Source organism: Pelobates fuscus, chromosome 5 (assembly GCF_036172605.1).
Source record: "Pelobates fuscus isolate aPelFus1 chromosome 5, aPelFus1.pri, whole genome shotgun sequence".
Classification (NCBI taxonomy): Eukaryota; Metazoa; Chordata; class Amphibia; order Anura; family Pelobatidae; genus Pelobates; species Pelobates fuscus.
The window spans coordinates 185,349,796-185,493,974 of NC_086321.1; the positions used below are offsets into that span (position 1 = coordinate 185,349,796).

Here is a 144,179-nt window from a genome sequence, read left to right on the forward strand (position 1 = left end):
GACCTGCCACAAAAAGAGGTAGGTGAGGTTTAATTAAGATGGCCCCTAATCTAAAATAGCCCCTGTATATACTCTCATAGCCCAAAATCCTCCTCTACTTTCTTTTTAGCCCATCCCAAACCTTACCCACGCTCCTTGCCTGTCTCCTAGCCCTGTCAAGGCCCATTCCCCTTAGCTATTTTGCTCCATGGGCTACAAGAGGCAGTAAATAACTCTAAACAGTGTTTTATATATATTTAAAAAAAATAATAATTTAGGCAATAGAGTGTCTCTATATATTTAGTATGTGTTCAAGAATATATATCATCCCCTCCTACTGGTTCACTATTAATTTAAATGATGCCCAGGATCTCTAATAAATATTGTTTAAATGTGTGTGTATATATATTTCCTGGCTATTATTCATGGCAGCATATACATCATGGGTTAGCTCCGCCCCTTACAGCCGATAGGACAGGAAAAACACTACAACCTTTAAAGGAGGACCCCTTCCTAGTAACTCCTTTTTCCTGTCCTACAGCCCTTAGAAAGATAAGTACTTATCTACAAGCCCTAGAAAGATAAGTACTTATCTACGAAGATAAGTACTATTTATTTATTTCAGTTTTTAGGTTTGTTTATTTTAGCATATTATACCTTAACCCCTTAAGGACACACGACATGTGTGACATGTCATGATTCACTTTTATTCAAGAAGTTTGGTCCTTAAGGGGTTAAAGTAATGCTTGTATAGAGTTCTGGACCTGTCACTTTAAAGTTTACTTTAAAGATTGACTTACCTTCGATCTCTGGGACTTCCTCTCCTTCAGAAGATTCCTATACTTACCTGGGGATCACCCCCCATTAATGCATTCTGTCTCCACAGACCCTGTGTGATTACCTGGGTCCCTGGTAGTTGCCCCATGCCTTCTCCTCTCAAACCGAGTGTTTTAAACCCAGTATTCAGGTTAAACAGGCTTGCGTCATTATGCGCAATAGTGCAAATTTGAGGCCGAAACCGATGACGCGTACTGAGGGAATAGCACTTTTTGGTGGCCATTTTAAGTGTGGGCAAAAATGGAAAATGGCCCTAACTGACTGCAAGATATTAAATGAGGTATTTAAGGCCCTGAAGTGCTTGAGGTAAGTGCCTTGGTGCCTATTCTTGCCTCAGTGTGTTCCTGAAAGTAGTTTGGTGTATTTGGAAAGTTTTTCCTTAAAGTGCCAGTACTCTTTGAAGTAAGTTTATTTTGTAATCATTTTTTTTTATCTTCTTAAGCACTCCTTAGGGGGTCCTAGAATTTATCTATTCATTTTTTTTTTTTAGCCCATAATAGCTTCACCATCTAGGCTACACTTATCTACTGCTCCTTCTGGATATGTATGAAGGTACTTTTGTGTTTAACTTCTCATGTTTACGTGATATCTGAGACTATTCTACAATTAATTTCCAGTAATGAGGAATGTATCATATCATCTCCTCCAAGGAAAAGAAGGGAGAAAGCTACCACATGTTCTGGCTGTGATGGAAAGGCGGTTGAGGGGAAACAGTTTTGTATGCATTGTCTCCAGAAGATTGGCGCTTCTTCCTCCACTATATCAGCCCAATCTCCAGACATATTGGCTTGGATAAGAAAGGAGGTCGCTCAAGGCATCTCTGCAGCTATCTAAGTAAGACAGTGGGTTGAGAAGAGACTCAGACAAAGGCTGGACTCCTCTAACTCATCCGATTCAGATATATTTGAACCCTCTGGAGAATTTGAGATCTTGGACCAGGTAGATTCCTGTGAGAGTGAAGGTGAAATGCTTTCTGAATCCCTGGACTCCAAATCAGTTTAGAAACTGATTCTAATGGTAAGGAATACACTAGAAATTCCTGATGATGCACACACGGTGGAGTGATCAGATAAGCATTTTGATGATCTGGAGAAGCAAAAGCTGTCTTTCCCATTCCATAGAGCCATTAAGGAGATAGTGACGCCCAAATAGAAAAGACCAGAGAAACGTCTTCCCTTCCAGGGTAAACTGGCAAAGCTCTATCCATTAGTAGAAGAGACCTTTTGTCAGGGCTCCGCGGGCGGCGGTGAGGGGAGGCTGCAATCCTCTCGCAACACTCACCCTCGGTCCGTCGCCGCCCGCGGTCCCCTCTCCCCTTACCGATAAGCGAGCGGCGTCCTCTCCTCTTGACACGCCGCTCACGTCCTCCTCTCCTCCTCCCAGTGGCAGCATGTCTGACGCTGCACGCTGGGAGCCGGCACTATTATCTAAGCGCCGGGGTCACTCACGTGACCCGGCGTTAAAGCTACACTGCAACAAACACAGTGGGGGGTATAGATATCCCCCACGTGTGTTTGTTAATACTGATTGGTGGTTAGCCAATCAGGATTCAGGCTAGGATTTAAATACTTACCTTTCCTGTCTTTCTGTGCCCTGTTGTGGTCTTTGCTTCATAGTATTGATTGTTTATGTGTGCTTTCTGGTTACGTACTCTCTGGCTTGTTATACTGACTTTGTGACTTTCTCCTACCCTTTGACCTCGGCTTGTTTCTCGTTATTCTGTTTTCTGGTTCCCCTTACTCGGCTTGTCTCCTGACTATTCTGTGTGTGCTTAGCCCGGCCACTCTAAGGACCGGTACTGCACACTTTCTGTGTGTGTGTCTGTGTGTGCGTTAGCGTGTTGGGTTCCCCGCAATCGTGACATTACAACAGGGCCATAATGGAACCTGCTGACATACCACAGCTCCTAGTTAATCAGGAGGCTAGAATGGATGGCTTGGACCACCGTATGGATCAGTTTGCTCAGGCTTTGCAGACCATACTGGCTCGTACTGCACACCTGCAGCCTGCCGTCCAGGAGGCGGTTGCTGCTGTGCCCGAACCCATTGCCACTCCAGTACCCGTTCCTGCTCATGTAGTCCATATGACACCGCCACAGCGCTATAGTGGTGACCCAGCTTTGTGTCGTGGTTTCCTCAATCAAATTGACATCTATTTGGTGATGAATCCACGTTCCTATCCCACCGACAGGTCCAAAATTGTCCAAAATTGCCGATTTGAGACCGTGTATAGATTACAGAGCACTAAACAATATAACGATTAAAAATGCCTATCCGATCCCTCTCATTACGGAGTTGTTTGATCGTGTCAAAGGTTCTAAATATTTTACAAAACTAGACCTCAGGGGGGCTTATAACCTTGTTCGTATCAAAGAGAACGATGAATGGAAAACGGCGTTCAATACACGCAGTGGACATTACGAGTATCTAGTCATGCCTTTTGGATTGTGTAATGCTCCTGCCGTATTTCAGGATCTCATAAATGATGTCCTTAGAGACCTACTGCATGTCTGTGCCGTAGTCTACCTTGATGACATACTGGTATATTCTCCAGATTTGGAGACACATCATACTCATGTTAGGATGGTGCTTAAAAGGTTGTTGCAGAACGGTCTTTATTGTAAATTAGAGAAATGCTTATTCGACCAAACTTCTGTACAATTCCTGGGTTATGTTATTTCTGAACAAGGATTCAGCATGGATCCTTCAAAATTGGAAGCTATACTGTCCTGGCCCCTTCCCCAAGGACTTAAGGCAATACAGCGATTTATAGGGTTTGCCAATTATTATAGAAAGTTTGTTAAAAACTTCTCATCCATTATTTCCCCTATCACTAAACTGACAAAAAAGGGTTTACACCCCAGGGTGTGGAATCCTAATGCTATTGTGGCCTTCGAAACTCTAAAAAAGGCATTTGCCACTGCCCCTGTGTTACACCATCCTGATCCTTCCCTTCCCTTTGTACTGGAAGTAGACACCTCTGAATCAGGTATAGGAGCAGTGTTGTCACAAAGACAATCATATGACGAACCCCTCCTTCCCTGTGGTTACTTTTCAAAACGTTTGTCAGAGTCTGAAAAGAATTACGACGTTGGGAACAGGGAATTATTAGCTATAGTGATGGCATTTAAAGAATGGAGGTACTTGTTAGAGGGAGCTAGACACAAGATTCTGGTTATAACCGATCATAAAAATCTATCCTATATCGCAGATGCTAAGAGGTTATCCTCTCGTCAGGCTAGATGGTCTTTATTTCTCTCACGTTTTCAGTACATAATCACATACAGGCCTGGTTATCGAAATGTCAAGGCTGATGCCATCTCCCGCCAGTACGAACCTGTAGATTCTATTACCTCCACTCCTGAGCCCATTGTACCCACAACTAATATAATAGCTACTACCCGTTATCTCGTCTCTTTTTCTTGATGGTATCAAGTCATACCAATCCCAAGCACCCTCTGAGACTCCTACTGGTAAGCTGTACGTGAAAGTAAAAGACAGAAAGAAGTTGTTAACTTTATTTCACACAGCCAAAACGGCTGGTCATCCAGGGGTTACCAAGACTTACAAGGGTCTTTTCCAACAGTTCTGGTGGCCCTCACTCAAAAAAGACGTGGTAGATTACGTGCAGGCTTGCCGTGTCTGTACACAGTGTAAGTCCCCTAATGTTAAACCCCTGGGACTCCTTATGCCCCTATCTGTACCCAAGAAACCGTGGACACACTTATCCATAGACTTTATTGTGGATCTTTCTTCATCTGATGGGCAGACAGTAATTTTGACTGTAACGGATAGGTTCTCCAAAATGGCGCACTTAATTCCGCTTAAGAAGCTACCTTCTGCGGTTCAGTTGGCTCAGGTGTTTGCCAAAGAAGTGTTCCGCTTGCATGGTATACCACAAGATATCGTATCTGACAGGGGCCCTCAGTTTGTCTCTCGGTTTTGGAGAGGCTTTTGTGCTGAGATGGGGGTCTCCTTATCATTTACTTCCTCCTATCATCCGCAATCTAATGGAGCTGCCGAACGAGCAAATCAGTCTGTGGAGTTGTATTTACGCTGTTTCACGAATGCACACCAGGACAACTGGTCCCATCTCCTTCCCTGGGCTGAGTTTGCCAGAAACACTGTGTCTCATTCTTCTACTGGCGTAAGTCCTTTTATGGTGGCTTATGGGTTCCAACCCGCTGTCCTTCCCGGTGTGTTCTCCGACAAGGGAATGCCCGCTTTGGACGAGCACCTCGCCTCCTTACGGAAGATGTGGGATCAGGTCCATGCTGCTCTTTGTCGTGCTGCTGCTACTCAAAAGAGATTTGCTGATCGTCGCAGATGTGCGTCTCCTTCTTATGCTCTGGGTGATAGGGTTTGGTTGTCCTCTAGGAATCTCCGCCTTAGGGTTCCCTCGATGAAGTTCGCGCCCAAGTTCCTTGGTCCCTATAAGGTGTTGCGTAGGGTGAATCCTGTCTCCTACTCCCTGGCCTTACCCCCTTCCATGCGCATACCTAACACCTTTCACACCTCCCTTTTGAAGCCCTTGCTCTGTAATCGGTTCTCTGGGTCTCTCAAGCGTTCCGATACCCTTCGCGCAGTCTCTAGTGACGTATATGAGGTGGCTGCTCTCCTTGATTCTCGTTTCTCTCGAGGTCGGTTGCAGTATCTGGTTGATTGGAAGGGTTACGGCCCGGAGGAACGGTCGTGGGTTTCTGTCTCTGACTTGAACGCCCCTTCCTTGATCCGCTCCTTTCATGCGCGGTTTCCTTTGAAGCTTTCGGCTTCCCGCCCTCTGGGCGGTCTTCGAGGGGGGGGTTATGTCAGGGCTCCGCGGGCGGCGGTGAGGGGAGGCTGCAATCCTCTCGCAACACTCACCCTCGGTCCTCTCCTCTTGACACGCCGCTCGCGTCCTCCTCTCCTCCTCCCAGCGGCAGCATGTCTGACGCTGCACGCTGGGAGCCGGCACTATTATCTAAGCGCCGGGGTCACTCACGTGACCCGGCGTTAAAGCTACAGTGCAACAAACACAGTGGGGGGTATAGATATCCCCCATGTGTGTTTGTTAATACTGATTGGTGGTTAGCCAATCAGGATTCAGGCTAGGATTTAAATACTTACCTTTCCTGTCTTTCTGTGCCCTGTTGTGGTCTTTGCTTCATAGTATTGATTGTTTACGTGTGCTTTCTGGTTACGTACTCTCTGGCTTGTTATACTGACTTTGTGACTGTCAGGATCGGGACAGGGATCCAACACGCAGAGTACAAAGAGTGGAAAGGTACGTATACCGGGCCTTAGAATGGCCGGACTAACGTACCGAGAGTAATAGAGAATAGTCAGAGACAAGCCGAGGTCGAGGGAACGAGAAGACAGATAAGCGAGAGACAAGCCGGGTAAAGGGATAACAGAGAAGCGGAGTAGTATAACAAGCCGAGTCAAAACCAAATAGAGCAAACTAGAATACCAGAGCACTGAGTGACTAGACAAGCTAGAACCACGACAGGGCAATGAGCTGAAGTGAGAAGTAAGCTTAAATACCCTGGCTCTGGATGGTAATCACGCCTCTGACAAGTACCGATTGGATATCGGACACTTGAGTGACAGGTCGCTCGCGATAGCGTCATGACGTCACGTATTGAGCGTCCCGCTAGAAAAGGACGTGGATTCCTCGCGGCCGGTGTTTAAGTGACTGGATGAACCGCGAGGAACGAAGGAAACAGCTCGCCTGGACGGGCAAACCACCAAGTCTCTACCTCCCTTAGAGGTAGAGGCCTCAGGTACCCTGACAGTACCCCCCCTCTCAGATACGCCCACCGGGCGGAAGGAACCGGGGCGAGATGGGAAGCGGAGGTGAAATGCTCTGCGAAGGCGAGAAGCATGAACGTCCTCCTGAGGTACCCAACTCCTCTCCTCAGGACCATATCCCCTCCAGTTGACCAGATATTGCAATTTTCCCCTTGAAATTCTGGAATCAATGATGGAGCTGACCTCGTACTCCTCCCGACCCTGCACCTGAACAGGACGAGGCGAGGAGACCTTAGAGGAGAATTTGTTGCAAATAAGGGGTTTCAACAAGGAGACATGAAAAGAGTCAGGAATGCGTAAGGCAGGTGGCAGAGCAAGGCGATACGCAACCGGGTTGATACGAGTGAGAACCCTGTAAGGACCTATGTAGCGAGGAGCAAATTTCATAGACGGAACTTTTAGGCGAATATTCTTAGTACTCAACCATACCCTATCCCCAGGAACAAAAACAGGAGCCGCTCTTCTATGCTTGTCAGCGTGTTTCTTGAACAACGAAGAACTATGTAACAGAATTTGCCGAGTCTGATCCCATAATTTCTTCAGGTTGGCGACATGATCATCAACCGACGGTATCCCCTGAGAAGAGGAAACCGAAGGAAAAATCGAAGGATGAAAGCCATAGTTCATGAAGAAAGGGCTAGAGCGAGTTGAATCACAAACAAGGTTATTGTGTGCGAACTCCGCCCAAGGAATCAGACCGACCCAATCGTCCTGGTGTTCGGAAACAAAGCATCGCAGATACTGTTCGATCTTTTGGTTGGTACGTTCAGCAGCTCCGTTAGACTGAGGGTGATAGGCAGAGGAGAAGTTCAATTTGATACCCATTTGAGAACAAAAGGATCTCCAGAAACGTGAGACAAATTGAGAACCTCTATCAGAAACAATCTCCGAAGGAATCCCATGTAGGCGAAAAACTTCTCTCGCAAAAATCTCCGCCAATTCAGGAGAAGTCGGAAGTTTAGGTAATGGCACGAAATGGGCCATCTTAGTAAATCTATCCACCACCGTGAGAATAACAGTCTGTCTCTTGGAAGCAGGTAAATCAACGATAAAGTCTATGGACAAACAGGACCAAGGTTTCTCAGGAATGTCCAAGGGGTGTAACAGGCCACATGGAGAAGCATGAGGTAGTTTAGTCTTGGCACAAGTCTCACAAGCTGCGACGAACTCCTCAATATCTTTTCGAAGTGAAGGCCACCAGAAATCCTTGGATATCAGAGAGTATGTCTTGCGAATACCAGGATGCCCAGCTATTTTACTTTCGTGAAAACATTGTAAGAGTTCCAGTTGAAGTTCAGGAGGAACAAAGTTTCTTCCCTCAGGAGTGTCTCCGGGAGCTAGATGTTGTGACTTCAAGATCTGGTCAAGTAGCGGAGAATGAATTTTAAGACTGGTATTAGCAATAATATTGCATTTGGGTACAATGGAGGACACAAGTGGTTCAACTGAAGCAGAAGGCTCAAATTGGCGAGATAGCGCATCGGCTTTAGAATTCTTTGAGCCAGGTCTGTAAGTCAGAACGTAATTGAAATGGGTAAGAAACAACGACCAACGAGCCTGCCTGGAGGACAAACGCTTGGCCTCTCCGATATAAGACAAATTTTTGTGGTCTGTTAGAATGGTAACCGGATGTAAAGTACCTTCCAATAAATGTCTCCACTCTTTCAAAGCCTTGATAACCGCCAGTAATTCTCTGTCACCAATGTCATATCTGCTCTCAGTACCGGACAATTTTTTAGAGAAAAATCCACATGGATGCAATGGTTTGTCAACACCCAACCTTTGAGATAGGACAGCACCTAAACCAGTCTCTGATGCGTCTACCTCAAGTAGAAAAGGCAGGGAAGTGTCGGGGTGAACTAAAATTGGAGCGGAAGCGAAAAGCTCCTTGAGAGTTTTGAACGCAAGAAGAGCTTCAGTAGTCCAATTCTTAGTATCAGCCCCCTGTTTGGTCATATTAGTGATAGGTGCGATAATTGAAGAATAGCCCTTAATAAAGCGCCTATAATAATTAGAAAAACCAATAAATCTCTGTACGGCTTTAAGTCCTTTGGGTAAAGGCCACTCTAGAATGGACTGGAGTTTATCCGGATCCATCTTGAATCCCTCCCCAGAGATCACATAGCCAAGAAAGGTTACCTGGGTTTGATCAAAGCTACATTTCTCCAACTTGCAGTACAAGCCATGCTGAAGAAGCTTGTGCAAAACCCTCCTGACTTGCTTGTGATGAGTCTCAATCTCACTAGAATGTATAAGTATATCATCTAGGTACACAATGACGCACTCTTGTTGAAATTCCCTAAGAACCTCATTTATCAGATCTTGGAATACAGCTGGTGCATTGCATAACCCAAAAGGCATAACCGTATATTCATAGTGGCCATAGCGAGTATTGAATGCCGTCATCCACTCATGTCCCTGCTGGATTCTCACCAAGTTATATGCCCCTCTGAGGTCTAACTTGGTGAAAATTGTAGAGCCCTTCAAACGATCGAAGAGTTCGGTGATCAAGGGAATCGGGTAGGCATTTTTAATGGTTATCTTATTTAGGCCTCGATAATCAATACAAGGTCTCAAAGAACCATCCTTTTTTTTAACAAAAAAAAATCCAGCCCCGGCAGGGGAGGAGGACCTCCTAATGAATCCCTTGTCTAAATTCTCGTGAATATACTCCTCTAGAACTGAGTTCTCTTTCGTAGATAATGGGTATACATGACCTCTGGGGGGCATGGTACCAGGGAGTAGGTTAATTTTGCAATCAAAGGACCTGTGTGGAGGTAAGGTATCGGCTTTCTTTTTGTCAAATACTGCCTTTAAATCTAGATACTGAGGCGGAATTTGTGTCTCTGTAGGATTGTCAGAGTTAGCCGATGTGTTGGTTAATCCGAGAGGCGAGACCTTCCGCAAGCATTTCTCTTGACAATTCTGTCCCCACGAAACTATCTCCCCTGATTCCCAATTAATAATAGGGTTATGTCTCCTCAACCAGGAGTACCCCAGGACTATGGGAATAGACGGAGAAGAAATGAGCAGTAAGGATATGTCCTCTCTATGTAGGATGCCAACAGTTAAGTTAATCGGTATGGTCTCATGGAAAATAACAGGCTCAAGTAACGGTCTACCATCGATGGCCTCAACAGCCAGTGGTGTCTCTTTTAACTGGGATGGAATAGCATGCTTGGCAGCAAAACCCTGATCTATAAAGCTCTCAGCAGCTCCAGAATCGATTAGTGCCATAGTCTTAACTACTCCCTTTTCCCACTTTAAAGAAACGGGTAACAGAAGCCTGAGCTCTTTGTAGTTGTGAATAGAGGACAAAGTAGAAACACCCAAGGCCTGTCCTCTAGAGAAACTTAGGTGCGAGCGTTTCCCGAACGATTGGGACAATTTAGGCGTAAATGACCTCTGACTCCACAATACATACATAAACCCTCCCTTCTCCTGTACTGTCTCTCCCTCTCTGTGAGATGAGTACTGCCTATCTGCATAGGTTCAGGAATACGTAAGTCCTCGAACTCAGAATTTTGAAAGGTAGGCGCTAGTTTAAAGGAGGGTCTCCGGGTCCTATCTCGAGTGTTCTGCCTCTCTCTTAAGCGTTCATCAATACGAGATATAAAAGAAATTAAATCCTCCAAATTCTCAGGGAGTTCTCTAGTAGCGACCTCGTCAAGAATTACATCTGATAACCCATTCAGAAACACATCTATATAAGCCTGTTCGTTCCACTTAATTTCTGCCGCCAAGGACCTGAACTCTAGTGCATAATCCACAAGTGTTCGATTGTCCTGTCTAAGGCGCAACAGTAATCTAGCTGCATTGACCTTTCTACCAGGAGGGTCAAAAGTTCTTCTAAACGCAACTACAAAGGCATTATAATTATAGACTAGTGGATTATCATTCTCCCATAAAGGATTGGCCCATCTCAGAGCTTTCTCAATGAGTAAAGTAATAACAAATCCAACCTTCGCTCTATCTGTAGGATAAGAGCGGGGTTGTAATTCAAAATGGATGCTAATCTGGTTCAGAAAGCCACGACACTTCTCCGGTGACCCGCCATAACGTACTGGTGGGGTAATACGGGAAGAAGCACCTACAGTGGCTACCTCTAGACCTGAGACTGCAGGAGAAATAGAAGGAGTACGTGTCTCCTCAGGTGGATTACTAGCACGAGACAAAAGTGCCTGTAGTGCCAAAGCCATCTGATCCATCCTATGCTCCATGGCGTCAAACCTGGGATCCGAAGAACCAAGCTGACTGTTTGTACCTGCAGGATCCATTGGCCCTGTCGTAATGTCAGGATCGGGACAGGGATCCAACACGCAGAGTACAAAGAGTGGAAAGGTACGTATACCGGGCCTTAGAATGGCCGGACTAACGTACCGAGAGTAATAGAGAATAGTCAGAGACAAGCCGAGGTCGAGGGAACGAGAAGACAGATAAGCGAGAGACAAGCCGGGTAAAGGGATAACAGAGAAGCGGAGTAGTATAACAAGCCGAGTCAAAACCAAATAGAGCAAACTAGAATACCAGAGCACTGAGTGACTAGACAAGCTAGAACCACGACAGGGCAATGAGCTGAAGTGAGAAGTAAGCTTAAATACCCTGGCTCTGGATGGTAATCACGCCTCTGACAAGTACCGATTGGATATCGGACACTTGAGTGACAGGTCGCTCGCGATAGCGTCATGACGTCACGTATTGAGCGTCCCGCTAGAAAAGGACGTGGATTCCTCGCGGCCGGTGTTTAAGTGACTGGATGAACCGCGAGGAACGAAGGAAACAGCTCGCCTGGACGGGCAAACCACCAAGTCTCTACCTCCCTTAGAGGTAGAGGCCTCAGGTACCCTGACAGTGACATTCTCCTACCCTTTGACCTCGGCTTGTTTCTCGTTATTCTGTTTTCTGGTTCCCCTTACTCGGCTTGTCTCCTGACTATTCTGTGTGTGCTTAGCCCGGCCACTCTAAGGACCGGTACTGCACACTTTCTGTGTGTGTGTCTGTGTGTGCGTTAGCGTGTTGCGTTCCCCGGAATCGTGACACCTTTAGGATGTGGATAACCCCACCGAAGGTAGATGCTCCTATTTCAAGAGTTGGCAAGAAAGTTGATGTTACCTCTAGACAGTTCCGCTTCATTGAGGGAACCTATGGACAGCAAGTTGGATATTAATTTACCCAAGATCTATACTGCTGCAGGAGCTGGCTGTCACCCTGCTGTGGCCCTTACAGAAGTGTCCAGATCCACGAAGAGTTGGCTGAGAGATCTGCAGATGTAGAAAGAGATGTCAAAAGACAAGATCTCCGTGAAACAATTTGGGACCTACGTATGGCAACAGAGTACCTGACTGAAGCATCATTAGATTACGAGGATATTCTCACAAACCATGGCCTTATCTGTGGCTGCCGGGAGAACCTTATGGTTACTTTACTGGGGAGTTAGTTGGAGATCGCACTTACTTCCGGTTTTCGTTTTGATTTGAGCACGCTCGATTTTATTGATCTAGATGCCGAAAATACTATCAGCTGAGAGGATTTGCCCTAGGACCAATGAAGAATGAGAAGATTGGGAACACCCACAGTATTGATTGATTGAACATTGGGACTAGCCCTATTTAAAGGGATTGTATTAAGGGGGGAGTAGGATGTATGATTTTACTGCTTGTAAGATTGTATGTGGTTATATTTTATTGCGGTCCCTGATGAAGTTCATGTTTTGAACGAAACGCGTAGGACCTAATACCGCATTTCTAATATTGATCTTAATGGTGTTTATTTCACCTTTTATATAAGAAAAAGATTTGGAGTTTGATCCTACTTGGAGTCCCGTGTACCTTTCAGCTATTCCGTATTGGAAGGGAGATTACTAGCCCCCCATACCATCATGGGAGGCACCTTATGAGCGCTTTTATCTACATCATCTCGTGATTGCGTTTATTATTAGCGCAATAAACATTGTATTTACTGTATCACACTATTGTGTTTTTTTTCTGTATGTTCTCTTTATAGAATTTTCAGCCTGCATCCCGTTTTGGTTGTGGTTCTTTTATATATGTAAAGATTGTTTCTTGTGGATGACGATCCCGGGAGGCTGCACACTAATCAAAGTTAAGTAATTTTACACTACTTTGTGGTGTTTATATCTGTTGTTAACCCCAAAAGGATGCTGGATTCGAGTACTATAGACAACATGGCAGCTGTCAGCTACTTAAATCATCAGGGTGGAACACACAGTCTCAGACTCATGAAGCTGAAACCTATAATGAGGTGGACTATCGTACACTCCCAGGGCATATCAGCAATTCACCTACCGGGAGTCTGGAATACAGTGGCGGATTTCCTGAGCTGAGTATCAATGTCAGGGTTCAAATGGCAGCTGTGCCCAGAGGTTTTTCGAAGCCTAATCTTGAGATGGGGATAACCCCAGATAGACCTGATGGCCACCTCCCAGAACACACAGGTGGAAGTGTACTTCTCCAGATAATTTGATCTGAAAGCCCTAGGTCAGGATGCTCTGACTCAGAAATGGGACTTCAAGCTGACTTATGTCTTCCCTCCGATACCTCTAATCTATACTGTGTTGAGGAAGATACAGTCGACCTTGGTTCCCTATAGCAACACGGATGAGTCAGAAGGATCCATGGGAACTCCCAGTCAGGCAAGACCTCCTGATGCAAGTTCCTTTGAGACATCCAGAACCTCTTTGCTCTACATTTGAGGGCCTGGAGATTGAGTGGGAATCTCTTTTGAAGGAGGGTATAACTGATTCAGTTATTAAAACCATTGTGCAGTCCCGCAAGGTGTCAACTTCAACCACCTATTACAGAATTTGGCAGGCCTTTGTCAGTTGGGCCCGTGATCAGGGGATTGTAATCATTCCTCCATCCTTGATCACGGTGCTAAGCTTCCTACAAGCATTTTTGGATAAGGGGTTTGGCCATAACACCCTGAAAGTCCATATTTCAGCTCTCTCTGTCCTAACAGGCACCAGGTGGGCTTTACAGCCTTTAGTAATTACATTCATGAAGGCTGTTATGATATCAGACGTCCACTCAAGGATTTTATGCCGGCCTGGGATTTGTCTTTGGTGTTACGTGCCTTAACTGCGGCACCATTTGAACCAATGGAGAGTATTTCTGAGATACTATTGTCCCAAAAAGTTATTTTGTTAACAGCTATCTCCTCAGCGAGGAGGATATGTGAGCTTCAGACCTTGTCTTGTGAACCTCCCTTCACCTTCTTTCATCAGGACAAGGTGATTCTTCGCCTTGTGCCAGAATTCCTTCCCAAGGTGGTCTTGAAGTTCAATTTGAATGAGGAAGTGGTCTTACCCTCCTTTTATCCTTGCCCTAACCCTCCTCAGTAAGAGATGTGGCATAACTTGGATGTTATTAGAGCGCTCTCCCTCTACATTGAGAGGACAAGCTTTTTGCAAATCTTCCAGACTGTTTGTTTTACATTGGGGCTGTAGAAAGGGTGAAGCTGCCTCTACTTCTACTCTGAGACAGTGGATAATAACAACTATCTCCAAGGCTTATCGTTGCCAGGATACGCCTATACCTATGGGTATCAAGGTTCATTCCACCTGAGCAGTATCTGCCTCTTGGACTTCTGTGGCAAAGGTTTCTCCAGACAGTATTTACAAAGCTGGAACATGGTCTTCTGTGAACACCTTCATCAAGCATTATCAGTTGGACGTTAGATCCACTAATGATACCCACTTTGGACATCAAGTCCTCAATTCAGTTCATGGTGCTGGTCAAAGTTAATGTATTTGTTTATTTGAATACATTTATTTGAAGCTATTTTGGCTATTTTGTCCCTCCCTTTTGTTAGCTTGGGTATTCCCATGATGTATATGCTGATGTATATGCTGCCATGTATTACACGTTCTTGCTTTGACCTCCTTTGACTGCCTAATTAATGCTGCCAATGGCTCAATTCTTAATATATATATATATAGCAAGGGAGTAAAAGGGCATCCCTGTCTAGGTTTATTGTTTACAGTGAACCAATCCGATTGAAACATAAAACCAGAAACCCTTGCTGAAGGGACAGTGTCAACTGCCATAGCACTGTCTCTAAATGATGCCCCGATGCCAAAAGCCTCCAAAACCACCTGCATATACCTCCAATCTACCCTGTCAAAAGCCTTTTTTCGGCATCGAGGGCCATCAGAGCCATGCTAGTTTTTTGTAGATTAACTCTGTGGATCAGATTTATTATTTCTCTTATGTTATCTGACGTGTTATGTTATCTGACGTGCTCCTGCTCCCAAAAAACCCACATTCTTATGTATGACTGCCAGAATAACCTGTTTAAGCCTTTCGACAGAATTTTTGAATAGATCTTGATATCTTGATTTATCAGAGAGATAGGTCTGTAGTTGATTACTTGAGTGGGACATTTTCCTGGCTTAATAATCTGTATTATGGAAGCCAGCAGCATCTCAGTTGGAATTATTTTGTTTTGCCTAATATAGTTAAAGTTTCTCAATAAGAAAGGGGAAACTATTGTGCTCAGTTTTTGGTATAAGACTGAACACCCATCTGGGCCTGGCACTTTGCCCACTTTAGATCCTTTGATAGTTTCTTTAATTTCTAATATGGTAAATGGCTTATTAAGAAGATCTAAATTGGCCTCTGAAATTCTTGAGAGATTTAGCTTTCTTAAGAATCGTTGCATCACCTCCATGAGAACATTGTTATGATCCATGTTGCATAATGCCGTATAATATTCCCCAAATGCCCTACCAATTTGTGTTGGGGTCAAACATTTCTTATTGCCTACTAACATTTTCTTTACTATCTGAGATTTATTTTGACTCTTGAGTTTGTTTGTTAAAGCCTTCCCGTTCTATTATTAGAATTATAGCATTTCTGCCTCAATGCTAAAATGGTCCTATTAATCCTGCCATATGTTCTCTTAGTTATCTTGTCTCTAATATCATTTATCTCAGATAGTAAAGAATGGTCCAATTTCTCCTTATGCTGTCTTTCCAATTTGGCCAATGCAAGAAGTAGTGAGTTTAAACTCTCCCCTCTTTTCTTTTTCAAATAAGACGTGGCCTTCATAAGCACTCTGCGAATCACACATTTGAATGTACACTATAATGTGATATCAGTAACATCTCCCTTATTGTTTGAAAAAAAAAAATCTTTGGCTTGCATAATCAGATCTTGCATAATGACCTCAGATTTTAACATATCATCACTCAATCTCCACCTGTCTCTTGTAACGAAAATATACCCCAACTCGCAGGATTCAACTCAACAAATGACAACACAGAGGAGAGATACGTCTACCGGACCTTAGAATGGCTGGACTCGACGTAAATGAGAGGAGACAGAGTCAGGAACGATCCGAGGTCAAGGGCACAAAGAGACAGCGTAAACTAGGACTGGTACACAGAAAACAGTAAGCCGGCAAACAGAACAGATAAGGATAAAGAGAAAACGTAGTCAGAAACAAAGCCAAGGTCAATACGAAGGAACACAACTGAACACAACAGGCGCTAAAGGGAACTGCAACAGAAACCACGATAGGGCAAGGACTAAGGGAAAAAAGTGAGTATAAGTACCTTAGTAATTAATGTGATTGGCTCCTGTCATATCCACGCCCCCAAAAGGTAAGTGTATGGGGAGTGTGGCATGACAGGGGCCAATGGGAGCCCTTTGCCAATTTAGGCTCCCACTGTTTCTTTAAGAGTGCGCCCTAGACCCGCGGCCACTCTTAGATTCAGGCGGGACACGTGACCGCTTGACAGTGAGAAGATGCTGCCGTCCGTAGGAAATGGACTCATTGAATGCGCGTGCGGCTCTTGCTGCGCATGTGCATTCAGCGGATGATGTCGGAAGAGGGAGGAGAGTCCCCTGCGCAGAGGGAGCCTGGCGCTGGAGAAAGGTGAGTGAAGGGGGCCATAAGGGTGGTGGGGGGGAACTATTTACACCATAGTGCCAGGAAAACTAGTTTGTTTTCCTGGCACTATAGTGGTCCTTTAATTTGTAAAGTGGCATAAGTTATGTTATATGGAGCATATTTTTTCTTATTATTTTTATTGACATACATATTCTTTATTTCTCCCTCCCTGCTTCTCACTTTAGGCAAGGGAGGGTAGTGCATGAAATTCCCCAATGGTTCAATGACAACCTTAGATATTTCCCCTGCGTTGCTTTGAGCAGCTTGTGTAGGGGTACTGTTAGTCTGCACCCGAAAAAGGTACAGGCTAGGGTCGTCTTCTCCTCAATCTGCAATAAGGTGCTGTGGATCAGCAAGGAAGAATTCTTACAGAACTGGTGAACATTTGGAAAGATTGGTTAAAGTTGATGATTGATAGTTAAAAATGTATACTTTTAAAATCAACAAATGTTTTATTCAATGTCCAGACATTATTTTTTGAACATGCAAATTGTTGAAGTCCATTCATTTCAGCAATCATCTTGAGTTCTCAGGGAGGTGAACTTGTCAGCATCCTGAAAAGGAAAAATAAATATAAATAACTGTCTGTAATGTACTTGGCGTGTGTTTATGTTGTTTAAAGTAACTTTAATTAAAAGTATCGAATTTGGTAACAACAACCACCTATTTCAGATACAAAAGTTTCAAGGTAAGATAATGGGAAAATGGGCTCAAAACAGTTATATCTGAAAAGAAAATAAGTGGGCTCTAATTCTGTTTTCTGAATTTTTTATTTTTATTTTGTTTGTTATTAATTTTGCTTATTTATTAGAAGTCAAACCAAACATATAAACAAACATAAACATTTCACCCTGCTCTATCTTATTTTTCTCCTTAAAGGAGCACTCCAGGCACCCAGACCATTTCTGCCCAGTGGTCTGGGTGCAAACTGCCACTACCCTTAACCCTGCAAGTGTAATTATTGCAGTTTTCATAAATTGCAATATTTACCTTGAAGGGTTAAGTCCTCCTCTAGTGGCTGTCATAGAACATGAAAAGTGTGCTATAATGTTGCTGGACGTCCTCACTCTATGTGAGGACCTCCAGCATCGCTGAAATCCCCATAGGAAAGCATTGAAAGCATTATTCAATGCTTTCCTATGGGGAGGTCTAAGGCGCGTGCGCTGCATTTCTAAGGAAAAAAATCACTTTTAACCCCAGAATGGTAGTTAGATCTCTCAATGTATTAATAGGATGTTAAGTTACTTTACATATTAAACATTATATTCATGAATATTGCAAGTATTCATCGAGTTGCTGTTCAAACATTTGTAAAGAGACTTATAAAACCACCTTTTCAGGCAGAGAATTCCACATCCCTATTGTTCGTATTGTGAAAAAACCTTACCTATGCCTCAGACTAAATCTCCTTTCTTTCAGTCTAAATGGGTGAATTTGTGTCCTATGCATAGTCCTGTTAATGAATAGATTTTTTTTGTGTTGAAAGCATTATATATTTCTATAATACTATTATATCCCTGGATGGGGCATGTAAGAAAGGGGGCAAGCTTCCATCACATGCATGCCCCCATAATGATTATGCCAATTTAGTGCCCCTCCAGAATAGCCCATGCAGGGGCAGAGCTTGGCCACCATCTTGAATGGCCACCATTTAGAGGATCTCCTGGGACACTGGGACAATATAGTTTCAAAAATACAATTTGCAAACTCAATGCAATAATTTGCAGTACATAATTACTTTCAAGAAGATCTACTCACCATGCAGAAGCAAAAAAATCAAGACAAATCCGTTCCTGCGACTAAAAAAACTGACAAGTCTGCTGTGGGGGTGAGTAAGAGCCTGCAGGCTCACTCCCCCTCCCATATTGTCATATCCAAGATGGCCCCTACAGGATTTAAAACAATGACTTACAATCCAACTATGCCTCTAGAGATGGCAGAAGATTTGCCACCATCGGCTGGCATGATAATACAGCTCATCCGAAATTTAAGAGTGGACTTAATAAATGATTTTAAAAAGGACTTTGATGTTATGTATGGAGCCATAGAAAATATTGGGCAACGTACAGAAGAGGGAGAGCATAGACTGCACGCCCAAGAAAAAATCCCACCAGGACTTGATTAATACTGTGAAGGAGCTTCAACTACAAGTTAACCAACAGGCGGAAAAAATAGCGGATGCTGAGGATTGAAGTAGGCACAATAACCTGAGGATCAGGGGGATTCCTGACACCGTTGATGCCCCAGAATTATTGAACTTTTTCCAGACAATGGTTAAGACAACTTTACCAAGAGCTACCAACCTGGACTTATTGATGGACATAATCCACAGGCTGCCTAAGCCTACCAAAGCACCTGTAGCCACGCCCAAAGATGTAATGGTAAGATTTCACTTTTTTCACATAAAAGAGGAATTTTGGGGCGCGATACGAGCATCTGGTCTTTCTGGGGAATATAAAAACATAAAGGTATTTCAAGGTTTCTCGGCCTACACAATGAGGCGTCGCAGGGAGTTCCAGCCTTTTACATCTGAATTAAGGCAGAGAGGGATACGTTATAGATGGGGATTTCCTGTGAAGGTACTCTTCCGTATGGATGGCCGGAACTATACGGTTACATTGCAAGAGGAGGGTATGGAATTTCTTAACTCTATCAATAGACGTCCAGCACAATCACATGTGCTTTCACCCTCAACTCCAGCGCGTGCACACAAGAGGAGCAAGGCGGATGACACCCGAGACTCACGCTGTTTTTGTTTCATTCTTTTACAGCTCCAGCTGCAGTATTGTCGGTTTTGGATTATCAATCACAAGCCGCTATATTCCTTACTTTCAGACGGTTTTGTCCTTATCTTATACTAACATAGATTTTTGCTTTAAATTTTTCTTTTTGTTCTTTCCTACCTGGATCTAAAAGAACCTTATCTTTTGAGACATATCACTGATCCCTACTCAAGTCCTAAGATAAGCAGGGATAGCTGAGAAATTTTAGTTTTGTTCCCACATTAATGTGATATACCTCTAAAGCAGACAACATTTGCTACTTTTATGTTTTCTCCCAAAACTATATTAGATAAGTGATAAGAATGTCCTTTTCCATTCCAAGTCAATTGAGGTTTTCTCTGTTCAATTAAGATTTCAGGATTTAAGATTTTCAGATTGCAGGGACCTTCCCTTTTTTTTCCTGCTATTTGTTAATTTTTCTCCTTTAAAATCTTCTACTTTTTGCTTACATTGGTTCCCCTTGTCCCAGGTAGTTTTCTCTCCCCCAACCTGGGCCTAACACCCTGAGATGGAGAATTTTTTTTTATTCTCCTTCATGGCCCCATCACTTACCAAAGATTTTTAATTCCCCTAATAGGGGTATTTTTTCCAAGTTTTTTACCCCCTGTTTTCTACTTTTAATTTTATGTCCATCCATTTCTTGGGAAAGGTATACAATTCAGCATGACACAGTCTCGAGGCATAACTTGTACAATGTTTGTGTCAATTGCTTTCACTCATTTCTCAATGTAACGCCAAAACAATTCTTGTCTGCAATGTTGGATCTCCTACTACTTCTCTTGAGGCGCGGAAATTCGGTCTCACGCATTGACAGCAGATTTCTCTCCATTAACCACGATTTTTATATAGGTCATGGTTATTAAGTTTGTCATTCAATGTGAGGGGCTTGAACACCACACACAAGAGAAGACTTCTTTTTAAGGAAGCAAAATCCAACAAATCAGACGTTATTTGTGTACAGGAGACTCATTTTAAAGAAGGCAAAGATTATGGGCTTATGTCGAAGTTATTCCCATCTCAATTGAATTGTACTTATAAATCCAAATCTAGAGGTGCTTCTATTTTTTTTTTTAACAGAAATGTGGCTTGCTCAACAGAAAAGACTGATGCATGAGAGCGAAAAGGATTTCACATATTATTCGGTTTCTAAAAACATGTACTCCAGGCTGGACAGGTTCTTGATCCAGGGTGCTCTAATCCCGCACATCTTGAAATCCGACATCTTAGACATAAACTGGTTCGACCATGCTCCAATCATTATGCATTTGGATGAAATGATATCTTCTGCCCCTAACAGACGAGGGAAATTAGGCGAATATTTGTTAAACAACGTAGAAAATAGGTCGTCTGCAGAGAGGGTTAATAATGATTATTTTCTGGACAATGTTCCATCTGAGGTTTCTGGCGATGTGGCCTGGAATGCGCACAAGGCTCTGTTAAGAGGCCATTTTATTTCTACAGTGTCTCACCTAAAGAGAATTAATAACGATAATCTGAGAAATATGGAAAAAGAACTATACAATCTGAATCAGGCAAATAAATCTGGCCCATCCTCTTCGTTATCAGAAATTATAGGAGAGATTAAATTTAAGATACAAAAAGTTAATCTGGACCGCACAACTCTTATGGTGAGACGACTTAGGAAAACATTTTATTTAAAAGGTAACAGGGCCTCAACTCTTCTGGCGTCTAAACTCCGGCATGTGAATGCCCAATCAAAAATAGCATATTTGTTAGATGACCAGGGCCAAAAAGTATTTCACCTGACTAAAATTAGTGATCAATTTGCAGAGTATTATAGCAAACTTTATAATTTGGAATCGGATTCGAACCTCACCCAACCATCTGAGGCAACAATTAATAGTTTTTTAGATAAGGTGTCGTTGCCTCGACTGTCTTCTGATAATCTAAAAAACTTAGAGCTTGACATAACAGGTGAAGAGATAGCCGAGGCAATAAAACTTATGCCATTTGGAAAGGCCCCTGGCCCAGATGGATTTACTATACTTTATTACAAGACCTTTCCAGACATTTTAATTCCCCATATGACTAAATTGTTTAATTCCTATAAGTCCGGGGGGAAGATGTCAGGAGAGTCCTTGTGCACACAAATCGTCACCTTGGCGAAACCAGGAAAAGCTCCAAACAGATGCCCTAACTTTAGACCCATATCTTTAATCAATAATGATTCAAAAATGTATTCTAAAGTATTGGCTAACAGACTAGCTAAATTGATCCCTTTGCTAATTAATAACGATCAAGTGGGTTTTGTTCAAGGTAGGCAAGCTCCAGACGGAACGAGGAGGTTAATAAATTTAATCCAACACATCAATTTGACAAAAACTCCTTCTATGCTCCTATCATTGGATGCAGAGAAGGCGTTTGATAGGGTACACAGGGGGTACTTGTGGAGTACACTGAGTAGGTATAATATACCTGTCTTTTATTGATGCAATAGAGGCACTTTATGTTGCCCCTACGGCCCATTTTTCGGCCTCGGGTTTTCAATCAAGAACCTTTTCCCTTACTAATGGGACACGACAAGGTTCTCTTTGTTTTGGAAATGGAACCCTTGGCCGAACTAATCAGAAGGACCCCAGAAATTGAAGGCATTAGTATTAAAGGATCCACCCATAAAATTTGTCTATTCGCCGATGATGTTATACTAGCGCTTAAAAATCCCCCAAAAAATCTGACATTTCTTAAAGAAATCTTACTCCAATTTGGGGAGGTATCCTACTATAAATTGAATGAATCCAAAACCCATGCCTTTCCACTTCATATAAATAAATCCAATATAGTCACCCTAAAGTCAATCTATCCATTTGATTGGAGAAGTGAATATTTAGAGTATATAGGCATTAACCTATGTAAAAACTTGTCTAATATGCATGGCCGGACTTACAAAGAGAGATGGAGAGATGGTGCGGGATGGAACTCTCATGGCTATGGAGAATTGCTTCTATTAAAATGTCCATTCTTCCTAAAATGTTATATTACTTTAAGACTATACCTCTATCCATCCCATTATCCTTTTTTTAATAAAATGCATTTAGTTATGTTAAAGTTCATCTGGAATAACAAATCCAGCAGAATCAAGCTCACATCCCTGCAGCACCATAAATCCCATGGAGGTATTGGAGTGTCAAATATCTGGAAATACTATTTTGCCATGAATGCTGCAGTGGTCGTTAGCTTCAATAGTCGAGTAAATAGGCCACGATGGATGGAAATAGAGGAAGCTGAAATTCTCCCATTCCAACTTAAAGAATTACCCTGGTTGAGTCCTGAAAGAAGGCCTGGAGTCACTAAATTATTTCTATCGACAAAAACTACCCTTAAAGCCTGGGATATAGTGTTTAAAAACAATCGCCACTCAGTGAAACTGTATAGGGCTATGCCGATCGAACTACTGAAACACTATATGCCCTCTTTGGACTCAGATCTATTGAAGAAATGCCACTTGAACAATATAGATAGTTTTTTCAATGGCAATACTATTTTATCATATGAAAAATTACAATTTAAACATAGATTGATGAATGACTGCAAGGAAGAATGCATGTTGGTTATTGAGAAACTGAAAGAACTATATAATATCTCGGACACCGATAAAACTTACAAAGAGTTAGAATTATCACCATTGGAAAAATAGTTTTTGCACGACCCAAATAGGAAGGGCACAATATCAATGTGTTATTTACTACATAATACTAAACCCACTGTTAAACTTAAGCACATGCTATCTTGGGAGGCAGAGCTGGGCACCCAATATGAGTTAGAGGATTGGTTTAGTTTTTTTTAAATCATTAAAGGCAATATCTTTTTGCTCTGACTATTTTGAAAATAATTTTAAAATTTTGTATCGATGGTACTTAGCTCCGTCCAGACTACACAACATGAACAACATGTATTCTAACCGTGTTGGAGAGATTGTGGCGGTTTGGGAAATATGGCCCACATATGGTGGTATTGCCCAAAAATAACCAAATACTGGAAAATGATTTATGACCTAAGCATTAAGGTAGATAGAAACATTGGTACTTTCACATCTGAGCTTGCTTTATTCAAGAAATTCCCTGAGTCCATCAGCAGAATTAACAAAATAATAATAGGCCACATTTTGATAGCTGCCACCTCTTGTTTGCCTAGGTACTGGAAATCTAAAGATATGCCATCACTTAGAGAAGTACTGAACCTACTCCTAGAAAATAAAGCGCACGAACAATCACATAGAAGTAACTCGCACCTCTTTGCACAATTGAAGTATGATTGAGATATATGGGAAGACGAAATTAAAAAAGCCTATAATCTGTAACAATTTGTCCTATTGTTGCAATGTATCACTCAAATTGTATGCCTTATATATTACTATATTATTCGTCACATTGGATGGATCTCCCCTTCCCTCTTCCAAGTTTCCCTCCCCTTCCCAACCCTTATTACAATGTTTTTATAATTTGTTGTAATGTTACAAAAAAAATAATAATAATAATTTTTTCAATAAAAACTATTTGAAAAGAATAGCCCATGCATAGAGCCCTGCTAAAAAGCTTTTGCATGGGGAAAATGCATGTTTGTTATGCACAATGCAATTAATCTAGTGAAATACTTGCTGTGCATAAATACTGTGTGTGGGAGGCGACAGAGGCTGTAGTGTGTGTTAGGAGGTATTGACTGTATTGTGTGTGGGATGAAAGCAGGGGATGTAGTCCATGTGACTGCAGAATTAGTGGTTGCAGTGTATGTGTGCAGATAGGAATTGTGGTTTATGTGTGGGGGAAATATGATCTGTATTACGTGTGTGTGTGTTGTTGTGTATGTTGATATTGTATATGTGATGGCGAAATAGTGGGTGCAATGTGTGTAGGGTATCCTAGGGGGTGGAAGGATAGGGAATGCAGTATGTGTGTGAGAAAAAAAAAGGCTGTAGTGCATGTTTGTGGCTGGAAGGTTCTGTAGTGTTTTGAGGATAGGGGCTATATGTGCATGTAAGATGCATGATAGAGGCTTAAGTATGTATGCATCCTCTTGGACAGTTCATTAATAATTTCATTGATTTTCCTACTGCAGCACATGAATTGTATATACTGCAGGGAAGCACATTTCGTGTGTCATCCTAGACTACTGTAAACCATGAAGACTTGGACTTGCCAACCCTAGCTGTAATACAAATAAATATGGAAAGGGCATCAGTGTACTCACTTCAGAAGAAGGTTTGGACTCGGTGTCATCTTTAGATGAGCCTGTAAAATCACAAGTAAAAAGCATAATCAGCAGAGATCACTTTGGCATATTAAAGGCATATAATGCCACATATAGAGTATCATAATCAAACATTCATAAGAGAATAGGGTACATAGTTACAATCATGTGTGAAACTAAAAATAAGTAATGCATTATTATTATTATTAGTAATAGTAGTAGTAGTAGTAGCAGTACTTATATAGTGCCAACTTTTTCAGCAGTGTTTTTCATTACATAAATATAAAAAATGCTGACAAAAAATGTATAAAATAATAAAAATAATTAAATATGTTTAGTGGGTCTGACCCCTACCACGCCAGGATGAAATGCTCCAATCAAAAGTTTCTCATTCTGGTCTATGGGAACATCTTATTCAATAATTTCCTGTCCAGCAGTGATTTATAGGAAACGTAATTTATCCCCAAAGAGCAAAACATCACCTGGTATTGTTAAAATTGTTTTCTAAACTGATAGCAGACACACAATGTGTATTCACAGTCCAGTCACATTTTAGTAAATCAGGCTGTATGTTATCATTGGCTGAGCCTTGGAAAATCCATGCGCACTTTGGGAGAAGATAAAGAGTCATAACTAGTGATGTACCGAACTGTCCGCCGGCGAACAGTTCCTGGCGAAATTAGCGTGTTCGCGTTCGCCACGGCGGGCGGACACATGCGCAGTTCGATCCGCCCCCTATTCGTCATCATTGGGCAAACTTTGACCCTGTGCCTCTCGGTCAGCAGACACATTCCAGCCAATCAGCAGCACTCCCTCCCTTCCACACCCTCCAACCTCCCTCCCAGCATCCATTTTCGATTCATTCGGAAGATGCATGCTTAGTGAGAGGAGGGAAAGTTTAGCTGCTGCTGATTAGATAGGGAAATTGATAGCTAGGCTAGGGTATTCAGTGTCCACTACAATCCTGAAGGACTCATCTGATCTCTGCTGTAAGGACAGCACCCCAAAAAGCCCTTTTTAGGGCTAGAACATCAGGCTGCTTTTTTTTTTTTTTCCTGTGTAATGTAATTGCAGGTGCCTGCCTGCCAGCTTCTGTGTGAGGTTCACATTGGATACTGTGCCTACTTGCCCAGTGCCACCACTCATATCTGTTTTAACAATAGGTTAAGCTTTACATTTAAAATAATTTTTTTTTTCACTGTAATAGAAGAGCAGTTGCCTGCCTGCCAGCTTCTGTGTCAGGGTGGATGCCTTGCCCATTTGCACAGTCAGTGCCACCACTCATATCTGTTTTAACAATTGGTTAAGCTTTAGATTTTAAATAAATAATTTTTTTCACTGTAATAGAAGAGCAGTTGCCTGCCTGCCAGCTTCTGTGTGAGGTTCACATTGTATACTGTGCCCACTTGCCCAGTGCCACCACTCATATCTGTTTTAACAATAGGTTAAGCTTTACATTTAAAATAATTTTTTTTTTCACTGTAATAGAAGAGCAGTTGCCTGCCTGCCAGCTTCTGTGTGAGGTTCACATTGGATACTGTGCCCACTTGCCCAGTGCCACCACTCATATCTGTTTTAACAATTGGTTAAGCTTTAGATTTAAAATAAATAATTTGTTTTCACTGTAATAGAAGAGCAGTTGCCTGCCTGCCAGCTTCTGTGTCAGGTTGGATGCCTTGCCCATTTGCACAGTCAGTGCCACCACTCATATCTGTTTTAACAATAGCTTAAGCTTTAGATTTTAAAGAAATCATTTTTTTTCACTGTAATAGAAGATCAGTTAGTTGTCTGCAAGCGTCTGGGTGTCAGGCCTACTTCAGCGTGTGCTCTGCAGACCTGTGCCAGCGTGCTTTGACAGTTGCCAATCATATCTGGTGTCTCTTTAGCGTGCTTTTACAAAGAAAAAAGGTTTCCAGTGTAAGCTAATAGCAGACAGTCAGTGTCCTTCAAGCGGCTCTGTCAGGCCTTCCTTCAGCGTGTGCCCTGCACAACCCTGCCAGCGTACTTTGACAGTTGCCACTCATATCTGGTGTCTCTATAGCGTGCTTTTACAACCAAAATTTTGTTTCCACTGTAATAGAAGAGCAGTTGCCTGCCTGCCAGCTTCTGTGTGAGGTTCACATTGGATACTGTGCCTACTTGCCCAGTGCCACCACTCATATCTGTTTTAACAATTGGTTAAGCTTTACATTTAAAATAAATATTTTTTTTTCACTGTAATAGAAGAGCAGTTGCCTGCCTGCCAGCTTCTGTGTGAGGTTCACATTGGATACTGTGCCCACTTGCCCAGTGCCACCACTCATATCTGTTTTAACAATTGGTTAAGCTTTAGATTTAAAATAAATCATTTTTTTTTCACTGTAATAGAAGAGCAGTTGCCTGCCTGCCAGCTTCTGTGTCAGGTTGGATGCCTTGCCCATTTGCACAGTCAGTGCCACCACTCATATCTGTTTTAACAATTGGTTAAGCTTTAGATTTTAAATAAATAATTTTTTTCACTGTAATAGAAGAGCAGTTGCCTGCCTGCCAGCTTCTGTGTGAGGTTCACATTGGATACTGTGCCCACTTGCCCAGTGCCACCACTCATATCTGTTTTAACAATTGGTTAAGCTTTGGATTTAAAATAAATAATTTGTTTTCACTGTAATAGAAGAGCAGTTGCCTGCCTCCCAGCTTCTGTGTCAGGCTGGATGCCTTGCCCATTTGCACAGTCAGTGCCACCACTCATATCTGTTTTAACAATAGCTTAAGCTTTAGATTTTAAAGAAATAATTTTTTTTCACTGTAATAGAAGATCAGTTAGTTGTCTGCAAGCGTCTGGGTGTCAGGCCTACTTCAGCGTGTGCTCTGCAGACCTGTGCCAGCGTGCTTTGACAGTTGCCAATCATATCTGGTGTCTCTTTAGCGTGCTTTTACAAAGAAAAAAGGTTTCCAGTGTAAGCTAATAGCAGACAGTCAGTGTCCTTCAAGCGGCTCTGTCAGGCCTTCCTTCAGCGTGTGCCCTGCACAACCCTGCCAGCGTACTTTGACAGTTGCCACTCATATCTGGTGTCTCTATAGCGTGCTTTTACAACCAAAATTTTGTTTCCACTGTAATAGAAGAGCAGTTGCCTGCCTGCCAGCTTCTGTGTGAGGTTCACATTGGATACTGTGCCTACTTGCACAGTGCCACCACTCATATCTGTTTTAACAATTGGTTAAGCTTTACATTTAAAATAAATATTTTTTTTCACTGTAATAGAAGAGCAGTTAGTTGTCTGCAAGCGTCTGGGTGTCAGGCCTACTTCAGCGTGTGCTCTGCAGACCTGTGCCAGCGTGCTTTGACAGTTGACAATCATATCTGGTGTCTCTTTAGCGTGCTTTTACAAAGAAAAAAGGTTTCCAGTGTAAGCTAATAGCAGACAGTCAGTGTCCTTCAAGCGGCTCTGTCAGGCCTTCCTTCAGCGTGTGCCCTGCACAACCCTGCCAGCGTACTTTGACAGTTGCCACTCATATCTGGTGTCTCTATAGCGTGCTTTTACAACCAAAATTTTGTTTCCACTGTAATAGAAGAGCAGTTGCCTGCCTGCCAGCTTCTGTGTGAGGTTCACATTGGATACTGTGCCTACTTGCCCAGTGCCACCACTCATATCTGTTTTAACAATTGGTTAAGCTTTACATTTAAAATAATTTTTTTTTTCACTGTAATAGAAGAGCAGTTGCCTGCCTGCCAGCTTCTGTGTGAGGTTCACATTGGATACTGTGCCCACTTGCCCAGTGCCACCACTCATATCTGTTTTAACAATTGGTTAAGCTTTAGATTTAAAATAAATAATTTGTTTTCACTGTAATAGAAGAGCAGTTGCCTGCCTGCCAGCTTCTGTGTCAGGTTGGATGCCTTGCCCATTTGCACAGTCAGTGCCACCACTCATATCTGTTTTAACAATAGGTTAAGCTTTAGATTTTAAAGAAATCATTTTTTTCACTGTAATAGAAGATCAGTTAGTTGTCTGCAAGCGTCTGGGTGTCAGGCCTACTTCAGCGTGTGCTCTTTAGACCTGTTCCAGCGTGCTTTGACAGTTGCCAATCATATTTGGTGTCTCTATAGCGTGCTTTTAAAACCAAAATTTGTTTTTCACTGTTATAGATTGAATAGCAGTTACTTGTCTTCAAGCGGGTGTCTCAGGCCTACAGTGTGTGCTCTGCAGAACTGTTCCAGTGCACATTGCCAATCATATCTGGTGTCTCTATAGCGTGCTTTTAAAACCAAAATTTGTTTTTCACTGTTATAGATTGAATAGTAGTTACTTGTCTTCAAGCGGGTGTCTCAGGCCTACAGTGTGTGCTCTGCAGAACTGTTCCAGTGCACATTGCCAATCATATCTGGTGTCTCTATAGCGTGCTTTTAAAACCAAAATTTGTTTTTCACTGTTATAGATTGAATAGCAGTTACTTGTCTTCAAGCGGCTCTGTCAGTCCTTCCTTCAGCGTGTGCTCTGCAGAACTGTTCCAGTGCACATTGCCAATCATATCTGGTGTCTCTATAGCGTGCTTTTAAAACCAAAATGTATTTTTCACTGTTATAGATTGAATAGCAGTTACTTGTCTTCAAGCGGGTGTCTCAGGCCTACAGTGTGTGCTCTGCAGAACTGTTCCAGTGCACATTGCCAATCATATCTGGTCTCACAGTAGCTTGCACGCATAGTACCACTAATCCCCAAAAAAATGACAGGCAGAGGCAGGCCACCCCGCAGGGGCCGTCGTGGTCGTGGTGCTGTGATTCCCTTTTGCCCTAGAATAATGCCCAGTTTTCAGAAGCCACGTACCCTGAACTTGAAAAGTTCTGAGGACATAGTTGACTGGCTAACACAGGACACCCAATCTTGTACAGCCTCCGCTCGGAACCTTGACGCACCATCCTCCTCCAGCTTAGCTTCAGGCACCTCTCAAGATAGCACTCACCCACCTGCCGCCACCACCAAAACTAGCACCACAGCCGCTTTACTTGGTATGTCAGAGGAGTTATTCACACACCCGTTTGAAGAAATGAGTGATGCGCAACCATTATTGCTAGAGGATGTAGATAACAGGGATATGTCTCAGGCAGGCAGCATTAAACACATGGAGGTACGGTGTGATGATGATGATGTTGTACCCGCTGCTGCTTCCTTTTCTGAGTTGTCAGATACAAGCGAAGCGGTTGATGATGACGATGCGTCCATGGATGTCACGTGGGTGCCCGCTCGGCAAGAAGAAGAACAGGGCGAAAGTTCAGATGGGGAGACAGAGAGGAGGAGGAGACGAGTTGGAAGCAGGGGGGGGTCATTGCAAGGAGCTAGTGGCACAGTCAGACAGCATGCATCGGCACCCGGGGTCAGCCCGACAGCACGCCAATCAACGCATGCTGTGTCCACCACCAGAATGCCGTCATTGCAGAGCTCAGCAGTGTGGCATTTTTTTTGTGTGTCTGCCTCTGACAACAGCGATGCCATTTGCAACCTGTGCCAAAGGAAACTGAGTCGTGGGAGGTCCAACACCCACCTAGGTACAACTGATTTGCGTAGGCACATGATCTCACATCACAAACGCCTATGGGATCAACACATGAGTACAAGCAGCACGCCTACTCTAAGCCGCCATCCTCCTCCTGGTCCAGCATCTTCAGCCACGTCAACCACTGCTGTCCTTCTTGCCCCCTCTCAACCATCCGCCACTCCGTCTCCCGCCTTGAGCAGTTCCCACTCATCTGCCCACAGTCCTGTGTTTCTGTCAAGGACATGTTTGAGCGTAAGAAGCCAATGTCACCAAGTCACCCCCTTGCCCAGCGTCTGACAGCTGGCTTGTCCGAACTATTAGCCCGCCAGCTTTTACCATACAATCTGGTTGAGTCTGAGGCGTTCAAAAAATTTGTAGCTATTGGGACACCGCAGTGGAAGGTACCCGGCCGGAATTTCTTTTCACAAAAGGCAATCCCCAACTTGCACTCGATTGTGCAAAAGGAAGTCATGGCATGTCTGGCACACAGTGTTGGGGCAAGGGTCCATCTGACCACTGATACCTGGTCTGCAAAGCATGGTCAGGGCAGGTATATCACCTACACTGCGCATTGGGTAAACCTGCTGACGGCTGACAAGCAAGGAATGCGTGGCATTGCAGAGGAGTTGGTGACACCGCCACGAATTGCAGGCAGTCCTGCTGCCACCTCCTCTACTCCTCCTACTCCATCCTCTTCCATAACCTCCTCGGCTGAGTCCTCTTGTGCCGCTGCGTCTTGCTCCACATCAACGGCACCCCCCCAGCTCCCCAGGTACTATTCCACATCCCGGATACGGCAGTGTCACGCCGTCTTGGGTTTGACTTGCTTGAAAGCAGAGAGTCACACCGGACAAGCACTCCTGTCCGCCCTGAACGCACAGGTGGAAAAGTGGCTGACTCCGCAGCAACTGGATATCGGCAAAGTGGTGTGTGACAACGGAAAAAATTTGATAGCGGCATTGAAGTTGGGCAAGTTGACACATGTGCCGTGCATGGCACATGTGTGTAATCTGATCGTACAACGCTTTGTGCATAAGTACACAGGCTTACAGGACGTCCTGAAGCAGGCCAGGAAGGTGTGTGGCCATTTCAGGCGTTCCTACACGGCCATGGCTCACTTTGCCGATATCCAGCGGCGAAACAACATGCCAGTGAGGCGCTTGATTTGCGACAGCCCTACACGTTGGAATTCAACACTCCTAATGTTCGACCGCCTGCTCCAACAAGAAAAAGCTGTTAATGAATATTTGTATGACCGGGGTGCTAGGACAGCCTCTGGGGAGCTGGGAATTTTTTTGCCACGTTACTGGACGCTCATGCGCAATGCCTGTAGGCTCATGCGTCCTTTTTTTTTTTTTTTTTCAACGTATATTAAAATTTTTAGTATACAAATGTAAAAACATATCCCATGCTTTACCCATTTTACAGTACAACTGTAAACATGCAACATAAAAGAAATCACTGAAATTCAACAACACAAAGCTTACATGGGCTTTGAGGTGTTTGCCAAAATGCATGTATTTGTAGCCCAGATATAACAGTGGCTATAATTAACCTATGTAAACTTGTCACATCTGGCACACTTATACATTACTAAACACATGATTTACTCACTTAGTAAATTAATGGAGAGAGAAGTTTATATATGGTGGGATATAGCAGCTTTAGACTTCTATGTTAACAACAGTATTATTCCAAGAGGTCTTAGACTCTTTAAGAAAACAACCTACAAAAGGAATGATCCATCCACCCTTAAAAGATGGGATCAATTATTGGATAAGGGTTCCTTATTATTAATGGTCTTCTTAATTAACGAGAAAAAGAAAGACCTGGATAACATAGACACTGAAATTGCTAAATCAAAAGCAGAGATTCGCCCTCTAGTGGAGAGTGGAGAATATTTTGAACTTCTTGAAAAAATGGAGAAAAGGATTAAAAATCTCGAAGAAGATATTAGGGAGAAAAAGAGAAAGAAAATTTTAAGAGATCAAGAAGATTATAGGAACCAACAACAGAGGTCCTGGAGGAAAGATACTAGATCATCTTACCAGTTTCCCTCAAGATATAATGGACGTCAAGCTCCGTATATGAATAAACAATATAGAGATACTAGGAGAAAATACTCACCACAAAAGGAAACTTATCGTCAAAACAGACCATATCAACAGAAAATGGGGTACATGGATCCCCATAGGAATCTGGAATTCAGACAAAAGCCTAGAGAAAGGATATATCCCACCAAAGGTAGAGATCAAAGTAGATCTCCAGCCCCACAATACACATCATCTTCACACAGATTGTTGCCTGGAAGATATAGGCAAGACATGAGACAGGTGAGCACTAGGCAGACTCCATCCCCTCGGAGATCTGAGGCAATACGGAATCCAGAACCGCTGAGAAGAACACCTCCATCAAACACACTTAATCAAGAAAATGCTTTTTTAGAGAAAAGGGGGAGGATTCCCCCAAGAAGATTTTCGATGGAAGATTTCAAGTCCCCAAATGTAAGAAAAAGACCACTAAAAGAAATAGAAGAAGAAACAGAAAGTCCAGAGGTAACAGTCCAACAGAAAAGGAGGAAGTAAGTATTTTCAATCTGTCCAGTAAGGTGCTTAAAGTGGAAGAAATCTCCCTCCTACAGAAAGGACTTAAATTTGCACTGACTTCCAAGAATTCTGATTTTAATGTTTTTATTGACCTCCACAAATGTATTAGGAGGATTTCTATTAAATTTTTTTTTAAAGAAAATGACACCATTCGGGAGAATGAAGTACCCACTTATGAGCAGACCAATTTACATCCCACATCCACCTTTTACCCACAACACGTGAAAAGTGATTCTATAAAAGTGTTTGAGAAAATGGTGGAAAAAGATCTTAGAAGAAAAATCAAAAACAATACTAATAAAGACAACCTTACGAAAAAGGAGAGATTGGCACTAAAGACACTAATGAAGACAGATGACATAACCATTAAATCAGCAGACAAAGGAGGGGGAGTGGTGATTTTGAAAACTACCGATTATGAAGAGGAGAATCAGAGATTGCTGAATGATGCATCTACATATGAATTATTAAAAGAAGATCCCACCCTCACATTCACAGAGAATCTGAAGACATTATTGGAATACGGTAAGGAAAGGGGGATTCTCAATGAAAGAGAATTCAGGTATCTAAATGTAAAATTTCCTAAGATACCGGTCTTTTATCATCTATCCAAGATCCACAAGAGCGTACAAAACCCCCCCGGACGTCCCATTATATCTGGTATAGGATCTCTAACAGCAAACCTATCAGAATATGTGGATCAATACTTGCAGAAAATGGTTTTATGTCTTAAATCATATCTCAGGGATTCCACGCAAATTCTTAATGTTTTATCAGATTTTATTTGGGAAGAAGACATGTTTTTAGTAACTGCTGATGTCACCTCGCTATATACTGTTATAGAGCACCTTCAGGGATGTGAGGCAGCACAATACTCACTGGCTGTATACTCAGAACTGCAAAATGACCAGATAGATTTTTTAATACAATGTATTGCTTTTATCTTGACACATAACTATTTCTGGTCAGATGGACAATTTTATCTACAGTTGGAAGGTACTGCCATGGGGACACGTCTTGCGCCGAGCTACGCCAATCTATTTATGGGCAAATGGGAGGATGAATTTATTTGGGACCACTGCCCGTTCGGCACAAAACTGTCCCTGTGGCGAAGATACATCGATGATTGTTTTTTTATCTGGAAGGGAGACCTGGAATCATTAGAAAGTTTTATGTCTTATCTTAATCACAATCCGTATAATCTTTTATTCACATTTTCGTATTCAAAAGAAAAAGTTGAGTTCTTGGATTTAAGTATCTACATTGAGGAAGGAAAACTACATACAAAAACTTTTAAAAAGAATGTAGACTGCAACAGTTTTATACCGTACCACAGTCATCATAAACCAACATGGCTCAAAAACATTCCTCAGAGCCAGTTTAGAAGAATTAAAAGAAATTGTTCGCAGCCGGAAGTATGCAATGTACAAATGAAAGAAATGAAACAAAGGTTTCTAACTAAAGGTTATCCGACTCCACTTTTGGACAAAGCCCTCACAAAGATGCAAAATATCACAAGAGAGGAGACCTTACAGAAAAAGGTAAACATTCAAAGAAAACAAGATCAAGCACCAGCATTTATTACACAGTTCAACAATCAAGCATCTACGGTACAAGAAATTTTGAGAAGGCACTGGGATATCCTGAAAAGTGATCCCAGTTTGTCCGATATTATATCAGACAATCCCCAGATCATCTATACAAAAGCACCCAACTTGAAATTAATGCTGGCACCAACATTAAAATCCACGACACACAAGCGTAAAGAAATTCAAAATAAAGGTTTTTCAAGATGTGATAAATGCCAAGGGTGTAAAAATAACCCCCAACAAGAGAAAATGAGAACGACTTTCACTTCAGCAATTGATGGAAAGGATTTTAAAGTGATGTCAAACATGGATTGTGACACCACTGGAGTAATTTATCTAATTACATGTCCATGTCTTAAGCAATATGTCGGGAGGACAAAAAGGAAACTTAAAACACGAATTTCAGAACATATCCGGAATGTGAAAAAAGGTTTATTCACACATAATCTATCCAGACACTTCAAAGAAGCTCATGGGGGAAATCCAGCAGGTTTAAGTTTTATGGCTATCGAGAAGGTAGAGACCAATTGGAGGGGAGGTGATCTGGAAAAAAGTTTAGACCAAAAAGAAGCTAAATGGATCTTTACTCTGAACTCCCTAGTACCCAACGGTCTTAATATTGACTTCGAGCTTAATGCTTTTTTATAAAAAAAATTATAAAAAAAAAAAAAAAAATATATATATTTTTTTTTTTTAGGTATATTTGCTATTTTAATATATCCTGTTTTTAGCTCTAACTCTAGTCTTGGTAGATATGTTCCAATTTTAGAGGGTTTTAATAACACTTTATTCTCCCTTTAGCATGTATGGCTCTCTTCCCATGGAGAGTGTCCCATAATAATCCATTAAGTGTCTATTATCTATTCTATTTCATCTTATTTTTCTATTTCTATCTCTATATTTATTTTTATTTATTTTTATTCTTATTCTTATTTCTATTTTTATTTTGAATGACCTTATATGTGCCGAGTCTATTCTTTGAGTTAAGGGTGCCGGTTGGTCATTCAGTTATTACATTGTTGCTAATGTGATGGTCTCAGTCCAATGAGTTTAATAGCTCTAATCAGCACCTCCTAAGTGTGTGTATTTCTTAACCAGACAATTTTCTCCCGATATTTGTCCTTTTAATATGGTCTTTGTAATATGGTCTTTCTAATATGGTCTTTTTAATATGGTCTTTTTAATATGGTCTGTCTAAATTAATATTATCATAATATGTATGTTATATTCCATTTATTAAGTTTGATGTTCCCCGAAAGGTATGCTTAATTATTATTATTATTATATGAATGTTATTTTCATTCTGTTTAATTAGAGAAGTGAAGATAAGTATTAAGTTTCCATTTAGGTCATTTTGATGTTATTCTCCTGAGCCACAGGGATGTGTTACATTGCCCTATTATATTTATATGTGATTTACACTTAGTGATAAAATGACATATATCGCATCCCTGCACTGTTTATGGCTTATTATAAGCTGATCATGTATTTTTGATTTCTATTCTTATTTATTTATGCCTAATATTTTTTATTTTTATTTTATTTTATGTCATATCTAAATTTAAATTTCTTTATTTCTTTATTTCATCTATGTATGTTTTTTTCCGCATTTGATTGAAATGTCTGATTTGCAAATTGCTATTTCTTTATTTCATCTATGTATGTTTTTTTCCGCATTTGATTGAAATGTCTGATTTGCAAATTGCCAATTACTGACTTGTAGGTTTGTAGATATATATACTGGTATTAAGCAAGGTACTGATATGCCTCTGATGAAATTGGGCAATACCCTTTGAAACGCGTAAGGCTACAATCCACATTGGAAAGTTTTGAGAATTAAGGCCTGTTTGGAGAAAGCATCTGTTGGCTATCTACTGTTTCTGCCTGACATCACCGAGATGGCTCACCTATCGATGTGAGGTCGGAGGTGGACTAACCAAGACTGCGGACGCCGTCCTCACCGGTTGCTGCAACACCCACTTGGTAGAAGACGAATATCATCCACAGCCATCCAGTATCATCGGTCAGGTTATTTAGCCAATTTTGCTTTCTTCTTTTTTGGAGCAGTTCTATAATATTTTATTCACCTATATTTAGATGATTTACCTTTTTTAATCAAATAAAATAACACTCTATTTTTCACCTACAAGTTTTTATCTTTTATTGGCATTACACGGATTATACACGGATCCTGTCACGACTTTAACACAATATATTTTTTATCTTTGATTGCTACAGCCACAATTATCACTCTCAGGCTGTCAGCCCAGATTTTTTTCGGTGAGAGACTAAGCATTTTGGCTGTTAGTCAGCAATACTAATTAGCCCTTATTTTATTTCCATTTCCATTTTTATGTTTTGGTTTATTTACTGACATTTTGGATCTATTTTTTTGAATTATCACTAATTTTCTACTTTTGCACTCGATCTTTCTTGTATTGAAAGTATATAAATTCATAAATACCCCAGTTGATCTTGCTATTTCATCCAGCAGATCAAAGGTGGTTTATGATACACACTCTAAAAGACTGGTATATATTATTCATCCAATTTGGGACTTTTATATTTATACTTGGACTATTTGCTGCTATGAAACATAATGCTGTGATTTTATACTGAGTATAACTTTGTCTGCCTGAGTACACACATTTGCATTTTAAGAATTTCCTCATTTTTAGAAATTAGAATTTTATTGTGTAACTATAAGGCATTCTCTTCTTTTTATTGTAAAAGCTCCTGGATAAATTGTATCTTTTCTACGTTAATCCTTGGGATTTGGTGAAACCCCACTCACTCCAGTTTTCGAGCTTCCACGTATTACTCTGTCTTGTTCCCTCTTATTTTCTGATAGCCATTACTTTTGTCTTTCAGTTTTGTTTATTTATTGTTACAGAATAGTAGTGAACTAAAAAACAAATTAAAAAATTCTGGTATTTGAAGAATATATTCAAATCATTCGTTTTCTGCCTACATTTTGTCATTCAGTTTTCAATTCAGTACAAATAGATGTTCAGTGAATAAACAGCTTAATATGGGGTTGTTGCTTGCTAAAAACAGACAGTTATGCTTTCTTCAGAAAACAATTATTGAACATTTGAAACTCCCATAGAAAGTATGGCTTTCAACTTACTGAGACAAATTAAAATTTCAGCTTTGATGTTCAGCACATTACATGTATTTTTTTCAATATTTCGCTAAAACATAACAGTTAAAAAAAAACAAAAACGTAAATATAACAAAACTACAACATTTATGCAAAAGGTTGAGGTCCTGCAGTAAAATGTTGATCAGATAAGAAGTTAGGTGGTATTATTTGTGAAAGCGGGTAAGAGAAGAGATTGGCTGGGTCAATGGACAATGGATTCACTGCATGAGTAGGGGGCAACATACCATGCCAGCCAGGGTAGGCTGCTTCTGGATACAATGGAAAAGATGGATATGGGAGACCTGCTGGAACAGTATTTGGCACATGGAGAGGTGGCATAATATTAGCACCCTGACTCTCTCCTATAATTACAGAGAATTATCCTGGGAACTGAAGGCCATTGCTCAAATTTTGGAGCATATTCATGATCTCAGGCATGCCAACTTCCTCTCCTGTATCCTCAGAATTCTGATTCCACTGCTCAAAATTTGGGAAACCTGGAGGAGGGAGCCCTTGCTCGGCCATTTGTCTCTCCTCTCGTTCAACATCTGCTAATATGTCAGAGAAAATATCATCTGGGATATCCAAACCTTCTTTATGTTTCTTGGAAGATTTTTTGGGATAAGCTGTCCAGGAAGGATGGCTTGGAAGAAGCAAGATCAGAAGCAGAATAGGATGGTTGTCTTCCAAACCTGGACCTCCCAAAGGACACAATCTTTGAGGGATGGGTTGGCCGGCAGGTAGAGGCACTAGGAACGCCTCCATGCCATGACTTCTGATGATTGCATATCTCAGCTTCCGATTAAGATAAGAATACAGCCGAGCATTTGAAACTGCATCACTTGACGTTCTTTGATTCAGTCGGATCACACACATGTCCTTGGTGCACTCTGGCCAGATACGATCCACATTTTCCCAAACAGACTCTTGCAAAATGCATCCTTCGGATGTTAACACTTTTGGTAAATCCTGGCAAAGATGACTGCTATAACCAGACTCTGGCGTGGCTGTAACTTTAAACTGCTTTATAGAGAACATGTGAAGGAATCCCTTCCACACACTTGAGTCTGCTGGATCTGTGAGTCTAGTATCTGGATCATACAATTTCTTGTTCTTCTTTTCAATGCATGAAGAATGTTGATTGCCATTAGTTATATGGTGTTTCCATATATTCTCTGGTTTCTTGGTAATTACCCATTGGCTTAAGTCAGCATCACCTGGGGGGTTTATCAGCCCTTTGCATATAAGGCAGTCCTGATCTAAAAGGTGGCTCTTGTGTTGGGATGTTGTGTCCCTTTTCTCTGAGATGCAATCCTGCTGAGAATCCTGAGGCTGCCACACAGAATCAGACCGATCCTCTAGGGTCAAGTTCTGATCGGGCACGGTATCAATTTCAATTAACCCCTTGTGTGTCAGCTTTGTCATCTGAATCTGGTATGGCTGTCTTTCCTCTTTCTCGATTAGTTCCAGTGCATGTTTTCTCTTTTGAATTCTCCAGTTGGCCAGCTCCTGTGCAGCCATTTACGTTGCACTCATTAGAACCAAACACTGTGGGGTGATTTATGGCCCCCACCCACCGCGCAGGGGTGGGGGCCAAGGGGGGGAGGACAGTAGGTCCCCCCATTGTGATTTATGGCCCCCACCCACCGCGCAGGGGTTGGGGAGGACAGTAGCTCCCCCCAGTGTGTATCATGGGCTTTGAGGACAGGTGTCAATCCATACCTGCCAAGTGACCCTATGTAGGGGTAACAGTCCCTATTCTGCTCTGTGTCAGTGTGTATCATGGTCTCTGTGGACGGGGAACAGTCTCTATTCTGCTCTGTGTCAGTGTGTATCATGGTCTCTGTGGACGGGGAACAGTCTCTATTCTGCTCTGTGTCAGTGTGTATCATGGACTCTGTGGACAGGGAACAGTCCCTATTCTGCTCTGTGTCAGTGTGTATCAGGGGTTTTGAGGACAGGTGTCAATCCATATCTGCCAAGTAACCCTATGTAGGAGGAACAGTCCCTATTCTGCTCTGTGTCAGTGTGTATTAGGGGCTTTGAGGACAGGTGTCAATCCATACCTGCCAAGTGACCCTATGTAGGGGGACAGTCTCTATTCTGCTCTGTGTCAGTGTGTATCATGGTCTCTGTGGACGGTGAACAGTCTCTATTCTGCTCTGTGTCAGTGTGTATCATGGTCTCTGTGGACAGGGAACAGTCTCTATTCTGCTCTGTGTCAGTGTGTATCAGGGGTTTTGAGGACAGGTGTCAATCCATATCTGCCAAGTGACCCTATGTAGGGGGAACAGTCCCTATTCTGCTCTGTGTCAGTGTGTATCAGGGGTTTTGAGGACAGGTGTCAATCCATATCTGCCAAGTGACCCTATGTAGGGGGAACAGTCCCTATTCTGCTCTGTGTCAGTGTGTATCAGGGGTTTTGAGGACAGGTGTCAATCCATATCTGCCAAGTGACCCTATGTAGGGGGAACAGTCCCTATTCTGCTCTGTGTCAGTGTGTATCAGGGGTTTTGAGGACAGGTGTCAATCCATATCTGCCAAGTGACCCTATGTAGGGGGAACAGTCTCTATTCTGCTCTGTGTCAGTGTGTATCAGGGCTGGGCTTTGAGGACAGGTGTCAATGTTAGGTGATTTCTGCCCTTTATGGATTAAAAGCAGACTCTGCATCAACTGTGCAATTTTCCATTGGAGTTTTGCCATGGATCCCCCTCTGGCATGCCACAGTCCAGGTGTTAGGCCCCTTGAAACAACTTTTCCATCACTATTGTGGCCAGAAAGAGTCCCTGTTGTTTTTAAAATTCGCCTGCCCATTGAAGTCAATGGCGGTTCGCGCGGTTCGCCGGTTCGCGAACATTTGCGGAAGTTCGCGTTCGCCGTTCGCGAACCGAAAATTTCGGGTTCGCGACAACACTAGTCATAACTATTGTGCATTCACCTTTTTGCACATTATGGACAAACTAATAGAAATAACCGGGAACTAAGTGTTCCAGGCAGCTTAAGTGTGGTCTCTTTTGGTGTCTTTTTAGCGGCGTTCATTTTTGCAAATTATTGCCGCTATACCCAATTCTCAGAAAAAGAGACATAGGATCGCATAGTTAGGTAATCTGATGCAATATATATATATATATATATATATATATATATATCATAAAATATAATAGATAACATCTAAAAAATGTGAGAAATTATAGGGACACTATAGTCAACAGAACAACTACAACTTATTTGTTCGGGTGAGTATAATAAGTCCCTTCAGGCTTTTTGTAGTAAACACAGTTCTTTCAGAGATCATGCAGTGTTTTCATTACAGCATAGCGACACTGCCATTGCCCACTCCTCAGATGGCTACTAGAGGTGCTTCTGTGAGCAGTGTTGAACTTTCCTCATAGAGATTCATTGATTCAATGCACCTCTATGAGGGGATGCTGATTGGCCAGAGCTGTTTTTGGCTTGTGCTGGCTCTGCCCCTGATCTGCCTTCTTGGCAGTCTCAGCCACAATCAGAAAGCATTGTGATTGGCTCAGATCATCACTACTGATTAAGCAGCTAAGCAGGAAGATCGGGGCAGAGCCAGCAGCCGCGGCAGCAGCAGACTGGAATAAATGTAAGTTATTACTATGTTTAGAGGGATGGGGGGGGGGGGGGACAGGAGGCTAGACTGTGTTTTTACACTATAGGGTCAGGAATATGTTTGTGTTCCTGACTCTATAATGTTTCTTTAAGACATTTTGCTATTTTCTTAGTTCTACATGGCATTTGAACTAAGAATGTCATAATACAGTTAGCTTTAACTGCAATAAAATATACATATTTGTGTTCAGTGATGTCTCATGAGTACAACAGTACCCCCATGTACAGGTTAAATTAGGTTTTGGAAACTTGCAGGAGCATATATAGGGCTTTTCCCTCTCCAGTTTATATACATTGAAATTTGCCAGATTGCCAGATTGGTTTGCTGAGACTATGTTGCCTTTAAGACCGCATGGTAGCCCAGGAATAAAATTAACCCCATCATGGCATACCATTTGGAAAAGTAGACAACCCAGGGTATTCTAAATGGGGAATGTCCAGTCTTTTTTAGTATCTACTTAGTCACAAACCCTGGCCAAAGTTAGCATTTATATTTATTTTTTACACACAAACTGCATTGTTGCTGATGATATCATTAAAGGGACACTCCAGGCACCCAGACCACTTCTGCCCACTGGGTGCCAACTCCCACTACCCTTACCCTTTTTATAAACAGCAATAATTACCTTGCAGGAATAACTCCTCCTCTAGTGGTTGTCTACTAGACAGCCACTAGAGGGCACTTCCGGGATCATAGCACAGATTTTCTGTGCTATAGCGTCTCTGGACGTCCTCACGCTAAGTGAGGACCTCCAGCGTCGCTAAAATCCCCATAGGAAAGCATTGAAAGCATTTTCAATGCTTTCCTATGGGGAGGTCTTATGTGCATGCGCGGCATTGCCGCACATGCGCATTGGGTCTCCCCCGCCGGCGGGCGTGATCAGTCTTCCTGGCCGGCTGACGTGGTGACATCGTTGCTGCCTCTGGTAAGTCACTGAAGGGGTTTTGACCCCTTCAGCAACCGGGGATGGGAGGTGGGAAGGAGAGGGGACCTGAAGTGCCAGGAAAACGGATTGTTTTCCTGGCACTGGAGAGTCCCTTTAACCCCTTCAGGACGGAGTCAATAGTACACGTTCTGATCAAAACAAAACGTAAACAAAAACTGGAATTTGCGCTATATGTCTGTTCACCCGTAGTTCCCCTCTTTCATATTAAATGCACCCACACTTATTATATATCATTTTGTTCAGGAGAAACAGGGCTTTCATTTCATATAAAATATTTGTATTTGAAACAATTTATTATGAATAAAATAAAAAAAAACTGTGAGAATTTTTTTTTTTTTTTTTAAATTTGTAGCTCCGCCTCACATTTTAGCTGTAAATGTCATAATACTGTTAGGTTTTACGGCAACAAAATGCACATATTTGTAATCAGCGATGTCTCACGAGTACAACAGTACCCCCCATTAACAGGTTTTATGGTGTTTTGGAAAGTTACAGGGTCAAATATAGAACGTTCCATTTTCAAATTGAAATTTGCCAGATTAGTAATGTTACCTTTGAGACGGTGTGGTAGCCCAGGAATGAGAATTACCCCCATAATGGCATACCATTTGAAAAAGTAGACAACCCAAGGTATTGAACGTGGGGTATGTTTAGTTTTTTTTAGTAGCCACTTAGTCACAAACACTGGCCAAAGTTAGCGTTCATATTTGTTTTTGTGTGAAAAAAGCAAAAAACTAATATTTGGCCAGTGTTTGTGACTAAGTGGCTACTAAAAATGACTGGACATACCCCATTTGCAATACCTTGGGTTGTCTACTTTTGCAAATGGTATGCCATCATGGGGGTAATTCTTATTCCTGGGCTACCATACGGTCTCAAAGGCAACATAACTAATCTGGCAAATTTCAATGTCAAAAAAATGAAATGCAAGCCTTATATGTGACTCTCTAACTTTCCAAAACACCATAAAACCTGTACATGTGGGGTACTGTTATTCTCGGGAGATTTCACTAAACACAAATATTAGTGTTTTAAAACAGTAAAACATATTACAACAATAATATAGTCCATAAAAGTGCCGTTTGTTTATAAAAAATGCAAAAAACTTCACTTTTACTTAAAATATCATCGTTGTAATACAATTTACCAGTTTTAAACACTAATATTTGAGTTCAGCGAAGTCTCCCGAGTAAAACAGTACCCCCTATGTACAGGTTTTATGGTGTCTTGGAGAGTTACAGGGTCTAATATAGTGCATGCGAATTAAATTCTCTGCACTTTCTCCCTGTGTTGTCAGGCATGTCAATCAAATTTTAATTAATCAAATGACATAATTATGTTAAAAAATTACTTAAATATACACGTAGAATTTTAATATATATGCATTTATAGGTATATAAATTCTACGTGTATACTAATGTAATCTTTTATGTAATTATATGTATTTATCTCTCTATATATATTTGCGGTTATTTGTATTTTATATATAGATAGATATATATAGAATGTCATTCTAAGTGTATTCTGTTTCCAATATATATATATTAATAACAAAATACAGTTAGAATGAAATTACATATGAATATATAATTTATTTTATATTTTGTTTCAATATTTTATTTATTTATTTAATTATTTTATTTATTTATTATTGTAATTATGCGTATATATATATAATATATATATGTAGATCTATTATATATATAATATATATACATATTATATATATGTAACGTCATTCTAAGTGTATTTTAATATTAATATATATACTAATATTAATATTAAAATACATTACGTATGACGTTACATATATATAATATGTATATATATTATATATATAATATATATACATATTATATATATATAAAAAGGCATTTAATTTATTTTATAACATTTTTATATTTATTTTTTTACACTACCTACCAGCAGGGGGACTGTCTAATATTTTAAACAGTCCCCCTGCTGGCAGATCCATAGCCAGCTATAGGGGGCCATGTGATCGCTCTTTGAGAGCGATCACATGGCCCCCGGGGGCCTCATTTGCCGGAGGGGGGCTGCCTGGGCTCTCAGACAGCCCCCCAGAAGAGGATCGCGGCGGAGGTGAGTACACCTCTGCTCCTGGGGCTGCAAGCCGTTACGGCGTTCTATGCCGCCGCAACGGCTTTAAAGCCCTTTAAAGCCGCGACGGCATAGAACGCCGTAACGGCGTTAAGGGGTTAACGTAATACGGTTTACTGTTTTTAAACACTTATTTGTATTCAGAGAAGTTTTCCAAGTACAACAGTACTCCTCATGTAAAGGTTTTCTGTTTTGGAAAGTTACAGGGTTAAATAGAGGGGCTGCACTTTAATTTTGAGTTGACAGACAGGTTCTCAAATTACAATTAATAAAAGCAAATATATATATATATATATATATATATATATATATATATATATATATATAATTTCATTCTAAGAGTATATCTATCTATCTATCTATCTATCTATCTATCTATGCAGTATCTTAGCTGTTCCTAGAACTGCATTCTTCTGGACAGAGATCTCAGATGTCTCATTCCTGTACACCAGGGGTAGTCAACCTTTTAATACCTACCGCCCACTTTTGTATCTTTATTGATGGCAAAATTTCCTTTACTGCCCACCAGTAACTAATTTTATAACGCAGGTACGATTTTTATTTATTTTTTTAGAAAGGAGGTTTTAAAAAAGAAAAAAAAAAAAAATATGTACTTATTTATCAAATGTTTTCCTTTTTTTACATTGTCTATTCTACTTTTTTAATATGTGTCAGTGAGGTGCTGTGTGTGTGTGTGTGTGTGTGAAGGGTGCTGTGTTTGTAATAAGTGGGTGGACTGATTAACAGCTAAACTGTATGCCAATGAATTGTTATGGTGTTCTAACGCAGGAATTCAAGCCCCATTCTACCCTTTAGCACAGTAATGGAGTTCTCTGTAAAGCACATGGCCTTTCACCAGGCAAAACCAGTTGGGTTGTTGATAAACTCCTCCTCCATTCCCTTCCAGTGTAATCCCACTTACCCCAGGATGCAGTCTTCTTCTGTTAGATCCATAGGAATTAGCTGGGGGAGGTGTGTCCAGCAGAAGGAAGGACTAACCTGTTAAACACCTTTTTGAATTTCCCTCTCCTTAGCTTTCTCTCTATTCCCTCTCCCCACTATACATACCCTCTTACTCTCAGCTGATGATCAATGGAATGTTAACTGTATTACGTGTCCATGCCTGTTTCACTATGTTAATGTAGTTTACTTTTCATTTAATCAATGATTAATTTTGGTAGAAACGTATACTAGCCTATTTCAAATATATATGTATTGTTTATTTGTTTGATTGGCCTCTATTAATAAATATTATTGAATTGCCAAAAGTGTGTACTCTGACTTTACACTCAGTTTTTAAGTTATTGTTTTTAGTTATTAATGGTGAAGTGTGTGTGTGTGAGGGTGCAGTGTGTGTTAGGGTGCCCAAGTGTCCCGGATCGCCCGGGACAGTCCGACATTTTGAAAGTCTGTCCTAGGTCCCAGCCACCCTCATTCCAAGACAATGTAGTGTCCCCGAGCAGCTGGCATCGCATTGTACTTTTGGCAGGGCCATCTTTCTGCATAGGCACGCTGGGCACTTGCCAGGGGGCCTCACAAGTATTGGGGCCCCACAGCATTGCCCATGTGCCGAGGCCGACAGAGGAGATCCTTTGATCTTCCCTGCTGACCGATGGAGAGCCGGCCCTGCTCAGTTGCTTTCGGCCCTCTCGGCCCCGTGAGGAGATCCCGGCCCTAGAGGCCGTTCGTCCATGACAGAGGGAGGAGGGAGCTGGGAGGAAATTCCTCAGAGGGAGGAGGGAGCTGGGAGGAAGTTCAATGCTTGACATGGCAACACTCCGACACAGCACTCACCTGGCGCGAGAAGTACAGACAGATTAACCCCTTAACACCGCAGCCAAATGTACAAGTTGTGAACGAAACAAAACGTAAACAAAACCTGGCATTTGCGCTATATGTCTGTCCAACCATAATTCACCTCTTTCATATTAAATGCACCCCCCCTTATTATATATCATTTTATTCAGGGGAAACAGGGCTTTCATTTAATATCAAATATTTAGCTATGAAACATAATTTAATATGAAAAAAATGGGACAAAATAAGATTTTTTTTTATTTTTTTCGTTCTACATGACATTTTAACTGTCAATGTCATAATACTGTTTGCTTTTACTGCAATAAAATACACATATTTGTATTCAGCAAAGTCTCACGTGTAAAACAGTACCCCCTATGTACAGGTTTTATGGTGTTTTGGGAAGTTACAGGGTCAAATATAGCGTGTTACATTTGAAATTGAAATTCGCCAGATTGGTTACGTTGCCTTTGAGACTGTATAGTAGCCCAGGAAATAAATTTACACCCATAATGGCATACCATTTGCAATAGTAGACGACCCAAGGTATTGCAAATAAGCGATGTCCAGTCTTTTTTAGTAGCCATTTGGTCACAAACACTGGCCAAAGTTAGCGTTCGTATTTGTTTGTGTGTGAAAAATGCAAAAAACGACAATTTTGGCCAGTGTTTGTGACTAAGTGGCTACTAAAAAAGACTGGACATACCCCATTTGCAATACCTTTGGTTGTCTACTATTGCAAATGGTATGCCATCATAGGGGTAATTTTCATTCTTGGGCTACCATAGGGTCATAAAGGCAACGTAAGCAATCTGGCGAATTTTAATGTGAAAAAAATTAAACACAAGCCTTATATTTGACGCTGTAATTTTTGAAAACACCATAAAACCTGTACATGAGGGGTACTGTTGTACTCAGGAGACTTCGCTGAACACAAATATTTGTGTTTCAAAACAGTAAAAAGTATTGCAGCAATAATATCGTCCCTGTAAGTGCTGTTTGTGCGTGAAAAATGCAAAAAACGTCACTTTTACTGGCGATATCATGGTTGTAATAAATTTTACTGTTTTGAAACACTAATATTTGTGTTCAGCGAAGTCTCCCAAGTAAAACAGTACCCCCCATGTACAGGTTTTATGGTGTCTTGGAAAGTTATAGGGTTAAATATAGTGCTAGCAAATTAAATTCCCTATACTTTCGGCATGGGTGGTCAGGCAGGTCCCGCTAATTGTAATTAATTAGGATACCTAATTATGTAAAATTATTACATAAATATATGTGTAGAATTAATATATGTATATATATACATATGTGTATATATACGTATATATATATATATTTTTTTTTATATTTTTATTTATATATAGGTATATATATAGTGATATATACGTATATATTTATGTATATAGATATATATATTATTTCGTTCTACGTGTATTTTGATATAAATATATATATATATTAATATCACAATACAGTTAGAACGAAATAAAACACATCTATATATTTTTTAATATTTTATTTTTAATTACCGTATATACTCGAGTATAAGACGAGTTTTTCAGCACATTTTTTGTGCTGAAAAACCCCCACTCGTCTTATACTCGAGTCAGTTGTCTGTATTATGGCAATTTACATTGCCATAATACAGACATGGACCGGGGGCTGTCAGGAAGCTGTTACTTACCTTCACAGCAGCTCCTGTCAGCTCCCTTCTCTCTTCTCCGGTGCGTGCAGCTCCCAGGTCAGCTCCCTCTGCAACTCTCGCGAGAGCCGCGGGGTCAGAGCGTTGCCACGGGTTACCGTGGCAACGCTCCGCGCGGCCGCGAGAGTTGCAGAGGGAGCTGACCTGGGAGCTGCACGCACCGGAGAAGAGAGAAGGGAGCTGACAGGAGCTGCTGTGAAGGTAAGTTACAGCTTCCTGACAGCCCCCTCCTACAGTCCATCCACTGGACCACCAGGGAGTGAGAGCCCCCCTCCCTGGCCAGCTAACAAGCAGGGAGGGGGGACGAAAAAATTAAAATATTAATAATAAAACAAATAATAATAAGAAAAAAAATATTAAAATAATAACATAAAAAAATAATACAATTAATAATAAAAGAAAAAAAATAGTTACCTAAAAAAAAAATAACATTAAAAAAATATTAAAATAATAATTAATTAATAAAATGCCCACCCCCCACCAATGCTCTGCACTCACACACACACACTGCACACACACACTGCACTCACACATACACACACTGCATTCATTCTAAACACACTGCATTCATACATACACACTGCACTCATACATACACACTGCACTCATATACACACACTGCACTGCATTCATTATACACACACTGCATACACACTGCACTCATACACACACACTGCACTCATACACACACTGCATACACACTGCACTCATACACACACTGCACTGCATTCATTATATACACACTGCATTCATACACACACACTGCACTCACACACACTGCACTTATACACACACACTGCACTCATACACACACACACTGCACTCATACACACACACACTGCACTCATACATACACACACACACTGCACTCATACACACACACTGCACTCCATTCATTATATACACACTGCACTCATACACACACTGCATACACACACACTGCATTCATTATATACACACACACTGTAAATAAATATTCAGTTAATATAATTTTTTTAGGATCTAATTTTATTTAGAAATGTACCAGTAGCTGCTGCATTTCCCACCCTAGTCTTATACTCGAGTCAATAAGTTTTCCCAGTTTTTTGGGGTAAAATTAGGGGCCTCGGCTTATATTCGGGTCGGCTTATACTCGAGTATATACAGTATTTATTTTATTTTATTTTTTTACGTATTTACATATTTTTTTTTATATTATTTATAAATATATATATATAACAATAATTATATATATATATATTTAATCAGTATCAGTCTACGTGTAATTTGATATTAATATATATATATATATATATATATATAATTATATATATATTAATATTAAAATACACCTAGACGGTGTATGTGTGTGTATGTATATGTGTATATATATACTTAGATCATATATATATAATATATATATATATGATCTAAGTATAAATTTTTTTTTTTACACTTTTAACATTATTTTTATTTTATTTTCAGCCAGCAGGGGGACCAACTGTCATTACAGTTGGTCCCCCTGCTGGCAATGCCTGAGCCAGCTATCCCGGCCATGTGATTGTGAGGTCCTCGCAAGGACCTCACTCTCACATGACCGGGAGGCACCGGAGGAGGAAGATGTGCCGCGGGGGGGCTCCCTGGGAGTCCCCCCAACCGCGATCGCCGGCGTGGGACCGCCGGCGACCGGGTAAGTTACTAAAAACCGGAGGGCGTACTATTACGTCCGGCGGCGTTTAGAGCCGCTTTTAAAAGGACGTAATAGTACGCCCTCCGGACTTAAGGGGTTAAAGAGCATTACTCACCACCGGACCACCAGGGCTGGCAGTGTGTCCCTTTCCCGGGATAAAGGTAAGAAGAAGGGGGGCAGGGGAAACAAAGCTTTTACTATTTTTTTTTTAAAATGATAAATATAAATTTGCTCTCTTAACCTTATGCACCCCTCACACAAACATATCACTGCCCCCCCCCACACACAGCACCCCTCAAAAACACACAGCACCCCCACCCCTACACACATTCTGCACCCCTCACACACACAGCACCCCTCACGCACACACTCTGCACCCCTCACACACAAAGGAACCCCTCAGACATTACACCCCTCACACACACTCTGCACCCTTCACATACACACTAAGCACCCCCACACACTAGGCAGTCCTCACACACACACAAAGCACCCCCCCACACACAGCACCCCTCACACACTCTGCACCCCCCCACCCACACACAGCATCTCTAACACACTCTGCATCCTCACACTTTGCACCCCTCACACACCACCCCTCACACTCACACACATGTCCCTACACACACATTGTAACAGCACCCCCAGGCATAAAAGGGGTTAAAAGCCGTTTAGGGGATATTCCCTTCCAGATATACAGGCAGCTACTGTAGACACCAATCCACCGAACCGGAGAAGCATACGAATGCCGTAAACAGCTGAACCAGAACCATACGAATGCTGTAAACAGCCGAATAGGAAAAAACCATACGAATAGGTTTACACTCCTAGCAGTCAAACTGGAACAGCATACCATAAATCCCCCAAGAACGAGAGAAGGCTCCATTTTGAGGGTCAAGCAGGAACAGATTTACTGGGGCTACCTGCCTAGCTTTTCTGCAGGTCTCCCACCTGGTGGACACTCCCCTCGGGGACCAGATGGAAGACTGGAAAACATATTGGACATTGACCAATCACAAGCTTACAATCCCACAATGCATAACAATCCCTCCTCTCTGTCCTGGAGATAATTGGGAAGTAATCCAATTATCTCCAAGGACAGAGGCAAAACTCCATTAGTCACATGGCAGACAAAGGACATAAAATTACATACTGTTACATTTATCACATAAAACACACACATTCTACCTATCCCCAGATAGCTTAGATCTGAGCGCACATTATTACCGGATAGCGCTCAGATCACATACATACAGTTCAATCGCCATGGAGCCAAAGTCTTTCATACAGTCTTTCAGTGTACGGCTGGGCTCCATGGCATAGCTATCTGGGGTAGCATGGCTTTAACAGTCTGCAGAAAGGCATGCACCAGCCTTTCTGCAGGGAAAAAGCACAGTGTTAAATATGGGGCCATAGTCCAGTGGCAGGAGGCTGGTGACCAGGCTCCTCCAGTGTCCAGTGGAGAGGTTGGTTCCACCACACACATACACTGCACCCCTAACTGAAGTATGTTTGTGTGTATTTAGCAGTTTGTGTGTGTATTCAACAGTGTGTGTGTATTCAGCAGTCTGTGTGTATCCAGCAGTCTGTGTCTATTTAGCAGTCTGTGTGTATTCAGCAGGCTGTGTTTATCTATCCAGCAGTCTGTGTATTCAGCACTGTGTGTGTGTGTGTGTGTGTATTCAGCAGTTGGTGTGTATTCAGCAGTCGGTGTGTGTGTGCTTAGTATACATGCAGACTGCTGAATACACACACACAGACTGCTGAATACACACACAGACTGCTGAATACACACACACACACCGACTGCTGAATACACACACAATGACTGCTGAATACACACACACACACCGACTGCTGAATACACACAGACACACAGGCTGCTGAATACACACACACAGACTGCTGAGTATACTTTTTCTATTTGAAGAATGAACTGGCAGATATGTTTTTGCCAGTCTCAAGTATAAATTTGATTAAATGTACTCGTGAAAGTAAGTATTCCTGAATGGAAGTTAAGAAATGCGATCCCCCTAGTGTGTGTGTGAGTGTTGCTGTGTGTGAAGGGTGCTGTGTGTGTGATGGGTGCAGTGTGTGTGAGTGAGTAGAGGGTGATGTTTGTGTGCGAAAGGTTCTGTGTGTGTGTGAGTGGTGCTGTGTGTGTTAAGTCTTGCTGTGTGTGTGTGGGAGAGGGGACAGTGTGCGTGTGTGAGGGGGACAGTGTGTGCATGAAGGGTGCTGTGTGTGTGAGGGGTGCAATGTGTGTGTTAGAGGTGATGTGTGTTGGCAAGGGATGCTCTGTGTGTGTGAGGGCTGTGTGTTTGAGGGGTGGAATGTGTATGGGGGCAGTGTATGTGGGGGGCAGTGTCTGTTTGTGAGGGAGCAGATGGTGTGTGTGTTTGTGTGAGGGGGCAGTGTGTGTGAGGGGTGTACTGTGTGTGAGATGTGTAGTGTGTGAGGGTTGCATAGGGTCTATGCTGTGTGTAGGTGGGTGAGATTTGAAAATCTATCCTAATGTCTCACCCTCCCTTCTTCTTACCTTTTACCAGGGATGAGGTAAGAGGGGTGCTGCAAGCCCTGGTGGTCCAGTGGTGGCATGTTCACATTAGCCTGCAACTTCTCCAGTTACAGGCTGACTCTCCTGCACGTGCAGCACTATATCGGAGCACTGCCATGGTAACACGTTGCAGCGCTCCAACCAGCCTTCTTGCAGGAGAACATAGAGCCTCCCAGGCCCTTCCCTTCCTCTGCTGGAACTAAGTATCAGTCCGCCGGTGAGGGAGATCTCTGATCTCCTCACCAGACCAAGAGGGCTTACCGCAAGGCTCGCTCTGCATGGGCTGGCAAGGGAGATAAAGGATCTCCCCTGCTGGCCTTGCCCCACGGTCAACAAGTTCCACGAGCCGTTTTCTGCAGAACCCACCACTGTCCACCTGAAATCCCAAACTACCACTAGTTTGCAGTAGGGACCATGTTGACTACCCCAGCTGTACACAATATATATATTAATATCAAAATACATGTAGAATGAAATTACACATATATTATTATTTTTATTTATTTATTATTTTTATGTATAGTATTTGTTACGGTTGCCTCCAGGCTGGCTGGAAGTTGGACCGTACAAAAGGATGCTCCTAGCGCTCACCAAAGGACCATCAGCACCATGGACACCATAGCTACTGCGTAGCCACCACAAGTACTGCAGACTCCACGAACAGCCGCTGCTGGGCTGGTATCTCGCCGTCTGCTCTGCGCCCAGGACCTACGACCAGGCTCCAGGTTCCAGTAGGTGAACCTCTTCCTTCTGTAGAGCGAAGCAGGACCAGGAACAAGAGCTCTTACAAGAGCTCAGTAGCTAAGGGAGTATGAAGAGCATAGCAATCCCTGTGGTGATTATAGCTGTCCCCTACAAACATGAGTCAAGGCTGCAAGTTAGAGGGTCAGCAGAGGTCTGAGGTGCTGGCACACCCAGCCTGGTTTTTATTACAGTTTTGCAAATACAGGACCGCCCACAGGGAGGTACAAAACAACCAATCATACACGTACATCATTGAAAACACTCCCAGTAATTACACACAAAATCCTCCCCTCTGTCTGTGATATAATTATGGTTTAACATAATTATCACAGACAGTAAAAATACAGTTTTTACACATACACTGTAACTTTAAAACCATACATTCAATCTCCATCAACATACTTCAAACATAAACACTCCTAAAAATCATACAAATCCCTCCAGTGGATAAAAAGTTAAGTGGAAGTCCTTTATGACCGACCGCAAGCACAATTTCCTGCCCAAAACAGTTCCATAGATTTGGGCTGTGTGGTCGGTCAATTTCATGCAGAAAAACGACTAAGTCCCATTCGAACGAGCGTTCGAATCTTCGAACGGGACTTGGTCTCTGCAGCTGAAAGATCAGTATGGGAGAAGGTAAGGGTCAGTGGTGTTCGATTTCAGTTCCATGAATTTGGCTACACACACCGCTGACCTCGTTCGAATGAACAAAGATGGCCCCCGCCACGTGTTCGTCTGTCGAATGGCGGCCACCCAGCGTTCGGCAATTAACCTGCAGTAACCTCACAGCCTGGGAGGTAAATTGTCTACACACTTCCACTTCTGGGTGGTCCGCCTGTGTGGTACTTGGTTCAGTAAGCCCCATTTACTGAACCAAGTGGGAGAAAGCCAGGAACAAGTTATTTTACAGGTCTGGGGACATAGTCTTATAGGGGCATTGTTCACCAAAGTCACAATATGTCCCCCAGATGGTTCTTAAAGGGCCATACACACCAATTAAAAGTCCATAAGTTTTCAGGGGCACAATCTTCCAGGGGGCATAGTCATGAGGAAGGAGGCTGGCAAATAGGCTTCTCCACAACCCAGGGAAGCAGGGCAATTTGTCATTTAAAGGGCCAGTTACAAAAGGCATTTTGTAACAGTATTTTACTTTATTTTCTAGTTTGGGGGACAACCGAGGACTAATTCAAACTTCTGATCTGGCCATGTGATCACCATAACATTGCCCAGAAGGGCTAAAATTTCTGCAGAAGGCCTTACTGATTTTTGGCAGGAGCTGCAAACTGTTAAGGTGTACTTTGACGCTGTGACAGCTCTTTAGTCTACAAAGTACAGGACGGCATAGTACGCTGTCACCACATAAAGGAGTTAAAAGTTTTCCCAACTTCCTCAGGTTATGGTTCAGAAGAGAGCAAAACTCTCAGAAGCTAAACGTTATATATACACACATTTTTCATTTATCAATCAACAGCAGGATGAAATATGTGCCAAGAAAACTATGGTAGTCCTAAAAAAACACACCCTATTATATATATATATATATATATATAGATCTTACCTTTTCTGCCAGTCAAAACCCAGCAGAGAAGAACAATCATTATTATCAGTACAACAATCCCAGCAACAATCCCAACCACGATAATCCAGAGCACTGAACCAGCTAAGGAGTAAACACAAAAATTAAACAATTAGGCAATTAGGGAGATGCTGGAATAGTAATATCACTAACTATATCTTCTAGGTCTCTGCCAAATGCCATTTATTTCTTGTTCATTACGTCTCTTCCCTCAAAACTACAGCTTCCTTTATACATAGTCAAACTATTCAAATTGGACCATTTATCTTCATGCCTTCAACATCTATCAGTTTCTTTTATGATACATTTCTTTATACTGTGGTTGTCTTGCACAGGAATATTGCAAGCTAATCAATTCTTATATATTTAAGTGCCTAACTGCTACTCTCAAACTTGGTAATGAAAAGCAAATAAACAAACAGAAGACTCCTGTACATGCTACATACTTGTCACAGTTATTTCAGCATGTGAACTTTTCGGTGAGAGTATCAAACGCCCTTTGATGTTTGCGGTGTACTGACAAAAGTACTTGGACTCAGAAGTGTTATTACGTCTCCAAACCATAATGGTTAAAGTCTTTCTCGTCTCTGTTTTGTTTGCGAACACACTCATTTCCTGCTTTTCATTCAGAAAGTGAAAATCATACAAGGTGCTTTCCTCAGGAGTACGTATGGTACAGATCAGGGTCACATTTCCCCCATCCCAAACCCGACCATTCGGAGGGTCTAAAGACAGCAAAGGTGGAAGTAACGGAGCTGAAACAGAAAGTGTAACATTATTATGTTTTTTATGGGGGATAATTATATAACACATACAACATAACAACTTACAAGCTTTTATTCAAGTGAATTATCATTTTAAGTACTATTTGCCTGCTGGGACACTCCTCTGCCCAAATATAAAAAATTGAATTACTATTTAGGAGATATACCTCAAATAACACATTCATGAATTTATTTATGCTTTTTTGTTCAATGGAGGGTATATCTGAAAACAGCTTGCAAATGCTGGAGTTCTCTTGTCTGAAGCATTTTCAATTTCTCCCCAGGTCAGACATTCTGTTGCTGTCCACAGACTTTGCAATGCAGCTCAATGAGAAGTCTTTGAAAAGGAGGTGCTCTGGACAATTGCCTGTCTCTCAAGTTTAGCTCCATAGAGCTAAATAAATCGGGAAGTAACAGGACCTGTTGGCTGCTTCAAAGCCAGGGGATGTTACCAGATTCATTTATTAAAGTGACAATTTCTGTTGATATCTGCATGTCTTGTAAAATGAAAAAAAGAGGACACACTCTTCACACATAAAGCAGTTCAGCAAGCTAATATGCTTTAGAAGTTTGGAGTGTTCCTTTAAATAGCCCTTGGCAATGTGAGGGTAGATTATATGGTGGCTAGCCAGCCGCCACATTAAAAAACATGAATAAATAAAAAAACTATGAAGGTCAGTCCTCCCCTATTTAAGTTATAAATATTGCGCCCACTTACTGCCAATTGTTGGGGACAAGCTGAGGACACCAGGCCCTCAGTTCTTTAATATTACAGTTAAGGCCTCCACCTCTGCCCAGCCTATTTTTAGTGGTGTAGCAAACATGCCCCCTGCTGCATGGCAAGTGGGGACAAGGGATATTTTAAACTATATGGGGTGTTATTGACTTCATAGGATTTATTTATTTTTTTAAAACTTTTTTTAATGATTTAGTTAACTAGCAAGCGCTGACCAGATACCACATAATTGACCTTCAAACAGTGATTTTAATCATGTCATTAAAAAAAAAAAAATCTGGGTCTGGATTTGAAGCAACTGGGTAGTTTTTGGTCTGGCTGAAATCTGAACATTGTTAGATGGTGTAAATAATGTCCAGATTTTGCAATCGGAATAGCCATGTATGAATCTGGATGGGTTTTAGTGATAATCTCAACAATCCAATTCATTAAGGTCAATCAAGACAAGTCTAAAGGAAAACCAGTGAAACTCAAATCTTACAATGGAAATATTCTCAGCCATGGTCTGGAGTTGTCTAACACAACACCAACGTATGTAGTTATAAAGGCACACCCACAAACCTTCCTCACCTATTACATGGAGCTCTCGTGTTCTACTCTGTGTAGATGGTATTTCTCTTAGGCTGTTGGCACTCCAATACATGCAAGTATATGTGCCTTGGTCTTCCTTAGTGACGTTATGGAGAGAAAGCTTCCCAGAGGGAGAATTTGGAGAATCATTTATTTCCTTTCCTTCCTTGTACATTCGATACAATGTAACAATAATTGGAGGTGGAGCCATGCATTCCAAGACAACAGTCTCTCCCAAAATAAATGTTGAGTAAGATGGAAAACAATTCAGGGTTGGAGCAGCAGAGAGAGCTGAAAAGAATGGAAAAGAGATTATTAAACAATACTTCACTGCTCAGGAGGCAATGTGGGCACGTAGCGCACACATATTAGTAGGAATGAAATGTTACTATCAGCGACAACTATTGACTGAAATTGTAGATTATGCTAGCTTTAGTGTACCTATAATCGTTATAAAACTATAAGCTATAATTTTATTAATGACAGGAGGCAAATATTTTGCTTAAAGGACCACTCTAGGCACCCAGACCACTTCAGCTTAATGAAGTGGTCTGGGTGCCAGGTCCCTCTAGGATTAACCCTTTTTTTTTTATAAACATAGCAGTTTCAGAGAAACTGCTATGTTTATAATAGGGTTAATCCAGCCTCCAAATCCTCTAGTGGCTGTCTCACTGACAGCCGCTAGAGGCGCTTGCGTGATTCTCACTGTGAAAATCACAGTGAGAGCACGCAAGCGTCCATAGGAAAGCATTATAAATGCTTTCCTATGAGACCGGCTGAATGCGCGCGCAACTCTTGCCGCGCATGTGCATTCAGCCGAAAGGGAGGATCGGAGGCAGAGAGGAGGAGGAGAGCTTAAAAAACAGTGTTAACAGTAATCCAATGAAACAACCATGAGAAGAAATAATGCTATAGAAAAAAACATACTTATTATGTCCTTAAGACTTACCTGAAAGGAAAATAAAAACTAGGTTGGGGGAAAAAAAATGAGTGGGAAAATATTTGCCTCCTGTCATTAATAAAATTGAGATTATAGGTACACTAAAGCTGGCATAATTTACAATTGTATCACATGATAAGAGGCTTCATATTTTGCTGTTTAAAGGCTAAGACAATAAGGCGAGTGAATCATGAGTGGTGGGAAGGTCATAGAAATGATGAAAAGTGTGTTCCGAAACCAATCTGCCTTATTGCCAATAGCTGACATCTCTCCAATGTCTGGAGAACCAATCTCACCTATCCTGGTAGATATTCCACTTGGAGGGTAATGTTACGTTGGAAACAGTCCTTCGTGACTTCCAAAAGGGTGCATGACCTGGCCATGCCCAGACGGTTGATGTATTGCACTGCTGAAATGTTGTCCATCCTCAACAGTATACAACAGTCCGAGAGATGTTTGGCCAGGCTGCAGATTGCAAAAGACCCAGTGATCAACTCTAGAAAATGTATATGAAATATGTTCTCTGATGATGTCCAAGGGCCTCCTGTGGAAGTTGATGGGCCGGAGGTACCCCATCCCCAGAGATTTGCTTCTGACTCCACCATTAAGTCTGGAGTAGTAACGAAGATTGCTTTGGCGTCGTTCCACGCAGACATGTGGAGGAACCACCATGGCAGTTCTTCTTTGACTTCTGATGTTAGGGGGACCATCTGGTCGTGTGAGGGTTGGATCCATAGAAACTGAGCTTTTAAGCATTGCATGGCTCGGTAATGTAGTGGTCCTTGGTAAATTCCCTGTATGGAGGCTGAGAGCAGCCCCACAATTCGTACCAGTGTGCGAAGGGGAATGTAGTCTAGATGTAAAGTCCTGCGGAGTTCCTTCCGAATTGCTGATATTTTTAATTGAGGGAGACAGAGGACACACTTGGAAGCATTTATTTCAAAACCCAGGAACTGAACCACATGGGATGGAGACAGATGATTTCTCTCGATTGACCACGAAACCTAAGGACTCGAGTAAGGAGATTGTAAAGTGCGTCTGAGATCGCAGTCTGGAGATGCTGCTGCAGAGTAGTAAGAGATTGTCTAGATAAATAAGGCAGCGTATGCTTTTGGTTCATAGATGTGCCGTGACCAGCTTCAATAGCTTGGTGAAGCACCAGAGGGCTGAGCTGAGGCCAAAAGGAAGGCATGTGAATTGGAAGGATTGTCCTTTTCAGAGAAATCTTTGTCTGCTTTCTAGATCCATCGGAACAGACAGATTTGCATCTTTCAGATCGAGACCGATGAATGTCTCGAAGGAGGTGAATGCCTTCCATTTTGAAGTGCCTGTAGACAACGAAGCTGTAAATATTTGACAGGGCGATGGAACTGAAGAATCCCCCATCGTCCTCCGTGGGTTGTTTTTTATTTTTTATTTCAATGCTTTTGATCCTTTCTCAAGAGTCTTGAGAAAGGATCGAAAGCAGGTTGGCGCTACACAAAATAAAGAACAATTTTTTTTCAATTAATTAAGACCTACGAGTGCCCACTATATATATATATATATATATATATATATATATATATATATATATATATATATATATATATATATATATATATACACTGAACAAAATTATAAGTGCAACACTTTTGTTTTTGCCCCCATTTTTTCATGAGCTGAACCCATAGATCTAAGACTTTTTCTATGTACACAAAAGGCCTAGTACTCTCAAATATTGTTCACAAATCTGTCTAAATCTGTGTTAGTGAGCACTTCTCATTTGCCAAGATCATCCATCCACCTCACAGGTGTGGCGTATCAAGATGCTGGTTAGACAGCATGATTATTGAACAGGTGTGCCTTAGGTAGGCCACAATAAAAGGCCACTCTAAAATATGCAGTTTTATTGTATTGGAGGGGTACAGGGGGTCCAAAATCAGTCAGTATCTGGTGTGACCACCATTTGCCTCACTCAGTGCAACACATCTCCTTTTGGACATCTGCTTTTGTTAAGTAAGAGCCAGGTCAAGGTTTCTGCGAAAATATAGAAGATTTTTGGGCTACTTTCAGAGCCAAACGTCAGTCTAGTTGCAAAATATTATTTATCCTCCCACTTAACGCCATTCAGATGCCAGAGTGATTGATGAATGGGTAGTAGTTTAAAAGCATTTATGATGTCAGTTTTGCTTAACCAAGCTGCCTTTCTAAAGTTAATAATAGCTTGTATGGCATCGTCAATTTTTACATATTGTAAAGAGAAATCCTCTGATGGTATTAGTGCATTTAAACTAGGGGTAGTGGAAGGGTGAGGTCCTGAGAAATTGATTATGAGTCTCTTTTTATTATTAAATTTACCTGTAGCTATGCCTAGAGGGTTCATTCTCCAAGAAGTGAATGGTGGGGTAGTGAAGGGCCCTATCATGAAACCATTCTCAATTTCTTTATTGAAGAGTTCCTACAGACTAGTTGGGTCTGTGAATGCAGATTGTAGGTTGGGGCATTATAGAATACCTGTGGGGAGTGCAACAAAGCCAGTGTGAAACCCACTGGAGAAAGGTGAGAAAGTCTACAAGATTTTAAGAAGGATATCAGTCAGGTAACGTTGCAAATTGGGTAAGTTTATTGGGGTTAATGATTTTTTTTTTCAACAATTTGTTCGGACACATTGTTTTAGCATGTACTCTGAAACAAAGTGAGCAAATGTGAAGAAGTCTGCAAACACTGTAAATAAAATATGCATTAAAAATATGACATACTTGAGCTTTCCCGAGAAAAATTATAGGCCTTCCTAATTTATCTTTCGAAAAATTGTCAGACTAGATGGGCCGAATGGTTCTTATCTGCCGTCACATTCTATGTTTCTATGTTTCTATGAGCCATATTTGGTTTAAACTCTGGGATGGCATTGCTAGTGGAAGGTACAGCCATGCTATTGGTACAGAGGTTAACATTATGTGTAGCTGAGGAACATATTGCACGACCTGGTGTTTTAAGCCCCGCAAAATGTCTGCAAAACAATGCTGTGTCTAACTGTCCCCAGTCAGTAGGAGTATTGAATGCTCAGCGGACCTTGCTAAGAAGGACTTATGGTAATCGTAGAATGCGTAGCCTCCATATTTATAAGCTAAGTCCACCATCTTGTGTAAGTATAACGCCTAATTCCTCTCTACGGTGGGGAAAAGAAGATAAAATAATGTCCCTATATAATCCGAAGTCTAAGACAAACTCTGGAATATTTAACTTCCTGTTTAGTCTAGGGTCTCTAGACTTCATTACCACAGATAAATCATCAAACGTGTATGACCTGTTTTCAATTTGATCTTGTGATGCAAGAGATTAATATATTTGCCTTACAATATGTCACATTTAAGGTTTTGTAGAATGAGATGTACTGCATTAATGATATTAGTACTTTTAGCGGGTAGAGGATTAGAGTTACCTTCTGAGTTTGGTTCTGCCTGAGCTATGGGAATTTGGACATCCGGGATGATTGGTTGATTATTGGATTCTAGATTATCCAATCGGTGGTTAATAGTGGAACCCCACAAAAGTCCTTTCCCCGGATAGCCCTGATTTGAGTGTATAACATATTCAAATATCACTCAGATCGGTTTGGTGAAACTGGAATGCCACTGGGGTAAAGTTTTGACCTGCTGGAAACGAGGCGCTAGCCCAAAATAGTTCCAGGGAAATAGGTGTCCTGGGCGTTCTCTATTCGGGGGTTCCTGTGCGAAAACCATGCAAGGGAATCTCTTAGTTTCAAGGTACAAATGCTCCCCCTGTTTGGTAGTTCATATCTCCCGAACGTCATTCGCATAGTTGGTGGGGAAGTAGAACGGGCAGTGGTCTAATCTTTAATGGGCTTTGTGCAAGTGCCTAGCCGAAAAGAGTTCCAGGCACTCGACGACCAAGTGCCACTGCCCACGTTTGGCAGACAAGATGCTCGACATTCTTTTCTTGACCACGTGCATTTGGTTATACAAAATGGCGGCCACCCAGGGGAAGCATTCATTAATTACTTCCCTTGCAGTTTTGCATTTAAGTTTCTGATGTGAACGTTCTAATGGGGTACAGGGGTGGTCTTCGTTTGGGAGACGAATGGAGGGCATTCGTATATAACAACTCCCGAACAGAAAAGGGAAAAAACACACAAAAGTGGCCAAAACATAGGAAATTGGCAGTAGTTTCCGACACATATCTCTTGGTCGATCTTGGCCACATTGAGGTCTGTATTGAAACTGAAAACTGTCTGCCCACTCCCATGAAGGACTTTTCTGATGTGGAGACATAGCGTGATATGGGTGGAGAGTTATGTTCATTCTTCCTGTTTCTACACAGAGAATAGCTGCCACTAAAGAGCTCTGCAAGGGAGTGCCAATAAAGATCAATAGCCATCACATCTGCTTGGCCTCCCTACAGATCTGCCAAGAAGAAGAGATGGATGAAAACAGACAGTGGGGACAGGGGCAGAAATACAAACATTGGGAAGTAATGGAGGAGAGGCAAATAGGCAGATATAAGGGATAAAGATATTTGAGAATAAGGGGAGACGTAAGGGAAAATTAGTTAGTCCAATGTAATTTGTGGTAGTACTTAAGCTAACACGAACTATGATAACGCAGACAAACACAAAAAGGCTTAAGGATTTGGAACCTTTGTCAATTAGCAAAAATGACAGATGAGTCTAATTCAATAAGAAGTGTAGAACTATTAAGATCTCACCAATGTCAGTTGATCAAAAAGTGTAATTACTATTGCAAGCCAGGAGTCACATATACAGAGTTCATGTACAGAATCAGGAAGGGCAGGGCACAGACATATTAATGCTTTCAAGGGTCACTTACCTGTAACAACAAACTCTTCTCCCTTGCTTCTTGATGAAGTGACCTTTCTTTGATTTGGCAATAACCAGTACTGGCAGGAATATGTCCCAGAATCCTTTGTGCTCAGACTTGAAAATTGGAGTTTAGAGTGGATTACATCAATATAGCTCAGTAATTCAGTGCCATCTTTATAAAAATTGTACCGAGTCTGGGAATTAGCATGTGGGTGGTCACACAAGAGAGTTACAGACTCCCCCTCAAAGTAAAGCTGCTGTTTTGGGTTGAGTAATATTCTAGGCGTGGAAGGCTGATCTATAAACAAAAATGTATCTTCATCAACACATATGTAAATTATAAATATTAACATTTAGAGAACCATATACTGCTGCACATATTACAAATTCAAATTTAATACAATCTGATTTCTAGTGGATAAATATGCTTCTTAGAACATGGAAACATTCATAGAAGATTTTGAAGCTTCAAAGCTTCATTTCCAAGCTGCTTCTCTAAGCAACTGTTGTGGAAAAATGCATATTCTTGCACAAGAAATTCCACACAAGGTCTTGCATGTTTTCCCATAGAACCTTGTTCTGTACTGACACTGGGTCCTGGAAGAGGAAACACCAAGAGCTGACGATGGACCCATAAAGCATCCACAAGGGAGAGCCTTATCTACGTATAATTCTCCTTAGCTTCTCCCCCAGCCATTGCAATACATTTGTATTAATACTTTTATGTTTGGTATGAAATTTGTAAGGCTCTGTTGTTATTATGTATTTTTGTATTCTTTAAATTATAGTGACGCAAATACAAACCAAAGTCCTTACTACCTTAACATATGTTTTAAGTAAATTCTGTCTTTCTTACCTAAGACAGAGAGAAATACAGGAGGACTCTGCCTAGATTTCCAAAGCCCTCTGGAGTCCAACACCAAATATATACAGGTATAGGATCCTCTCTTGTCCATGTTCACCATATTTATATGGAAAATGTTTCCATGTGATTCCACAATGTTCGGCACCTCCTGCTCGTTCCTGTAGAACATGTACCCATGAACTGATATGTTATCTGGAGCCTTGCATTTGAGAAGGACTGGTTCTCCAGTGAGGAAAGTGTCGTAGCCAGCTAAAAATGAGATAGATGGAGGCTCAAGAATAGCTGCAAAAATACAAAAGGATTTTTTATTACTATATTTTACAGGTAATTAATGGGTAAGATATATATTTTAATATGAAACCAGGAAGTCTGCACTCATCTATATATACATTGCATAAACCTGCTACAACGCCAATGTACCCCATTTTTGGCAGGCCTTATTCCAACAACTGTATGCCTGTTCTTATGAGATAAACTCACTTACTTGGGAAATCCTTCTTCCTGGGGGTCTTTGCAGTAAATATAGACATGGAATGAGATACCTGTGAAAGGGAGGGGTGCAAAACTAAGGATTGGCCTGGACTTCCAAATATAAATAGATGAAACCAAGAAGGATGGTTAACCAGGATAGGATTTAGTAGATGATGGGGGGACTGGGATTTAGTAGACGAGGGGGAGGGGCTGGAGTTTAGTAGATGAGGGGGGGCTGGGGTTTAGTAGAGGGGGTGAAAATGTGTTTTTTTGCGGCCCACATAAACTTAAACCTTGTTTATTTGGCCCTTGCTAGCCTTTGAGTTTGACATGCTTGCTCTAGTACATCAATTAGGGAGCTATATAAACCCTATGCAGAGGGAAATCAGTCTTTCCTGTGAAGAGCTGGGGCGGAGACAGAGATACTGTGAGTCAAAGAGACTGCTGAAACTGTGTGGAAAAAAAGGTATTTTGCAAGCCTTTATTTTTATTTGTTAAAGGGACACTGTAGTCACCAAAATAACTTTAGCTTAATGAAGCAGTTTTGGTGTGTAGATCATGTCCCTGCAATCTCACTGTTCAATTCCATTTAGGAGTTAAATCACTTTGCTTATGTACCCTAGTCACACCTCTCTGCATGTGGCTTGCACTCAGACTTATTGAAATCCTGGTGCAGCCAGAGCTGGGGTTGGCTACCCCTCCTGTAATAGTTAAACAAAATTTTGGTCCAGGCATTCAAGGATCAGTTGACCAGCAGGTTTATTGAAACAAAGTGCAATGTTTCGATCCCACAAGGGACCACAATTTTGTTTAATCATTCATATACTTAACCTAATATATTCTAATAATAAAATAAACCTATCATCATCAATTTCACGCACTACTCCCAAGTTGAAATGGAGGAAGGGTAGGGTAAGGGTTGTGTTTCATAATCCACCATTCAGAGTCGTGCCATGGAACATCTCTTCCTCGACAATGGGGACTGCTGACACCTCCTCCACTGCTGACTCTACCACCACAGATGCCACCACCCTATTAATAATATTAATCCTAAGGATTGTAAGAATTGTGGTAGATCTTTTTTTTTTCAACTCTACATAGGAAAAAAAGTTTTTTCAAATGTAGTGGTGGTGATAGTGGTCATCACCTTTGTGTACCCTCTAAAAAAAAAAAAAACCCCAAAAAAACTGTAAAATGAAATTGCTCCTGCTATTTCTCCCTTTTCTTTCAACATACCTTTTATTATGGTTATGCCCTTCTTGACTGACAGCATTAACCACTAAAATCCAAATGGCCTATAGTGGAAAAAGCATTTGGCTGCCACATCTACTTTTAAGCTGGACCAAACGCTGCTGGACAGCTGAAAGCTGGACCTGGATTGTTAAAATCTCTGCCTGGATGTCAAAATTCCAACAATTTGCCTTGGGGGAAATTGTGTAAGAAAACAGAGGGAACATCCTAATGTACGCTTGCACCCACCCATGGTCACAGATGGGGGCTACTTACTGACTTAGTGGCATCAGGTGGGTCCTAAGCTAATATCACCAAGGGGGACCTCATGTACAGTGCTCAGAAATAGGCAGCAGATAGGGGCTCATATTATAATATTTGGGGCAGGGCTAATGTCCCTCTACAGACTCCACACCTATGAGCGATAGGTGTCGTCTCTAAAGACTTACGCAGCTGGAGGTAGAGATGATATAGTTCCCAATTCCCTTCATACCCCCCCTTAGCATTAAACCAATACTTAATATATTTACTATCATGTATTTATCTTCTCTCTTTTAAATCTTCTTTTCTTCAGCCCCCAAAAATATCAAATTACAATTAATAATACTGCGACCCAACTAAAATAAATTACAAATAAATATGTGATTTTTAAAGAAATGGACAAAAAAAATAAAAAAAATACTAAATAAATTGCGAGCACTTCACACTGAATAAGAGTCAAAGGTGGGAAAAGCCTTGATAAAGACTTTCCTAATCATTGAATTTTCATTAGAGTATGTGTAAGCTATCCAATCAGAGAGCTCTGACAGTTAAGTTTCACTTCTATTGAGACTTGCTGTGGGAATATTCTATCTATTATCAAGACTCTCTCCCAAAATTGATATGCTGAGTAAAGGACTGGGGATACAGAGACAGTGCAATTTTCGCTCCTCATGTACTCTCTTCATATGGCTGTAGTACAAGACTTATTGAATTGTATGCATATTACACAGAGACTGTCTGCTATATGAAATATGCAACACATAGACACACAGATACACAAACACATATTCACACAGTCATGCACACAAAGTAAGTAAATACATAAATTGAAGCTAACAAAGTACATTTAAATAACATTGGTTTTTAGTACATCTGCAACAGCCATTTAAGTGTAAGATCATGTGCCACTTTCAATGCATACAATCTAATTGAGTTATATGCTAACAATTCACCTTGCTACTTTTAGTTTACAGGCAACATCTCTAATGAGACAGAAGTGGGTAAGAAAGAATTTACCAGTGAGCAGATGAAACTATTACATAAAGTCAGTGTTATTCAAAAGCAAAAAAATGCCTTTAATTAGTCCTGCGCTCAAACTCTTACTACTCCCGTGTGGCAACAGTGCTTACGGTATTCATCTTAAATATGTAAACACAAAACAAACAAATATTTACTCATTATCCTAACACATAAAAATCCCATGCTGCCTGAGATTAACAGACAACATACTGATTGGAAGCAGCTGCAATATGCAACAGACCTCATTAAACTCACTCTAGTGACTCATGGGTTCCATCTGGAAGAATGAATCCAATTCATCTCAATCCGGAAAATGTTTTGTTTGATAGATGATTTACAGTATCATGCAACACTGTCTACTGTTTTATTATAGTGTGCACTGTTTTTAGAGATCAGCTGCTTAGTGCAGAGGTAATGACAGTGTCTTAGAATGTAAGTGTCCTTGGGCAAGATACCTAATATTATTTTGTCACATACCTCACTAATGTGTAGTAACACAAACCAAGAGAAACAAACCGGCTCCAAGGCACCCAGATTAACAAGTTCTGCATCAAATGTTGGAGAACCAGGGCAATCTGATGACAAGATGACTACTGGAACAAACCATTCCTGTAGATGAAGTGAGAACCTAGACCTGTTTGACTGCTACTAAAAAAGGAGACCCAATGAGCGGAGCTACATGAAAAGTTGAGTCCCATTGGGGACCTGTTGAGCTTAACTCCCAGCATGCCAAGCAATGCAGCGGTGGTTCTGTGCATGCTCTGTGCTGTCCCGGATGATCATGGGAAAGTGAGAGCAGGGTCATGTCCTTTGCAGTGGATGAAAGTAGAGGATGCATGCACTGTGAGAAGTCAGGGTGAGAGGGTCCAGTTTAAATGTACCCAGTTACACTTATATCAAAGAACACAGCCATACCCACCCTGTATAAGGTTCCCCCATAGTCTGCCAATAGGAGAGAGAGCTTAATTTCCATGCTGAGCCCCCAGAATAAGCGTATCTAGCTCAGTGTACAAAGGGGCATTCGTTTGTAGGTTTATGCTGCCCATTTTACCAATTTGTATTTCAATATTTTTAAAATGTTACTTACCTCTCCCCAAATATTGTAGTACAAATCCCCCCCAGCGTACACTACATTCCCTATTCCCTAAACACACAAACATTACAACCCCTATCCACATACACCCCCTATTCAAATGCATATTCTACACAGAAAACAGCCCCACACACACAAGCCTACAAAGGCCTCCTTAACCTTCATAGATCACAATGTTGTGGAAGGTTAAAACTGTAAATGTAATGTTTTGTTTACTTAGACTTTCTTCAAATTTTCTGCCAACTTCCTCAACCTCTCATCAGGGGTGCCACACCTCAAAGCAGCCCTAATCCATGACAAATGCACAAAACCAGCATGAGACTGGCAGCAGCGTTGGCAACAATATAAGAGAGTCCACAATGCTAAAGAAGCCACTAAGAGAAGGGCTACAGAGAACACATAATGGGCAGAGAAATAAGCGACATGGACAGGCCCCTATTGGCCACTATTAGTATCTTGACCCGGTGATCAAATCTTAAAGAGCAAAGCTCAGAAGTCCTAATGCAAAGGGTGAAATCTCTTCTTGGAGGAGATTAAGCATGCCTGAGATCTATCCTAGAAGGCTCATTTTGAAGAAATATTACAATATATTCACATGTTAAGCTGCAGTTAAAGAGTGAGCATTAACTTTAATTTAATGAAGTGGTTTTGGTGTATAGACAATACCCCTGCAGTCTCACTGCTCAGTTCTCTGCAATATAGTGAGTTAAATCTCATTGTTTATGTAGTCTTGCCTGTGACTTACACAGCCTCCCTTTACACTTCCTGTAAATAGAAATCTATTTTTATTGCATAGTGTATTTTTTCTTTGTTAACTTCTTATCCTACTGTTAATAGCCTGCTACAGGAACATATCATGCATGATTAAAGTTCAATTAACAGAATAGGGGGTAAGAACGTCTTAAGTAAATATACACCATGTTGGAAGATATGATACAAAATAAAACCATTTTTCATGGAGGCTGTGTGAGTAACAGCCACAAGGTAGGTATGCCTATGGCCACAAAAACAAAAAAAGAAAGATTATGTAACTCCTAAAAAAGGCTGAGAATCGGTGGTGGTCACTCCAAGGGGCCCTGCCGCCCTGTGAACCCCTGCGACAGGGGTGCCCGCAGGCCAAATGATGCGGGGCCACACATTCAGGGACCCATCGGGTGGCCCATGCTGATAGGGATGTGCAATGTATTTCCAGGGGCCCGGTCAGCGCTGCAGCGTTCTAACATCGTGACTGGGACCCCTGTGATGCTAACAGCCCTGGTCACTTCCTTCCAGCTTACACAGAGTCACAAGGGAGGAAGAGGAGGAGATCCGCTGGAGAGGAGGGAGTAGTGGGAACTCTGACTCCGAACAGCCTGAGCCAGCCACTGGACCCCCAGGGAAGTCACCCTCCTGCACCTAAAAGGTAGGAAACAGAAGAGTGACTAAAACATTTTGCATGTGTATCTGTGTCAATGTGTATGTATGTATCTGTGTGTGTCTGTATGTGTGTGTGTCTGCATGTGTATCTGTATGTCTGCATGTCAGTGTGTGCCCTATGTATCTGTATATATGTCACTGTTTGTTTATGTATGAGTGTCTTTCTGTGTATCTGAATGTTTGTCATTAAGTGTCTGTGTATCTATATGTGTAGCTGTCTATATGTGTGTCTGTGTATCCGCGTGTCTGTCTGTGTATCTGTATGCGTGTCAGTGTTTTTCTATCTGTAAAAGTGTCATTATGGGTATCTTAATGTGTGTGTGCATTCTGTTTGTCTGTGTATCTGCATGTGTGTCTGTGTGTCTATATATGTGTTTGTGTATTTGCATGTGTGTCATTGTGTGCGTATGTGTGTCTGTGTATCAGCATGTGTGTCAGTGCATGTATCTGTATTTGTTATATGGTGTGTATCTGCATGTATGTCAGTGCGTTTGTCTGTTTATCTGCGTGTGTGTCAGTGTATGCATCTTTGTGTTTGTGTAACTGTCACCCTACCACACACACTGTCACCCCCATTTACCCTGCCACACTCACAATAACTCCTCCAATCCTATCACTCACCCATGCCATACTCGCCTCCCATCGCTCTGCCTTACTCACACAATAATAGCACTGTCACACTCACCCCACCCCCCCAATCCTGTCACACTCATTCTCCATCACTCTGTCACATGTATGGGGGGGACCCAGGGCAATTTTCGCACCCGGGACCATGCTTTCTAGTTATGCTTCTGCTGAGAATAGAGCAATGACAATTTAGGGGCATTATCTATCCACCAAAACTGCTTCATTAAGCTAAAGTTATTTTGGTGCTTAGAGTATTTAATCGGGAGTAGGGGAAACTGCAGATGTCTGATCCTTACAGAAACATTATCATGCAATTTTCTTAAAGGCAGTTATATTTAAGGGGTTAAAGGTGTATGTAAAGTTTTTGTGAAAAACAGTGAGCCCCCCCCACCACTTTTGCCGCTGTAATTTTGTTTGTATGTATTTACTATCATTTGTTTGTTTTATTATGATTGCAGAAATTATCTGGATGGGCACTGCTCCAAATTAGTCTATGGACAAGCATTCACTGTGATATAGAAAATGTGTTGTTTTTAATTTATTTATTGCTCTTATATTTGTAATTTTCTTTTGTTTGTTGACTTTTCGCATAAGTCTTAAGAGAGGTGAACCTTCTCAAAGTGCTCAGATTGGTTGGCTTACAAATCAGAGCTCTCTAACTGAGCTTTGAAAATATGGGAAAGCCTTTAAGAATGCCTTTTCTGCCTTCAAAGCTCATTTTGTGCACAGTGCCCTAGCAGGGTTTTGCTTGCATCATTTTTGCCCATTATTCAATTTGGAATTCAGAATTTCGGATGAATCACAATTTCAGACTTATTGTGATGTGTCCGAACTGAATGCACAAGCCTATTTGTAATAGATATCCTCTACATAATGCGAAGGGCTATCAACATCACCATGTAAATAAATGTGTTTTATAACACTAGGAATAGTTTGGGTCTAGCATGAGGGATTCTGGGGTATTAATCTATTTACAGGTCAATTTGTTTACTATTTTCGCTATCATAGTTTTCTGTACCTTGCATACACATTTTAAAGGCAACACTGTGTTTGAAGCTATATTGGACTTAGAATTGGTTTTATTTTATGTTTGTAATTTGTACCGTAAATGTATATTGTGAATATTGTTAATATATCATCTAGAGTAGCGGTCCCCAACCTTTTTTCACTTGAGTACCCCTTGGCAGCCCATTTCCATAAATTTTACCCCTCTCATTAATAAAATGTTTTTAATTAATATACAGGTGATACTGGAAAAATTAGAATATCGTGCAAAAGTTCATTTATTTCAGTAATGCAACGTAAAAGGGGAAACAAATATATGAGATAGACGCATTACATGCAAAGCAAGATATTTCAAGCCGTTATTTGTCAAGTGCGTTGATTATGGCTTACAGCTCATGAAAACCCCAAATCCACAATCTCAGTAAAGTAGAATATTACATGCAATCAATAAAACAAGGAGTGTACATAGAACAATTTTGGACCTCTGAAAAGTATAAGCATGCATATGGACTCGGTTTGGGCCCCTTTTGCAGCAATTACTGCCTCAATGCGGCGTGGCATGGAAGCTATCAGCCTGTGGCACTGCTGAGGTGTTTTGGAAGACCAGGATGCTTCAATAGCAGCCTTCAGCTCTTCTGCATTGTTCGGTCTCATAACTCTCATCAGTGTGTGTGCGTGTCAGTATGGATCACTATGTTTGTCAGTATGGATCATTGTGTGTGTGTGTCAGTATGTATCACTGTGTGTGTGTCAGTATGAGTCACTGTATGTATGTGTCAGTATGTGTCACTGTTTGTGTGTCAGTATGCATCATCGTGTGCCAGTGTATGCATGTGTGGGCATCAGTACGTGTCAGTGAGCATCTATTAATTAAAAATCTGTGTGTATGATTTGTGGAAGTATTATGCATACTGTGACAGATCCTCTGTCTCTGGGTTATAATATCTATTGTCTTGTTAGTCTGTTTGTTCACCTCAACTCCCTACAGTGCATTCAGCAAGGTGGCCCGTTCATTTACCGAAGAAACTATCAAACAGCCGGACCACCTGCAAGTGGAGTGTGCAGCCTCTTAACCTCCCAGAAGCTGTGGTTAACCACAGATTAATTGATGAACGGCTGGGTGGTAGCTATTCGTATAGTCGAACACGTGGCGGCGGCCATCTTGTTTAGTCAAACGCGTTCAGCGGTGTTTTGTCATTGAGCGCATGGGACTAAAATCGGATACTCGGCGGCACAAACACTGCTGCGAATTCCACCTCCAGTTAGGTTCAACTGGAATTGCATGAACAGAGCGCTATGCAGTAGATTTAATCTACCGAACCAGATGCACGAATGGCTACATTCGACTATTGGAACATTACTTTGACTGCTAAAATAGACCAGCCACACAACCTAATTCTCTGGAACTGTTTTTGGGCATGAAGCCATGCGTGCGGTTGGTCGAAAAGAGACTTCCAACTAACTTTTAAACCTCTGAACCAATCTGGGTGATTTTTAAGTATGTTGTTCCCCCAGATCAGGGCTTTCAGGGACTATTATTGGGATATGTTGTATTTTGGGGTACTTATTGGACTTTTTAAAAATGTGCGTCTGCCTGGGGATAATTAGGTTAAGGCATTATCTGCCCTAATTATATCACAGGCAGAGGGGAGGGATTGTGCACTGTATGTGGGAGTGTCATTCTTTGTCACCTTGTTTTCATTGGTTTGTATACTTTGTGTCCCTGTGCCCAACAAGGTCCACCTGGGGATCACCCTTGTTGGGAAACCTGCATAAAAGGCAGTGTGCCTCCAATAAACCTCAGATTGTCTTCACCCTCAATACTGAGTTCTGTCTCTTATTGTAGGGAACCGCTATATCACGAATCACTAGCTCTTGTAAAAGCTGTTCCTGCTTCTCTCACGGATGATGCTGGAATTACTACAGCACCTCTAACCATTGGGAAAAGGATGTCTCTGGCGGTGAAACCCTTCTACTACTAGGGGGTACCGTTACATATACATACATATGCACAAATATATATTTATTTTTGTGTATTATATCACTATATATATGTGTGTGTGTGTATGTATAAACAGGTGGTTCTCATTTAGCAACCTACCTGTTTTACAACGGCTGGCACTTACGACCAGGCATAAGTGCGAGCCATTGTGGGGATTCCCTGCTCCGGTGCGCATGTTTATATTAGGGGAAGTTTCCCCGAACATAAACAAGCGCACCAGAGCAAGCAATCCCTCAAATCTATGTTCAGGGGGAATTTCCAACTCAGCTATAGTAGCAGCTTGACTATTGTAGCCTAAAATTTGCTATTTAAATTTTCACAAAAATTATTAGTTTAGTGGATAACCCTGCCCTTCTCCCATTCTTTCATTCCCCGGTATCAAACTACATCCAACGAAGAGTGCACTCATAGGATTGAGGACTAAACAAAATAAAATTGATTTAAATCAGACGTGCAGCAGCATTGAGTCAATGTTTCATTCCCTTTACTGGACCTTTCAAAGTTATAAGGATGAAACGTTGAAGTAAGATGTTGCACATCTGATTAAAATAAAACAGCTCTTTTGTTTATTGTAAGTCATGTGAGTGCACACCTTCTTGTTGGTTAAATATTGAGTGGACTCCTTGTTAATTAAATAATTTTGAATATTTCGTTTTTTTTTGTAACTGTATTTCTGTCACAGCTAACACAATTAATGATAGGGCTGGTATAAGATTTTCCCAAGGCTGCTTTTTATTCCCAGTCTGCCCTGGGTCTGTTTCGGGTCCTGGGCACCTTCATTCCTGGATTATGCCAGTGCCACGGGTCCCCATTTGCTGCTTGTCAGAAATGTGCAAGCAGCAACCCTCCCTTCCCTCCCAGCACTATGAGGAAGTGAGGTCACACGCGTTGACATCACTTCCTGCCAGTACTCTTTGGGAGGAAAGAGAGAGGAGATCCCAGGACCAGGTAAGTGCATGGATTGAGGGAGGGGGTGAAATCTTTATCATGGAATCACTAGTACTACTAGTACCCCATTCCTCTCAGTGAGTCAATAGTGGAGGGGTGGACAAGAAATATGAGGGGGGTCAGATATATGGGGGAATGGATATGAAATATGTGGGGGTTAAATATGGGGGGATTGGACGCTGAAACCCACGATACGCCGCGTGGGGCATGTGTGTTTGTGCTTTAGGGTGTTATGACTATAACAAAATAATTGAGGGTTAGCCACCAAACTTTCCCTGACGCAATGCCGAACAGAGAGGGAAACAATTTAGAAACTCCTCCAGGGAATATTATGCTGGTAAAGTTTTAGTAAATATATAAGAGTCCAACTTGTTATCTAATTTATTTATATCAATGCATTTTACTTCTATTAAATTATATTACCCTATGAGCGATCTCATTTGTCTTCCCCTTCCCTATTGGTACTTACATGTACGAGATGGGACGTAAGGAGACAATGACTGGACTTGTCTAAAATTTTTAACTTTTAAAGTTTTTACACCCAGGGTGCATTTTAAAAACAATCTACAGAAAACTTTTCATATCTACATTTGATTATTGTTTTCCTGCTAACTTTTGTATTAATGTCTCTGATTTTGAGAGTGCCTGTTTTTCTCCTCATAGGACGACAACTGTAACTTTAATACCAGACCAAATTTTATTCAAGAGGGATCCTAACACTTCCGAAACCTCTGGAGTCAACATACATACTGTATGCATCATTTGATTCTTTTAAAACCTAGAAATGTAATATTATAAAAGTGTTCCTTATGCAATATATTTTATTATTTGGTGAGAGGAGTAACTTGGCTTAAAACAAAATTTATGCAGAGCAGGAAATCAACTGCTATGTGAAGTTGAGTGATTAATAAAGGTCAGAGCATGAACGATATATTAATAGAAACAGTTACGCTAACAAAGCTAACGGCTTCTTACAAATACTGACCACACAAACACACGCTATGTTTCCCTGCATACACAGCAACCTGCAAAATGTTTCAATAGATAGCTAATATTGCTCGTTGGTTACAATTTACCTCATAATTTACCTCACAATTTACCTCACACTTGTACCATTCAGCAAATTGCAGAATATTGCTTTATCAACGCTCACACTGGTTTATTAGGTAAACACCGAGTTGAAAAGGCAGTTGCCATTTGTCATTGTAATTTGCACCATTGAATAACACATTGAAAATCACCCAATACTTGTTTTGAACTTCTTCTAACGAGATACTCAATTTTAATTTAAATGTATTAAAGTTTTAACAAAGGATAACATAAAACTAATTTAGTTTAAGTCCATTAGGTTGTTGGTTTCTGTGGGTTGGGCAGGATATGCTACAAAACATGAGCGGCCCCTTACACAGCTCAAGGTCTGGGCCCCCAAGGGGCATACACCTACAATGCCCACCCATAAATCCACCTACATGGCCCATCCATGAGTTGGGGATGTTTTATGTGTGCAATTTGTGTAAGGGATGTAGTGTGTTTATAGGGGATGTAGTGTGTGTTTGCGTGTAAGGAATGCATTGTATGTTTCTGGGTGTGTGTGTGTAAGGGGTGCAAGGTTTGTTTCTGTGTATGTAACTGAATGCAGTGTGTGTCTGTAAGGGGTGCATTAATTATGTAAGAGAACGTAAGGGATGAATTGTGTGTTTCGGGTGTGTCTGTGTGTGAGTAGGAATGCATTGTATGTTTCTGTGTGTGTGTGTGGGGGGGGGTGCATTGTGTATGTGTGTAGTGTAAAAGAGAGGGTTTGTGGGGTAGGATAGGGACTGAGATGGGAACAGCTTTCTTTTTTTAAAAAAAAATTCATAGTGCTCTCCCCTCAATTATTGATTTCCCCTTCCCTTCTGTCCCTCCGTGTTCTCCCCTACTCCCCCCACCCCCTTAGTGGTAATCACCCTCCTCCCCTCTCCTTAGTAGTCCTCCCTTCTTACCCCCCTTTGGTGGTCCTTCCCCCCCTTAGTGGTCCTTATCCCCCCTCCCTTAGTGGTCCTTATCCCCCCTCCCTTAGTGGTCCTTATCCCCCCTCCCATAGTGGTCCTTATCCCCCCTCCCATAGTGGTCCTTATCCCCCCTCCCTCCCCTAGTGGTCCTTATCCCCCTCCCCTAGTGGTCCTTATCCCCCCTCCCCTAGTGGTCCTTATCCCCCCTCCCCTAGTGGTCCTTATCCCCCCCTCCCCTAGTGGTCCTTATCCCCCCTCCCATAGTGGTCCTTACCCCCCCCCTCCCTCCCATAGTGGTCCTTATCCCCCCCTCCCATAGTGGTCCTTATCCCCCTCCCTCCCATAGTGCTCCTTATCCCCCCCTCCCTCCCATAGTGGTCCTTATCCCCCCCTCCCATAGTGGTCCTTATACCCCCCTCCCATAGTGTTCCTTATACCTCCCCTCCCATAGTGGTCCTTATACCCCCCCTCCCTTAGAGGTCCTTATACCCCCCCTCCCTTAGTGGTCCTTATACCCCCCCCTCCCTTAGTTGTCCTTATACCCCCCCTCCCTTAGTGGTCCTTATACCCCCCCTCCCTTAGTGGTCCTTATACCCCCCCTCCCTTAGTGGTCCTTATACCCCCCCTCCCTTAGTGGTCCTTATACCCCCCCCCCTCCCTTAGTGGTCCTTATACCCCCCTTAGTGGTCCTTATACCCCCCCTCCCTTAGTGGTCCTTATACCCCCCCCCTCCCTTAGTTGTCCTTATACCCCCCCTCCCTTAGTGGTCCTTATACCCCCCCTTCCCTTAGTGGTCCTTATACCCCCCCTCCCTTAGTGGTCCTTATACCCCCCCTCCCTTAGTGGTCCTTATACCCCCCCTCCCTTAGTGGTCCTTATACCCCCCCCCCTCCCTTAGTGGTCCTTATACCCCCTCCCTCCCTTAGTGGTCCTTATACCCCCTCCCTCCCTTAGTGGTCCTTATACCACCCCCCCCCCTTTAGTGGTCCTTATACCCCCCCTCCTCCCTTAGTGGTCCTTATACCCCCCTCCTCCCTTAGTGGTCCTTATACCCCCCCCCCCTCTCCCTTAGTGGTCCTTATACCCCCTCCCTCCCTTAGTAGTCCTTATACCCCCTCCCTCCCCTAGTGGTCCTTATACCACCCCCTCCCCCCTTTAGTGGTCCTTATACCCCCCCTCCTCCCTTAGTGGTCCTTATACCCCCCTCCTCCCTTAGTGGTCCTTATACCCCCCCCCCTCTCCCTTAGTGGTCCTTAACCCCCCCTCCCCCCCTTAGTGGTCCTTAACACCCCCCCCCCCCCCTCCGTGGTCCTTAAACTCCCCCCCCCTCCCTTAGTGGTCCTTAAACTACCCCCCCCTCCCTTAGTGGTCCTTAAACCCCCCTCCCCCCCCTTAGTGGTCCTTACCCTCCCCTCCTGCCCATGTAGCGTGGCCGGGCGGTGCGGAACGCGAGACAGGAACCTTTGTTTCCTGTACCCGGCCGCCGGCGGAATGACAGGAAATGCTCACTGAGTGAGCACTTCCTGTCATTCCGCCGGCGGCCGGGTACAGGAAACAAAGGTTCCTGTCCTGCGTTCCGCGCCGCCCGGCCATGCTACATGGAGAGACCGGCAGGAGGGAGCGCTCTGCGCTTCCCTCCTGCCGGTCATAAACCCGGCCGCCCTCCAGGCAGCAGTGCTGCGCCGCCTGGGGCTTGCTAAAGCGCTCAGGCGGCGCAGCATGAGGAGGCGCAGCGGGGACAGGGATCCGGCGCCCCCTGGTAAGTTGCGCCCTAGGCGGCTGCCTAGGTCGCCTTACAGGTGGCGCCGGCCCTGCCTGGACTGGTAGGTGTGCCTTGAGGACTGGGTTGGGAAACACTGGATTAAGATGCTCTAGTCCAGGGGTAGGCAACCTTTTAGCAGGACTGTGCCGATATAGGATTGTGATGCCCCGTAGCGTGCCCGTCCTATTTTTTTAAATTGAGGTGTGTATGTTGTCATATTGTGCTCGTGTTATTTATACTGTAATTGCTTTGTATCTTTATATTTGTGCGTATACGAGCTATTAAATTGTATATGTTCAGGAGTAGTTTGTGGTATCGTGTATGACACATATGAATGTGGGCTTTGTATGGGGGCTGCTTGTGGAATTGTGTGTGTGGATGGATAAGTCACATTGTGTGTTTGGTAGTGTGTGTATGTGTGGGGGCTGTTTGGGTTATTTCATATGGGGTTGTGTGCATGTATGTGCATTGTTAGCAGGTTACGTTTATGCGGATTGTGTGTATGTTTGTATGTGGGCTGTTTGTATTATTTGTATGAGGGGAGGGATATTCTGCATTTTTGTGTATACCTAGCAGTGTGGGTGGCTTCCCTGGGTTCCAGTGGGGGCCAGGCTGGCCAGGTACAGGTCAAGGACAGGAGCTACAACAACAGCTGCGGGCTGCTCTACTACAGTGTGGATTCCCATTCCCAAGTGCTGGGAGGAAGTGAGCTGAGATCACTTACTCTATGTGCTTCAATGCATAAATTGAGGATTGTCCCTCACCACCTTTTCGTATTAGCAGGTATCTGAAATTTCACTGGGACTCCTCATAGGCCAGAGCCTGTTTGGCTGTAGCAGCCTTTAGTGCAGTGCAAAGACACCTTGAGTGCCGTGCATGGCACTAGTGCCGTAGGTTGCCTACCCCTGCTCTAGTCATTGCTTATGTATGTGGCAAAATAAAAATCTATAACTCTGTAATAGGATTCAGATTGGTGGTGGTTTGGCGAAGATTTCTTTAAAGTAACTGGGCATGTAAAAAAAAAAAAAATAGGTCAGATTTAAAATCTGCCCTACTTCAGCAAGTCCTTGCATGTGCCTAGTTTCCTTGAAGAAGAAATTTTAGAGGCTCACTTTGAGTTGCAATTTGAGGGATTTGGTCTTATTAAACAAGGCAATTTTACATATATATTTTTATAAAGAGAGAGAGAGGGCGGCGGTAGAGAGGGAAATCACTAAAACTATTACTGTCAGAAATGTCTGCCAACTCCTACTGCACAATGTAGGCTCACTTGCACAGTACACACTGTCTTTATTAACCCATTAATGACACAACTTCTGGAATAAAAGGGAATCATGACGGAATATATCCGTCATGTGTCCTTAAGGGGTTAAAGTGCTAAATTTTCATTTATCCACATCATTAGTGTTTTCAGACCTCAAACACTAATGATGTGGCTAATTGAAGAGTTGTGAAGCTCCACACTGCAGGACTGACTCTAATACATAATGATAATTGCTTCAGTTAACCATGACAGCTACACATTGGCACCAAAATAGCACTGAGCACTGTTCATATTGTCACTGCCAGCTACAAAAGAAATAGGGAGTTTATCAGAATCTTGTTGCCTTAACTCAATGCATACAGTTGGTTGAGAACTGGCTCAAACTCAGGGCCGGCGCTACCATTAAGGCGAATAAGGCATTAGCCTATGGGGGGCACCCACCGAGAGGTTTCCCAGTGGGCTGCCCTGCTATAGCTGTCTTGGGATGCTGTGCTGGCGAGCAGCTCCTTAGCCACCCCCCCAGCACAGCCATTCAGCTGCTGGGCTCCCTCTGTAGCCGATGACTCGCTAGGGCAGTGGGATTTACTGCAGAGCACTGTGCTTCCTGCAGGCAGGGGAAGCCGGGATATGACCTGGTATCCTGGCTGCCCCCTGCCTGTGAACACCGTAAGCACGGTGAAGGGAGATGGAAGTAGCCTGTGCTCACAGTGCACGGCTCTCCTGCTCCCCCAAGAGAAAGAAGAGCAACATCCTGGATCCTGCTGCCTGGAACTCTTCTCATCTTCACAGCACCCAGGTATGGTTAAGGGGGATTGCTTATTGTGTGAATGCTTGTAAATTGGGGAGTGTGTTAAATTGGTGTGTTTGTGTGTGTAAATAAAGTGTGACTTTATATAAAGTGGTGTGAGTTTGTATTTGTAAGTGGTGTGAGTTTGTATTTGTAAGTGACAATGTGTGTTAGTGAGAGTGTGCAAGTGAATCTGGGTGTGTGTTAGTGAGAGTGTGCAAGTGACTCTGTGTGTGTGTGTGTGTTAGGCAGAGTGTGCAAGTGACACTGTTAGTGAGTATGTGTAAGTATGGTGTTAGAGTTTGTAACTGACAATGTGTATGCCAGTGAGAGTGTGTAAGTTAGAGTGTGTGTATTAGTGAGAATGTGTAGGTGACACTGTGTGTGTTAGTGAGAGTGTGCAAGTGACTGTGTAGGTCATTGTGAATGTGTGTGTGATAGAGTGTGTGAGTTAGTTAGAATGTGTAACTGTGTATGCCAGTGAGAGAGTGTGTGTATTAGTGATATTGTGTAAGTGACACTGCAAAGTAAATTGCAATTTTTAAGAAACGTTTCTAATTACCGTTCAGGGTTAACTCCTCTAGTGGCTATGCACGGGGACGTCCAGTCATGGCAATATCACTTTGAGCGTGGCCATTGAGGAGCGAAGGCGGACCCAAGCCAGCACAAAAGACATTGGTGCTGGACCCAGGTAAGTTACAGAAGGGGTTTTAACCCCTGCTGCACCACGAGGGGGGATGCGCTTGACGGAGGGAGAAAATATAGTGCCAGGATAACAAGTTTGTTTTTCTGGCACTATAGTTTCCCTTTAACCCCTTAAGGACACATGACATGTGTGACATGTCATGATTCCCATTTATTCTAGAAGTTTGGTCCTTAAGGGGTTAATATCTACTCAGTGCGCCTCTTCACCTAAATGTCTCTTTAGTGTAATTCAGATTTTAGTGAATAAAGCTCTGAGGGAATGTAGTTGCATTCATGAGGGGGCGTCAAAATGTATTGTTGCCTAGGGCGGCAAGAATCCTAGCACCGACCCTGTCTCCACTGATACCTTATGCTCTAAGTAACTTTCTAGTTCTGTTCAATCTTACTGTGATATGATCAATCTGTAGTAAAACTAATACAGCTATCAGTGCACTGCAAGCTCACAGGACGTAGTGTTCACTTCACTTGGTTAAAGCAGCAGGATTCTTATATACTCCATATTGTTCCTGTAAATGTCATAATGATCAATCTGCAGTGGAGTAGCTGACCTGTTTTATAGGAGCAGCCTCGTCCCACTTACCTTGTCGGTCCACCGATGTGCTGACTCCGGGATCGGTCTGACCGCCGCACCCATGCCGGGAAAGGTTCCACTCAGCCTCCGGGATGCCGGCTGCTATGTGCCCGCCCATTTTAATGATGCAGCGCATGAGTGCCAGCGTCATGAAGTCAGGAGACCTCTATACAACAGAGCCTAGCTCACACATACCTTTTGGAGGCGTGGTTATGATAATCACACCCCCAATTATATAAAGTCCCAGTCTCCCTTAAAAACAGTGCCTTGTTGTGGTTCCTAGTGTGCCTTATTTCACTAGTGTCACTTTAGTGCATTCCTGTACCCTTTTGTAATAGTTCTTTAATATTGACCCGGCTTACTCTCGACTATACTGACTTCTGGTTTCCCTGACTCAGCTTTGTTCCTCGTAATTATGTATTTCTGGCTTCCCTTGACCTTGGCTTGTTTCTGACGTTTCTTGTTGTTATCTCTTTTATCCGGCCATTCTAAAGACCGGCTTTAGGAATTTCTGTCTCTATTTCTACTGGTGGTTTTCACTCTACGTGTTGGGTTATTAATTACAGCAACATTTACAGAAGATGACATCATAAAAGGGAGAACTAGGTAATCCGATAGGGCTAGATAATCAGAGAAGGAGCTGGAGGTTTAAAACTAAATACTGTGTGAATATTTCTGTATTGTAGGTCTGTGTATCTATTACAGTGACCATGCCCTATCTATTTGGAACAGTAATGGGTATCTCCTTATTGTGCCCAGCTCTGAGTATTGTATCTCTGAATTGTACTTGGCTCTATCTGCTGTTTATCTCTTTATTGTTCTCAGCTCTGTGTATTTATGGGTATCTTTGTGTTGTGCTAACATTTATACAGGGCCATGTTTCCCCATGGCCACGCTGGACAGTTGCATGGGGGCCCCTGTTTTCTGGCCCTGGGCCTTCTCTGGCCGCTGAGGAGATCAGAGATCTCCCTCACTGGCCCAAGGGCCATTCAATCGGGGGGAAAGGGCAGGAGGACCCAGAAGAAAGGAAAGGGAGGAAGATCACTCCTCTGGCGAGCAGACTGTGTGGAGCGTTGCTGCACATTACCATGGCAACGATCCACAAAGCATTCTGTGCGTGTGAGGACAGGAGACAGCCTGAAACCAGACTAACTGCAGGCTACACAGAACTCACCACCGGACCACCGGGGCTGGCTGTCTCCCCCCTTCTTCACCAAAATGTAAGAAGAACGGAGGGGGGATGAAGATTTTACTTAATGTATAGATAAAAACTGTATAATGTATATTAAAAAAAAAACACATTTGCTACCTGCACCCCTCAAACTCTTTAAAACACACACAACACCCCCCATCCACACTCACTCAGTGCCCCTTACACACACACAGCACCCTTCACACACACAGCACCTCACACACACAGCACCGCTCACACACACAGCACCGCTCACACACACTTACAGCACTGTTCCCTCCACACAGCACCCACACCAGTGGTGTATCCTGGTTTTGTGCTGCTCTAGGCAGCACAAAACTCAGGCGCCCCCCTCCCGCCCGCCCGCGCCACCCCCACCCAACCCTTCCCCCGCCCCGCCTTCTAAATACACACACACACATTCACTGACAGATACGCATACACTAGCTAACAGAGACACACTCACTAACATACACTCACTAGCAGATACACACACACACTCACACTAACAGACACACACAGTCAGACACACACACACACACACTAACAGACACACATACACACACACTAACAGACATACATACATACATAGACACACATACATACACACACACACTAACAGACACACACTAACATACATACACAGACACTAACAGACATACACACTAACAGACATACACACACACTAACAGACATACAAACACACACTAACATACATACACACACACACTAACAGATATACACTAACAGACACACACTAACACACACACACACACACACTAACACACACACACACACTAACACACACACACACTAACACACACACACACTAACACATACACTAACACACACACACAAACACATACTCACTCATTCACTCACTCACTCACTCACATTTTTTTTATTTTTTATTTAACCCCCCAGCCTCCTTACCTTTGGGAATGCTGGGGGGGGTCATCTTTCTCCCTGGTGGTCCAGTGGCTGCTGGGCGGGCGATCTGCTGGGCGGTCGGCGAGGGAGCACTTCCTCTGAGCTGTCTGCTCAGCTCCCTCGCGCGCCGCCGAGTGAGGCTGGGAGCCGGAAGATGACGTCATCTTCCGGCTCCCAGCCTCACTCTGTGGCGCGCAAGGGAGCTGAGCAGACAGCTCAGGGGGAGCTCTCCCTCGCCAGCGCCGCCCACCAGATCGCCCGCCCAGACGGCTTGTCAGTTAGCCGCAAGGCTAACAAGGCATTTGCCCTGGGCATTTGGGGGTGGCTTTTTTTGCCGCCCCCTGGAAAATGCCGCCAAGGCAAATGCCTTGTTAGCTTTGCGGCTAAAACGTCCCTGACCCACACACAAACCCACACTGCACCCCTCAATGCAGTATGTGTGTGTATTCAGAAGTCTGTCTGTGTGTGTGTGTATTCAGCGCACTGTGTATGTTATGTATGTATTGCATTTGTTGGAGGTACTAAGAAATATAACCTTAATTCTATCTATAACTTACATTTTTATTGATGTGAGTTGTGTGTAGGCAGGGCCCCAGTGCACAGCTTTGCCCAGGGGCCCATAATGTTAAGATGGCACTGGATTTATAGTATGAGTATCTCTTGAGTGCAGTGTTCTTTCTATTATGTTGATATCTCTGTTGTGTACCAGGCTCTGTGTATTGTTTGGGCATCTCTGTATTGTACTCAGTTTTGTGTATAGTATTATTATTATTATTATTATTATTGATATTTATATAGCACCAGCTTATTCCGCAGTGCTTTGCAATAAATGGTGAATTTACCAAACAGGACAATAACAAAATGTAACAGGAACATTAGGTAGTTGAGAACCCTGCTCAAACAAGCTTACAGTCTAGAGGAGGTGGGATATAAAAACACAATAGGAAGGGTATTGAGAGAGACAGCAAACAGACATGGTGGGAAAGTAGCAGAACTGGAGGTAAGAGTGGACTGTGGCCCTATAGGAGAGAGCGAGAGGAAGGTTTGAGAGATATAAGTTACTCTTGGAGGCCATAAGCATTCCTGAAAAGATGGGTTTTGAGGGACTTCTTAAAGGATTGAAGACGAGGAGAGAGTCTGACAGGGGTAGGCAAGCTGTTCCAAAGGAAAGGAGCAGCCCGTGAGAATTTACAGGCGTGAATTTGCAGTAAGGAGCGAGCAGCAGAAAGGGGAAGGTTACCAGTAGAGCAGAGAGACAGAGAGGGGGCATACCTATGAATCAGTGAAGGAATGTAAGAGGGGTTAGCATTGATTAGAGCTTTATATGTAAGGGTTAGTATTTTTTATTTGACAGGAAGCCAGTGTAAGGATCAACAGAGAGGTGAGGTGTGAGAGAAGTGACAGGAGAGAAAGATCAGCGTGGCAGCAGCATTCACCACAGATTGTAGGGGGGTGTGGAGGTGGTACGGCTTCTGGGGAGATCAATTAGGAGAGAATTACAGTAATCGATGCGAGAAAGGGGCGTATGCGGGCAATGTTTTTACGTTGGAATCAACAGGTTTTAGCAACAGACTGGACATGAGGCACAAAGGTGAGGCCAGGATCAAAAGTGACACCAAAATCGCAATCTTGAAAGGATGGGGTGAGGCAGGTACCATCAACCTGCAAGGAGAGTGAAGGAGGAGGATCAGTGTTATGAGGAGGAAAAATAAGAAATTCAGTTTTAGAGAGATTGAGTTTCAGAAAGCGGGAGGACACCTAGTCAGAGATAGAAGAATTGCAATTGGTGACATGTTGTAGGACAGCAGGTCAGGGGAGGAGAGATATATCTGGGTGTCGTCAGCGTACAGGTGGTAGAATCCATGAGTTTGCCAAGAGAGGCAGTATAGAGAGAGCAAACAAAAGGGGACCAAGAACTGAACCTTGAGGGAATCTGACTGAGACAGGATGAAAAGAGAAGGTGCTGTTGGAAAAAAAGATACTAAAGGAGCATTGGGAGAGATAGGAGAACCGATTAGGGCTGTGTCACAGAGACCAAGAGAATGAAGAGTTAGGAGAAGGAGGCCATGATCAACAGTATCAAAGGCAACAAAGATGTCAAGAAGAATTAGTATGGAGTAGTGTCTTTTGGATTTGACAGTGATTAGGTCATTTCTAGAAGTTTTGAGGAAAAATGAAGCAGGGATATGGGACGATAGTTGGAAGTGGAAGACTGGTCTAGGGACGGCTTTTTTTTAGGATGGGTACAACAGTAGCATGCTTAAGGGGAGCAGGGACAACACCAGATAAAAGAGAGCAGTTTAGAGTGTGTGTTAAGCATGATAGAAGACAAGGGGTGAGAGCTCTGATGAGGTGGGAAGGTACTGGATCAAGTGGACAGGTGGTGGGACGAGAGGAGAGGAGAAGCACAGCCACTTCCTGTTTAGTAGCTGGAGGGAAGTCTTGGAGGGTAGGGATGGTATGGTCCAAGTAAGGTTGAGATAGAGGGGGGAGAATTATTTCCTTAACTGTTTAATCTTGTCAATGAAATAACATGCAAAGCTATCAGCTGAAAGATTAGTTTGTTGGGTGGTCACAGCAGGGCGAAGAAAAGGGTTAAAAGTATTAAAGAGATACCTAGGATTGCGGGAGCTTCAACTAATGAGAAAGGAAAAGTAGTACTGTTTAGCAAGGTTGAGGGCACACTTTATGAGCTCAAGACAAAGTTATAGTGTAAAAAGTCTGACAAGGTATGAGACTTCCTCCAGCAGCGTTCAGATGAAAAGGAGCATCTTTGCAGGTAGCGCGTTGACTTGGTGTACCACAGTGGAATGCGCACCTTCCTTGAGAAGCCTGCTTGGAGTGGGGCAGTAGCATCAAGGACAGAGGTGAGGGTAGCATTATATGAGGAGATATCCAGAGAGGGACAGGAGAAGGTAGGGATGGAGAGTTGCTGAAGGTCAAGATAATTCAAATCTTTCCTGAGTTGCTGGGGGTTAGGTTGAGGGTTTTGGGTGTAGGGGCACTCGAGAACAAATGATAGGAGGTGGTGGTCTGATAGAGGAAATGGAGTATTAAAGAGATTGGAGACCGAGCATGCATTTGAAGAAATAAGATCATGGGTATTGCCAGCTACATGAATTAGCCCATTGCGATAACCCAAAGGAGGAGGTGATTGAAGTAAGGTTTGAGGCTAGTGAGGACAAGGGTGGGTTAATGGGAATGTTGAAACCCCCTAGAATTAGGGATTGAATATTGCTTGAGAGGAAATAAGGAAGTCAGGCAGCAAAATGGTCAAGGAAGAGACGAGAAGAACCTGGAGGCCAATAAATAACTGCAATGTTTACAGGTATGGCTTTAAATAAGCGAACTGAGTGAATTTCAAAGGAGGTGAAAGAGAGGGAAGGGGTGGGGGGGTTGTATGAAGGAGCAGTGGGGAGAAAGGAGAAACCCTACACTGCCACCTTTACTGTCAGACTGTCTTGGGTTGTGCATGTGCATAAACTGTAGACCACCATAGAATAATGAGGCAGGGGTAGCTGTGTCAGAGGGAGAGAGAGAAGTTTCAGTTAAAGTAAGTAAGTAGGGAGCATGAGATGAATACGTCATGGATATAAGTAAATTTAGTTATGTTGCACATAGATCATGCATTTCAGAGGGCAGAATGAAAGGAGGGCTTAAAGGGGGAGTTACATGGGATGAGAGAGTAATGAGAGAAGTGAGGGTGAAACAGAAAAATAGTAGCGTACATTAATAATTAGTGCAGCTAGGACGATAGGAGAGCGTGGAGGGGTGAATGGTTAACTAGTCTGTGGTGTGGGAATGGAGGTGTTACATTTCAGGAGAAGATGTTAGACATAATTGGTGTGTTTGGAAGACCAGGTGATTTGAACTATCAATAAATGTAGTGAGTACCATGGGGAGAGTGGGAAAAATCTTTCAGAGATGCTACCTCAGCATAAGGCTTTTGAGCTGCAAGACTTGCTAGCTGTGAGTTCTGGGATCAATCTTTTAAATCTGTTTGCTGCTGCTCAGACTTGACATAAAGGTTTTTGAGCTGCAAGACTTGCTAGTATAGTTATCCCTGTATTGTACATCTCTGAATATTAGAAATTAGGTATCTCTATATTTTATCTAGGTCTAAGTATTGTACGCAACTCTATGTAATATATGTGGACTACCATTAGGGGTTTAGAACCTGAGTGTGACAGACCTTCAGGTCACCTATCCAGGCAGCAGTTTCCCTAACTCTCACCCTCTCATAAAAGACTGTACTCACTGTACTTTGACCCTTGAACCCATGTCTCCCGAGCCACACAGACTTGTTCGCAACTTAGGAGCAGGTGCAGCCAGGAAGGCACAATACTCTAGACCGGAGTAGCTCTGAAATCTTATGGAACTCTGTATTGTATCTCGGCACCTGTTCTACTAAGTAAGTGGGATTTTCTTGTCTGAACAATCTGATTGGCTGGCTTATAAACTAACCAATCAGAGTGATCTGATTGGCTGGCTTTTAAGCTAACCAATCAGAGCACTCTGACTGATATTGTAAACAAACCAATCAGAGTGCTCTGACATGAAGGTTCCACAAGAAATTGTCCCATGCTATGCGATATCGGTCAGAGTGCTCAGATTATGCTTACATACTATGGGGATGCTACTTAAAGGGATTTTCCCACTATGCAAAATTTTTGGATTTTTTTTTAATCTTTAGGTTTTATTGTAATGAGTTTGACAAGGGAGTAGGGCTCACAGGCCTTCGTGAGATACATTTGTAAAGGTCTGATACAGATACATTGTGAAACATTTTGAATGCTGACAATTAAACTTTGAAACAGTGCTTGAATACATTGATATTTCACATAAAGATTACAGCAGCAATGCATAGATTCCTGCCACAAGGATGTATCTATTCATTCGAATTGTGTCCTGCTTAGAGACGTGAATTGTAAGTTTTTCGTGATAGACCTGGTGTATGTCAACATCCAGTTATGGGGTTAATATATCCTGTAGCAGGAAGGTTTGTGAGGGAGAGAAGTTAAGTGAGTTTGGGAAAGGAAAGGGAAAGAAAAGGTAGTCAATACAAGAGGGTCTGCCCTCAGTCCCGGTGTTGTGTGTCTTTTGTTTTCTGTTTAATGTATTTTTTTATTATTATTATTATTATATGCCCTTTTGGTTGTCGTTTCAGAGTTGCGGGGGTCAACATTTCCCAACCCATCATTAAACTTTTAACAGGACGTGCCGGTCCGTCTTGCATTAAAATCACAATAATAGAGTATAAGGCACGCATGTTAACAGTCGTGTAGTTATGTGAATATCGACTGGTATCTTTCAGATGCAGGTGCTTAGTGCCATTATGTCTCAAGCATGTATAAATGTGCCTGAGCGGTATTCTATGGTGGAGTTTCACTAATCCCTGCATAGCACCGTACGTCCAGTTATGTCCCTTCATGGGTTCACCGTTCGCCACCCTCCTCCCGTGAACATGTGCTCCTGTTGTTACAAGTGGCATAGCAGTACCCAGTGTATGTGTGGAGGCGTCCAGTGGGACATTTATTTATTTTTATTAATTTTAATTGCCGTGTTGTGTTATTCTGGAATAAAATTTGCAGAGGGAGACATTAGGATGCCCGCCCATATATTTTAGTTAATAGACAGATAGTCTACCCCCAATTTAGAAGTCCTCCAACCAATGCCCACAAGCAGGTGCACGTGATGACACCATGTCCCCCACCACTTATTTTTCAAATATATTAGATCCAGCGTTGGGGAATGGTAGGTGGACTGTGATCTTTAAATTTAGGTCATGAGGGGGCTGTAGGTTACCATCTAGTTGCTAGTTTTTTGTTTGTTTTCTTTTTTATTACAGTGAGCGGCACAGCGTGGGGTGGGGGGGTGGGGGAGGTATAAATAGTATATGAACCTGCACTGCAAACCAACCTTTATATGCTTAATACCTTGTATAACTCATTCTACCGCTTTGTGCTACAATGTAATTACATGACCCATCATTGTGACATGCTAAAAGAACTAAGATGGCTACACTCAGAGTTTCCAGGGAGCAGTATGACAGGCACACAAGGTGGTTGTGAGAGGATTATTCATTTAACAAGCCCGGGGCCAAATGTTGGAATGGTCCCAACAGCTGAAGGTACTGCACAGCGCCAAGCTGCGTAATCCCACTACTCAAAATAGGGAAGACATCCAAAAATTCCAAGCAAACATTTTGGAGGCCAATTTAAAATGCACAAGCTTTTACATTAAAAAAAAAAATGAAAATGTACCACTATTCTCAATGGAACGGGGTGGGAAAAATGCTGGTGGCGAAATTTAAAAAAGATTAACAAGAGCAAACCAGAATCCAATCCAACATTTCGAGCAGAAAAGAAAAACTAATCACTCCATTAGGAATGAGTTTGCATTATTTTATGGCGAACTATATAATTTAACCAAAGATAGCACCCTATACCATGCTGTGACGGTTACCCCTATGGAGTGGGGGGTATCCACCATCTGGGCGTCCTCCTTCCCAGTACTGGAGACCACGGCAGAGCTCCAACTCAAGGTCCTCCAGGAGGGTATAGCTGGGGTTCACCTTACAGAGAGTGTAGCAGCATAGCTGAAGAGAGCTCTTATAAGAGCTAGTAGTGATATAGCTGGTATAGCTGTTCCCTACAACAAGAGACAAGGCTACAAGTTGAGGGTAAGAAGATCTGGTTTATTGAGTGCAAGGGGCATTTCTTTTATACAGTTTTTCCCACAAGGTTACCACCCACATGGACTTTGTTGGGCACTGAATCCTCAAAGGTAACAACCAATCATTTACAGACACACAGTAAAACACTCCCATTCATTACAGCAAATGCCTCCCCACTGCTTGGGAGATAATTGAGTTTAATGGCTGTATTAACTCAATTATTTCCAAGTGAAAAAACATACTTTTTACACAACTTGTATAACTTTAAAATTACACATCATATTCGCATAAATTTTTAGAAACAGCATAATTATGGGAACAACATATCCAAATTTCATTTGAATCCATTCAGCCGTTCGGGAGTTAGCTGGAAGTCCCATTTTGACCAACCGCACTCATTTTTTCATGCCCAAAACAGCTCCAGAGATATGAGCTGTGTGGCCGGTCTATTCATTACAGTTCAAATGCACGAACATGTGCCATTCGTACATATAGCAATATTACTGTGGCATTCGACTCCATGAACTGTTCCATGAACTCGACGGCAAAACACCGCTGAGCGCGTTCGGCTAAATTAAAATGGTCGCCGCCACGCGTTCGTTTGTCAAATGGCGGGCACTTCGACTACTTCGGCACTTCGGCTGTATCCGAAGTGCCAGTTTTAAAAGTACAGATTCTTTCCCAACAGAGTTAAAGGGCCAGACATAGTGTTTTATTATTCAAGTTGCAGAAATTGAGTTTCTAACAGGTAATGCACTCCAGGGGCTATAGTCCCAGGGTAACCAGAGTCTAGGTGTGTGTTCTTGGTTGGAATACAATGCTGGTACCGGGATCCACACATAACCACGGTGAGAAGGGACAAAACCACCATAACTACTACAAGCCATGAGGGGTTTTGTTACACAAGCCACCATGGTGTCGCGGTTGCCGGCCCGCCCGTGCCTGACCGGCACAGCCTCGCCGACAGCACGAGCTTACCTGCTCGTCGGCGAGCCGACAACCGCTTCCCCACATCTTCCGGGCGTCGCGCCCAAATCCAAAATGGCGCTGACCGCGTGGTCGCCTCTAGTTCTAGCTCCGCCCCCGAAGTTTATACTGACGTGCGTGTGACGTCACAACGTCAACGCTCACGCACGTTTTGGGGTAAGAGGTTGCCCTCTGACCAATCATAGCATAGAGAGGGATATTTAAATCCCTGACTCACCCCAGTACCTTGCCCTGTCTTGGTTTCCTGTTCCTGGTTTCCTGAGAGTGCTTTATCTTTGTGAATCTGATTTCCTAGTATCCTGATCTTGGCTTTTTCCTGGTTATTCTGAATTCTGGTTTCCCTGACTTGGCTTGTGTCAACGGTATTGTGTATTTTCTGGCTTCCTTGACCTCGGCTTTCTCTTTGACCATTCTCTGTCTTTAGCGTATTAGTCCGGCCATTCTAAGGTCCGGTTTAAGCTCTGTCCTTTTATTTTCCTTTTCTTGCCTATGTATATGTTTACAAAGTTTCGGCATGCTGGACCACACTAGTAGTCGTGACACATGGCAGAATCTGCAGAGTACCTAGCCTCCATTGAGACTACTGTTCTTTCACAGACTGAAAAAGACGACGTGGAGGCCCCCATTTCAATTAAGGAAATAAATTTGGCCATTGACAACCTTCCCCTACGCAAGGCACCAGGACCAGTTGGCCTGCCAATCATATGCTATAAGACATATAAGGAAAAGATTGCCCACTGTTTGCTCCTATTACTCCAAACTACCCCAGGATATGATAGCGGCCACAGTGATGACCCTCCCCATACTGGAAAAAACCCACATGCTGTAAAAATTTTAGGCCTATATCCTTACTCAATTCAGACACCAAATTGTTTGCAAAGATTTTAGCCAATCAAATGAAATGAGTGCTCCCTGAGCTAATTCATCCTGAGCAAACAAGTTTTGTGATGGGTAGGCAGGGTACATATTACACAAGAAGGGTGCTGGACATTGTTGACTTGATAGCTAGAGAGGGGACTGGTGGGCTCATGTTTTCTCTAGACACAGAGAAAGCGTTTCACTATCTAAGCTGGAACTCCTTGAAAGTGACTCTGTGGAAATTTTACTTCCCAGATGCTTTTCTTGCTTCGATTAGAGCACTGTACCACATGCCTAGAGAGAGAGTGGCATATGGGGGCTTCCAGGCGGAAGCATTCACCATTACAAACAGCATCGGCCAGGTGTGCCCATTGTCTCCACCCCTTTATGTTTTAGGCTTGGAGCCACTGGCTATTCAAATTAGGAAAAACAGGGCTATTTCGTTAGTTAAGATAGGGTTCACAACTCATAAATTGAGCATGTTTACGGACGAAGTCCTTTTGACAATTACGAATCCAACTACATCCCTATTATCTCTAATCACCACACTGCAGGAGTACCGTAAGTTCTCCTGTTACAGGCTTAACGAATCTAAGATGCAGGCGATGCCTTTGGGCAGGGCCGGACTGGCCCACCGGGATACCAGGGAATTTCCCGGTGGGCTGGTGGACTTGGGGCCGGCAGTGCAGCATTTCACACATTTTTCCCTCCTGTGAGGTTTTGTGTGAGGCTGGGGCAGATAATTACCTAAGTGGCTGCTACACAGTCAGAGGTGGCAGCCACCTCCAGCAGGGAGGAGAGAGAGTCTCCCACACTGCCAGCTCCTCTGCACGGCCTGTCTGGTAGGATCCAGCCCCCGCACTGGAGCTCCGCCCACCAGCCTCAGCCTGGTGAACTTTCACACAGGAAGAGGAAGTACAGGAAGCAGCTGAACAGGATCCACACTGCTAGTGACAGGTAATTGTATGATTGATACTGAGAGAGAGAGTGTGAGAGAGAGAGTGTGAGAGAGAGAGTGTGAGAGAGAGAGAGTGTGGGTGAGAGAGAGTGTGGGTGAGAGAGTGTGAGAGACAGAGAGAGAGTGAGAGAGAGAGTGTGAGAGAGAGTGTGTGAGAGAGAGTGTGAGTGAGAGAGACTGAGAGAGTGAGAGAGACTGTGAGAGAGAGAGTTAGAGAGTGTGAGAGAGAGAGTGTGAGAGTGAGAGTGAGAGTGTGAGAGTGTGAGAGAGAGAGTGTGAGAGTGTGAGAGTGAGTGTGAGTGTGAGAGAGAGAGAGAGTGAGAGAGAGTGTGAGAGAGAGTGAGAGTGTGAGAGTGTGAGAGTGAGTGAGAGAGTGAGAGTGAGAGAGAAAGTGAGAGTGTGAGAGAGAGAGAGAGTGTGAGAGAGAGTGATAGTGTGAGAGAGAGAGATTGAGAGAGTGTGAGAGAGAGTGTGAGAGTGTGAGAGAGAGAGATTGAGAGAGTGTGAGAGAGAGTGTGAGAGTGTGAGTGAGTGAGTAAGAGAGTGAGAGAGGGAGAGTGTGAGAGAGGGAGAGTGTGAGAGAGGGAGAGTGTGAGAGAGGGAGAGTGTGAGAGAGGGAGAGAGTGTGAGAGGGAGAGAGTGTGAGAGAGGGAGAGAGAATGAGAGAGTGTGAGAGAGTGAGTGAGAGAGAGCGTGTGTGTATCAGTGAGCTGGTGGTGTGCTTGTGTGTATCAGTGAGCTTGTAGTGTGCTTGTGTATATCAGTGAGCTTGTAGTGTGCATCAGTGAGCTTGTGGTGTGCTTGTGTGTTTGTCAGTGAGCTTGTAGTGTGCTTGTGTATCAGTGAGCTTGTAGTGTGCTTGTGTGTGTATCAGTGAGCTTGTAGTGTGCTTGTGTGTGTATCAGAGAGCTTCTGTGTGTCAGTAAGCTTGTGTGGGTCAGAGCACTTCTATGTTTGTCATTATCAAGCTTGTGTTAGTCAGAGAGGTTGTGTGTGTGTGGTGAGCTTGTTTGTAGTTAGGTTGTGTTTGTCACTGAATTTGTCTCTAGTGTGCTTGAGTGAATGTCAGTGAATTTGTGTACGGCAGTAAGCTTGTCTGTAGTGAGCTTGTGCATGTGTCAGAGAGCTTTTGTGTTTATCGGTGAGCTTGTCTGTAGTGAGCTCTTTTGTGTCAGTGAGCTTTTCTGTAGTCAGTGTGTGTGTGTGCCATTGAACAAGTGTGATTTATTAATGTGGGACATTCTTTTAATATATATATATATTTTCTGAAATTATACAATTGACACACTGATGCCGATATGCTGATATTGGCATGGAGTGTTTCCCTGCTTAAAGAATTGTCCCCAAGGAGAGCCAGTCACAAAGGACAGGGAGCGTCCTCGAGGGTGGTGGTTATAGCACTGTAACACCCATGGATCATCTAGAGCGAGGGGCTGCAGGTAAGACAAAAGTCTTCTTCAAAGTGCATACATATAAACAATACAAGCATACTATGTGACACAATGAATTAGAGGGCTGAAATAATTTTTTTCCAGGGCTGCTTTCTGTTCCCAGTCCGGCCCTGCCTTTGGGGTTAGAAAAGGGAACAGTCCAAGAGTTAAAGTGAAAGTTTCATTTCGATTTGATCCTGATGAGAGTCCCGGACGGGGACTGAAACGTTGATATTTATAAACATGTTTTTCAATGAAATCTAGCTTTTTAAACAATTTGAAGACCGTGAGTGCAAGCTTCTCCATTGAAATGTCTATACTTACTGACCCAGGCTGTATGCACCCACCACTTTATTTAATACAGCTCGAGTGCAAGGAACCACTGGAATATATAAAGCAAATATTTGGTACATGTACATAAAACATGCAGTAATTGCCTTTTATATAAATGTAACATTTATATAGCCTCCATTTAACTTTAAATTAAATATAACTTTTATTTTCCCCCAACTGGTGTAGATACCATATCGAATTCTCCCTCGTGCTCAGACGATTCTCCGTGATTCAGAGCATTATTGCAAGTTCTCATGGCAATGCTTTTACTGGCTGGAAAAGCACCAGAGAAGAGACAGATGAGCAATCAGTTTGCACCCACAGAAGGTGCAGACCATGACCTGCAACCACTGGATCACAAGGGACCACCAAGTAAGGGCATAAAAAATTGAATAATTACATTTTTAATAAATATTTAATACAGAAATTAAGACATCACCCACAACACCTCTGCAAACATCCCCCAACAACAATACCAACAAAAACTACATATAACACACAAGTACACAGCCCTGTAATCACATCCCATAAGAGGCATGCCTTAACCAAGCGTACAATTATTACTAGCAACCCACATTCACACAATTAACATCACAAACAGCGCACTCAACACACTCACATACATAGCATAATAAGAAGCCCAGATAAACACAAACAATGTTACAAACAACTTGCATAAAAATACATAATACCACAAACAGCCCACGTACACACAAAACCGCATCACATACACACATAAATACTGCATTCAACCCATATACACACATTTTACAGACAGTCCACACACATATATAACACAACAGGCAGTCCACATACACACAATGCCACAAAGAGTTCATATACATACACATAAAACCACAGACAGCCACACACACATAAAGACTATAAATACACACAGAGAACAGGCAGCCCACAAACAAGCAAAATGCCACAAAAAAAACACACAAAACTTCACAAAGACTGTTTATACACTTAGACAACACCATAGACATCCCAAACACATATATACAGCACCACGCAAAGGTCATGAAAAAAAACCTCACAAAGCAACCACTGCACACTCCCATAGCAAAAACAACATTCTCAGAATAAATGAATGCTACTTGGAAAAAAAAAAAAAATAGAGACAGCACCCATAAGTGACTTTGATGGTTTACTTTGGCATCTACCCCTGACCTAGAACATGAAAGATGAAAGTGTAACAGCAGAGTAATAAACATGGTTGCATATACAGAGTAAATGTCAAATAGGACTGTCCTGGTTTTACTCTTTCTATCTCATTTTCCAAAATATCTCTGTTTCAAACATGTTTCGTGTTTAAAATAAATGATGGGTCAATTATTTACATTGTAGTATCTTTTTTTTTTTTGGAGTGGTTGTATACTGCTCTATTTAAAAGTTATCAAATATCTGGAAATTACTGTAAATATCCCAATATGGGAGTTTAATTTTAAATTTAGTAAGTACTGGAGAATTGTTTTAACATAAATGAGAAATTAGATTAGTTGTACAATCCATTCTTTTAATGTAAACTCAAGAACACAGACCTTGACTCAATGTGTGCTTCCTCAGCAGATACACCAAGAGATAGCAGAATCCTGGGATGATGTAGTTCATGGCAAAATAAGTATCTCCTATCCAGCTCAGTCAAAGAGGGCCGGAACGTGCCATAGACAATGGGCACACAGCTTCCCAGGATCCTACAAATGGAGAAGAGCAGATTATTAGGAAGACAGTAAATCTCTTTATATCTGACTTTTAATGTCATTTTTTCATCGTTATTCAGTTATTCATTTTTTTTTTTGTTTTGTATATTTAAGCTCCTCCTAAAATATGGCTAAAGAAACAATCAGAATAAGTATGTATGCAATATGCTGAATAGCCCTACATAACCTCATCCTGTAATGTGGGTATACATTAATACCTTGAGTATTCAAGATCAGCTTACCTGAGATCTGTGCTGGCCACGCAGAAAGTTGTTTAAAAAATGCTTTGAATCGTGGGCTTTCATGTCTGATGGCCACTACCCTTTTCCGTTTTACAAAGCTGGGACTACAGCCAGCAGCTGGACAAGACTGGAGAAGAATCATTGTTTAAAGGAATCTCCTGCTGGCTGCTTAGCTCTGGTCTTAGGAACAAAACAGGAAGGGAAGAGCCATAACGAAACTTAGCAGGAATTTGTATGGGACACATACAAATGTTTAGCATATACAATGATGATGAACACATTAACTATACACACTAAGAAAAAACTGATAAACCTCTTAAGACATACACACTGTTCACACGTGCATGACATTTAGAGACATAAATATATATACATATATAACTGCATGGGCAACTGCATGCTGTTTAATTATTTAATGTGCCTTTCAGATACTCTAGCTTGAGTATTAGCCACTGAGCTATTTCACTGCTGTCTTGAGACTTTGCAATCAGAGCACTCGGATAGATAGGCTTACTAGCCATCCAATCAGCACGCTCTTACTCATATTGCAAAGTGTGGGATTTTTTCCCATGTAATGCTATTGCTGACATAATGTGGGAAAGCCAATATATGGGTATATTGCATATGGGCTCATAGTGCTCAATCTACATTGAGTCATCGTAGGGCAAAGATGCAGACTAAAGGAATAATAGGGATTCATTTTATAGAATAACCTTTTTGATTTTTCTTTCATTAATTATAGTTCATATAGTTAATTAGTGTAATGGTTATTAGCATTTACATAGTGCCAACATACATGGGCATAGGAACCCCCAAAAATCTGGGGGGGATAGCATTTTTACTCGCCGGGTATATTCTTATTCCATAAACTAGGAGTTGTTTATCCCATTATACAGCGCTACGGAATTTGCAGCCGCTATATAAATGATTAAATAATAACATTAAAGGGTCACTACAGGGAAGGGGTTTTACTTACCCGGATACAGCGCCGGGATCCTCCTGATTAGAACCACCCCTACCCTTCCCATGATTATTAGAACCACCCCTACCCCTTCCATGCACAAAAGAACCCCACCTACCCCTTCCACGCATATTAACCCCCTACCCCTTCCATGCATATTAGTAACCCCTAACCCCTTCCATGCATTATAGTACCCCCTAGCCCCTTCCATGCATATTAGAACCCACCCTACCTCTTCCATTCATATTAGTACTCCCCTAACCCCTTCCAATAATTTTTCTACCTCCCCCCTCCTCCTATCCATATTAGTAGCCCCCCTAAACCATTCCAATTATTTTTCTACCTACCCCTACCCCTCTCCCCCTATCCTTATTAGTAGCCCCCCTAACCCTTTCCAATTATTTTTCTGCCATGTTAACTAACGCCAGTGCTGGAGTGCCGCCGTGTTTACATTAAAAGGCCTGCAGGGACAGGCTATAGACACCAGAACCACTACATTAAGCTGCAGTGGTTCTGGGGACTATAGTGTTTCTTTAATGTGAGGAAAATTAGAGATTAGTGCCACGAATAATATGCTAGATTGCCTACTTACAACCAGATGAGGACGATGATGGGCTCTAGCTGCAGTCTGGCTCCACTGGTCTGGTGTAGAACAGGCTCTCTGGAGGCTTTTTGTAACTGTGGTCACAAAAATCAATGTTCTGGGAGAACGGGAAGCAGCTCCATTTTTTGGGGGCCCTTTACACAGCTCAAGGTCTGGGTCCCAGGGTCCACCAAGTTTGTTCACAGGGGGTGGAGTGTGTAGGGGATGTCCTGATATGTGTGTAAGGAATGCATTGTGTGAATCTGTGTTTGTATGTGTAAGGGCTGCATGGTGTGTTTCTGTGTATGTATGGGATGCAGTGTGTGCGTCTGTCCCTCCCTCCCTCCCTCCCTCGTCACTCTCTTTCTCCCCCTCCCTCCCTCCCTCCCTTGTCACTCTCTTTCTCCCCCTCCCTCCCTCCCTCCCTTGTCACTCTCTTTCTCCCCCTCCCTCCCTCCCTTGTCACTCTCTTTCTTCCCCTCCCTCCCTCCCTCCCTCCCTCCCTTGTCACTCTCTTTCTCCCCCTCCCTCCCTCCCTTGTCACTCTCTTTCTCCCCCTCTCTCCCTCCCTCCCTTGTCACTCTCTTTCTCCCCCTCTCTCCCTCCCTCCCTTGTCACTCTCTTTCTCCCCCTCCCTCCCTCCCTCCCTCCCTCCCTTGTCACTCTCTTTCTCCCCCTCCCTCCCTCCCTTGTCACTCTCTTTCTCCCCCTCCCTCCCTCCCTCCCTTGTCACTCTCTTTCTCCCCCTCCCTCCCTCCCTTGTCACTTTCTTTCTCCCCCTCCCTCCCTCCCTCCCTCCCTTGTCACTCTCGTTCTCCCCCTCCCTCCCTTGTCACTCTCTTTCTCCCCCTCCCTCCCTTGTCACTCTATTTCTCCCCCTCCCTCCCTCCCTCCCTTGTCACTCTCTTTCTCCCCCTCCCTCCCTCCCTCCCTCCCTTGTCACTCGCTTTCTCCCCCTCCCTTCCTCCTTTGTCACTCTCTTTCTCCCCCTCCCTCCCTCCCTTTCTCCCTTGTCACTCTCTTTCTCCCCCTCCCTCCCTCCCTCCCTTGTCACTCTCTTTCTCCCCCTCCCTCCCTCCCTCCCTCCCTTGTCACTCTCTTTCTCCCCCTCCCTCCCTCCCTCCCTTGTCACTCTCTTTCTCCCCCTCCCTCCCTCCCTCCCTTGTCACTCTCTTTCTCCCCCTCCCTCCCTCCCTCCCTTGTCACTCTCTTTCTCCCCCTCCCTTGTCACTCTCTTTTTTTCTCCCCCTCCCTCCCTTGTCACTCTTTTGTCTCCCCCTCACTCCCTTGTCATTCTCTTCCTCCCCCCTCCCCTACCTCTGTTGTAGCGTGGCCGAGCCTTGTATGGTCCGCGGGTACAGGGAGATTTTGTTTCCTGTACCCGGCCGGACTAAAAGGAAGTGCACACTCAGTGTATAGATAGAGCATATATATAAAAAGTAAGTGCATATAAATCAGTCCAAGATAATTTAAAGTTGCACTCTAGCGACGAGTGTCTTTTAAGGTGCTTTTGGTGATGGGGTGTCCTCACTGTTTATAGTAGTTTGATTATTCTCGTAATATGGAAGACACAAATAAGAGACCGATCGTATAGACTGTGTGGGTCAATATATGTGAGAATATGAATATATATAAATATTAAACTCACATTTAGGAGAGCTATAGCCAGCTCAGGTATAACAGGTGTACAGCGGTATGATCCCCGCTTATGGGATATATAGGTGGTTGTCTTCTGGAGGGAATGGTGTCCAGCTCTCAGGAAAGGGATACATAAAGACAGCTGATAGTGCTCTCTCTTATAACCGGGTATGGAGTTGTGAGAAAAATAAAAATGTACTTACAAGTGTAATGCAGGCCAACTGCACTCTAATGGCAGAATTGGTGGCATGATCCCCACCTCGGATAGTCTTGTAAGCATGTGATAAAATTGATAAAAAAGCCAGGTAAAAATGAAGAATGTGTATAAAAAGATAGTTGGCAAAAATAGTGACTGCAAAACCTTTAATTATATATTTAATACAGAAATTAAGACATCACCCACAACACCTCTGCCACTAGGGCTTTTTCAAAATGGAATAAGATTAACAACCTGGCTGATAAGAGTATATATAGGTGCATAGAAAGTTGGCAAGGGTTAAAATAACATAAAAACGAAGTGTGGGGGCTTAGAAAAGCTTAAACTCTACTATAATATGACTTTATTAACCAGCAAAGTCCCTTTTATAGTCTGATCCCACATATGTATTATGATGGTTGCAATTAACCTTAGTCCCCTTTTCATCCCATGAATATCATTATTCTAGCCCCATAGCATTTTGACCATAGTTAAGATGGTTGTTAGAAATCATTTGCCCACTTGTCCCTTGGCCGATCAAGCCACGCCCCTACCCAACTAGTCACCTGACATTCACCATATCACGGTCTCAACATTAAGCCCGCCCCCCACTGTGTGCGTACCGCCTACTAGACCGTCGGCCGCACACGCCCACTTCACTAATCAAAGACAGCCCTAATCGGCGGCAAAGTGCCGTGAACCATTTCCGTCCACACAAACTACAGCCCCCACAATGCCCCCTTCACGTCCTGCTGCAAGCAATATTGCTTGCTCCCCCCACACACTGCCACCTATGATTATTATTATTTATTATTGCAATGTATATAGCGCCAATAGATTCCGTAGCGCTTTACAATATTATGAGAGGGGATTTAACTATATATAGGACAATTACAAATAAACTTACAGGAACAATAGGTTGAAGAGGACCCTGCTCAATCGAGCTTACATTCTATAGGAGGTGTGGTGTAAAACACATTAGGACAGGAATTTGCAATCAAATAAGGTGGGCTGCCCTTTAGGAGAGGGCAAGAGACAGGTATGTGAGGTAAGGGTTAGTCTTGGAGGCCATAAGCTTTCCTAAAGAGATGGGTTTTAAGGCACTTCTTAAAAGATGCAAGACTAGGGGAGAGTCTGATGGCAGTAGGCAGGCTATTCCATAGGAAGGGAGCCCCCGCGAGAATTCCTGCAAGCGCGAGTTGGCCATACGGGTGCGGACAGGAGGTGGTCACGGGCAGAGCGGAGAGACCGAGAAGGGACATACCTATGGATCTGTGAGGAGATATAAGAGGGGCTAGAGTTGTTCAGTGCTTTATAGGTGTGAGTTAGTACCTTGAATTGACTCCTATAGCATACAGGAAGCCAATGTAAGGACTGGCAGAGGGGTGAGGTGTGAGAGAAACGACTAGAGATTAGGGAAGACCAATCAGGAGAGGGTTACAATAATCCATGCGGGAATTTACTAGAGCATGGACAAGCTCCTTGGTAGTATCTGGTGCAAGAAAGGGGCGGATGCGGGCTATGTTTTTAAGATGGAATCTACAGGATTTGGCAACATGCTGGATGTGAGACCAGAGTCAAGTATGACGCCAAGACAGCGCGCTTGCAAGGATGGACTGATGTTAGTACCAGAAACTTGAAGGGAGAGCGAAAGAGGAGGATCAGTATTAGGAGGAGGAAAGACAAGGAGCTCAGTTTTTGAGAGATTGAGTTTCAGAAAGCGGGAGGACATCCAGTCAGAGATGGAAGAAAGGCAAGCAGTGACACGTTGCAGGACGGCAGGGGAGAGGTCCAGGGAGGAGAGATATAGCTGGGTGTCATCAGCGTACAGGTGGTAGCAGAATCCAAAAGAGGTAATAAGTTTGCCAAGAGAGGCAGTATAAAGAGAAAATAGAAGGGGACCAAGGACGGAGCCTTGGGGGACTCCAACCGAGACAGGATGAGGGGAGGAGGTATCATTTGAAAAAGAGACACTGAATGAGCTTTGGGAGAGATAATAGGAAAACCACGAGAGGACAGAGTCACAGAGACCAAGCGATTGAAGAGTTTGAAGAAGGAGAGAATGATCAACGGTGTCAAAGGCTGCTGAGAGGTCAAGAAGAATTAGTATGGAGTAGTGGCCTTTGGATTTAGCTGCGATTAGGTCGTTAGTAACTTTGATAAGGGCAGTCTCTGTAGAGTGGAGAGGGCGGAAGCCAGATTGAAGGGGGTCAAGGAGAGAGTTGGAATTGAGGAAATGAGACACACGGGTAAAGACAAGTCTTTCCAGAAGCTTTGAGGAAAAAGGGAGCAGGGATATTGGACGGTAGTTAGAGGGGGTGGATGGGTCGAGGGATGTTTTTTTTAGTATAGGTACTACAGTGGCATGTTTAAGGTCAGCAGGGACGATGCCAGAAGAGAGCGAGCAGTTGAAGATGTGTGTTAAATAAGGCATGAGACAAGTGGAGAGAGATCTGATAAGGTGAGATGGGACAGGATCGAGCGGGCAAGTGGTGGGGCGAGAGGAGCAAAGAAGAGCAGCCACCTCTTGGTCAGTAGCTGGGGAGAATGTCTGAAGGGTAGGAAAGGCATGATCTATGTGTGGTTGAGAAACAGAAAGGCAAGGAGGGGAGAATTCTTTCCTTAGCTGTTCAATCTTGTCAGTGAAGTAACATGCAAAGTTATCAGCAGTAAGGTTAGTTTGGGGGGTGGCCACAGCAGGGCGAAGAAGAGAATTAAAGGTGTCAAAGAGACGCCTGGGGTTGCGGGAACATGAACTAATGAGAGAGGAAAAATAGGACTGTTTGGCAAGGGCAAGGGCTGCACTGTATGAACACAATATGAATCTATAATGGAGAAAGTCTGATTGGGTGCGAGACTTCCTCCAGGAGCGTTCAGCACAACGGGAGCATCTTTGCAGGTAGCGCGTTGATTTAGTATGCCATGGTTGGGGGCGGGTCCTCCTCGAGGTACTTGTTTGGAGTGGCGCTGCAGTGTTCAAGGCAGATGTAAGAGTAGAGTTATATGTGGAGATGGCCAGTGAAAGACAGGAGAGGGAAGGGATGGACAGCAGTCGTGAATCAATGTCAGCTGACAACTGCTGGAGATCAAGAGAATTAAGGTCCCTCCTGAGTTGAGGGGGGTTAAGCTGAGGTTGTTGGGTGAGGGGGTACGTGAGAGCAAATGATAAGAGGTGGTGATCAGAGAGTGGATATGGAGTGTTGCAGATATTATAGACTGTACATGCATAAGTGAAGATTAGGTCAAGGGTATTGCCAGCTACATGGGTGGGAGAATTTGCCCACTGCGATAGCCTGAGGGAGGAAGTAATTGAAAGTAGTTTAGTGGCTGCAGAGGTCAAAGGTGGGTTTATAGGAATATTGAAGTCCCCGAGAATTAGGGATGGAATGTTAGAAGAGAGGAAATAGGGTAGCCAGGCAGCAAAGTGGTCAAGGAAGAGAAAAGGGGAACCAGGGGGACGGTAAATAACAGCAATGTTAGCAGAGAAGGGTTTGAAAAGGCGAATTGAATGTATTTCAAATGATGGGAAAGAGAGGGAAGGGGGGTGGGAAGAGGTTTAAAGGAGCAGTGAGGGGAGAGGAGAAACCCAACACCACCACCTTTACATTCAGAGTTTCTTGGGTTGTGGGTAAGTTGAAGACCACCGAAGGACAAAGATGCAGGGGTGGCATTGTCAGAGGGGCAGAGCCAGGTTTCTGTTAAGGCTAGTAAATCTATTGAACGAGTCATGGACAGCAGTGGATTTAGTTAAATTGCAAACAGAGCGTGCGTTCCAGAGGGCAGTATTGAAGGAGGATTTAGAGGAACATGAGATGGGTATGAGATTAGTGTGGATCCTTGGGTTAGTATGTGGTGAGTTTGTTGAGAGGGGACCGGGGGTTGGAGAGACATCACCAGCTGCTAGGAGCAGAAGGATAGAAGGTGAAGGTGGGAGTAGGATTTGAAAGTTTTGTAGGAGGGTATGTATGTAGAGGATTTGTGAGGAGTTGGTGGAGATAGGCTGGAAAGGTATGTGTAGAGTGCATGGGATGAATAGAGAGGGGAGGGGAGTAAGGTGGAAGTAATGATGATGGTGTTGCCAGGGACAGGTGAGCGAAAGGATAGGGATATTTTAGTAATGAGAGTAGTGTTAAAGTGAAAAATAGAAGGGAGAACATTAGAGAAAATGTGTATTATATAGATATGTAGATCATATATACAAACACACACAAATATCAATGAGTGTTTAAACCATTGTAAGGATGCAGTGTGGTAAATGAATTCAGGTGAGGAGAGGTTTAGTGACTTGATAGGTGTGTTAACCCCTTAAGGACACAACATCTGAAATAAAAGGGAATCATGACAAAATATATCCGTCATGTGTCCTTAAGGGGTTAAGGAAACCAGCTGATGTGCACTATCTATAATATTATAATAGTCACGTGACTCGCGTGTACAACTACTACATTTCCCAGCATGCATTGCATCTTTATTACATGCGAGTCACGTGACTTGCTTAATTTAAGCTTTTCTAAGCCCCCACACCTTTTAAAGTTATTTTAACCGCTTGAGACCCTGTGTAATGTCACTATTAATGTAAACCTTTTTATTTTCATTTATGTAAAATGTAATGTATGACTCTTTTTTATTGGCTACTAACTAGATGACGTTTTTGGCGCCAACTTTCTATGCACCTATATATACTCTTATCAGCCAGGTTGTTAATCTTATTCCATTTTGAAAAAGCCCTAGTGGCGAAACGCGTAAATGGTTTTAATATTTGTGTATCTATATAATTAAAGGTTTTGTGGTCACTATTTTTGCCAACTATCTTTTTTACCTGGCTTTTTATCAATTTTATCGTGTGCTTACAAGACTATCCGAGGTGGGGATCATACCACCAATGCTGTCATCAGAGTGCAGTTGGCCTGCACTACACTTGTGAGTACATTTTTATTTTTCTTACAACTCCATACCCTGTTATAATAGGGGAAATAGTTCAGATTTGTTTCTAATTTAGCTCCAGATTTTAAACATTCATCCAATGGTATTTGGTCCAGCTGAAATCCCAATCAAATTTGTCAAAATCCAAAAATTGTTGAATAGCATGATCAATTTTTAGATTTAGCAGTTCAAATGGCCCCCATGCAGCCAAATGGTTTTGCCCCATTGTGTACAGCACAATTCGGACTTTAGGGGATAATCCTGTACATGTCTTTTTTTAAGAATAAACTTTAAAGTGCAGGCTTTTCATGTACAGTGTGTTTATAAAGCATGTAGTGGGATAGAACCTAGCTACCTTTGTTCGGCTGTCCGTACCCCCCTTGTTCGTTTACCGAACCAACTTTGTGTGGTCCCCTTGTTCACAAATCATGTTTAGGCTTGATTAGAAAATTGTGCTTGTCCCATTCTAAATACAATAAAAATTACGCTTAATTATTAATATGTGGGTAAGTATTAATGTCTCTTTTGGATATGATATTGGAACACAAGGCTTTTTATTGAAAGCTAATGACCATTCATATCAAATGACTCCTTATCTAAGAGGGAATCAAGACATATGGCAAATGAGAGAGGTAGTTTATACTGAAACCAAACTTCCAGGCCACTTGTGTGTGACTTCTCACACCTAACAGAGTAGCTCTGTTGGGGTCACAGCTTCAAAGAGGTAGTAAGCTCTGATCTCCCACACAGTCAAATTAACACCTCTACCAGGCAGATAGTTCATATATGCACTACACAAATTACATTAAATGGCAATATTCTATAGTGCAACAATTAATTATGTACCCGTGCCGTGACACCTCCCCCAGATGAGAGACGCAGTGAAAGAAGGTTCTCATGCCTCTACCTTGCGTATCGGCACTTGTTCTTTTTTTGCCTTCCCACCCTCTGTGCTCATGTAGTAGCTCTAAGGGAAAGAAACCAATTAAGTGATCTGAGTGATATTTCTTCAAAGTCAGATCCAAGCTATTCAGTGATATTACTTTTGTGGGGTTCCGAAGTTACTAACATTTCTTTTTGGGGTATTTTAGAATATTGTATATTTTTCTGTAGAGGATCCTGGGAGGAAAAGCCATATATTATTGTATGAGAGACCCCATGTAGGGGTCTGTGCATAAAAGCCGTGTGTGGCCAAAATAAAATCTGTTGACTCCCAGAACTATGTGTCATCTAGTTGCTGGGGGGAAAGTGTCTTGGATTATTATACTGCATATTTCAGCTACAAGGAAGTAATAGCGGAGATACGTATGCTAGGTATTGGAGCTCTGCTACAAAACAATACCTGTATTACAACACCATTATAATGGCATAGCTTTGTTTTCAGTCATTGATATGTTAGAAATGTATTTCCCCCCCAACCCCCCCAAAAAAGACTTACCGTATATACTCGAGTATAAGTCGACCCGAATATAAGTAGAGACCCCTAATTTTACCCCCAAAAACGGGGAAAACGTATTGACTCGAGTATAAGACTAGGGTGGGAAATGCAGCAGCTACTGGTAAATTTCTAAATAAAATTAGATCCCCCAAAAATTAATTGAATATTTATTTACAGTGTGTGTATATAATGAATGCAGTGTGTGTGTGTGTGTGTATATAATGCAGAGTGTGTGTGTGTGTGTGTATGAATGCAGTGTGTGTATATGATGCAGAGTGTGTTTGTGTATGTGATGCAGAGTGTGTAACCTTGGTGTGGGGTGGGCATTTTTTTATTTTATTATTATTTTAATATTATTAAATTTTTTAAATTTTTTTTTTAGACCCCCCCCCCTCTCTGCTTGATACATGGCCAGGGAGGGGGGCTATATTATTCTCTGGTGGTCCAGTGGATGGGCTGTGCAGGAGAGGGGCTGGGAGCAAGCTGACATTGCAAGCTGTAACTTACCTTTACAGCAGCTCCGTTCAGCTCCCTTCTCCTCCGTTCCGTTCAGCTCCACTGTAAGTCTAGTGGTCTGAGTGCCACGAGGAGCGTTGCCACGGTAACCCGTGGCAATGCTCTGACGGCCGCGGCTCTCGCAAGACTTACAGTGGAGCTGAACGGCATGGAGGAGAAGGTAGCTGAACGGAGCTGCTGTAAAGGTAAGTAACAGCTTGCAATGTCCTTTGCTTCCGGAAAACTCTCGCACCTAAGACCTTATAGGGGACTGGCCTTGGGTGTGATTGTCAGGATCGGGACAGGGATCCAACACGCAGAGTACAAACAGGTACAGGATACGTATACCGGACCTTAGAATGGCCGGACTAACGTACGGAGAGAATAGAGAATGGTCAGAGACAAGCCGAGGTCGAGGGAACGAGAGGACAGGTAAGCGAGGAACAAGCCGGGTCAAGGATAACAGAGGTAAACAGAGTAAGTCAAACAAGCCGGGTCGGAACCAAAGGGATAACAGAAAATACCAGAGCACTGTGTGACTAGACAGGCTAGAACCACGACAGGGCAATGAACAAATGGGAGAAGCAAGTTAAATACCCTGGCTCGGAGGGAGAGACACGCCTCCGACGAGATCTGATTAGTCTCTAAAGGATTGAGTGACAGGTCGTTCCGGGCTGGCGTCATGACGTCGGTTTCCGGACGTCCTGCTACAAAAGGAAGTGACTCCCTCGCGGCCGGCGTTTATGTGACCGGGAGGACCGCGAGGAACAGAGGAAACAGCCCGTCCGGACGGATAGACGTCTAAGTCTCTGCCTCTCTCGGAGGTAGAGACCTCAGGTACCCTGACAGTGATATCTAAGTCTCCTAAATTGCCTCCTAACCGTTTGCTTCTCCCTGTTTCTCTTCATATGGGAGAGAGTTGTATAGCTGAAAGCATACTAGCCTTGATTGATTCCGGGGCTGCTGAGAACGTCATAGACTCTGGTTTTGTTACGAAAAACAACATTCCCATCAGAGAGAGGGAGATACCCTTGGCCATTGAGGCCATAGATGGTAGATCTTTAAGTACTCCAGTTGTTACCCATGAAACTGTACCATTATTCATGTACACAGGGGTTTTACACTTTGAGACCGTTCATTTCCAGGTTATCACCTCTTCCTCTTCTCATATCGTGTTAGGGTACCCATGGTTATGTTCTCACAATCCCATTTTCGACTGGGAGTCGGGACAATTAAAATCATGGAGCAAAGCCTGCCACGAATCTTGTATGATTAAAGTCACCCCTTTAAATACTATTAATGTTCCTCCTACTACTCCTCCTTTGTCTACTGTTATACCTCCTCAGTACTTGTTTCTCAAGACTGTTTTCGATAAAAGGGAAGCTGATAAATTACCGCCTCAAAGACCCTATGATTCTGCTATCGATCTATTGCCTGGCACTATACCTCCAAAGGGCAGGGTGTACCCTTTATCTATTGAAGAATACCGTATCATGGAGGAGTATGTTAAGGAATCACTAGAAAATGGGTTCATTAGGAGATCCTCTTCTCCGGCTGGAGCGGGGTTCTTCTTCGTATCTAAGAAAGAAGGTGATTTAAGACCGTGTATCGATTATATAGGTCTAAACAAAATCACTATCAAAAAGGCATACCCTATACCTTTAATTACAGAATTGTTTGACAGGCTGAAACATGCTACTGTATTCACTAAATTGGACCTTAGAGGTGCATACAATTTAATACGTATTAAGAAAGGCCACGAATGGAAGACTGCATTCAACACTAGATCCGGTCATTACGAGTATACTGTTATACCATTTGGTCTTTGCAATGCCCCAGCAATATTTCAAGAATTAATTAATGACGTCTTAAGAGACTTTATTCACACATTTGTAATTGTCTACTTGGACGACATATTAATATATTCTACAGATTTACACACTCATCACAGACATGTTACAACGGTCCTGAAGTCCCTTCTTGCTAATGGTCTTTATTGTAAACAAGAAAAATGTTTATTTGACCAATTCGAAGTCCAGTTTTTGGGGTATTTGATTTCCGCCAAAGGTTTTCGTATGGATCCCCAGAAGCTTTCTGCTGTCATAGAGTGGCCTCTACCACAAGGTTTGAAAGCAATTCAGCGTTTTCTTGGTTTCTCTAACTATTATAGACACTTTATTAAGGGTTTTTCTTCTATTGTAGCGCCTATCACCCGTATGACAAAAAAAGGTAGTAATACTCGTGTCTGGTCTCCCGAGGCACTTCAGGCTTTCGACTTTCTTAAAACTACATTCGCCTCTGCACCTATTTTACAGCATCCTATCCCCTCACTGCCTTATATTCTTGAAGTTGATGCTTCTGATATCGGGGTAGGTGCCTGAAAAGCCATTGCATCCTTGTGGCTTCTTTTCTAGACAAATGTCCAAAGCTGAAAAGAATTATGATATAGGTAATTGTGAACTCCTTGCTATTATCTTAGCTCTTAAAGAATGGAGACACTTGTTAGACGGAACTAAGGATCCTATCCTCATTTTTACAGATCACAAGAACCTATCCTACCTTGGGGAAGCTAAAAGATTATCTTCTAGGCAGGCTAGGTGGTCATTGTTTTTTTCCCGTTTCAATTATATTATCACCTACAGGGAGTGCAGAATTATTAGGCAAGTTGTATTTTTGAGGATTAATTTTATTATTGAACAACAACCATGTTCTCAATGAACCCAAAAAACTCATTAATATCAAAGCTGAATATTTTTGGAAGTAGTTTTTAGTTTGTTTTTAGTTATAGCTATTTAAGGGGGATATCTGTGTGTGCAGGTGACTATTACTGTGCATAATTATTAGGCAACTTAACAAAAAACAAATATATACCCATTTCAATTATTTATTTTTACCAGTGAAACCAATATAACATCTCAACATTCACAAATATACATTTCTGACATTCAAAAACATAACAAAAACAAATCAGTGACCAATATAGCCACCTTTCTTTGCAAGGACACTCAGAAGCCTGCCATCCATGGATTCTGTCAGTGTTTTGATCTGTTCACCATCAACATTGCGTGCAGCAGCAACCACAGCCTCCCAGACACTGTTCAGAGAGGTGTACTGTTTTCCCTCCTTGTAAATCTCACATTTGATGATGGACCACAGGTTCTCAATGGGGTTCAGATCAGGTGAACAAGGAGGCCATGTCATTAGATTTTCTTCTTTTATACCCTTTCTTGCCAGCCACGCTGTGGAGTACTTGGACGCGTGTGATGGAGCATTGTCCTGCATGAAAATCATGTTTTTCTTGAAGGATGCAGACTTCTTCCTGTACCACTGCTTGAAGAAGGTGTCTTCCAGAAACTGGGAGTTGAGCTTGACTCCATCCTCAACCCGAAAAGGCCCCACAAGCTCATCTTTGATGATACCAGCCCAAACCAGTACTCCACCTCCACCTTGCTGGCATCTGAGTCGGACTGGAGCTCTCTGCCCTTTACCAATCCATCCATCTGGCCCATCAAGACTCACTCTCATTTCATCAGTCCATAAAACTTTAGAAAAATCAGTCTTGAGATATTTCTTGGCCCAGTCTTGACGTATCAGCTTGTGTGTCTTGTTCAGTGGTGGTCGTCTTTCAGCCTTTCTTACCTTGGCCATGTCTCTGAGTATTGCACACCTTGTGCTTTCGGGCACTCCAGTGATGTTGCAGCTCTGAAATATGGCCAAACTGGTGGCAAGTGGCATCTTGGCAGCTGCACGCTTGACTTTTCTCAGTTCATGGGCAGTTATTTTGCGCCTTGGTTTCTCCACACGCTTCTTGCGACCCTGTTGACTATTTTGAATGAAACGCTTGATTGTTCGATGATCACGCTTCAGAAGCTTTGCAATTTTAAGAGTGCTGCATCCCTCTGCAAGATATCTCACTATTTTTGACTTTTCTGAGCCTGTCAAGTCCTTCTTTTGACCCATTTTGCCAAAGGAAAGGAAGTTGCCTAATAATTATGCACACCTGATATAGGGTGTTGATGTCATTAGACCACACCCCTTCACATTACAGAGATGCACATCACCTAATATGCTTAATTGGTAGTAGGCTTTCGAGCCTATACAGCTTGGAGTAAGACAACATGCACAAAGAGGATGATGTGGTCAAAATACTCATTTGCCTAATAATTCTGCACACAGTGTATAGACCAGGTGATCGTAACATTAAAGCAGACGCTCTGTCCAGACAGTTCAAAACTGCTGACAAACAGGAGATTGGTGTTACTCCTGTCATTCCCCCAGACAGAATAATAGCTACCACTATTTTGTCTATTTCTTCATCCCTCTTGCAGGCCATACAGGCGAAACAAAGCATGGCACCTAGCGAGAGGCCTATTGATAAATTGTTCGTTGATGTTCCCGAGAGACGGGAGATTTTGTCGTTATATCATGATACTAAGACTGCTGGACATCCTGGTATTTCCAAAACTATGTCAGCTGTTTCTCTGTATTTTTTTTTTTTTTTTTATATAATTTTTATTGTCGTTATAATTAGTTTCTTTCTTTACATACAAAAACAAAAACATTCATTGTGCTTGATTACATACTACTTAGTCTTCGAGGTTTAGTCACAAAAAAGTACAATAAATACATATACATACATACATATACATACATTACATCACATATACTTTACATCACCTTGCATGCCGAAAAGAGAGCAGGGGAGATCTGCTGGTTCATCACATAGTCTCAGAGTCACACCAGGGTCCTTTGCCGGTTATCAGCCCCTATGTTTAGCAAGTGTGACCTGGGTATCACTCAGGGACAAACCTAATTACCGCTATCATTTTGTAGTTTTTCTCTCCAAAAAGTGCTATAATCTTTGGCTTTCAAGTCTTTGCCATGAAACTTATCTAGTTGGGATTCCATCCCCAGTTGGAACTTTACTTGAGATAGAAGTTTATCTACAGAGAAGGGAAGTGAGTTTTTCCAATTCCTAGCTATTGTAATTTTTACAGCTATCATAAAATGAATGTAGATAGTAGAATCTTTCTGAGATAGAGAATCAATATTTAAGTGTAGAATAGCATTTTCTGGACATTTGGGTATAGGCTTAAAAATCAATTTTTCAATAATAACAAAAGTTTCCTGCCAAAAGTTTCTTACATTCTCACAGTCCCACCAAATATGTATGTAAGAGCCCACTTGTCGGTTACATCTCCAACATAGGGGTGAGGTCGAGCTATACATATTAGCTAATCTGGTGGGGACAAAATACCATCTGTTTATTACTTTATATAGTGTTTCCAGTAAATTTAAGCAATGAATATTTTTGGCTGTTTTAGATATAATCGTACACCAATCTTCCCTTTTAATTCTTATTTTTAGTTCTTTCTCCCATTTTTGCACTGAGGTAATAACAGGAGGTGCATCAAGTTTTAGAATAGCTTTCATTGCTAAAGCAGAGACTATATTAACTCTTTTGTTGTTTAAAAATAGACATATCATCTTAGCCCCAGCTTGTAAATTATGGTCAATTCTTTGATTTAAAAAATGTTTTAATCTCAAGTATGTAAATAGTTCTTTATTAGGGAGCTTGAATTCCTGCTTCAATTGTGGGAAAGGTTTAATTTTATCATTTACAAACAACTGATCTGTCTGGACAATACCACTCATAACCCAGCACTTTAAATTCAGATCTGTTACATAATATGGAATTAATTCAATTTTAAGAGTTATGGGAATTTTGATTTCCAAATTGCATTTCCTTTTTATAATATGCCAAATTTCTAATATTGAGTCTATACATGTATTTAATTTTCTTATAGATCGAACTTTGGGATCAGCAGAGCTATACCATAACAAAGAACTTAGATCTTGGACCTGGCAGATCTCTCTTTCTAAATTATACCAACCCTCATTCTTAACACTTTCCAGCTGGGTTCGGTATACATGAAAAAACCCGTTTGCCAGATATATATCATTAATGGTTGGGAAGCCCAGGCCTCCTTCTTTGATTTTTTGTGCCAAAAGTAACTTGTTTAGTCTGGGTCTCTTATTTTTCCATATAAAATTGGTGACCGAATTCTGAACCAGTTCAAGCCATGGTCTAGGTATCTTTATGGGAAGCATTCGAAACATATATGCCCATTTAGGGAAAAGATATGCCTTTATTAAGTTCATTCTACCCCACCAAGAAATTTCTATTTTTTTCCATCTATTTAGGGCTTTTGTCATGTCTCTAAAATTACTCAAGAAATTAATCTGCATTAAATCTATAAGATCTCTTGTCAAAAGTATCCCTAAATATGGGATATTATTTTTAGCCCATTTGAAGTTGTATAAATCTTGTAGGTGGTTCCTGGTGGCTATATTTAAATTAATATCTAATATAATAGTTTTGTCTTCGTTTAGTTTATAGTTTGAAATTTCGCTATACTCCTTTGCTATCTCCATAAAGGTCCTGATAGAATTAATAGGATCGGTCAAGGTCAAAATTAGGTCATCCGCATAGAGTTTCAGTTTCCATTCCCTTTGTTTTATGGTTATCCCACTTATATGTTTATTGGATCTTATTTTATTGGCCAAAATTTCCATAGTGATTATATAAAGAATGGGGGATAGTGGGCAGCCTTGTCTCGTTCCATTATACAAATTGAACCAGTCCGCGCAGATATTAGAGCCCACTGTCCTCGCAGAAGGACCACTATATAGGGACATTATGGCTCGATGTATCCAACCTTGGATTCCAAATTTTTCCAAGGTTTTACTCATAAAAACCCATTCCACTCTATCAAACGCTTTCTCAGCGTCCACCGTTATTATAGCAAGATTTTTGCCTGTTCTATTAGCCAGGTCTATAATGTCAATAATACATCTTGTGTTATCAGAAGAGACTCTATTTGGTACAAAGCCTATTTGGTCTGGATCTATTATATCAGGTAGTATGGTTTTCATCCTATTTGCTAATATTGTGGCAAAGATCTTAACGTCAGTATTTATGAGGGAAATAGGTCTGTAGTTGTCCACCAGAGTTGGATCTTTATTCTGCTTCAATATTGGTGTTATATTAGCTCTTAGCATTTCTTTGGGGAATTGCCCTGTTTCTACTATATTGTTAAATAAAAATGCTAAAGGTTGTTTGAGAAGATCACAAAAGGACTTATAGAATATATTAGAAAATCCATCAGGACCTGGGGTTTTGTTGTTCATCAATTTTCTAATGGCCTCCTCAACCTCTTGGGACGTAATCTGAACGTTAAGAGATGTTCTTTGAGAATCTGATATTATTGGAAGATCCATGTCCTCTAGGTATTTGTCTATGTCTTTTTCTTTTGTTGAGAGAGAATATAAGTTACTATAATATGTATTAAAGCATTGCCCTATGGACGTAGGGGTAATATGGATCTTATCGTTCATATTTATCTTAGTTATTTTACTTGATACCCTTTTGTCTCTAAGTTTCTTAGTTAATAGTTTATCAGCTCTATTCCCTGTGCTATATTCTTTAAGCTTTAGCTTTGCCAGGATTTTTGCATTCTTTTCTATATTAATTTGATTAATTTGGTCTTTAATCACCTTGATCCCCTCTGATTTAAGTCTAGAGGGATTCGTCTTGTTTTTTTTCACTTGTTCAGCCAAATTATTGTAGAGAGGAATTAAATCCATACTTTTGTTTCTATTTAAATGTGCTTCTAAACTTATTAAATTACCCCTCATTGTAGCTTTAAAAGAGCACCAGTTGTTAGCATGTGAGGTATCATTAGGCCTATTAGTTTCAAAAAAGCATTCCATCTGTGTTCTAAGCAAGTCTAGATTTAATTTGTTATAAAGTAAATGATCTTTTAATCTCCATGTAGCTTTATTGGTTTTATTCCACTGATCTCTCATTGTCCAGATATTAATGCTGTGATCGGACCAGGTATTATCCCTAATTTCAATCTTCTCTAGATTTTCTAAGGCTATTGCATTACCCCATACCATATCGATCCGCGAATATGAATAGTGTACTCTAGAAAAAAAAGTATAATCTTGTCTCTCTGGAAAAGTAGATCTCCATAGATCAAAATAATCAAATTCATTCATTACTCTATTTAACGATTTGGCCATTTTTGTTACGGAAGCATTCACTTTTAAATCCTTAGCTAGCTTCTTATCCAAGCTTGGGTCCAAAACGCAATTAAAGTCTCCTGCGATAATACACACCCCAGTTTTTATAGATTCAACTTGTTCTAATATATCTCTTAGTGTAGTAACTGGAAGGGCATTAGGCAGGTATATATTGACTAACGTATATTTAATTTCGTTTAGCTTACAGACAAGAATCAAAAATCTAGCTTCGATGTCAACATATTGATAAATTAATTCGAATTTCACGGAGCTTGCCACTATTATGGCCACCCCCCTTTTCTTCCTGTCGTTAAGGGAAGCTTGGAATACATATGGAAATTTAGTCCCTCCCCATTTTACCTTGTCTATCAGCCTCCAGTGTGTCTCTTGTAAGAACCCTACCTCTACGTTTTGATTCTTAAAAAAGTCATATACCAGAGTTTTTTTCACTCGTAAGTTTAAGCCCTGAGTGTTTACTGAAATCATTTTAACCATATTCTTTACCAGAATCTCCCAGTGCTCTCATCGGCATGCTTACATACTTCTCAACATTTACCCTAACAATAATTATACAGTCATACTCTTCTGTTCTGGTAATGAACCAGAAAAAACAGATTGGCCTCGCAACCCGCCCAAGAACCTTGGTGGGTGGAGCCATTCTCTCGAAAGTGGGTTAGAGACGAAAAAACCCTCCTAACGGTATTAGTGTCTCAACATGGACACATGGCCGGGGTGAGGAACCCTGGCCTGAGGGGAAAAACTACTTCCTCTTTTCTCCCTCTCCCTTATATTCTCTGAAAACCCATGTATTTTGACGTTAGAGAGAAGAGAGAGGGAGGGGAGAGGGAGACGGAGAGAAGAGAGAAAAAAATAAACAAAACAAAACATATATGTATATTAATCCCTATTCTTTCTTTTTAAATTATGAGTTGTGCTTGTATCTACTGTTACACATAATAGTTTAAGAATCCTTCACTATCCTATACCATCAAAAAGTATTAATCCCTGTTCTTTCTTTTTCAAATTGTGAGTTGTGCTTGTATCTATTGTTACACATAATATTTTAGAAAATCCTTCCTTATCCTATATTTCTTAATACCCCGAAAAACAAAAACAAAAAAAAAAACCATATATATTAATCCCTTATCTTTCTTGTCCGAATTGTGAGCTATACTTGTGTCTACTAATACACAAAATGTTACAAAGATCCTTCCTTGTCCTGTGTTTATTAACCCCGTCATAAGTTTATTACGATGGATCCCCTTCTCCCCCCCTCCTACCCTCCTCTTAGCTTACTATTACCAATCAAGTGATGCTATAGGCATTGAGTGATACAAACAAGTGTCTATGTAGAAGAGAAATCAGGAAAAAAACAAACAAAAAAAAAAAAAAAACATATATATTAATCTCTATTCTTTCTTTTTTAAATTTTAAGTTATGCTTTTATCTACTGTTACACATAATATTTTAAGAGTCCTTCCTTGTCCTATACCAAAAAAATATTAATCCCTATGCTTTCAAATTGTGAATTATACTTGTGCCTATTGTTACCCATAATATTTTAGGGATCCATCCTTATCTTATATTTAATACCAAAAAAAAAAAAAAGAAAAATATATATATATATATATATATATATATATTAATCCCATTGCTTTCATTTTCCGATTGTGAATTATTCCAGTGTCTACTACTACACCTAATGTTTCAAAAATCCTTCCTTATTCTATGTGTCTTAATATCATCGAAAATATTTACATACATAATTCCCCAATCCCACCCCTCCCCTCAACCCTCCTCTTGGCCTTTCTATTACCAATCAAGTAATACTATAGGCTTTAGATGGTACAGGAGTCTATGAAGGAGAAGAAAAAAAAAAAAAAAGGAAAAAGTCCTTGTTTTATTATGGGCTTCTTTCCAAACCTCTTCATGGGTTAGTTATGGGTATTTCAAGTATATTTAGTTGTTCCATCCAGACCTTCAGTGCTTCTTTTGAGGCAAAATTAACCATTTTTCCATTCCAAGACACTCTTAATAGAGAGGGAAATCCCCATCTGTAGCCTATGTTCTTCTGTCTTAAAATAGGCAGCAATTCTTGGAAGCTTTTCCTCCACATTCTTGTTGAGTATGATAAGTCTTGGAATATCGATAAATTCTTGAATTTGTCTTCTAATATAGGATTATTCCTCATCGCCATCATAACTTTTTCTTTTGTTTGGTATGAATGAAATTTAACCAATACATCTCTTATAAATGTCTCCGGAGCATTATGGGGTCTAGGTAGTCGATGTCGGCGATCCATTAAATAATCGTGTGAAATTACGCCTGGAATTAAATTTTGAAAAAATTCCATCAGGAAGTTGTCCAAATTCTCATTGGAGATTTCTTCTGGGATGTGTCGGATTCTAATATTTGATCTTCTGGATCTGTCTTCCATGTCGCTAACTTTAGCTTCCAATGTTCCTATTTTATTTTTCATCATAATAATCTCTTCTTGACAGAGTTTATATTTGTTGTCTAACTTAGTAAAGTTATCCTCCATAGTTACTAATTTAGCTTGTATCGTTATAAATTCTTGTTTTAGTTCTTTCGTATTTGCGGCCATATCATCAGCTAATGTTCTGGAGAATTTTTCCAAGTTTTTGGTGAGAATATCTTCCGTCATAGTGGTAGACGTTTGTGTCTCTTTAATTAAACTAAAATTCATTTCTGCATTTTCATCTGTATTTTCTTGTGTAATTTGTGTCTTATGTTGAGATGGGGAAAAGTACCCTGATAGTCTTTTGTCAGGTGGTAGGTCTCTTTTATCTTTTTTCCTCCGCTCTTCCTGAGCTTTTTTAGAAGCCATGCTGGAGAGAAAAAAAAACAAAAAAACAAAAACCTTTGCTTTTCTTCTTAATTTTCTCCTTCTGATTCCTTGATTTCTGTTTCCTTGATTTCTGTTTCTGTAACTGTAAATCTTCCTTTGGAACAGAATCAATCCTTATTGTATAGAGTGAACCATGCATATATTGTTCTCTGGGATTCCTCAAGGCTTTCTCTAAATCATGATCTTAGGGCATCAGTTCATATATTGCTTTCTTTGGACTGTATCCTTGTCAACCCCATTAAAGTTCTTTGGATTATGTTGTCTTCTGCCCCTTTAACGAATCCGTCCACCCATCCACTGTGTCTGGGCTTTCTCCGGGCGTTATCTGAATTGTACCCTATCTGCCCCTTTAACGTTTTCAATTATTTGGCGTTTTCCGCCGTTTATTGTTTTCTGGGGAGTCTAGGGAGTCTCTGAATGCCCACACATCCCTCCATTAATCTCCTCTGCACTCGCAGGGTCTTCACAATCCTAGTATCTCCCTTTCTTGCCCTTTTCCCCTTCTGTCTCCTTCCTCCACCTTCCTCCCGTCTCTCTCCTCTCCCCCTCTGGTCTCCCTCCTCTTCCTTCTGTTCTCCAGCCCCACGTTCAATTTTTCTTTATTACATTATATAAATTTTCTTTGCTGTTGTTCCTACCTTCGCCCCCGGAGTCAAGCTCTGAACCCAGACCTCGTCCAGCCCCTCTTCACTGCTTTGGCTTCGCGCCAAAAATCTCCCGCTTTTCAATATCTGGCCGGCCTTCCGAGCGGTCCGAGACACCCGGAGGGGAAAAAAGGTAAGGAGTCTGCTTGTGTTGCGGAATAGGGTGGACGTGGAGTAGATGGTGGGTATGCTGGAGGGCAGAGAGCAGGAGTATGGAGTAGGGAGAAGGCTGCTTCCGCCGTGGCTGCTACTGCTTCAGACGCTTCCGAAGCTCCCCTCGGTCAGGCATTCCGACCCCGCCTCCTGACGTCAATGTGTTACGTCATACGTCTCCCCGGTCCGTCCTCGGAACCCCCCTCTGTTTCTCTGTATTTTTGGTGGGATTCCTTATGCAAGGATGTCACTGACTATATAGGTGCTTGTACTACTTGTGCATGTATGAAATCTTCTCGTAGAGTTCCTTGTGGGCTTTTGCATCCGTTACCTGTTCCTGAGAGACCTTGGTCTAACCTATACATGGATATTATTGTTGAATTACCCCCTTCGAATGGTTACACAGTTATCCTGATGATAGTAGATCGGTTTTCCAAGATGGCTCACTTTGTGCCTCTTCACAAGTTGCCCACATCCAGGGAACTAGCTAGTATCTTCGCTAGAGAGGTTTTCCAGTTGCATGGTATTCCCGTATCTATTGTGTCCGATAGGGGTAGCCAATTTATTTCCAGGTTTTGTTCAGAAATGGCTATTTCTCTCCACTTATCATCCCCAGTCTAATGGAGCTGCAGAACGTGCCAACCAGTCTCTGGAGCAGTACCTTCGTTGTTTTGTGTCCCACCATCAGAACAATTGGTCTGACCTTCTTCCTTGGGTTGAGTTTGCTCGGAATAACGCCACTCATGATTCTTCCAGCAGAAGTCCTTTTTACGTTGTCTATGGCCAGCATCCCGTTGTTCTTCCGGCTGCATTCTCCTCACAGGGCATGCCAGTTCTGGATGAGCATTTGGCTGGTTTGCGTAATACTTGTGAGCAGGTTCAGCGTTCTTTGGTGGATTCCTTCTTATGTTGTGGGGGACAGGGCTTTCCACGCGGAATATTCGCCTACGGGTGCCTTTTATGAAATTGGCTCCCCGCTTCATTGGTCCTTATCTTATTCTACATAAGGTTAATCCTGTTTCGTATGCCTTGGGTCTGCCTAAGAATCTGCGTATTCCTAATGTCTTTCACACCTCACTGTTGAAGCCTTACGTATGCAACCGCTATACCCGGCATACTCCTCCTCCCCCTCCTGTCTCTGTGGAGGGTCATGAGGAATTTGAAGTTTCTGCTGTTCTTGACTCTCGTTTCCTTAGGGGTCGACTTCAGTACTTGGTACATTGGAAGGGTTGGGCATTAGGAGCGCAGTTGGATTTCAGCTGATGCTGTTCATGCTCCCCGCCTTGTGCGTTCTTTCCATTCTCGTTTTCCTGCCAGACCTGGCCCTACCCGCCCGGAGGGCGTGTCCTCAGGGGGGGGTACTGTAGCGTTACTTACCTTTTCCGGGGGCCGGCCGAGGTCCTCTGTTCCCGGCGCGCTCAGAGCGCGATGATGGCTGGCACTGACCGCGGAATGCGGTCACGTGTCCCGCCTAGCTTTGAGAGCGCGCCGCGCGTCACGAGCATGCTCTTAAAGGGGAAGTGGGAGCCGAAAATCAAAACGGTCTCCCATTGGCCTCTGTCACCCCACACTCCCCATTCTCTCACATATTGGGGGCGTGTATATGACAGAGGCCAATCAAGAATAAGTTGAAGGTATTTAAACTTACCTCTCCCTTTACTCCCTGCCCTATCGTGGTTTCTGTTTCAGTTCCCTTTAGCGCTTGTTGTGTTCAGTTGTGTTCCTTCGTATTTGAGCTTGGCTTTGTTTCTGACTACGTTATCTCTTTATCCTTATCTGTTCTGTTTGCCGGCTTGCTGTTTACTGTGTACCAGACCCCGGCTAGTCCTAGTTTACGCTGTCTCTCTGTGCCCTTGACCTCGGATCGTTCCTGACTCTGTCTCCTCTCATATACGTCGAGTCTGGCCATTCTAAGGTCCGGTAGACGTATCTCTCCTCTGTGTTGTCTTTTGTCGAGTTGAATCCTGCGAGTTGGGGTATATTTTCATTACAGTATTTCAACATATTAAAATATCAAAAAAGATATATCAAAAATATATTAATGCAACAACTTGGACAGGACATGGAGAGGTACTCATCAGATACCCCTGACCACCTGTACAAGGGGTTTGAGCAGATACAGTCATGCGTTGTACCTACACCCACTACCACCACTTTTTTTTCTCTTTTTTCCTCTTGACTGCCTTCTCTGTTCCTTTTTTAGCTACCTAGATAGTCTTTCTTCTCTTTCCTACTATTAATCCCCTTTCTCCTACCAGATGGAATGAGGTTTTCACTGTCTTAAGCTCAGACCTTGCTCGAGCCACACAATGGCTATCTCCTTGATCGCAAATGGCTCATGATCCTGTCACAGTCAATAGGACAAAGCTATGTACTCAGTAATGTAGCCCATGGAGCGGGCCTTGACAGAGCCAGGAGGTAGGCATAGCAGCCAAAGGAAGTTGAGTGACAGCTAGCCAGCTGGGTGGGGCGGAGCTATGCTGGGAGTATTTATACCGGCCATTTTGTGAAGTAGCCATATTAACTAAATCTAAACTTACCTGTCAGTCGTCTCTCAGGTTTGGGTAGTTTTTTTTCTTTCTCTTTCAGATGGATCCTGTCGAAGAATTCCTTGCAGGTGTTCGGGTGGCGGTGAGGGGGCGTGGCATTGCATGGCTGCAGGAGCGGATGGGTGGACCATCTGGTGGGCCCGCACGGAGATCGAGGCCTCCCCAATATTTGAGCCCCAGTTTGGTGCCGGCACGGAGGAGCCCATCCCCAGGAGCTGCTCCTGTGGCAGACGGTTCCGGAGCAGGCCGTGTGGTTGAGTCGGCGGTGCGGGAGCTGGACCTCAGGTTTCGGCCACGGAGGCCCCTGGAAGGTGGTCCACATCAGGCAGTGTAGCTATAGCAGATCGGGCATGGGATGCAGCACGTCTGCATCTCCCAGGTCAGGCTACGCCCCGCCGGATGCGGAAGATGACGGGCTCTGGCGACACTGGGAGTGATGCCAGGTCTGCGACCAGCGCTGGAGACGCCCCTGCTGCACTCGGTGGGTCGGGCCCCACAGGCCTTGTATCCAGGACGTGGGTAGCCAAGGGCACAGAAGGGAATGGGCCATAAGGGGTCCAAGCGGCAGGATACTAGTATGGCCCTGGCTGGGGCCCGGTCAGCTGCAGTGGAGGCCGCTGTCACAAGTGGGGTTAAGTCAGCACGGCTGGTTCAGGCAGCCAGGCAGGGATAGGCCATGGAAGTTCTACGGAGCCCTGATAGAAGGAATGCGACCCAAAAGAGGCCTGGGGGGCGTCAGGTGGGAGAGTGTATATGGCTGCACGGAGCCGGGTCGGTGGATAGGCCAGAGTGGAGGAGTCACGCTGTCTGGAAGCACCGCTCTAGGACAAGGGATAGAGGGTCACCAGGTGTCCCAGGCCAGGCTACTTTTCATGAGTGTTCCAACGATAGGACCAGGCGCAGCAAGGATAGACAGTCCACGGCGGATCGGCACAGCAGGGACAGGAACCCTTCCATGAGACATTACAGCAAGGGGTGTTCAACTTCTTCCGAGGATAGGGCGAGGAGCTGGAGCAGGGCTTACAGGTCACTTAGCAGGAGTTATCGGAGGGGTAGGCTTGCCCCGTATGGCCAATCGGGTCAGGAGTTTTGAGGACAGGGACTGTGGCTGGGAATGTGGGGAGGATGGACAGGTTAGGACTCCTACGAGCAGACTACCCAGGTTGTCATCTTCCCGCAGGTCAGCAATTCCTTCTCCTACGGGCCTGAGGCAGGACTCGGCGGCTGGATGCAGAAGTTATGACGCTACTCCTGAACCTCTCGAGGTGGATGGAAGGACAGCTGCCCCGCGGTCTTCTACGACAGTGGGTTCTGGCAGTGAGTCTTCTTCTGCACTACACTTCAGGAATCTCTTGGATAGCTTGAGGTCCTTTCTTAACACTTGGGCTGTAGGGGATAAACAGGAGGCACACTTTAGTCGGGTGTGGGGTCTGCTGACAGGCAGGAGTGGGGTGGCATTGATGGTTCTGGTGGCTGCAGCTTGCAGTGTTCAGGACGGGATGATGGTGGCTTCCCTTGGAACAGGTACATCGGTGGTGGTCAGCGAGCGTGCGGAGTTATTAATTGAGAGCCCCAAGGTAGCCAGGCAGAATTTACACGTGTCATTTGCTGGGCCGTTGGGCTGTCATCTAAAATCAGACATGAAGGAGAAGATTTGGCGGGGTGAATTCCTTGAGATCTTCTCGCTTCTTAATTTTGATGAATATATTGATCTGAAGGAGGAGGATAAGAAGGATGCCAAGAAGGAGGAGGAGGAAAAGAGGTGGAGGTATGCTATCTTCGGTCCCGGTGGTAAGCTTATTACGGCGATTTGTATTATTTTGTATGTCTTTTAATATTGTTTTTCGGGCACATCACATGCCCGGCTTGTTAAATGTGGTGACTGATTCCTTGTCTTGTTCACAGTAGGAAAGGTTCCGGATAGCTGCTCCGGGGGTGCGAAAGGAATGACTGGCCTGTCTGGAGGACATGTGGCGGCTCGGGATGTCATGCTTGGAGGATTCATAAGGAATTCTCTGGCGCCTGGCATGTGGGCTGCTTCTGTAAAGGTTTGGGACGCCTGGGACGAGGCGGTAGGTTGCACGGGGCTGTCCCAGGCAAGGGAGGGATGGCTTGATACTTTACTGTGGTTCCTATGCCGTTTGTTTGCACAGCATGTGTCTCGATCGATGCGTCTGTCATCAACAGGAACATGGTGGCATTGGTGTTTTTGTTCAAGTGGAATAGTTGGGAGGACTTCACAAGCCATTTTCTCATTCATCAAGCCTTACAGGGCTTTTGGAGAGGTAAGAAATCGGTAGATACAAGAAGACCGGTATCTTTTGGGGTCCTGCAGTGCTGCCGGCGGTGTGCTCATCTCCTTTCGAGGTAGGGTTATTCTCGGTTGTCTTCTCCTGGGGCGTTCTTCTGGGCCTTTTGGATTGGTGAATTGGTGAGTTCCTCCTGGGCAGGTTTTGTTGGGGTGCAACACTCGGACGTTGAATTACAGACCCGATAGGGTCAAAGACGGATGTATTTGGTAATGGCTGTGTTGTAACGCTATTTTCATTGCCTGGGTCAGGAGCCTGCCCAGTTTCATGCGCATTGTGCTACGTGGCAATTCGCCTGGACGTCCGGGGCTGTTGGTTTGGTACATGGGGATGGATCCGCTTTGTCGCGGTTTTAATTCTTTTGGGTTTTTCGGTTGGGTTTAACTGAGCTGGGTTTGGGTCCCATGCAGTTTGGAACCCATTCCTTTCAGATAGGGGCAGTGACAGAGGCGTCATGCTTGGGTTTAGGTGATGAACTGGTGAAACAGATAGGCAGGTGGGAGTCTTACTTACGGCGCGAACACTTGATCTAAGGGGAGTGGATTGGTGGGTGGTGTTTGGTGTTATGCCTTGTCACTGATTCTGTTTTCATTTTAGGTTGGGTGGCCTGGTTGGTGGGCCACTCTTACATCTACTGGGCACAGAAGAGAGTTGGTGACATTGGAGTCGTTTGGTTTTCTGAGTTTTGGTTGGCAAGGCATTAGTGGACACATTTTCCGAAGGGTGGCAAGGAGCACCATTCCAGATGTACTGTTAATCCACGCTTGGGGTAATGATCTGGGGATGTTTCCAAAAAATGAATTGGTCAGATGGATGAAGAGGGATGTGGACCGGCTACGGGAGCTGGCTCCAGTTGTGGTGGTGGTGTGCTCTGAGATGGTTCCTCGGTTTCAACAGGCCCTGTTTAGGTGTGGTCAGGAACTTTAGGTGTCAAGTCTTGAGCTGTGGTGGGGAAAGGCCAGGTAAATCGGGATGGTAGATGGGAGAGGAAGTGGGCATCCGGAGTTTTAGTGTGTATTAGGCAGTGTTATACTTGGTTGGTAGGTTCGAGACAGTCAGTGGCTCCCAACCTGAGGTGTAGCAGTGTCTTGGTACACCCCTACAATTGAACTTGTGGGTAACAGTGTCTCAGTACACCCCTACAATTGAACTTGTGGGTAGCGGTGTCTCGGTACATCCCTATAATTAAACTTGGGGTAGCGGTGTCTTGGTACACCCTTACAATTTAATATGGTGGAAATGTGGTCATATTGGACAGCCCGTTTCTGTATTTAATTTGTTAATTAGATTGTTATTTATTGTCGTTATTGTGGGATCATTTCCAGGGGTGGCAATGACCCTATTTGTTATTCTTTAATTAATAATTAATAAAGCTGTGGATTAATATTTCCAACAGTATAACCTGTCTAAATGGGGTATGTGGTAAGGTTAGCGCATATGCCGGTAAATCCGACTGTGCGCCTGTCATGAATTAGCGACACTGTAGTGTTACAAATGTATCTGTCTGCGAGAATGTTCGGAATGTGAACATACGACTCTTATCTGAGCTTTTACTTTTGTCTTGCTTTGTTACCTTTATAAATGCTGACTCTATATCTTACTCCTTTATACAAAAGATGTTGGTTAAATAAAATAAAAAAAAGATTGTGAAAAAATATATATTAGCACAACAAAAAGTATAACAAGATCACAAAATTAAAATATTTTTTTATAACATAAAATCAGTTTAAAGTTTATTCAAAAATAATCATTTAAAAAGCCTATCCAACAATATTAGAACAAGTAACAAAGAAATAGCCAAAGGAGAGAAAGTCTTTAAGGCTAAAATAGTTAAGAGGGAGTAAGAAAATATGATAAATAAATCCAATAAGATTAGAGATAGCAGCTGAAAAACTGGAAAAGGGTAACCAATCCCTATAGATAAAGTTGAAACTATATATTTGCTGCTGGCTATAAGCCGTATATGAGTTAATTTAGCTCCTGGATATTGCACTATATTATTATAGTGATATTTTTTTGTTTATAATATTAAATTAAGGCTTGATCCGAATTTCAGACTGACTGCTTCCACACAGCTGAAATCTAGACCAAATGCTTCAAACTTTGACCAGAGGATTGAAATTCAGTCTTATACAGGGGCGGACTGAGCGGTCGGGCACTTCGGACATGGTCCGAGGGCCCGACTGAGGTAGGGGGCCCGCCACCCAGCCACTTTGTGTCTGTGGTACAGACACACAACAGAATTTGCGCCGACTGCTTGAGTCAAACGGGCCCAGCAGGTCTTACCAGAAGTGGAGCTAGGGCCCGGGGGAGCAGAGGAGTATGTGATCCCTGTGCGCATGGGCGCACAACGCCGACGTCACGCAGTTGCGTTGACTTGCGCCGCCTGCACGGGCCACCCGTTATTGAAGAGAATGCTTCAATGATCAGGAGCCCGGTCAGGACCCTTTACTGTATAATGCCCTCCCTGCTTACCAAGAAGCCGAGAGAGGAGGGAGCCAGACTCCCATCACACTCAGCCAGATGCCACCCTCCTGAACCAAAAAGGTATTTAAGCAGGGGGGTGGTTAAAATATGTAATGTGATCTGTGTGTGCATGTTATCTGTATGTGTTAGTGTGTGTCTGTATCTGTATGTATGTTAGTGTGTATGTGTTAGTGTGTGTATGTGTATCTGTATGTATGTTAGTGTGTGTCTGTATATGTATGTATGTTAGTGTGTGTATATCTGTATGTTAGTGTGTGTCTGTGTATCTGTATGTTAGTGTGTATATCTGTATGTATGTTGGTGTGTGTCTGTATATGTATGTATGTTATTGTGTGTGTATATCTGTATGTATGTGTTAGAGTGTGTGTATATCTGTGTGTATGTATTAGTGTGTGTCTGCGTATCTGCATGCGTTTTAATGTGTGCGTGTGTGTATCTTTTAGTGTGTTTGTCTGTATGTGTGTTAGAGTGTGTCTGTAAATTTGTATGTCAATGTGTGTCTGTGTATCTGTATATGTGTTGGTGTGTGTATGTATCTGTGAGTCGGCACCTGTGTATCTGTACATGCATTCAAATATCAACACTACATACAGACACACCCCTACATTCAAAGGCAAACAGTGCACACAAATACACCCCTACCTTCTCTCACGCATACTCTATTCAAAACATGCTTACAGTCAAACATACAAACACTGCTCAGAGCTAAGTACAACCCTGCAAGCATGGGAAAATGGTAGATACCCATCTTGAAAAGTATTATGGTAGTTGTACGAAAGATGGGGATCTACCTTTTTTTCCATCCTTACGATAGGTGGACCTAAAAAAAATCTTGCGCCAGCACCCACTCTAATTTAGGTCAAAAAAGTGAATAACATAACTTTTTAATAGGAGGAAAGGGGGTCTGGGGACCTAAAAACTACCTCACTCTGTCCCCCACAACCACCCAACACTACAGTCTATATCTGCTATTAGAAACCCTATACCCGCTCGACAGCACCTTTCCCCCATTAGAGCCCCTGTTGCCCATTAGAGTCCTTATCAGTCCCACACACTACAACTCCTGTCCCCCACTGAAGCCTCTCCCCCTCCCCCACATTACAACTCTTTCTGTAACACATGCATGTGTGCATGATGTATATTTGTGTCTCTTGCAAGTTGGTGGATACACAGGGGCCCCATAATTTCCTATTGCCCAGGGGCCCCATGAGTTGTCAGTCCGCCCCTGGTCTTATAATTAAAAAATAATCAGATCTATTTTGCTCACTGGCAGCACTAGCCACCACGTTAAATATTTAATATTTCAAACTAATCTTATCAGTTCAAAAAGATGAAATTAAAATTCATAATTTTGCCAAAAAATAATAATAATAATAATAAAACGTATCATTCTTTACCAATGGAGGGCTTCGGGGCTAGAAGTATTTTAAGATTCCTATTTCTCCTTAAACAGGCTTTTCTACACTATGTCTGCTATTCTATCGTATGGCATAATTTCCCACACTATGTAATATCATTCATAGCAATTACCGCCTCCTTGCTTTCAATGATGCAATAATGCAGACAGGGACAGGTCCCCGCAAAGAAACTAGTCAAGCAAGTGCATGCCAAATACTGTCCCTCACTGCTGACCTCTCTGCCCTTGGACACACTTTAGCCCAGAATAGTGCTAACAATTGTTCGAAGGCCTGCTTGATCTGCCCCTCTACTGAAGGGGCTGCAAGTGCCCATCTTGGAATGCAGTCCTTAGGTGTTCGGTCCCAAAAATGGTGCAGCTTTACACAGCTGTCGGCCACTTCTCTCCGCTAAGTTCAGGTTAGCTCTTAATGGGGACCAGGATATCATCTACTGGTAATCTAAATGAAAACCAATATGTGAGTGCTCCAAGAAAATATAATAAAATATATAACACCACCAATATTAATCCACACTCCGGCAGTAAAAGAAGGGGTTACACAGTGTCTGATATGTTGTAGTCAGTATCCAATGACCAGCTGGTGGTTAATATGAAAATCACCAGATCTACTAATTTATGATAATTATTTTCATCAAATATTCCGAAACCACGCTATATTGTTTGAAAAGTTTGTCAAAAGTGGCTATTTATTCAACTAATCACGTGTCATTAAAATAATGTCACATCAAAGATGTATATCACAGAGGTATATATCCTAAGTGGACTTAATGTCATTACAATAAAAAAGACATATATTAATGTACAATTATAATAAAATATATAAAACCAATGAAAGAATAATATATAGACAACATAAAATGTACAATTAATCCGGACAAGAATCAGTCTAACAGTGTTGGCCCCCTACACTGATAGCAGTCTGTGTCACAACGAAAAAATTAAAATAAAAACTGTCCGTGGTAGTTAGCAATCAGATGAAAAAAGTACAATCCAGACACAAAAAACTGAAATAATAATCAGAAAAATAATCTGGTGGGCAGGGAGCTCTTAAACCTACCAAACCTATAGATATCAACTAAGGGTGCTGCAAAGGAACAAGCCCCAAGTCTGAAAAAAACTCTGCGGGGTGAGCCAGAGCAACTTACCCTGTCCGTTGTACTAAGAGTGAGGTTGGGGGATCACGCCAAACTGCCCGCCAAGAAAGATGTGTAGTTACTTCACTACGGTTGCTCCTCTAACCTGGAATTGCTACCGGGTCGTCAGGTTCATGCCGGAATGTAGAAAAAGTGAGAATAAAATGACAAATAGTCAACACATTTCGTCTTATGAAAAGACGTTCTCAAGACTAATGTCTGTTGAGATAAAAGTGTGTATATATACCCTAGTTCACAATTGAGATGGTGATGACATCATCATTCAAAAAATGGGGGAATATTCACTAAATGTTGTTTTGTCCCAAAAGTTAAACTGTGTATATGTATAGAAAAGAGACTCAGGTAGAGAGACAGTGTCAGGTTGCTAGTGATAATTGGGGGGTAACCCCTATGAAACGTAAATAAAGTAGAAAATAGACCTAGATACTCGTACCCCAAAGTTATACGAAGCGAGGTGTCTTGTAGGATAAACCTCTATCGCTTCTCAGTATGGAGCGAGTATATATTTAGCAACCCATTCACAGTGTACGTAGATTAACTAAAATATAACCTTTAATAAATCATTAAAATGGTATTTAGAAATGTAGCTCTAGTTGAGAAAAAATATATATATATGCACAACAAAAACAAAAAAGGCTAAAAAACAAGGCTGTAACAGCTAGCCTTTATTGCTGTAAGGGCTAAATAGCCTCAGTCTGTTTGCAGCGGTGGTGGTAGAGGAAAACAATATATAATAGTGATAGTATAGAGGTAGTTCAATTGTCAAAGTTTAAACCCCTTCCTCCTACCAAAAATCTCGCCACCCTAGGGGTAAACAAACCCAAGTAAATCCAGATTTGTCCCCCCTCTTGTTTACTGCAAAAATGATAAAAATAGTCACAGCAGCTGGAACACTAAATAGTAATCAGCGTAACCCCCAGGGCTGAATGGTGACCAGAAGTAAAACCCTGGTCTACAACCTTCAAATTACTACTCTCTAGCAAAGAGAGTGGTTAGGCTAAGTGTCCCTGCCGCCGGATACACAGAAACAACTAACTAAAAAAACACTGACATAGGTCAAATGCTTCTTCTTCAAAGTGCTCCAACAAGGAGCAGTTACGGCATATTCTGACGAATTTACCAAATGGAATATTATTAACCCATGTAGGATAGTAACCATAACAGAAAAAAAATAGGAGAGGAACAGTGCTACAGTACTGATCACAGGGTTGAATAGAGCTGCACACCTGAGGGGAAGGGTAACCCTCAAACCCTTCAACCCGTGTAAGATGGTGACCACTGGTCGAATGTAAATACCCATTTATATCCGGGTTTCCCACATAGGATCAAATCCAGGAATTCAATTTCTGTTGGATTCTTTTTGCTTGTAAATGATAACCCACACGTTATTGTTAAGGTAATTTACAAAACTCTCAGTATCATCAATGTTACCTCTCCAGATAATAAGAATGTCATCAATATAAAGTTTGTAAAAAACTATATGGTCTGTCCAGAAGGAATTGTTCAAAATGTGAATGGATTCTCAAAGGCCCATAAACAAATTTGTATATGATGGTGCAAAGCTAGCCCCCATTGCATTGCCTTTAACTTGTAAATAAAACTGGCTGTTAAAACTAAAATAATTGTGGGTTAAAATTAATAAAACACTCTCCAGAATTGCTTCCGCATGAAAACGGGGAAGAAGTGCATCCGCAAATAAAAAGTGTTTCAATGCCTCTAGACCAAATTGTGATCTATATTGGAGTAAAGTGCTGCTATATCAATGGTTAGCCAACAATAGTCCTCCTGCCATATTACATCTTGCATTAGTGATAGAACATGCCCTGTATCTTTAATATATGAGGGTAGGTTGATAACAAATTTCTGAAGGTGGATATCAACCCACTTAGAAAGAGGAGCCATTAAAGAACCAATAGATGAAATTATGGGCCTTCCGGGAGGATTGCTGAGGGACTTATGGAACTTGGGCAGAAAATAAAATATCGGTATATTGCCCCCATTGCAGAGTAAAAATCCTTTCTCTGATTTATCAATTATCCACATATCAAACATCTTGTTTATTAGGGTACGTAATGCCTTAGTGAATAGAATTGTGGGGTTAGAGGTAAGGGTCTTGTAGTATATCTTATCAACCAAAATTCGATTAGCTTCATTTAGATAATCCTCTCTCTCGAGAAGGAAAATTCCTCTTCCCTTGTCAGCCCCCTTTATAATGATGTTCTGATTCTTCTTGAGATCTCTCAAGGCTATCCTTTCAATGTGGGTCAGGTTGTCCTGTGTATGACGTTTCCTTTGATCATTATTCAGACTTGAAACTAGTGATCTAAAGTCCTTCATCACTAGTTCATAAAAAATATGTATGAAACCACCTTTATCAATGACCGGATACTAGGTCGATGGGGGTTTCAGACCTGTAGTCACATTTGCATTAACAACATCTAGGGCATCCATCCCAATGCTGTTCTGTGACTGTTCATTTAAAAGATTCATTAGATTCTTAAAAACTATTTTATCCTGTGGGTTGTTAAGGAAATCAGGACAGTAATTAGCACTATTTACCTCTTTGATATTGAATGATCTAGTGAGTGTCAATTTTCTAATGAAATAATTCAGATCTCTAAATAAATCCAATATATTAGATTTATTAGAGGAGGCAAAGCTAAGACCCTTATTTAATACGGAGATATCCGGGGATTTAAGTACATGAGTTGATAAATTGAAGATCCCTTTTAGGGTAGGCACCTCATTTGTTGGGATTTGCGTCCCTTTCCCCTAGCTCCTCTATGGGAACATCCCTCTTTCTGCCTCCCACTTTTGAAAATAAAGGGAATGTCCTGGGAATATGTAGGGGACCCTCGCCTAAAAAAACTACTATTGCTAGCTTCTTCCATATTGTGTGGTATGGGTACTTTCGGGTGTGCCCCCAGATCAGTGGGGGCTACACTCATACATGGATTACCACTCGGCTTATTGGTCATTGGCATTTTTTTATTTTTTAGGGGGATATGGTTAGGGTTGTCCCGTCCCCTCCTTTGATCATGGTTTGAATTCCTAGGTGTGTGGTAGGTTTATGGCAATTCATAAACGCTTAAACGCATCAGCGCTTACATATTGGTTTTCATTTAGATTATATGTTCTTACATTAGCCGCTCGATTCTATATGTGATGCAGCCCTTAAATGTTTCTATATAGTATAAGATAATTCAATCTATGCGATCCATATTCAGTTCCTTGATTCTTGATCTCCTTCCTTATCACCTACTTGTCCAAAGCGGGGGCAGGGTCCAAAAACAAGCTGATCTTTGAGAGTCAAAGGAACAAATGCCCCCTCCGGCTTATTTGCAGTCGTAGGCAGTCGAGGCGGCTTCTAGGAGCTAGTTTTCCCAGACCTGATCAGACTGCAGAAATAGCTTAAGGAAGATCAGAAAACAGGGTAGGTGCTGAAAAATCATGGGTGATACTAATGAAATTGGTCAATATTAGGTTTCTCTCAAGGAGCCCAAGTTGCATGTGGCTGCCTCAGTCAGCCTCAGTCAGTGTTTTAATTTTCCTGTGTTCCTTGTTAAAATCCGGCAGTATTGGGTTAAAATTCTCTACTTCCGGGGGGGCGGAGCTAGCGCCCAACGGCTTCGGACGCACAGTTTCTGAGCTCTGACAAACGGGAGCGAAAAAGCCTTAAAACTGTGGAAAAACCGGGGTGGTCACCCCCCAATAAGCAGCGGACAGCTGAGCAAATGATGGGGAGAAAAAACAAGAAGCCCCGTCCGGACCGACCCCGGTTCTGTGCCGATATCGGCGAACTCCTGAGAAGGCCGCAAGGCGTGGGGAGAACAGAAATGGCGGCGGACCTGGAAGATTTCTCTGTCGACTCAGAGGACTACTCCCTCCTCACTGCAGAGGGGCCAAGCAAAGAGGGGCCAAGCAGGAAACCTCTGAAGCCTGCCCAGCCTGCCCAGTCAGCAGCCACAGGGTCAGAACCACTCACCACAGGCATACTTACCAGCCTCCTGGCGGACCTCCGTCAAAGCCTGTCCTCCGAAATCTCACAGGTGAGAGAAGACCTCAAGGGGTTCCATGGGCGCCTCAGCACAATAGAACAGACCACTACAACACATGCAGCACACATCCAGGAGCTGCAGAATCAAATAGGCACCCTCACTACAGCTCACACCACTCTGAGCCACCAGATTGCAGCAATGGAGGACAAGAGAAGGTGGAAACACCTGAAAATAAGAGACCTCTCAGATACTATTACACAGGCAGAACTACCACACTGCCTGCGCAGACTCTTCACAACTCTTCACAACTCTACCAAACAAGCGAAGGGCATTATCCTAGAGGGGGTGTTTCGGCTCCCTAAGCCTCCTGCAGCAGCAGCGGTTACTACTAGTGACCTATTGGTCAAGTTCCAAAATGGCCAAGATAAAGCAGCCATCATGAATGCAGTGAGGGGGAAACCACCGCTCCGCTTCGAAGAAATGGACATTACATTCTACTCAGATCTCTCCCGTCCGACCCTACAGTGGCGGAGAACACTACGACCACTCACATCCATACTATCAGCAAAAGGCATCAAATACCGCTGGGGTCCACCACGATCACTGATAATACAGCACCAGAACATGGAGATCAAAGTGGCGGAGTCATCGGAGATAGCGGCAACCCTCACCACCCTGGGCCTGGACCCTACCGCAACGCCTGCATCGACAACTTGGGACCCGGCTAACACTGTCCCGTTTATCCCGGCAACCCGGAGCACACACAGCCGGGCAACTACCTGACTCTAGCAATTCACAAGTTCCTTTTCTTTTATGTTTTTTCTTATATTTTGTCTTATGCAAAAATTTGCTTCTCCTTTTTCTCAAGGCACGGCACCACACAGGGCCAGCCTCACGCAAATATTTCGCTAACTAAGTATATGTTATATATATCAAACACTGTTCTAGTGTACCATCGTTTATATGACACACTCGTATGTTTATGTTTCACACACCACCTAGACGACATACTATATACCACGCAGGACACCGACAATGGAAAAACATGCACATCGACACCACCTCCCAGGCCTCTATGGGCCAAGACCGGGAACACTAGCTCATTAAGGACCACCTACCCCCCCCCCCAGCTCCATGCGAGTAACTACATACACCCACTCCAATATGGGGAGCTGTAATCTCACAGCATCCAGTCCGCTCTTGACATACACCACAACACGTCTCATCCTCTGACGACACACAGCCATACCTGACCTTAACACTCACACCTACTACAACCACCACCCGAGGCAGGATTATGGCGTTAGCAAGCCACACCACTTTAAATAATAAAAAATTGCAGTCAACATCGATCACTTGCCAAATGCTAGCAAATTGTTAACTGTAATCATATGCCTTATCGAATGTATTTTTTCTATACCATGTTGACTGCCAAAATAAAGAATTAAAAAAAAAAAAAAATTCTCTACTTCCATTATTCCCTTTTTAGTAATCCTACTGCTATTCTCAATTAATAAGTCTTTTGGGGAATTGTAACAACTTAATTAAAAAACTTTTTTCCAGAATATCATCCAGATATTTTTTTTGCTTTAAACATCTTGAGTAATTAGTAGTTAGTAAAGAAGCACTTAGTAACCCTAGCCTGGATATTAAAAATGTTTCGCTGCAATTCCTTTTTTTTTAAATTGAATCTCTATAATTAATGTCTTATATAAAAATATCTGTCAATGTCCTTATATACAATCAGTGGCATACTGTTATTCAATTCAGCATTCACTCACACTAACATACAAACGTACGGACCATCCTTAAAGTAGATCATCAGAGTTTATAATAGAGACTAAGGGCACTAACATGCAACTTAGTTGTTTTTTTTTGTAAAAAATTTCTCTCCCTGTTTTTTTACATACAATCCAATTTGTTTATAATGTCTACATATACGGCATGCATATTTTCCTTGTCGATGTTATAGTTAATGCCTTTTTCCATCTCTAGTTGATAAAAGAGAATTGTTTTTTTAAAATGTAAGTGCAGAGGGGTTAAACTCATTCTCCAGTGTCTGGCAATCGCCACTTTTGCTGCCATTAAGCAGTGTATAGTGACAATCATTGATTTTTGACTCATACTATCCCAATTTAATTAAAGGAAGGATACTTCTGGCTTACTAGGTAAGGTAATACCGCCTACAAATGTTATGGTGTTATATACATTAAAAAATATTTTCATAAGTCCTTCAATATTGCTAAGTTTCAACAGATGGCCTCTAAGAAAACGTTTAATTTTATAGATAGGCAAAAACTTCTTGATTAGAGATCTCCAATTTAGAAGATATCTTGCTAAAAGATAACATTTCATCATTAATGCATAAGTCATTAATAACTAGATTTTGAGTTATATTCCAATTGGATAGATTAAGGTCAGGAATTCAAATACAAAAAGATAAGTCCTGCACTCACTCCCATCACTCCTGGGTGGCAGCAATGACCACAGTACACATCAGCCACAATACATACAGTATAAACAAAATAAAAAGTTACCTGCGCTCTCTCCTGAATCCCTATGTATATTTTAAAAAATTGAGTTAATTTAGTTACTCCAATGGCCATTGGAAGGAATGCCCACCTGCCAAAGTCAAGGCAGACCCTTGACTTTGGCAGGCGGGCATAAAATATATTTAACAAAGGTGAAAGCGGACAACCTTGTTGTGTTCCATTGAATAAACAAAATAAACGCAGTCTGTACAAAAGTCATATCCTATTATCCTAACGGTAGGCACTGTGTATAGGGCCTTCACTGCATCTAAAATCCAGCCCTTGGCCAAAGGAAATTAAAGTATGATATGAGCGGTGGGTGGGGGCCCTAAGTAAAAATTAAGGAGAGAACCTATTGTCCTCCCCCCAGCCCCCACCCCTGAGCGGAGGGTGTGGGCCCTAAATTACAATAAAGGGCGGACCTATTGTCCTCCCCCCAGCCCCCACCCCTGAACGGCAGATGGGGGCCCTAAATAACAATGGGGGGACCTATTTTCCTCACCCCGCAGCCCCCACCCATGAGCAGCGGGTGGGGGCCCTAAAGTACAATAAAGGGGAGGGACCTATTGGTCTCCCCCGGCCCCCACCCCTGAGCAGCAGGTGGGGGCTCTAAATTACAATAAAGGGGGGACCTATTGTCCTCCCCCCGACTCCCACCCCTGAGCGGCGGATGGGGACCCTAAATAACAATGAGGGGGACCTATTGTCTTCCCCTGCAGCCACCACCCCTGAGCGGCGGATGGGGGCCCTAAATAACAACGAGGAGGGCAACCTATTGTCCTCCCCGGCCCCCACCCATGAACGGCGGGTGGGGGCCCTAAAGTACAATAAAGGGTGGACCTATTGTTCTCCCCCTGCCCCCACCCCTGAGCGGTGGGTGGGGGCCCTAATTAACAATGAGGGGGAACTCAATAAAAATGTGGTGGCCTATTGTCTTCCCCATGCCTCCCACCCCTGAGCGGCGGGTGGGGGCCCTAAATAACAATAAGGGGGAACCTATTGTCTTCTCCCCCGGCCCCCACCCCTGAGCAGCAGGTGGGGGCCCTAAATGAAAATGTTGGGGTGACCTATTGTCCTCCACCCAGACCCCTGAGTGGCGGGTGGGGGCCCTAAATAATAAGGGGGACCTATTGCCCCCCTGATCCCCGCCCATGAGCAGAGGTGGAGGCCCTAAATGAAAATGGGGGGACCTATTGTCCTCCCACCGGCCCCACCCCTGAGCTGCTGATGGGGGCCCTAAATAAAAAGGTGAGGGGAAACCTATTGTCCTCCCCCACCGGTCCCCACAGCTGAACGGCGGGTGGGGGCCCTAAATAAAACTGGGAGGACCTATTGTCCTCCCCCGTGGCCCCCACCCCTGAATGACGAGTGGGGGCCCTAAATTAAATCATAGGGGGGGGCAATTGTCCCATGAGCGGTGGGTGGGGGCCCTAAATAGAAACAGAATGTGACGGCAGATAAGAACCATTCGGCCCATCTAGTCTGCCCAATTTATTAAATACTTTCATTAGTCCCTGGCCTTATCTTATAGTTAGGATAGCCTTATGCCTATCTCATGCATGCTTAATCTCCTTTAAAACAACAACTAGTATTTATATAGCGCCCCAGTGGGACTCAAAGCGCTTATGTCAGAATTAACCAAATCGGCAGCTGAATAGTAATAGATGTTATTATTACCCAATTGATGGTACTCATTTTATCGGCTGAGTTGACCATGCCGGGATTAAAACCTGTGACCTTGCATTTTTGAACAGGCTTTGTAGTCAGGGAATTTACCGACTGAGCTACCTCACCGGCCAAATGAAAATGGTAACCCCCATGTCAGGGTAACTTTTGTGTAGGGACACAGGATGTGCCACACGCTGAAGTTCTCTTGCATGAGGCTGGGGTCCTGTCCAGGCATTCCCTCAAGGTTCCTAGTGATTCTCGTGCCGGCCGCGATAGCTCTGCCCTTTTTTTTTTTCTTTTCAATTCGTATTTTATTGAAATTTTTATGAATGGGGTAGGGATACAGAAAGCAAAAGGGGAGTGGGGAGGGTCGGGAGATGGAGTTTCACATACGTTTTCATTGCAATACATAATGTTTCACATAGAATATAGCAACATTTCACTTATCCAGTGTATTTACGTATATACATATCATTGATCAATCTTGATAATCCTCTAAACATAAATGTGTGCTGAACTATGAAAGCAGTCTGCTAGGACCCCGTTTGATCTAGACATACTTTGGAGGGGATGCAGCCGTAACTATGGGTCCTAATGGTTAGTAACCAAACAATTAGTGAATAAATGAATAAATGCCCTGGTTTCTTGCAGGGGCGAGGCCTTATTCATCCACCTTATTCTCACTGTATGCGTGCGTCATCCGCATCTAGTTCCTGAATACCTGTGTCTTTGTATTACTTGGTGAGAATTGATGCCGTTGTTAATAATGGCAGGTGTTAATGGTGTGGAGTACTGTGTGTCATATTAAACCGCGTGGGCAATCTATGATCTTGAAATGATCCATCTATGCCAATTATGATGGGCAGTTGTTATTTGTTTTTGCGTAGAGGCTGCTAGCATTTCATATTTAAGATATTGTTTAATCTTCTCTTCCAGTGATGTGGAAGCGGGGCATATAGTTTGCTTCCAGTGCAAGGCTATAAGATTGCGTGTCGCTAGTATCATTATAATCACTAGATGTTTATCCAAGTGGGCTATGGGGGTGGGTAGTAGGAGCATGAGGCCCAATCGGGGCGTTAGGGCCAGGTTTGTTATACCCATGCTGACCCACATTTTGTGAGTGTTTTTCCATAACGGCTTTATGAGGTGGCATTCCCACCATATATGAGTCATTGCTCCTGCACTCATCCCGCATCTCCAACAAGTGCCAGATGTGAGTGGAAACATCCTGTGCAGCTTATCTGTTGTATAGTACCATCTGTGTGCCTCTATATGTGAGTAGCAAGTGGTCACCCCTTTCAGAGCTGTCAGTGATTTGAGCCACTGTTTGTCCGAAAGCGCTAGCTCGCTCTCTTTTTCCCATTGAGCCTTATAAGAAAAGTTGTGTGAGGGCGCACCATCTTCCAACACTGCATAGCATAAAGATAGGGTTTTTTGTCTAGTCTTGTGGAATGGCATCTATCATACAATTTACACCTGTCGGCGTCAATGTCTTGCCCTGTGTTTATGGGTTGTGTCACCTTGTCTTTGATGATGCTTTTAAGTTGATGGTACGGAAATATATGCGAAGAGGGTAGCTTAAATGATTTTTGTAATTCCGGGAAGGACATAATCTTCCCTTGGTGACATATGTCCCTAATGCGCCTAACTCCACTCTCCTTCCACCCGCTGAGGGATAACCATGGGGAGATCGATTGTAAAGCGGTGATAGGTGCCCATGGGGAGAACTGTTTGTCAGTTGTGGAGGATGAGTTGTGGAGGATGTCCCATATTTGAATAGCATAGCGAGTTAACGGTGGGAGTGTGTGTTGTATACCTCTCAGCTGTTTCGGTGTCCATATGAGTTCTACCACCGACCCGTTAGGGCCGTGTTCGTTCTCAATGTCTACCCATTGTAATGTCCCTGGTGGTGCGTGTAATTTAACCACGTTTTCTAGGATTGCCGCTCTATGGTACTGTAGTATATTGGGGAAACCCAGACCCCCATTTTTGGTTGAGGTATGTAGCAATGTTACAGGAAATCTCGGTTTCTTTGCGTTCCATATAAAGGATGTTAGCAATTTTTGTATATGTTTGCATAGAGTGGTTGAGTGTCAGGGTACCTGAAGTCTCTACCTCGGAGGAGGTTAGACTTCCCGACGGCCGTCCTCTCAGGGGGGCTGATTCATCCAATCCTCACAGCTCTCATAGTCATTCTCACGCCGGCCGCGATAGCCCCGCTTCCTTTTATGACACGACGCTCAGGAGCCGACGTCATGACGGCAATCACATCCCGACCTGTCAATCTAGTTCGGAACAACGAATCAGGGCTCGGCAAGGGCGGAGTTATCAATTAAAGAACCAGGGTATAAAAGAGGTATGTGTGTAATGGTTCATTGCCCTGTCGTGGTTCTAGCTTGTCTGGTTCCTCAGTGCTCTTTTGTCTATTGTTCTATTTGGTTTTGACTCGGCTTGTACTATCGTTCCTGTTTACCTCTCGTGTCCTTTGACCTCGGCTTGTCTCTCGCTTACCTGTTCTCTCGTTCCCTCGACCTCGGCTTGTCTCTGACCATTCTTTGCTTTCTCCTTACGTTAGTCCGGCCATTCTAAGGTCCGGTATACGTACTTCTCTCCTGTTCGTACTCTGCATGTTGGATCCCTGTCCCGATCCTGACATTACGACAGGGCCATGGATCCTGCAGGTACAAACGCTCAGCTTGGTTCCCCTGACTCGAGGTTTGAAGCCATGGACCATAGAATGGACCAAATGGCCTTAGCGCTGCAAGCATTACTATCCCATCCGAGTAATCAAGCAGAGGAGATGCGTACTCCATCCATCTCTCTTGCTAACACAGGCCTAGAGGTAGCCACACTGGGAACTTCTTCCCGTGTTACTTCCCCTTTACGGTATGGCGGTTCTCCGGATACCTGTCGAGGTTTCCTAAACCAGATAGGAATTCATTTTGAATTACAACCCCGCGCCTACCCTACAGACAGGGCGAAGGTTGGATTCATAATCTCGCTACTCATTGACAAAGCTCTTAGATGGGCTAACCCTCTGTGGGAAAATGATAATCCAGTAGTCTATAACTATAATGCATTTATTACTACTTTTAGGAGGACTTTTGATTCCCCAGGGAGAAAGGCCAGTGCAGCTAGATTACTATTACGTCTTAGACAGCATAGTCTAACCCTTGTGGATTATGCGCTAGAGTTCAGATCCTTGGCGGCAGAGGTCAAGTGGAATGAACAAGCCTATATGGACGTATTTCTGAACGGACTATCAGATGCGATCTTAGACGAGGTTGCCACAAGGGATCTTCCTGAAAATTTAGAGGATTTAATTTCATTTATATCTCGTATAGATGAACGCATGAGACAGAGGCAGAACACTCGTGATAATGGTCATAGACCTTCCCTAAGACTAACTCCCGCTTTTCAGAATTCTGAATCTACTATACTAGCTCTCCCGGAACCTATGCAAATTGGTAACACTCGCCTTTCAGAGAATGAAAGACAATATAGGAGAAGGGAGGGTCGGTGTATGTATTGTGGAGTAGGCGGTCACATACGCCTAAATTGCCCTAACCGTCCGGGAAACGCTCGCACCTAAGTTTCTCCAGAGGACAGGCCTTGGGTGTTTCTATTTTGTCCTCTACATATGATTACAGGGATCATAGGTTACTACTACAGGTTTCTTTAACTTGGGAAAAGGGAGTACTTAAAGCTATGGCATTAATAGATTCCGGAGCAGCTGAAAGCTTTATTGATCAAACCTTTGTCAAAAACCACTCTATCCCATCTCAGCTAAAGGAGACTCCCTTGGCCGTTGAGGCCATAGATGGTAGACCTTTATCAGATCCTGTGATTTCTCGTGAAACTATACCAGTTAAGTTAACAATTGGTATTTTACACGAGGAGGAGATTTCTCTCATGCTTATCTCATCTCCTTCAGTTCCTATAGTTTTGGGGTACCCCTGGCTTAAAAAGCATAACCCTACTATTGATTGGGAGCAAGGTGAAATAGTCTCTTGGGGTCAGGGTTGCCAGAAAGGTTGTGTACAGAAAGTCTCACCATTGTGCGTAGTGGACACACCTAGTAACTCTAACAAACCCACAGATTTACAGATACCAGGATTTAAAGGCAGTCTTTGATAAGAGGAAGGCTGATACTTTACCCCCACACAGGTCCTTTGATTGTAAGATTAATCTCCTACCTGGTACTATGCCTCCGAGGGGCAATGTATATCCTCTATCCACTAAGGAGAACTTAGTCTTAGAGGAGTACATTCAGGAGAATCTAGACAAAGGATTTATTAGGAGATCCTCTTCTCTAGCCGGAGCCGGTTTCTTTTTTGTAGATAAAAAAGACGGCACACTACGGCCTTGCATTGATTATCGGGGCTTGAACAAGATAACAATCAGAAATGCTTATCCGATTCCCCTAATTACTGAGCTATTTGATCGCCTGAAAGGCTCTAAGATTTTTACCAAGTTAGATCTGAGGGGAGCTTATAACTTGGTGAGAATTCAGCAGGGCGATGAATGGAAAACGGCTTTCAATACCCGGTATGGCCACTATGAGTACACGGTAATGCCCTTCGGGCTTTGCAATGCCCCTGCTGTATTCCAGGACTTGATTAATGAGGTTCTTAGGGAATTTCAACATGAATGTGTTATAGTTTATTTGGATGATATACTAATACACTCTAAAGAGCCTGAAATTCATCACAAACAAGTCAGAAGGGTATTGCACAAACTCCTACAGCATGGGTTGTATTGCAAGTTGGAGAAGTGTAGCTTCGACCAATCTCAGGTAAACTTTCTTGGTTACGTTATTTCTGGAGAGGGGTTTAAGATGGACCCTGTTAAACTCCAATCTATCTTGGATTGGCCATTGCCCAAGGGACTCAAGGCCATTCAGAGGTTTATCGGATTCTCAAATTACTACAGGCGCTTCATTAAGGGGTACCCGTCTATTATTGCTCCTATTACCAACATGACTAAACAGGGTGCTGATACTAAGACATGGTCTCCGGAGGCGCTTGTTGCTTTCAGTACTCTCAAGGAACAGTTTGCCTCAGCACCGATATTAGTTCATCCAGACACATCTTTGCCTTTCTTACTCGAGGTAGACGTCTCAGAGACAGGTGTAGGCGCTATTCTGTCCCAAAGGTTAAGTTTGAATAAACCACTGCATCCATGTGGTTTTTTTTCCCGGAAATTGTCTGGCCCTGAGAGCAGGTATGATATTGGTGACAGGGAACTGTTAGCGGTAATTATGGCTTTAAAGGAGTGGAGACATTTGTTGGAAGGGACTTTACACCCGGTTACTATTTTGACGGATCACAAGAATTTGTCATACATAGGGGAAGCCAAGCGATTGTCCGCCAGGCAGGCTCGTTGGTCTTTGTTCCTTACTCATTTCAATTACGTGCTCACTTATAGACCTGGTTCTAAGAACTCTAAGGCTGATGCATTGTCCCGCCAACATGAACCTTCTACTATGCCTGATATGGTTTTTTCTTCTATAGTTCCCAAGAGTAATATTATTGCCAGCACTAGCATCAAGATTCACTCTCCGTTGCTGGATGAGATCATGAAGTTACAACATCTGGCACCCGGACCTATTCCGGGGGACCGTTACTTCGTTCCTCCTAAACTCAATCTGGAACTTATGCAGTGTTTTCATAACAGTAAATTTGCCGGACACCCTGGCATACGCAAGTCATGTTCTCTGATTTCTAAAGATTTCTGGTGGCCTTCGTTACGCAAGGATCTTGAGGAATTCGTCGGGGCATGTGATGTCTGTATGAGGACTAAACAACCTCATACGCTTCCATGTGGGCTTTTGCACCCCGTAGAAATTCCTGAGAAACCATGGTCTTGTCTGGCTATGGACTTCATCGTTGATTTACCGGTTTCTAAAAAACATACGGTTATCCTCACAGTAATTGACAGGTTTACCAAAATGGCTAATTTTGTACCTCTGCTCAAATTGCCCTCTTCTCCCGAATTGGCTGAAATTTTCGCGAGGGAGATTTTTCGTTTACATGGGATCCCTTCTGAAATCGTTTCTGATAGAGGTTCCCAATTTGTTTCCCGGTTTTGGAGATCCTTCTGTTCTCAGCTTGGTATCAAATTTAATTTTTCCTCTGCCTATCATCCCCAGTCCAATGGGGCTGCCGAACGCACCAACCAAAAGGTTGAACAGTTCTTGCGTTGTTTTGTTTCTGAACACCAGGACGATTGGGTCGGTCTGATTCCTTGGGCGGAGTTTGCGCACAACAACAGTGTTTGCGATTCTACTCGTTCTAGCCCCTTTTTCATGAATTATGGCTTTCATCCTTCCGTTCTTCCGTCGGCCTCCCCCTCCCAGGGGATACTGTCGGTTGATATTCATGTTGCCAATCTGAGAAAGTTGTGGGATCAGACTCGACAGATTCTTATTCATAATTCCATGGTGTCCAAACGACACGCTGACAAACGCAGAAGGGTGGCTCCTGTGTTCTCTCCGGGTGATAGGGTATGGTTGAGTACCAGAAACATCCGCTTGAAAGTTCCTTCCATGAAATTTGCTCCTCGTTACATAGGCCCTTACAGGGTTCTGTCTCGTATAAATCCAGTTGCATATCGTCTGGCTCTCCCGCCTGCCTTACGCATCCCGAACTATTTTCATGTTTCCTTATTGAAGCCTTTGGTGTGTAACAGATTTTCCTCCACTGTGCCTTCCCCTCGTTCTGTCCAGGTTGAGGGTCAGGAGGAGTATGAGATCAATTCCATCCTCGATTCTCGGATTTCTCGGGGGAAGGTGCAATATCTTGTTGACTGGAAAGGATATGGTCCTGAGGAGAGGTCTTGGGTGGTCCAGGAAGATGTGCATGCTCCTCGTCTCCTCAGGGCTTTTCATGCTCGCTTTCCGTCTCGCCCCGGTTCCTTCCGCCCGGTGGGCGTTTCTGAGGGGGGGGGGTACTGTCAGGGTACCTGAAGTCTCTACCTCGGAGGAGGTTAGACTTCCCGACGGCCGTCCTCTCAGGGGGGCTGATTCATCCAATCCTCACAGCTCTCATAGTCATTCTCACGCCGGCCACGATAGCCCCGCTTCCTTTTATGACACGACGCTCAGGAGCCGACGTCATGACGGCAATCACATCCCGACCTGTCAATCTAGTTCGGAACAACGAATCAGGGCTCGGCAAGGGCGGAGTCATCAATTAAAGAACCAGGGTATAAAAGAGGGATGTGTGTAATGGTTCATTGCCCTGTCGTGGTTCTAGCTTGTCTGGTTCCTCAGTGCTCTTTTGTCTATTGTTCTATTTGGTTTTGACTCGGCTTGTACTATCGTTCCTGTTTACCTCTCGTGTCCTTTGACCTCGGCTTGTCTCTCGCTTACCTGTTCTCTCGTTCCCTCGACCTCGGCTTGTCTCTGACCATTCTTTGCTTTCTCCTTGCGTTAGTCCGGCCATTCTAAGGTCCGGTATACGTACTTCTCTCCTGTTCGTACTCTGCGTGTTGGATCCCTGTCCCGATCCTGACATTGAGAAAGGCAGGGGTAACATACGGAAGATATACAGTATCTTTGGGAGTACCATCATCTTAACAGTATTGATCTTGCCGAGCCATGACAACATAACATCTTTCCACTTATGTAGGATTTGTTTACATATTTGTGGCAGGGGGGCAAGATTGAGTGTAGAGATGTGTCGATGTGTGGCTGCTATCTTTACGCCTAAATAGGTGAGATGTGCTTGTCTCCAATCGAAGGAGAATACAGTCTTCAATCTAGCTACTACGGAAGAGGGAAGACGGATCGGCAGGGCTTGTGTTTTTGACTGATTCATTTTGTAGTAGGACACATTGCTATATTCTCCCAGGAGCTCGACAAGAGCAGGCAAGAACCGTTCAGGTTGGGACAAGGTGACCAGGACATCATCTGCAAACAATGATAGTTTGTATTCGGAGGATTCAATTTTGATCCCTGTTATGTTCGGAAGATTCCTAATCATATACGCTAGGGGCTCGAGAGAAAGAACGAAAAGCAGGGGTGAGAGTGGGCAACCTTGGCGTGTCCCATTTGTGATAGGGAAAGGGCTAGAGACAAATCCTGCATTCGTGACCTTGGCAGTGGGTTGTGTGTATAGGGCCATTATGCCAGTAATGTATGGGGCTGGAAAACCAAATTTGGTGAGTACCCGTTCCATGTACCCCCAGTGTAGCCTATCAAAGGCTTTCTCCGCGTCTAGCGCTAGGAGAAGGCCCGTCATTTTTTGTGTTTCCATGAGTGATAATATATTCAATATCTTTCTTGTGTTGTCCGAACCCTGCCTTTTGTAGACAAAACCTGACTGATCATTGTGAACAATTCGGGCGATGATGTTTTTAAGCCTGTCCGCTAAGATCTTGGCATATAATTTAGTGTCACAATTCAGAAGGGATATCGGGCGGAAGTTCTGACAGTGCGTGGGTGGTTTACCAGGTTTAGGCAGGGTGGAAATGTGGGCCTGCAACATGTCTGTAGGTAGCGTGCCGTCACCGAAGCATTGGTTGAGTAGAGTTGTGAGATGGGGGGTCAGTATGTCTGAGAATGTCTGATAGTACAGGTTCGTGAAGCCGTCTGGTCCTGGTGATTTGTGTTTGGGCAGTCTACTTATCGTTTGTGCCACCTCTTCTACTGTGAATGGTTGTGTTATCGTAATTATTTCTTCCTGTGTTAGGGTGGGTAAATTTACCCTATCTAAGAATTGCGCGATATGTTCCTCAGACGGCGTGTGTGTGGAGGGATCGTTTTTTAGGTTATATAGCGAGCTGTAATATTTCACAAATTCCTCCAC

The 144,179-nt window shown here is 42.7% G+C and overlaps 1 protein-coding gene across 3 annotated transcripts; it reads right to left on the reverse strand.

Annotated features, from left to right (window-relative positions):
• Nucleotides 1-16,946: 16,946 nt before the first annotated feature.
• Nucleotides 16,947-95,435, reverse strand: LOC134612696 (immunoglobulin superfamily member 1-like). Of its 3 annotated transcripts, none has more exons than XM_063457120.1 (9): nt 95,269-95,435; nt 94,868-95,020; nt 62,795-63,052; nt 61,946-62,236; nt 56,177-56,467; nt 54,553-54,861; nt 54,089-54,190; nt 24,506-24,546; nt 16,947-17,071 (listed from the first exon to the last, which is right to left on the reverse strand). In XM_063457120.1, the coding sequence occupies exons 2-9, from the start codon at nt 94,935-94,937 to the stop codon at nt 17,027-17,029; spliced, it is 1,407 nt and encodes a 468-aa protein (XP_063313190.1). In that variant the 5' UTR covers nt 94,938-95,020; nt 95,269-95,435; the 3' UTR covers nt 16,947-17,026. The 3 variants fall into 3 exon arrangements, with proteins under 3 accessions (XP_063313190.1, XP_063313188.1, XP_063313189.1); XM_063457118.1 differs by having other exon boundaries at nt 62,795-63,085; nt 95,269-95,434; XM_063457119.1 differs by having other exon boundaries at nt 62,795-63,085; nt 95,245-95,434.
• Nucleotides 95,436-144,179: the final 48,744 nt, after the last annotated feature.

Excerpts from the sequence above, each read along its gene's own strand:
- LOC134612696 (XM_063457118.1), bottom strand. The coding sequence starts at position 94,937 with ATGAACTACATCATCCCAGGATTCTGCTATCTCTTGGTGTATCTGCTG. Across the intron at positions 62,237-62,794 it reads TGTATTTCTCTCTGTCTTAG|ATCAGCCTTCCACGCCTAGA; the intron begins GTAAGAAAGACA and ends TTTTGTTTATAG. Across the intron at positions 56,468-61,945 it reads AGAAGAGTTTGTTGTTACAG|CTCTCTCTGCTGCTCCAACC; the intron begins GTAAGTGACCCT and ends CATTCTTTTCAG.